Consider the following 144,179-nt stretch of genomic DNA (forward strand, 5'->3'; position numbering starts at 1 on the left):
GTCCATTTTAAGTAACCTCTCCATGACTGGGAAGAGCTTGACTAATACTGAGAGCAATGAATCCCCACTGTTGACCATTTGTAGCACCATGATCCATGGCCGGATCCATGATGAGGATAGCTCCCAATATGTGAATGTCATGATTTTATTCATTTGTTGGATGTGGGCATTGCTGGCTAGGTCAGCATTTGTTGCCCATTCCTAATTGCAGTTGAGAAAGTGTTGGTGAGTTGCCTTCTTGAACCATTGCAGCCCATGTGCTGTCTATACATCCATGTGCTGTTAGGAAGGGAGTTCCAGGAATTTGACCTAGAGACAGTGAAAAAATGGCGATTGTATTTCCAAGTCAGGATGGTGTGTGATGTGGAGAGGAACTTGCAGATGGTGCTGTTCCAATGCATCTGCTGCCTTGGCTCTTCTAGGCAATAGAGGTGACAGGTTTGGAAAGTGATGAACTGTGTTCAGAATCTAGACATTTGATCTAGTGAATTGATCCTGTAAAAGGTCCAAGTGTCTAGAGCAGTATACTTTGAAAACATTTCATAGGAACATAGGATAAGATAGAACAGACAGCGATTTGATGGCCTCTTCTGTATTGGAGCAGCCTGCTATGCGTTGGCCGCTTCTATATTATAACAGACTGTGATTTGATGGGTTATTTCTACTGTAGCAGACTGTGACCTGTTTCTGTAATGTAATGGACTGTGATTCAATTGGCTGTTTCTGTACTCTTGTAAAAAGGGAAGATTATTGAATTTTTTTTAACTCATTTTCAGGTTCAAGAAAGTGCATCAGCCATGTTGACTTTAGCAAAAAAACTGAAGCGTGAAGAGGGTATGAAAGGGAGAGGCAACACAAATCCAGGGACAGACTCATCCCGTCGTGTGTCCATTAGAGATAAGCTGCTCATCAAAGGTGCGTGACTCCTCTCTGCTGCTCTTAGTTTATGGTTTCTCCAATACCCCCTGGCCAAACCAAGACCAACCCACACATTTAAAGGGTGCGGGACAGTGTTTAACAAGGTTGTAATTAATTCAAAGGGTTTGTGTGATTTATTTTTTTTTTAAAAGATGCTGATGTGAATATCTTTGTGCTATTTCAAGTATTTTTCTATGGTGGAAGAGGCCTGTGAATGTTCACACATTCCCACGAATCTTATAATAGAAGAGTTAATGTACCAGAGGGAAGGGCTTCAGTGGGAGAGATAATGTACCAGAGGGATGTAGAATGGTTCTGTGATGATGGCGGGGCGAGATGGCGCACGGGTTTGTTGAATACCCCACAGCATCATTGAATTTTCTGCACTGAGCAGCTGAGTGACAGAAGGTCTCTGACTTGACTCCTATTTTGTGTTGAATAAACTGACATCAGCTAGGAAGGAGACAGAGCCTCAGAGCTGTAGGTTACGAATGTGAAAATCCAACCGGATCCCTGCCCTTGATCTCTACTCTGTGTGTGTGTGTCTGTGTGTGTGAGAGAGTGTGTGTGGACACTAACTGTCTAGGGCCAGATACCTGCTCCCGGAATCCCCTCTCGGAAAGGGGATCCTGGGAAAGGGGAAAAGTTCAATCTGCAGTAGAGCTTCTGTTTGTGAATTCCAGAGATGGTCTGCAGTGAGTTTCATAAACCTCCTTGTTCTTATGTTAAACTTGCTTTTGATTATCTGGTAATGGTAACCCAGAAATTTCATCACGTGGATAGTTATTCAGAATCACCCGCTGTACCCCAACGCTTTTCTGAACATTATGTAAGAAATGGGAGCAGGAGTAGACCACATGGCCTGTCAAGCCTGATCCACCATTCAATATGATCATGGCTGACCCTGGGCTTCCAGTACACTTTTTCACCCGCTTCCCATATCAGTTGATTCCCTGAGAGACACGTTCCCCATAATTGTCTGTTGGAAAGCGCTCAGCCTTTGTTGCAATCCCTCTTAAAGAGCAATAAATCTGCATGTTCTCATATTAAATTTGAAAGGACAAATGTAATGATGGATGATGAACTGCTGTGTTGTTCAGAGGATTGATCAGTAAGGTAGCATCCCAGATTGTCATCCTTGGTTCTGGCCCTGCACACAGAAGGCTAGCTAATGTTCTTAATGTTTAGATCGTGCTTGCGTTGTTTATGTTTTCCAGCTCTTTAAGCACATTTGAAAATAGCCTTTTCCATTGCTGTGGCTGCAGTAAATTAGTGTGTTGGATCTGTGTTTGCAGGTCCTTTAGGAAAGAGGTTGATAGATCAGATGATTGGGCCTGTAGCGGGCTCCATTCACAGTGCTCTGTTAAACCTCAGCTTTGGCTCAATGATGACACTGTCACCTCCTGATCAGAAGCTGTGGGTTCAAGCCACATTCCACTTGAGCGAATTATCCAGGTGGACACTTCAGTGCAGCACTGAGGGTATTGCACTGTCAGAGGTGCTGTCTTTTGGATGAGCCTTGGACCTAAGTAAGAACGGCTACAATTATGATGGTACCAGAAAGGAGAGATTACAGCTATCGGGAAAGATGGAACAGGTTGGGCCTTTTCTCTTTAGAAAGCACAAGACTTGGAGGTGACCCGATAGAGGTCTTTAAAATTATGAATGGGTTGGACAGGTTAGATGTGGAGAGAATATGTCTGCTTGTGGGAGAATTCAACACAAGGGGCCATACGTAGGAGGTAGTTACTAATAAATCCAATGGGGAAATGAGGAGGAATTTCTTTACTCAGAGTGGTTGAAATAGAGAAGTCAATCTCATTCTCATAGGAAGTGGTTAAGGCAAATAGCTTAGAAGCTTTCAAAAGGAAACCAAACAAGTAGGTAAGTTAAAAAGGAATGGAAAATTATGCTGAAAGACTGAGTTGATGTAGAGAGAGAGAGAGGGAATGGGAGGAGTATAAACACTAGCACAGACTATTTGGGCTGAATGGCCTGTTCCTGTGCTGTACATTATATGTAACTTGAAGAATAACAGGGAGTCCCCAGTGGCTTGGCTGACAGTAATTCCTATGGGGAGACTCTGGTGATGGGTGATGTCATTGGACTAGCAATCCAGGGCCCCAGGCTAATGCTCTGGAGACATGGGTTCAAATCCCATCACAGCAGCTGGTGGCATTTAAAACCAATTAATAAATCTGGAATATAAAGCTAGGCTCAGTAATGGTGATTATGAAACTATCATCAATTGGTGAACCAGATAGCGTTTTTACAGCAATGTTCTTTAGGGAAGGAAATCTGCCGTTCTTGCCTGGTCTGGTCTACGTGTCACAGACCCGCAGCAATGTGGTTGACTCTTAACCACCCTCTGAAATGGCCGAGCGAGTCACTCTGTTCAAGGGCAAGTGGAAACAGACAACAAATGCTGGCCTCACCAGCGACACCCACATGCCATGAAAGAATTTTTTTTAAAAATCATTAAAGCAGATCAGGTCTTCTATCTCTTTGCTGTTCACATTTTGGCTACTGTGTTTCCAACATAATAACAATGACTGCACTTGAAAAGTATATCATTGGCTGTGAAGCCATTTGGTTATATACTGGAGATGTGAAAGGCATATGTGTTCATATCTAGCTGTCTGGAGGTGACCAGCCTGTGTTCACACTCTCTGACCTCCCCACACCATATGAACACAGGGTAGAAATCATACTTTATGGTACAGGACAGAGCTGCTCCTTTAAATTGGTAATTATATTGCCCAGCATAGCACTGATTCAAAATCTGCCAATTTACCTCCTCCTCATCGTTATTCAGTGACTCCTGCTGCATTGAGAGTGGCTGCTGAGTGAGTGCCCATCTTTACAACACTCTCGTTTCAGATTTGGGTGGTCAAAGCCTGTGCGACCATCCCCCAGCCAGGGATCGTCTCTCTAGGGCAGACGCTAGGAGTTTAGAATCAGAAGACAAAAAGCAGTGGGAACCTTGAGGCCTGAGAAAGCATTTCTCTGTTCAGCACTCCTGGGAAAATATCCATCTGTGAGCCAAAAACTTAAGCTGCTGCATGTCCATCTGTCACTGCTGAGTTTCATTACATATAAATTATGGGAAAAGGCTCCAAAGCCTGGCTCTGTGTCGGAAATGCAGAATTGAAGGGAATAGGAATTAGTAACTCCAGACTCTCTGTGGAGCCATCCTGAATTAGATTCTGTTTTGAGCCATGTGCCCTCAGTGCTTCAGAGCTCAGCTGGGGTTTCTGTCCATGTGAAGAAGGATGCAATTAAAATTAAAAATTGGCAGGGATTTCACTGCTACTAAAGGCTTGAGGTGGTTTTCATCCTGTTTATGATGTGCATGTTGAATTCTCTGGAAGCCCATGGTGTGAAGTGTGAGGAACAGGTTAGATTTTACACTGGAGTGTATGGGGCGAGTTGTGACTTTATGTAAGGTTGTAGATTGTAAGACGCAGGTAAATCAACTTTTGACTTAATTTAATGTTCTTAGCAAGCTTTCAAGCTAGGGCCTTATTTGGCCCTCGTGAAGAATACCTGGCCACATCTTGGCTTTTAGCCAGAACGTGTGCAGTTGTACAAAGATTAGTATAAGTGCCATTGATGGCTTCAGTTGGTGTTTTGCTGTTGATGGATGTGAACTTTAGCTTGCACACAGCTGTACAGTGCCTGATCAAGAAGGGTGAAACCTTCTCCATGCTTTTTCAGTCAAGGGGAGTTACAGTGAGGTGAAGCTTGTGACTAATGATTTGGAACTCCTAGTATGTAACTGATAGATAGATAGGCTTCTTTCAGCCCATGTGCAATCTAGGATCTCGATGAGATTGGATTTATGGCAAAAAAGGAATGCTTACAAGGAGGGCTCTGGCCTAAAGCAACAGGTTACTCAGTGCAGTGAAGAAGAAAAAATAGTGGCGATAGTAGGAAACTTTATGGTCAGGGGAGGTGGTGGCGCAGTGGTATTGTCACTGGACCCGTAATCCGGAATCCCAGGGGTAATACTCTGGGGACCCGGGTTTGAATCCCGCCACGGAATTTGAATCCAATAAAAATCTGGAATTAAAAAAGTGATGACCATGAAACCATTGCCGTTTGTCATAAAAATCCATCTGGTACACTAACGTCCTTTAGGGAAGGAAATCTGCCATCCTTATCTGGTCTGGCCTACATGTGACTCCAGACCCACAGCAATGTGGCTGACTCTTAAATGCTGGCTGAGCCAGTGACGCCCACGTCCCACGCACGAATAGAAAAGAAAGTCAGGAGCATAGACAGATCCAATATAGCATGCTGTTTCCCTGCATTTCCCTACAGAACAGGCGGACAACTTCTGCAAAATGAGAGAGTTGTGAGAGGGTATCAAAGAGATTTAGAATCATAGCACAGCTCAATAGGAAGCCGTTCAATCTGTCAAGTCTGTGCCGTCTTCTTTTGACGAGCAATCCAGTTAATCGCATTTCCCAACTCTTTCCCCACATCTCTGCATTATTTTTCTCCTGTACGGTTTTTTTATTTGTACTTAAGATGTGAGTGTCACTGGCAAACCAGCATGGTCCATAAGAAGGTGATGGTGAGCTGCCTTCTTGAACCTCAGCAGTCCATGCGGTGAAGGTGCACCCACGGTCAGATAGGGAGTTTCAGGATTTTGACCCAACAACAGTGAAGGAATGGCGACACATTTTATAGTGTGTGACTTGGACAGTAACTTGTCGTTGGTGGTGTTCCCCTGTGCCTGCCCTTCTAGGCAGTGGAGGTCGCAGTTTGGAAGGTGCTGTCTTAAGAAGCCTCAGCAAATTGCTGCAGTGCACCTTGTAGATGGTACACATTGGGAGTGGATGGAATGCCACTCAAGAGGATTGCTCTGTCCTGGATGGTGTCAAGCTTCCTGAATGTTGTTGAGCTGCACTCATCCAGGCAAGTGGAAAGGCACTCCTGACTTGTGCCTTGTAGATAGTGGACAGAATTTGGGGAGACAGGAGGTGAGTTAGTCACTGCAGAATTCCCAGCTTCTGACCTGCTCTTGTAGCCACAGTATTTATGTGGCCGGTCCAGTTCAGTTTCTGGTCAATGGTAACCCCCAGGATATTGATGGTGGGGGATTCAGCGATGGTAATGCCATTGAATGTCATGGGACGATGGTTAGATTCTCTCTTGCTGGGGATGATCATTGCCTGGTACTTGGGTGGCACAAATGTTCCTTGCTCCTTATCAGCACAAGCCTGAATGTTATCCAGGTCTTGCTGCATGTAGGCACAGACTGTTTCATTATCTGATGAGTTATGAATATGCATTGTGCAATCATCATTGAACACCCCCACTTCGGATCTTATGTTGGAGGGAAAGTCATTGATGAAGCAGCTGAAGGTGGTTGAGCCAAGGACACTACCCTGAGGAATTCCTGCAGTGATGTCCTGGGGCTGAGATGATTGACCTCCAGCAACTACAACCACCTTCCTTTGTGCTGGTATGACTCCAACCAACGGAGAGTTTTCTCCTGATTCCCATTGGCTTCAATTTGCAAGGACTCCTTGAAGCCACACTTGGTCAAATGCTGCCTTCATGTCAAGGGCAGTCATGCTCTCCTCACCTGGAATTCAGCTCTTTTGTCCATGTTTGAAGCGCGTTGTAGTGAGGTCTGGAACCAAGTGATTGTGGTGGAACCTGAACCGAGAATCAGTGAGCAGGCTATTGCTGAGTTAAGTGCCACTTGATAACATGTCGACAGCCTCTTTCGTCACTTTGCTGCTGATCGAGGGGAGGCTGATTGGTTGGATTCTATTTGTCCTGTTTTTTATGGACAGGACATACCTGGGCTGTTTTTAACTTTGGCGGGTAGATGCCAGTGGTGTAGCTGCACTCGAATAACTTGGCTACAGGTGTGGCTGGTTCTGGAGCTCAAGTCGTGAGCACTAGTCTTCAGGATGTTGTCAGAGCCCATAGCCTTTACTGTATCCAGTGCATTGTGGCTTCTTGATAAATTGTGGAGTGAATCAAATTAGCTGAAGACTTGCCTGCACACTCTGAATGTCTTGTTGCAGCCAATTAGAATCGCCCTCGCTGTTTGCTGCTGTTACTCCAAGTTGGTATCATCAGCAAATTTTAAAATTTTACTTTTATATTGCAATATCCAAATAATTTACATAAAGCAGAAGCAGCAGTGGTCCTAACACTAATCCTTCTGGAACATCACTGTCTACCATCCTCCAGTCTGAAAAATAACCATTTATCATGGCTACTTTTTTCTGCCCTTAATTTTTTTAATCCAATTTGACACTGACCCTCCTATTCCATAAGCTTCAATTTTGTTAACCAACCTTTAATATGCTAATTTGTCAAATGCTTTCTTAAAATCCATATAGACAACATTCACTGCATTTTCTTCATCAACCTCCTCTGTTAATGTATAATATAATATATAATACAGTATATAATCTGGGTTAACGCTTCAGTGCAGTACTGAGGGAGTCTTTCGGAGATGTTAAACCAAGACCCTCCCCACCACCACCCCCCTCAGGTGGATGTAGAAGATTCCATGGGACTATTCAAAGAAGAGGAGCAAGGGAGTTCTCCCTGATGCCCTGGCCAATATTTATTTATCCATCAATCAATATCAAAACAGATTGTCTCATCATTTTCATGTTGCTTTTTGTGGGAGCTTGCTGTGCACAAATCTGTACGCCCCATTTGTCTACATTATGCTATTGACTGCATTTCGAAAGGACTTAATTGGCTGTAAGGGCTTTTGATAGAGATGAGGACTGGTATAAAATCCTCTGAGACAGAAGTGAGGAGAAATTCCTTCACTGAGGGTTTTTAGATGCATGCAACACTTTGTCACAGGAGGTGTTGGGGTAGAGGCAGTTGCACCTTTCAATGGAAAACTGGATAAATATTCAAAGCACAGGAAAAGAGAGTCATGAGGATTGTGCGGAGGAGTGAAATCAGTTTTAAACTGCTCTGGCCATGAGCCAGGACAGATATAATGGTCTGAATGGTTTTCTTTAGTGATGTATACTCTGATAGTTCTTGTAGTGCATGTTTTATTCATTTAATTAGCGATTTAATGTAACGACCTTGCCAGCAGAGTGTCACTTTCCAAGGATTCTGCACAGCAGAGCTGGGAGGAAGTTTACTTCGGTAATTTTTCACCTGAATTTTTATATTTGATTCCTGCTGTTTGAATGGCTTTGTGACATTTCCTTGCCTCAGCTTCCAGGCCCTGGTTGCCTGGTCTCCCTCAGAGTCTGTTTATGGACTCCTGCATGTTCTTCACTTTCTTGGCCAGTGAATTTTTGATGAAAGTGCTGATTTGGAGATCAGATCCTCCCAGCCATCTGAAACCACGCTTTCTTTTGTCCGTGCCCCAGCTTCCCTGGCAGTGCATGGCACATAATGAAGGGCAGTAGGTTAGTCAACAACGATCTCCTATATGCCACCCTATCGAAGTCCTCATCTGCGTCCCTCACCGCAGAACTAGTCTGCCATGTTGCACGTCACGCACTATCCTTTACCCCTTGGCCTGGCTGCAACCCACCCATGCCTGGTGACTCACCATGTGCTGACCACAACTCTATAACTAATCTCTCCAAGGTCCTCACAGTGTCCTTTTCAGAGCTGTTGGTTGAACGAAAGGGATGGTGCATCCTCGTCACTTTTGTGAGTTAGCTGTTCCTCTTCGTCCTGCCTTTGCTAAGATTGTCCAAGTAGCAAATCTTCCCTATCTGAAAGGATGCAAGCAGAAAGAGAGGGTTGGAGCGAAGGGATGGGGAGAAAACAGGAGTTCATTGGTCAGACCATCTTCAGCTTCCACTTGACGCCACATCTCAGGATGTGGGTGAGGAGTGACTTGTAAGGGGGCGTAAGACTGTCTCTCCCTGTCATCCTGGACAGCCTCTGCTCTGTCAGATGCCACAGGATGCATTGCCTCTGGCCCCATGATTCAGAACACCATCTCCGCTGGGGCGCCCTCCAGCCCCCCCTCTCTTTTTTCTGTCATCTGCATTGGGAAATCTTCTCCTGCAAGAGAGAGGGCAGAGTGCTGGTGATTGTGTGGCACTGTGCTTGTGTGATGTGCCTGCCATAGCTGAATAGCTGGAATGTGCAGAGGCAAGGGGAGGCGGGTGTGATTCTGCCAACATTGTTAGGTGCATGTGACATGTGTCACAAGGGAGCGGCCGCCTGCTGGGGGTGGTGAGTGGAGAGAAAAGGCTTTGAGAGAGAGAGGCTGCCTGCCAGAGTTGGGGGGTGGGGGGGAGAATGGCTGCAGAACACCTTCTCCATCTGCAGAAGCAATGAGCAGGTTTCAGCACTGCTGAGAATTGACATGAAATTTCCACGTCTCCTTATACTTCCATTTAGTACAGCGAGGGGAAACTTGCGACCTCAATCTGTTAATTTAGACTGGAGCTGTGCACCATTTAGGTAACACCGGGGTAAGGTTTGAGGGGTCACATCTGCCAGGGGTCTGTTTGAGTCTGCAAACTGGAAAAAGACATCTGTTATATTATATAAAGCAGCCAAACGACTTCCAAAGAAATCTTCCCTCAAGTGATTCAACGGGTGTTGTATTATATTCTTTTTGTGTCTGCATAATGAACGACTTGCATTCTATAGTGCATTTTATGATCTTTGGCTGTAAGGAACTTTGGGATGTTCTGTGAAATACATTAAAGTGTAGTCACTGTTGTAATGAGGTAAATGATCAATTAATTTGGGGCAGTGCAGGATTAGGGAACGTAATCTAAAAATTAGAACCAGATCTTTCAGAAGTTGGGTGGTAGAAATTTGGAATACCCTTTCCCCCAAACAGCAATTGGTGCTAGATCAATATTAATGCTAGATCAGTTGTTTAAATTTAAATCTGAGATTGAGATCTGAGATGCAGTTTAAAAAAAAAAGGTGGTGACTGCACCCAGAAACAAGATTGGGAAATGGTGACGTGGTGATAATGTCACTGGACTAGTAACCCAGAGGCCCAGGCTAATGTTCTGGGGACATGGGTTCAAATCGCACTATGACTGAATTCAATTAATTCAACTGATTAATAAAAAAAAATCTGGAATTGGAAAGCCAGATTCAATAATGTGTCTTGGGTTTTATGACAATTGATAGTTCTATCTGGTTCACTAATGCCCTTTACAGAAGGAAATCTGCCATCCTTATCTGGCCTGGCCTACACGTGACTCCAGACCCACAGCAATGTTGTGACTCCTCTGTGCCCTCTGAAATGGCCTAACAAGCCACTCAGTTGTATCAAACCACCACAGAAAAGTCAGCAATCCAGTCCTGTCAACCCTGCATTCCTCTTCACTAGCGTTTGGGGGCTTGTGCCAAAATTGGGAGAGCTGTCCCACAGACTGAAATAGTCACACTCACAGAATCATGGCTGACAGCCAATGTACCACACACCACCATCACCTTCCTTGAGTACGCCCTGTCCCACTGGCAGCACAGACCCCCCCCCCTCCTTGGCCCAACCATTTTCAGCTGCTTCATCAATAACCTTCCTTCCATCATAATGGCAGAAGTGGGGTTGTTCGCTGATGATTGCACAATGTTCAGCACCATTCGTGACTCCTCAGATACCGAAGCAGTCCATGCCCAAATGCAGCAAGACCTGGACAACATTCTGGCTTGGGCTGACAGGTGGCAAGTTACGTTTATCCCACACAAGTGCCAGGCAATGACCATCTCCAACAAGAGAGAATCCAACCATCTCCCTTTGACATTCAATAGCTTTACCATTGCTGAATCCTGCACTAGCAAAATCCTGGCAGTTACCATTGACCAGAAATTTAACCGGACCAGCCAGATGAATACTGTGGCTACAAGAGCTGGTCCGAGACTGGGAATTCTGAGGCAAGTAACCCGCCTCCTGACTCCCCAAAGCTTGTCCATCATCTACAAGGCACAAGTCGTAAGGAACAATGGAATACTTTTCACTTGCCCAGATGGGTGCGGCTCCAACAACACTCAAGAAGCTTAGCACCATCCAGGCTAAAGCAGCCCGCTTGGTCGGTACCCCATCCACCACCTTAAGCATTCACTCCCTCACCACCAGCGCACAGTGGCAGCAGTGTGTACCATGTACAAGATGGACTGCAGCAACTCACCAAGCCCCCTGCAACAGCACCTTCTGAACCTGCGACCTCCACCGCCTCAAAGGATAAGGGCAGCTGATGCAGGGCTAAACAACCACCTGCAAGTTCCCCTCTAAGCCACACACCATCCTGGACTATATTGTTCTGTTGGAACTATATTGCTGTTCCTTCACTGTCGCTGGGTCAAAACCCTGGAACACCCTTCCTAACAGCACTGTAGCTTTCTAATTTGTGTACCTACGCCACACGGACTGCAGCGGTTCATGCGGTAGCTCACCACCGCCTTGTCCAGGGCAGTTAGGGATGGGCAACAAATGCTGGTGTTGCTAGTGAAGCCCGCATCCCATGAAAAAAATTTTTTAAATTAGGGCAACCCAATTTCTTGCTCATAATGGTTTTAGTGTTTTTAAGATCTATAAGTCTTTCAGATTCTGTAACATTTCAGTTCGAATGCCTCTGGCAGTGTAATCTGTGTCATTTTGAAGCAAATTGTTGTTTGTTCTGATACTGAATGCTGCCTTTAGCTTGTGCAGGAGTCAAAGGGAATAAAAAAACAAATTGGGAAGCTACAGTCGCTAAATTGCTAATGACCTGACTCCAGTGATGTGACTCACTCTGAAGGAGTGCTGACATTGGTGCATGATGCCCTTTTAAGGAAGTCCTGCATTTCGAAAGATATCAACCATTGAACAAAAGCTTTACTCTCTGTGCTTTCTGGACATGCACAATGACGTTCGACTAAATAATCTACCGTGAGGAGTTTGTCTAAACAGTTTGGCAAACACCCCTCTGCGATGAGTGATCAGTCTGGTAACCAGTCGTTAATTATGTCATTGTAATAAATTTGTTTGAGTTGGGAACTGAATGCACTAAATAACGATACAGGTAAAGCCCAGTTAGTTTACATGTTGTTCCCTCTGGGGATGTTGTGGTCAGGGGGGCAGCTTCTGATCACATTGATGAAGAGATGCCATCTGAGCCATGAGATGAAGAGGATTTGCAGGCTAAGTGATTTGCATGGATCACAGTACCTGTAGCCGGGCTTCAGAGCTGTTAGATTAAACCAGGCACAGTATTACTGGCAACCTGGGGATCAGGAAATGCAAAGAAGGCCCTGGAATGCATTTGAAACCATTTGCAAATCAGGATTATAAAACAACGGGTTTCTGCCTAGTTTACTAAAAGGAGCTCGGTTAATTGCTGAATGTAGCCTGTAAGTAAGGGACTCGCCAACGTGAGAATGAAAGTAGCTGCTGCCCAGTGTGAGGGCGTGTGATGAGCAGCCCTGTTACGTGTGAGCGAGATGATGTTAAGGACGACGGCCATGAAGTGGAAAATGTCGACCGCAGGCTGGGAGTACATGAAAGCATTCTGTTTGATTTAAGTTATTCGACCTGGAAGCACGGCATCCTGCTGGTTGACTGAGAGTGCTGTCCCATCCGTTTGATGAACCGGCTAAGAAGCCTGGCTTTACAGTGATGGACAGTGCATTAAAGAGCTCTTGATCTGCTTTTTTTACTTTCTGAAATTATGTTGTGGACATCTGATTACAAGTTCAATCTCCTGTCTGCTTTTTAAAATGCTGGGCGCAGCACTTAGGATAACCATTTGAGCTAATATTTCTTCAATTACTGTGAGTCATGCACTGGTGTACCATTGCCCCTTCAGTGGGAGATACAATGCACGAATATCTTTCAGCCTGACAGGACATTGTGCCCAGAATGCTGGCAATTGCAGCTGACCAGTAACTACTGAAGTTGTGTGCTGAATGTGTGAAATCTGAAATCCCATTGCAGCTTCCTGGCTACAGGATTTTATGCTCATTAGCTGAAACCTTCAGTATGATATCCTAGCCCTGAATCATGTAATATAAATGTTAACACGTCACGCCATGACCCTCTGTCCACTTTGCATATGAGACATTCTCTACAGGGAGACTGAGGAAGCAGCAAGTGTTGATTCATTCAAATATATGTTAAATTTCATAATATAACCTTTGGGGATAGACTATCTGAGTAATGTGACACTTAATGTCTTAATTATAGCATGCTTCAGTGGAACAGGTAACATTGCACCTATAGTTTCCAAAGCTTCACTGTTAAACTCCTAACAGCCAGTTAGTGAAGGAAACCACCAGAAATCAGTCTTCTCTCTGCTTTAGATTTATTCACAAAGTGAAACATTACAAGTATATCACTCCTAACACTACGACCCCACCAGCAGTGTCTCTTTAGATGGTTACTTGAGCACATATAATGAATGCCCTCCATCTGTATATCCTTAATTTATGCAATTAACGCCCAGTGGGATTTTCTTCACCTCATGTCTGAATTGTTGTAGAATAATTGATAGAGATTGAAAGCTATGATTCATCAACAACTCCTCCTATTCTTGTTGCATCATGCAACTACCAGGATGGCAGAAGTTGAACTAGATGGACTGTGGCCTTTTTTCATCTAGCATTTCTATGTACAGTTGTAAGTTCAAAACTTAGATAATAAACTGCTCTTGTATTTTATGATGCCTGATTAGTCCTAGGTATTTGTTATTCTGTGCATAAACCATTCAAACTCCTTGATTAGATTCCGGCCTGTAGCTTTACCCCAATTGGCCATTATTTTATATATTCCTGGTTATAATATTTTCAGAAGAGATAGGAAAGGAAAACAATGAAGAACAACTTGTAGTACTTTTTATGACTTCGGGTATCCCAAAGTGTTGTGCAACCAGTGAAATACTTTTGAAGTGTAGTCACTGTTTTGAATAGGTGATAATGACCAGATAATCTTGATTTTTAGTGATTGAGAATGAATATTGGCCAAGACACCATGGATTACTCACTAAACAAAAGCCAAATACTCCTGGTGATGGACACCTGAAATAATGCTGGAAATACTCAGCAGATCTGGCAGCATCTGTGGAGAGAAAAACCCAGTTCACGTTTCACGTCAAGGACCTTTCTTTCAGACATGAAGGAAGCTAGAAATGTAATAGGTTTTGAGCAAGTAAAACAGGGGAAGGAATAACAAAATGAGAGGCCTGTGATAAAATGGAGGGCAGGAGAGGTTAACTGACAAAAGGCAAAGGGAGTGGTAATGGTTGTATTAAAGAAACAAAAGATTGGTGCAGAGTGGGTGTGAACGGTAGAATAATGGACAGCCTGTCCAGGACCAAAAACATGAAAAACACAATCAAGATCAAATGAAAATAAACAAATGGGGTGGCGGAGGGAGATGGAGTTTACGGTCTGATTAGGCACCTTACAGCCTTTTGGATTTAACCTTGAGTTCAACAATTTCAGACCATAAACTCTGTTCCGTAAACTCTGTTTCCCCCATTTTGTTTCCTTCAGATTGACTGGAGTAACTGTTGTATTCCAGAAGAAAGAGAAGGATGTCCTTGTTAAAAATGAACCAGTTAGTCTAATGTCAAATGGGGACAAACTCTTAGAAATCCATAGTGCAAGATAGAAATAGTGAGCAGTTAGAAATACACTAATTTTACAAAGAGTGACAGCACAGATTTATTAAAGGAAAGTCAGATGGATAAGTGGAATGCAAACAATTTAATACATTATGGATTTTCAGAACGTGTTTGATATGATGTCACACTTTTTAAAAAATGCCTTATGCTGTAAAAGGAAAGGTAGCAACCTGAATAGAAAGGGAATAGTTGGGGTAAGTGAATGTTTCATCGTATAGGGGAAAACAGCCCTTCTCTGTGCAGTGTTGTGAACCTCCAATGGTCTTATGGTAGATCCTCTGATTAGTGGCTCATACTTGGCCAGGGCAAGGGTGAGGACAGAGAAGAGCTGGTATGCGACTGATGCCCTCGGAACTGATGGAGACTGTGACGAACAGAAATTGGGCAGAGAATTAAACTGGGGGCCAAAATCTGGTAACAGGATCCAAGCTGGTTGGTGAAGCTGAAACCAAGACACAGAGCTTTTCTTTATTGAGAGAGTTCGTTGACTTGCGCAGCCTCATTGCTCTCCTTCCACTCAACCCAGTGTCCCAACTATCCCCTATTTATATGTTTTTTTTGGATGATACCATAAGTCAATAAAATAAACTGAGGTGACAGCCCCTGATGGGGTACATCCCCTCTTTATATGTGCCCAATTAATATCCATCACCTATTTCTGTTAAGGTCCATTAATTACATTGTTAAGAATGTGATTTGACAAGACATTAACAAAATCTGGAGAGGGATTAGTAAAAGTTCATCTGTCTTGTTAGTTGTGCTGCCAGGTAACCTTTTTATATGGGGACATTTCATTTCAACTGGATATTAATACTGTGTCTCTCTCTCTCTCTCTCTCTTTCACCAGAGGTTGCAGAACTTGAAGCAAACCTACCCAGTAAGTAAAACACATTTATTTCTTATAACCTTGGCCTTAAAGTGAAATTAAGACGCTCACCATGCTAAATAAGCAGAACTTTTGTTGGACAGAAGGGGATATTGGGGAGCAAGCTTTGGGGGCTACCGGTTATAAGCTTTGGTTTTAGAAAGCGCTTCATAGCAATTGCGTATTTGGGCTATTTTTTGTTGATGGTTAGTTTTGGGACTAGGTTTTCATGGGTGCGAGTTTGACGCTGGATTTGTCCAGGGTGTGTTTTAGGCTGAGATTTCTGATGGTGAGTTTTGGGGGTGGATTTGTGGGCATGTGAGGTCAAGCACTGGGTTTGTGGGGGGTTTGAGGTTAGAAGGTGAGTTTATGGATTGGGATTCAAGGGGGTCAAGCTCCTGAGGGTGAGTTTGGAGGGCTGGAAGGCTGAGTTCAGAGATTCAAGCAGAGAGTTATGGGAAAGATGGGCACGAATTTGGGACACAGCAACACATTCACAGATTTTGGAGAGGAAAGTGAAGTTGGAGATACGGCGCAGAATTTAACTGGGTTTTCCGCATGTCCATCCGAACGGTTGGTTGGAAGCACACCCTCGTCGATCCCGGCTGCCCGCTCTGAGGATTGTTAATTGACTGGAGGCAGTCATTCCATTCCTCACTCAGGAGGAAGTCCTGTCTCAGAGAGCTGCCGGTCAGTCTGTTTGGCCAGCAGCCCTGCACTCCTAGCCGCGCCGCCGGAGCTGTGGCCGCTGCTGAGACTACAGGTAGTCCCCAGATTCTAAGTCTGGGATCCCAGGATCAAGGTAAGTGCAGGGGTCTTGGAGCACAGAAGGGTTAGGAGTGGAGGCCTGAGGGATTTGGGAAGGGGGTGGGAGCCATGATGGCAGGGTTAGATGGGGGGGTGGCGGGAACACTCGAGAACTGGAGCGGGTGGACCTTGCAGGTGGGAGGGCCCCGATCTTGAAAGGGGAACAGCAATGAAGATGCCTTCCCCCCACCACCCTCTCTTCTGTCCTCAGCTCGAGCAGGGTGATCGGGGCTTCCCTGTTCTATCCCTCCTCCTGCCAGCTGAAAAATTGCAGTCAGGTCGAAAGTGGCCCTTAATTGGCCAATGGAGCGCCTCCATTGGGTTGAGAGCGGGCCACCCTAAGCTTCTCCCACCCTCCCACCCCCAAAAAAATGCAGACAGATTGGGGGCGGGCAGGGAGGAGTGGGAAGGCTACCAGGGAATTTTATGGACCCCCCCCCACCCGTCTGCAAACCTGCCAGCATGGGACCATAAAATTCTGGCTCAAGGTGATAGTTGGCAAGGGAGTGGGTTACTTGAGGAGAGGGTAATAATGGTGGCTTTGTGTGTGTGTGTGTGTTGGGGAGGGTGCGGGGGGTTGGGGGGGTGCGGGTGCAGTACCTGAAGAAAGAGAACCATTTACAATGTCAGCTCGCTTGATGGTCAGGGAAGGAAATAAGTTGTCAGCAGGTTAGTGGGATTAGGGTCAAGGAGCAAGAGGCAGATCTCATGGACAAGATGAGATTCGATGGGCAATGGAAAGGTTGAACATAAGAGAGAAACTAGAGAAATATGTAGGTTCAGGCTAGAACAGGGAGAGGTTCGGCTTAGTGGGCGAAGTGTAGGAGAAGCAGCAAAAGTGGCTGATCAGATGGTCTCGACCTTTCTGTGGCAAAGAAGCCTATGAGCTCCCACACTTGTTATTAGAGGTGAAGCGGAGGGAGAGGTGTTTAAGGAGATGGTTGATGGTGGAGAAGAGAAGCTGGAGGGATTTTCTTTGCTCTCTCCGGGGCGTTCCCAGGGTAGTGAGTGATTTTTGCATCGTGTGGTCCAGCCAGATCTGCCGATGAGTGGCTAAGCCATTGTGCTGCAGCTACAGTCAAGTCTGTGTCCCTTCATTTTAAGGGAGTAAAGATGGGGGCCATACCAGTGGAAATGACCGGGGAGGGGGAGGGAGAATAGATTTTTCTGAGGGCAAGAGCATCAAAGGATGGAGATGGGGGAAGCATATTCTTAGCTGCAGAAGCATAGTTATGAATGAAGGGGCCAAAGGCTACACAGCTAGCAACTTGAAAGCACAACTAAGCGGTTTGGGGGTAAACTATTCTGGATTGGAGCAGATCAGCGGGGTTGTAAAGGGGATAAGAGGATGTGGGTAGGGAGCAGAGATTGCTTTGTCTGTGACTGAGACCGTGGCAGTAGAGAGGGCTTAGAAGTTGGGCAGGGTTGAAGGGATTGACTGAGTGGGAAATATAGTTAAGCAAAATCTTTCTTCTGATTGGTTAAATGCCTATTTACTTCAAGGACCAGATCCTGCAGAACTTTGTGTTTGCATAATGGTTGTATTTTCATACTGTAAATAATTTGCCTGGATTTTTGAGGTGGCATATTTTGCTCCCACTAGTTTCTGTCATCCTGTGCCATCTGGAACCATACGTGTGACCATTGCCCTTGGCAAATATGTGGGGTTTATGTCATGCGTTTTTCAAATTTACAAAGAAGTAATCTGAATTTGATTAAATGGAAATAATCCGTGCATTGTGCGTGTGTTTGATGAAATGGAGTTTCAAGGTTACTGAGGTCAGGATTACCCCAGGTCATGAAATGCCTCGCTGAGCCTCCCTATCCCATGGATATCCTGTGGTAATATGATAAAGTTCTCTCTAATTTCCACATGAGCTTTCCTACAAACATCTGATTGCAGTTTAAGAATAACTAGCTGCTGTCTTCTTCAGTGCCTTGCGTCATTTAAACAGATGGAAACTATTAGTCGCTTTCACAACCCACCCTCAACAAATATACTTCTTATAGTCACTTAGTGTTCACCCACATGCACTTTACAGAATTATTCAAAATGGTATTAGGAAAATGCCTCATCATTTAAATTTCCTTGTTGCACCATACTATAGCTTTCCCTTCTAAATTTTGACCCTTATTGTGCTTCTGCAGAAGGTGCTGAAGGTTCTGACTCGGGCTGGGGTACATTTCCTTTCTGCTGAAGGTGCTGACTCGTGCTGGGGTACATTTCCTTTCTACTGAAGATGTTGACTCATGCTGGGGTACAGTCCCATAGCTGTGGTTGCCCTCCAATATATCACAAAAGTTGCCAATCTTCATTTAGGGGCACAGACATTAACAGTTGACAGGATATTCCACTACGGAGGGAGCCACAGTTGTTTGATCATTCTATTTATTTGTGTTGACACATGCAGACTCCTGCCGGGTCACTGGATATTAGCAGAAGACTAGCTGTGATTTTTTTTTTTTCTCTCTTATCCAGGGGACAGTGATGCTGCTTAGAACTTCACAGCTGTCCTAGCTGAGACCAACTGATTTAACAAAACCAAAGGTTAACCTGTCACCACGGTGTACTGTTTATCCCAGAGGTTCCTCCCACACGCTGTACGCCGTCAGTTCAAGGCAGGCATCCCAGGTTAAGTGGCGTGATGCCAGGACATGTCATCACAGCCAGTGCTGGGACCTCGACAGTCCTTTATAGTTCCACAGCTCCGTCCTGTATAGTTGCACAGCTCCTGCCAAAGCCATAGAGATTTGGATAGATCATAACAGGGAAGAGCGAGCACGATACTCTGAGAATCTGACATCCAGTTTAAATAAAATAGGCGAGATTGTTCATTTTATCTACCAGCTGTGGCTGGTTGTCCATTAGAAAAGATGGAATTATTTGTTCAGTCAAAGAAATCACATCATTTTTTCAACTTAATGCAGTTGATGTTGTCAGTGTTGTGGCCGGTTGCCCCTTACAGTTGCTGGGAGTGCCAAGGCTTTGGCTGCAGCCGACGTTGCAATGTGTGATACCAGCCTGTGGCATCCTTATTTGTGAATCAAGGGCCGCTCTGACTGAGGGGTATGTGCATCTCACTTTGTAAATATGGTCACGTTATTTTGTTATTACAGTAATTGAAATGGTGAAATGACGGTGGAAATGCTCTTCTTAGAATTAAGAAACGGCAAAGGATGCAACTGGTGGGAGTTGGCCCAACCAACCAACAGCAGTGATGCAGTAGCGGGATATATTTTTAAAATTTATTTTCTCTTGGGACTTTGGGTGTCATTGGCAAGGCCAGCATTTGTTGCCCATCCCTAACTGCCCTTGAACTGAGTGGCTTGCTAGGCCATTTCAGAGGGCAGATAAGAGTCAAGCACATTGCTGTGGGTCTGGAGTTACACATAGGCCAGGCCAGGTAAGGGTGGCAGATTTCCTTCCCTAAAGCACATTTTATTTTTTTAAAAAATGATAGTCTCAGTGATGGTCACCATGAAACTAGCTTTCAATTCCAGATTTTATTAATTGAATTTAAATTCCACCAGCTGCCGTGGTGGGATTTGAACCCTTTTCCCCTGCTCGAAGCCTGGGCCTCTGGATTTCCAGTCTAGCGACATTACCACTCCAGCACGATCTCTCCATCAAAGAAGGTTGTAGCAAAGGCAAAATGGCTATAAGTGAAATTAACTTAGACATAGACTGGGCAATGTAGAACAGCTCAAGGTATAAAGGCAGTGGATTTATTGGGTATACAGGATCGTTTTCAAACAGTTTCCAAACTGACCAGGGAACAGACCATACTCGTAATGGTAATGAGACCGAACTAATTAATTAATATGAAAGTAACAGAGCATCTTGCAGAGACCATAACATGATAGAGTTTGACAAATTTGAGAAAGAGAAAGATCGCACGCAAATCAAGGTTTTAAACTTAAGTTAGGATGACTTTGAGGGAATGAGATTTAAGATGAACGCATTAGGCTGGGCTGAGCTTTAAACCCACAGAAAGCAGTCGGGAGTTATTCAAAGAAGCATTTCATGCAATATAAAGCTAATATAAAGCCTAAAGAGAAAAAAAAAACCTTCCATTTGTACAGCCAATCTGCAGCTCATGGTCAACAAGCATGTCTCTTAGGCAAGACAAGTTTAGTCTGGAGGGAAGTAGGAGAGAAGCTGGAGAAAGGCTTGGGTTCAGGTCTAGAGCAGGGAGGAGCCCTGGCGAAAGCAATGGGAAAGGGGGATGTGGCAGAGGCAGCTGAGCAGACACACACAATCTTGGTGACAGTCCAAGTGGCTCCTCACAATCGAAGGTGGGAGTGGAAGAGCAGAGGAGGGGGATTTAAGGAGGAGGTTTGTAGTGAAGAAGCAGGGGTGGGTTATCATTGGCCCCTGTAATAATCGTGAAGGAGTGAGCCGTTTTAGTGAAAGAGGACAAGATTTGGTGGTGCCTGATGTGGCCCAACCAGATGGATGACCAAACCAGTTGTATGGAGATGCGTTCAAGTTTGTGCCTCTTTGACTTGAGGGAGCAAAGGTGGGCACCGTTTGAGGGGGAAATTCGGGGTGGGGTTTTACTGGGGACACAGACTTCAATTCAGAGACAGAGTTAAGGGAGTGATTGAACAGAGCGACAGCCGCAGAAGTATTGTGACAATCGGAAGGCCGACTGCGCGATATTGGGGAGATTTGAAGGATTGTAGAGTTGTATGTGACTTGGAGTTGTATTGGGTAATTAACATTCAGGATATTACTGGTACACCCAGAGAATTAGCAAGAGAGTGAGAGGTACGAGTGACTGCGTTACAGTGTGCACTGAGCAAGGACCTGCATTGAATTTTAACATAATGCACTTAGAACCATTTGCCAATGAGTCACTGTGAGTGGAATGACAGAGCAGGTAAACAGTGATGGGTTGTTTCTATTGATCATTGAGGTAGGAATAAAAGGCACAAAAATTCAAGGTAATCACAAAAAGCATTAACAGCGAGGCTAGAAAAAAATCTTCACTCGGAGGGAGGTTAGAATGTAGAAATCAGGGCAAGTGATTGCTTCCACAAGAGAGTGAGTTGGTGGAAAAGAGAGAATATGAAAGGCACCTGGGAGCAAGCAGAATACTGGGAGGATGTCAGATAGCTGATGTGAAGATGGATGCTGGTGCAGCCTTAATGAGCCTAATGACCTGTTTCTGTCCTGTGACAGACTGTGAACTGTTTTTTTTTTCCCCCGTGACAGGCTGTGAACTATTTTTTGCCCTGTAACAGACTGCTTCAATGGACTATTTCTCTGTTATTATATTGCACCCATGGCCAGTTGAATGTGTAACTCAGTGTTTTAGCATTGCAGCAAATGAGGTTTTCTCCCCCCTGTGATGTTTTGTTCTTATGGCCTCCCTTTATTTATTTATTTATGATTAAAAATCAGTTTAGTTCCAAGAATACGCCCACCTTGTTTTAGTACAGATCGATCCCAGTTCGGGCGTGTCTGCATCAGGTACCCAAGGAAGGGACCAAGCCATTCCAGTCAAACACACGCACCTTCCCCGTATTGTTTGTATATGTGTTTAACAATTCTGTGTTAGCTTTGAGGTATATATTTAAATTGTCTACATTTCAGCCATTTTCAAAGGAAAGCATTTCTCAGATGTCTTGTTCTAATTGACAATCAGCTGACTGCCACGGGGAGAGAAGATACACAGAGGCCTCTGTGGATAGTAGAAAACCCTTAATATTCTGAGACGTCGTATCCACTTCAGCTTACAATGAAGTTTAGATCATTTGAGATGGCTGTTAAAGCTGTTAGTGGAATCCCAGGCTCTGGAATTCTTCCTTCCCTTTTTGATTTACTGGTTAATAAATCTATTTGGCAAATTACAGCCTCAGCCTAGAGATGTCTGCCACCCTCTGAAGTTGAAGACAATTGTGTGAGAGTGTGTGTGTGAGAGTGTGTGTGTGAGATACACCAGTGGTCACAATCCCGTGGAAATGTGCCAGGGTTTGGCCCCTGGCCTCGCTATAAATGACCTAGATATTGAGCAAGGAAAAGATACACTCTGGATGTTGGGGAAAGATTGATTCTGTCTGAAAGGTACCCAGAGTAAACATCCAAAAACAGGATGAATTTGCTTTCCTGAGAGCCATGGATCTGTTAATGGGACAAAGGAAATGAATGAGTGGGACTGTTACATATTAGAAGAGGAGCAGCCTCCAAGCTGACACCAAGTTACTGAATTTCTGTTGTTGGTTTGACTGTTGACAGCAAATGGAAGGCTGAACCTCCTAGGGTTAATGACTGAGATCTGGGGCAGGTCATCTGGCTTTAGTCTACTGGGGAATGATAGCTGTTACTGAATGGGAGTGAGTTAAGGGGTGGAGAGGGATTGGGACAGAACCTTAAAAAAAAAAGAGGGAAAAATTGATGGAGTGTCTTACCAGCCCGGCCATTTACAGCTACGGGTGTGCTGTTAGCACTGTCAGCATTACATAGCATCCACATTCCAGCTAGTCTGAACTACAGGTCCTGAGCTAATGTACAGCAAAGAATTTGAGGAATTGCTCCAGCAATCAGATTAAGTTGGCCCCAGGAGCGCTGCAGTGATTGAACTGAGTCAGGGCTCAGGCTGTCCTTCAGTGTTCAGCATATTGCTTTCAGTGACAGTATGCAATATCTGCTTGTCTTTGCTAACCCATTGGGTACAGTGCCAAGTGCATAAGGAGCTGTCAAACATTGGGGAAATGCTGGCAGTGATCTTTTGATCAGTGAGAGCGAGATCAATTCCGAACCAATTTTTAAAATATAGCTGTTATTTTTAACATTGAATAGCAGAACAGATGAACTTTTAGAAATGGAGAAAAGCCATCTGGTGAGACAAGTATTTCACATGGATCAACCCAGTTTTTCACTCCAGAAATGAATTCAATTCTCCCTTGATCCCATTTACACTGCCACTTTCAATTTCAAATTTCTGGCATGTTTCCCTTCTCACTCCCGTGGAAATGTGCCACAGGAAATAGCCCAGAGAATTTTTTTCACTATCCTATTGCCCTTTCTCACTCTGAACCCAATGGTGTACTCTGATACTGTAAAGCCCTATCACTTTATGGAGAGGCATGCACTGCTCCTTCATTGGCACCAGTCAGTAAAATCCAGTGGACATCAACATTGCTGCAACAAGAACTTGTCACTGTGAAAATGTCACTGTTGAGCTGTAAAACTCACTGGGTCAATGGTAACTCTACCTGCCCTGTGGACGCTTCACGTTCACGGGTGGGCTGCAACATTCACGGGTTGTGTAGAAGTTGGGCAGACGAGCCATTAAAAGCTCAACCCCCATTGTGCCAAGTTGATGACTGGAGTCCTGACAGAAGACAATGGACCTGAACTGTTAATCTCCCATTTCTCTCTCCACGGATGCAACCTGACCTGCTGAGTGTTTCCAGCATTCTCTCTTTTATACTTCAGATTTCCAGCACCTGCGGCATTTCGGTACCTTTTACAATCATTGAAGGATTTTAAGTTGTGGTTTAATTTCCTTCTTTCCCTTATCCTGTTCTAGTTAGTAAACGGCCTCCAGCTACAAGCTCAGCCTTCAAGTTCCATTCTCATCTGTCTCCTACCCACTTCAACACCGCATGCCAATTCTGCAGAAAACACCCCGGATGTCGGGAGCTCTCTTGCCAGTCACTGCCATTCGCACCTCTTGTTGCCTGCTTAAAAACCTTGCTCTTCAATTATACCCTCAATCCCTTTTCCCCTTCCCCTCCTCAAATAAAGCCCTGGCCGTCTTCTAAATGGAAGTTGTATTTGACTTTGCATTCAATCAACAACAAAAACTTGCATTTATAGAGTGCCTTTAACATAGTAAAACTTCCCAAGAGTCTTGTCAACAAGCACTTTGACACCAGGCTGCAGAAGGAGAGATCGGGACAGGTGACCCAAAAACTTGGTCAAAGAGGTACGGTTTAAGAAGCATCCTAAAGGGGGAAAGAGAGGTAGCGAGTTGGAGAAATTTAGGGCGGGAATTCCAGAACTTAGGCCTAGCCAGCTAATGGCGTGACCACCAGTGGAGGATCGATTGAAATCAGAGATGTGCAAGAGGCCAGAGTTGGAGGAGAGCAGAGATCGCGGAGGGTTGTATGGCTATGTGAGGATATAGAGATGGGGAGGGAAGGGGTGAGGCCACGGAGGGATTTGGAAACAAGGATGAGGATTTTAAAACTGAGATCCTGTCAGACTGGAGCCAATATAGGTCATTGAACACTTTAGTTGGTTGTACATGGGTTTTATTAGGGAATTGATATATATCTTGAAACAAGCTGTTTAGTGATTTTGCAGATGCAGTACACTTGTGACCACCCATCCAGTTAAATATAGGCTGTGCAAAGAAAAAAATATTTTTTCTCGAGGGAAATTTTCTTCAATGTTTTCAGCCAGAAATTCTGCTGCCCGGAGTGCAATTCAAAGAGCTGAAATTCCTGCCTTGTTAAGCTTGTATCTGCAGCGGCACTGTAATATTAGTGCACACTTGATTTTAATCGTTCTGCCAATGGCAGCCTTCCACTTCCTTGGCCCTAACTTTTGGAATTCCCTCCCTAATCCTTTTTTGCCTCTCTCTTAAGATGCTCCATAAAACCTAACTCTTTGACTAAGTTTTTGGTTGTCTGCCCTAATTCTCCTTATGTGGCTTGGTGCCAAATTTTGTTTGATAATACCCCTGCAAAGCACTTCATTACATTAAAGATGCAAGTTGGGGTTGTTAGTTGTTTCTGTTCTACAGGAATGACTAGTCCAATCCCACTCTCCTGCTTGCCTCCTTTGCATATTTCCCATTTTTAAGCAACTCATTCCATTTTAGAAAAATTTATAGACTCTGTTTTATCAAGTTTGTATTGGAGAATTCCACATTCACAGCCTCTGCCTGAGAATATTTTTTAACCCCACCTTTAGATCTTTTTGTGCTTATATTACATTGAGTGAACCAGGCCATTGATCAATGGTCATCATTCTTACACTCCAACACTTTGGTCTATTCGGCCTAAGAGGGTTTTTTGGATTAATTTATATTAAGATGTTGCTATTGAATTAATCTTAGCCCTGAGGGGTTCACTCCCCACAACTGACTGGGGTCAGAGCTGGATATGCCAAGTAGGTGACACATGGGGGAAACTTCTGGTTTGAAGTAGCAGGTCAATGTGCCAATTCTTGTTGAATAGCTGGGGAAGATCCGCTGTGGTGTTCATGTCTCTGAAAATTACAGCCTGTGGAATTTTAAGTTTGAACAAAGCAGTGAGAGGTCTCTTTCTAAACGAGTAGCTCCATCGCTGAACACGTTTAAGGCTGGGATAGACAGATTTTCGGTCCGTCAGGGAATTAAGGGATATGGGGAGAGGGCGGGAAAATGAAGTCCGTGATCAGCCATCATCACATTGAATGGCAGAGCAGGCTCGATGGGCCATGTGTCCTAACTCCTGCTCTGATTTCTTATGTCCTTGGGAGTATTCTTTCTAAATGAGTAACAATCAGTCAACAGTACTGACTTGTAAAGTGAGGTTAGGTCTAGATCAAGGGCAGGTTGTGTGCAATTTATTATTTTTTGCTGTTATTAGTAGTAATAAGAAATGGATATCAAAATTGTATTCTATTCGTCAATGAATTCGATTTAAAATAAGCCAGTTTGCTGGCTTACAGTAGGCTTTATCTCAGTAGACTGCTCACCAGCCTGCCTTCTGAAAGATTGAACAAAGGCACTTGGGGTTATGTGCAAAAAAAAAATCACAGTAATCAGCACACTCAACAAGGTGTCTTAATGTGACCATGTACCACGTAGGTAAGTTATTGTTTGTATGGGACAAAGATTCATTTATGGGAGTGACCAATGGCACTGAGTCTAAGGAAATATCTTGCAGCCCTGAAATTTGCAACAGTAACTTAGTAATCTGTAAGAGGTAGGAAGAATATAAAATCAGTATAGATTCACATGGAAGCTATCACAAATATAGGATTGGGTTATACCAATAGGATTAGGTTATACCAATAAATAGGGTAACTTGGGAGGGCACCTGTAAATAGGGGAATTGGGGGAGGGCATCAGTAGATAGAGTAATAGCACAAAAATGCATCCCAAGGATAGGTGAAAATCGAGGGGAAAAGGGAGGAAGGAACTTAAAACAATCACTATGGAAAAGGTACTGGGAAAACTATTGGGACTAAAGGCTGGCAAATGCCCTGGACCTGATGGCCTGTAACCTAGGGTCTCAAAAAAAGTATATGCATTGGTTGTGATCTTTCAAAATTCCCTGGATTCTGGAAGGCAGATTGGAAAACAGCATGCGACACCTCTGTTCAAGAAGGCAGGGAGACAGTGTTACAAACTCCGAAACTTACCTTGAGTTTAGATTGGGAGTCCCAGCGGACCTCGGGACTCCTGTGCACGCGATGGCCAGGAAAGGGCCACACGTGCACAGTCCGTCCATTTTCACGCCTTCAGGCTGTGAATCAGCTTTGCACACATGCACAGAAGAGAAAGAAGAAACAGCATGAAACTGCAGGTTAGAACTACAGGAGTTCCATTACAAGGAAGGTATCCCAAGGAGCAGGACGTAGGAGGAGGAAGAGGGAGAAAGTCCCAAACCAATAAGGTGATCCCAAATAAGGGGGTGGGGCAGAAAGAGGCCCCAGAAGAAGGTCCCAGGTAAGGGGCAAGGACAGAGATCAGGAACAGATCCTGTTAAGTAAAGTTGAGAAAAAGGAGCAGAGCAATAGGCTCCAAATTAAAGCAAGAGAGCTGTGGGGAGCAGACTTGAAGCGAAGTGGGTTCAAAAGAGGCGCTGAAGTTCTGAGGAGGCAGCTGATGGTTGGTGACTCCTTATGTGGACCTTTGGAGCAGTGGTGTTCTGCTTGAGATGGCCGAATGTCTGAAAGCGTGCTTGGACGGTGAAGTGTGAGTGTACATGGATCCAAGCGAAAACAACCTCAGAAGGCGAGATGGAAACCCTTGGGGTGAATCTTGGTTGAAGCCGTCCAAGTGGGAGCGAAGTTTGGAGAGAATTCCAGAGTGAGTTCTTCAAGCATGGAGATTGGAAACCCTCGTGTGAAAGACAGAGTTTCTGTGAGACCGGTTGCCTCACAGTGTAACAAGCGCCTGGGTGGGTCGTTGAGAAATCTGTGGGGTGGAATCGAAGCAGATTCGCACTAAATGCGGTAGCAGCTGGGTAAAACAACGCTTTACCCACTAGCCGTAATGTTGGCTTTTCACGGCGTAATGCGCCGCATTATTTACACATTCCCGGGAAACACGCTGTTTCCATGGTGGGCAGACTCCCATTGGCCCGCCACGCCATCACCTCACCGCTTCATCATGCTGGGCACCATATTTAAAGTCCAGCTGCACGCACACCTCTCAGTGCTTCCAGCCCACGACTGCTGCAAAGAAGACATAGCCCTGAAAGTCAAAAACTGCAGCCCCCAAGTTCGATGACATGTCCCTTGAGTGCCTTTCGGACACAGTGGAGGCTCTCCTTCATGTCCTCTACCCCACTCTGGCTGCAGGATGTGCAGCAGCCTCACTAATCCGGCTTGGGAGGCAGGAGCAACAGTGGTCAATGCCAACACACTTCAAAAGAGGACCCAGTGCCACAAGAGGATGAATGATCTCCTCCATTCCACCAGGGTAAGTCACTCTTCTCATCACTCTCAACTCACACAGGCTCAAATCCATCACACATCCACAGGGCCCTCACTCACTACCAGTTCAAGGGACATCACCATTCATTCTCTCTCTCTCTCTCTCTCTCTCTCTCTCTCTCTCTCTCTCTCTCTCTCTCTCACACACACACCTTCATTGTCCTCATCACGTCCATGGGACCACTCACTACCCACACATGCCAGGAGTTCAGGATTTTGACCCAGCAACAGTAACTGAACGGCAATATATTTCCAAGTCAGGATGGTGAGTGACTTGGAGGGGAACTTCCAGTTGATGATGTTCCCATCTATCTGCTGTCCGAGTCAGATGACGAGCATCTGGACTTGATCATGCCACAGTTGCTGGGGCTGCAAAGGCAAGCTCGGGAACATCAGGAAGGGGTGTCCACTGCATTCCTCAGATCGGAAGGCATGACAGAGGAATCTGCCCGCCTTCAGGCTGAGGTGATAGTGCCAGCATGCCAGCACACTGAGGTCAATACTGGTAGGATGGCGGCCGCCACGGAGACCTTGGTCAAGGATGTCGCTGCTGCACTGCTGTGTGGGTTCAACTCCATCACTGACGCCATAGTTGGTTTCGTGTACGCAAGAGGGGTGTGGGGCAGCTCGATCTCACCCCAGCTATACCTTCTCCTCAAGGAGTCTTCCAGGGGCTCTTAGGCGCTCATAGGAAGAAGGAGGATCAGCAGGTGTGCCCCCGCCCCCCCAGGGCCTTCCACCCAGGTGACTCCAGGAGTGTCCGGCCCATCCTAATCCCCTCTTCCTGCAACTTCAGCTCCAGCTCCACAGGCCGAGGAGGGTGCCACTGCCACACAGCAGGACCCTGAAAGCAAGCCGGTGTCCTCCAGTTCTTGGTCCCCCCAGAGGACGCCTGCCTCGGTCATCACAGAAGGCGTAGTAGTCAGCAGGCTACCTCCACCTCCGCTGTGGATGTCCGAACAGCACCAAGACATAGCGGCAGGGTTAGGATGTAAGATGTAGTTGCACAGCCTGAGCACGGGTGTTAGTCGGTTGTACATACTGTTCACTATTGTCGGTAAACTCCGAAGAATGTCTCTCTTCCTATGGCTCCTTGTTCTGATGAGCAGTGCTTGTGTCACTCAGATGTGGAACCTTTCTGCACAAGATAAAGGCAGGTGTCTCAGTCCAGGGCCTCTTCCCTGTGCTTTGTGCAGTCTCCAGACCTAAGCGATGGTCTGGCCTCCCATTCCTTGGATGCATTACTGATGCCTGCACCTCGACGCTGCTTGTCATTGCTGCCAGAATGTTATGGGCAGGCATCCCAGAATTCCATCAAAATATCTCTGTGTGCTCTCAGCATCTTTAAGGTGGGGCTAACCCCCATCTCGTCAGCATCTATGACCAGTGACGCTGTGCCCCTGAAGGACTCAAGTGCTGAAGGCAGACAAAGGATCAGATGCTTTTAAAGTTTCATACTGCATCTCTATGATATGACCCTGATCACAGAGCGCAAGTGAGCTGCCCTCAGCCAGACAGGAGTCTGACATTCTCGAAGGCTATGTGAAGATCTATGGAGTGTCCTCACTGCATGTCGTCATCATCCTCCTGCAATCGAGTGACTATTAGGGCCTCCATTGTGTCTTCATGACAGGAGCATTATCACAGAGGGTATGTGCGCTGCTATAAGCCATACTGGAGTCAAACGTTCATAGGTGCAACATGAAGATCTAAGGTGTGTCCTCACTGCGTGCCGTCATCATCATCCAGAAACTTAGCAGCAATAAGGGCCTCCTGAGCGTGCATGCCTCGTCTGGCCAGTGCGAGGGCCTCATCTCTGTTGCCGTTGCCTTCAAAGACCTCACCCTCATCCCCATCGCCATTGTCCTCACCAGAGGAGACCTCCAATTCTCCATCTCTTCCTCAGCCAGCTCTTCTCCCCGTTGTGGTGTTGTAAACGGCACAGCAGATGACAATGATGTGTGACACCCTCTGCAGACTGTATTGCAGGGCTCCACCAGACCGGTCCAGTCCAGGCACCGGAACCTCATTTTCAGCATCCCAATGGTCTGCTCCTCCAAGTTATGAGCTGCAGCAATAAACCTCATTATACCTTCGCTCTGCTGCAGTCTGAGGCCGCCGCGTGGGTATCATCAGCCATGTCCTCTGCAGGTTGCCTTGTCCCCGAGGAGCCATCCCTGCAGCTTCTGTGGAGCCTGGAAGACTTCAGAGATCTGTGACCGACTGAGAATGTGTCATTCATGTCATCAACAGAAACTGAAAGGAATTTGGAAGACCGATCAAAATCAACCCATCGAATTCTGTACTCTGGAATTGGTGCTATTGAACTGTTTTATCCCACCCTTAAAATCCATGTTTTTGCGTGTCTTGTGTGTTTTGTATGTGTGCATATAGGGATTTAAGAAGGGGTAGAGTTTAGATTATGGAGTTAGAAATTAGCAGTTCATATTTCTTTTGCCACTGGTTAAGGACAGTTTGTTCGATAAACAGTTATTTACTTATTAAGTTTACAAATCTGGTGCTTGTATTCTGTTAACCTAAATTAAACAAGTAGAATTGGGACAATCTGGTGGCTTGATCAAACTTTTTTAACATTTATCTCAGCTCAGGGAACAGTGGGGCTTGATATTACAGCGCACTATTCCCAGTGAGTACGACAGGGTGGAGGATTGTGATATCCCACAGAGGTCACTTGTGGAGCCCTGAAAGGAGCCACTGATGTAGAAATTGAACGCTACTGTCACTTTCACGGCCACTGGCAGTGGATGCCCTCCATGTCTCTGTAGCGCCAATTCCTGCAGTAGCTGGCAAACGTGACCGACCAGTTCTCTAAGCGTACAGTCTTCGGCGACATTGGTTCTCGGTCATCTGCAGGACCGAAAGGCGGCGTCTATAGATCCTGGCTCTAGCTAGGCGCCGACCAGCGATGGCTCACTGTGGCTCTTCGATGGTATGTGCGAGAGCCCCAGCCGCCCCTTGTTCCAGAGAGTGCTGCTCCTCCCTCTGTGCAGCCAGGTACCTCAGTTGCTCTCTTCTCTGTTGTCTTCGCTCTCTGTAAGCTACGAACATACAGCTAGGTCACCAGCCTCCATGATCCTGATGTTGTACTCCTGCAAGATGAAGGAGAGACATGCGAGGGTTAGCATGGGTGTACTAAGAACCTGTCTTGGTTAAGTCTGAAGGCCTCTTAACGCATCCTGGAGAGTGCTGGCCACCACTTGGATGGCCAAAGATTAGTACGCCGCATGGCTGCCTGAAACCCCCCCTCTCCACCTGCCTGATTGGCGACCGCTCTTCCCATTGGACTGCATGCTGTACTCTCAGCTCTGGCGCAGGCATCCTAACCTGCACTGCAAGCTTGCACTGTTACCTTGAACCATGGGGGAGACTGGTACAAACCGGGATGACATTGCAAGGGGCTGTGAGCACCTCCACCAGTGACTGCTCCACAGTCGGCTTTAGCAAGGAGATTGTACAACGTGCCCCCGCCACCCGTGCTTGTGCACTACCTTTAACCGCAGGACAGCCCTTGCCCCCACCCCCAATGTGCCTCACCTTGAAGTCCAAAAGGAAAGCTCTCCACTACGTTTACTGTGTACTCACCTCCGACTTCAACTCAAAAGTGCAGCCTGCCAAGTGCACGCCTTTTCTATGCAGCTGTAAAACACGATCCAGCGGGGGCGGTGGGGGGGTGATTCCAGCGGACTGGCCTCAATGATATGCAGATGTATTACAGTGAGATACCCAACGGCGGGAAACGCAGCCCACAATTGGTGAGCGGAGTGGACGAGCGCAAGCTCATTTCACTATGTCATGAAGCCGATTTTTGGCCTTCTTGCCATATTGTTCGCTCACACCACCGAACATGCCCAATGGAGAATCCTGGCCATAGGATCTGCTTTGGTCGCATCTGTCATTTACTTTGGAGTGTGGTGTGTCTGTCCACAGTTTTCTAGTCGATTCACATGCACTCCATACTTACCCTAAGTATAAGATAGATAAGTTAAATTATTCTATCTTTCCGAATTTTTGTGTGTCTGTAAAGAGAGAGCTGGGTGAAGGAATAGTGAATATTTGAATCATTTTCTAGTGTTTGTACTGAGATCTTTTCGACCTTTTTGTCTGTTGTGATATAGTTTATTCGATAAATATTTTATTCTTTGTTGAAAGTCCATCAGTGGACCCCTGTGAATTTGTTCAGTAACTTACCTCCATGGTTTCTAAAGTAAAAAGAAAAATTAGAATCTGTCAAGCCAGGTTTCACTCTGGGATTTGACTTGTCCAGTAGTTAACATCAGCTGGGATCGTAATAACAAGAAACTATTGGCCAGTTAGCCTAACACCTGTCATAGGGAAAATGTTTGAATCTATTAATAAAGAGGTAGCAGCAGGGCCATTTAGAAAATCATAATACAATCAGGCAGAATCAATATGTCTTTAAGAAAGGGAAATCGTTTTTGACTAGTTTATCAGAGCTCTTTGAGGATGTAATAAACAGGGTGGATAATGTAGATGTGGTGCATTTAGATTTTCAAAAGGCATTTGATAAAGTGACACAAAAGGTTACTACACAAGATGAGCTCATGGAGCGCTGGGGGTAACATACTAGAATGGATAAAGGATTGGTTGGCCAACAGGAAACAAAAAATCGGGATAAATGGGTCGTTTTCAGGTTGGCAAACTGTTACTAGTGGAGTGCCACAGAGATCAGCGTTGGGGCTTCAACTGTTTACCATCTATATTAACGGCTTGGATGAGGGAACTGAATGTATGATAGCTAAATTTGCTAATGATACACATATGGGTAGGAAAGCAAGTTGTGAGGAGGACAAAGTCTGCAAAGGTTAAGTGGATGCGCAAAACTTTGTCAGATGGAGTATAATGTGGGAAAATGTCCACTTTGGCAGGAAGAATAGAAAAGCAGCATGTTATTTAAAACAAGGGAGACTGCAGAGTGCTGCAGTACAGAGGGATCTGGGTGTCCTGGTACTTGAATCACAAAAAGTTAGCATGCAGGTACAGCAAGTGATTTGGGAAGGCAAATGGAATGTTGCGATTTATTGAAAGGGGAGTGGAGGATAAAAGTAGGGGAGTTTTACTGTGGCTGTACAGAGCATTGGTGAAACCACACCTGGTGTACTGAGTACAATTTTGGTCTCCTTGCTTAAGGAGGGCTATACTTGCAGTGGAAGCAGTTCAGAGTAGGTTTGCGGGCCCGATTCCTGGGATGGAGGGGTTTTCTTTTAGGAAAAGTTGAGCCGGTTGGATCAATGCTCATTGGAGTTCAGTAGAATGAGAGATGATCTCATTGAAACATAAAGATTCCCAAGCTACTTGACAGGCTGGATGCTGGGAGAATGTTTCTAGGAGATATAGTTTAAAAATAAGGGTCTCCCATTTAAGACAGATGAGGTATTTTTTCTCTCCAAGAGCCATGAGATTTTGGAATTCTCTTCCCCAGGGAGCAGTGGAGGCTGGGTCATTGAATATATTCAAGGCTGTTAGATAAATTTTTGATCGACAGGGGAATCGAGGTTAAGGGGGGACAGGCAGGAAAGAGGAGTTAAGACCACAATCAGATCAGTGATGATCTTATTGAATGGCAGAGCAAGTTTGATAGGTCACATGGTCTACTCCTGCTCCTATTTCTTATGATCTGTGTTCTTAAGGATGAGTGGATATGGTCATCAAGAGACTTGAGAAATTTGGGCTTTTATCAGCAGTGCTGTTGAAATTATAGGTTGACTTGAAAGAGGTCTTCAAGAATGCTTAGTTATTAAGAGTGCTTGGTTACAGTTGCACAGGTGCTGTCTGTCCTGTTTAACTTAACTCAAATAACAGTAATATAAAGCCTAAATGATGAACTTTAGGGTGGATATTCCTTTCTAAGAGCATTGCAGCCAAGTCTCGTTCATCCACGTTGTCACGTTCACGTTTCCAATGGAATCCCTGATTAGAAATGAGGAGTATTAACGTGGCAATTTTTGTTTCCTGTTCCTGTAAACAACTGTTGCTGTACAATAATACGTTTGCCTAACTTTTGTGCACTTCTCATTTAAGAATGTGCAGTTTCTTCCGCTGCTACCCCGAGGAGTGGATCTCGTGACGTATTGCCACATCCATTACCTCGGCATTACATTTGGGACTGGTCTTTTAGATCAGAGAGGCCCCACCATTTCCTCATCGTGAGCTTTACGAGCATGTGAAAAGGAGGCGTGTGCTAGATAAGTTTTGCAAACATTCTCATCAGCCTCTTGGCAAAAACAGTGGACCCCTCCCAGAGGGATATTCAGTGCAATCAGTTGCGCCACTTAGCTCCTGGGAAAATGCTGGATTACCATTTTTACATCAGCTATTACTGGTTAATATTTTCATTGCTAATAAAGAAATTTCCAACAACAGAATTGTGACTTTCAGGACACCGCATCCCCATTTTGTTAGTGGTATTTTTCACTAAGGGGAGGATGTGGTCCACGGGTAGACCGGTTTTGCCATGGCCTCTGAGATTTGCTTGCTCTTTCAGTTTGTTCTCCCTGTTTAATACAGTCAATGATCTAATAGCCTTTATTTGAGGAGTTCTTGCAAAATAATGGGTTAAGGTTTTTAATGATAAAAGTTTTTAAAGCCTGATGACTGACTTCCTCAAAGTGTGTGGTCAGTTCTGTTGAAGGGTCATGAGGACTCAAAACGTCAACTGTACTCTTCGCCGCCGATGCTGCCAGACCTGCTGAGTTTTTCCAGGTATTTCTGTTTCTGTTTTTGTGTGGTCATAATGTCTGTTTTCAAGTCAGACAGGTTTCATTGCAAAGTATGCGGGAAGTCAATAAAAATCTGATGTCTTTCGATTCTTTCCCATCCTTATTTATAAAACTCGACACATTTTACAGCTTTATCTCCCTGCATCGCGCTTTCAAGAAATAGCGTATTTGACATAAAAACAGAAAAGGTTGGCAGCATTTAAGGAGAGAGAAATCGAGTAAATGTTTCAGGTCAAAGACCTTTCTTCAAAACTGGGATGTACTTGACCCCTTAGTTCACCCTGTTCATCCACACCCTTTAGTGTCTATCCATTGAGTGTGCACACTGATTCCTTGTATTTCCCCCCAAAATGCCTTACCTCAGACTTATCCACATTAAACTGCATCTACCTGCTGTCTGCCTCCCTAAGGTTTCACAGGTCTTCTCACTGTTGGCCAAATCTCCTTTTGTGTCATCAGCGTATTTTGAAATCGTAAAAGCAAAATACTGCGGATGCTGGAAATCTGAAATCAAAACAGAAAATGCTGGAAAAATTCCGCATCTGTGAAGAGAGAGTGAGTTAACGTTTCAAGTCTGTATGACCCTTCTTCAGAGCTCTGAAGCTCTCAAGTCTCAAGACTATTCTGATGCGGCTATCAGGGCTCAATGACTGATCCAATCAGAGTTCTAACATATTCAGAACTAATTCCTTTTCTTCAGTTACCTCTCATATTGTTGTTTATACCCTTGTCTAGCACATCTACATTCTGACTTCCAGCATCATCTGTTTAAAAAAAAAAATTAATATTAAGTTTTTGTTTCATATTTCCACCATGCCATTCTCCTCCACAGTTAGACTCCCTCCTTTAGCCCTGAGAGCTTTCCACACTGTTGCCTCCCTTTTAAATCTGAGACTAGCTTTAACCTTTATTTATGGTCCTCTGTCCATTTCTGCCCTCTTAAGAATATATTTATCTTCCAGTCAATCCTTCTTGTGTTGAAAGATTCTCCATTGCCAGTTCATCATCTAGCTACTCTAAGCGGTTAATTTGGAACAGAGCCTTTCTCTTTCTCGGTTCTGCCTTTTCTCAGCCCAGCACTCTTATTGTTGACACTTACTCCTTTTCTAGTCTTAAATGTTGTGGGCAAAAGCTCTCTATTGTTTTCTTTTTGTCTTGGGTTATTCATCCCATTTGATTTCCCAGAAATAAATGGCCATGCTTTCCCATTAGATCCATGTGATTACAGTTATCCTTGTACATGGCCTCACTGTCAGGCCCGTGGCTTGCCAGCTAAATGCTGCCATGTCTTTGCCTTATACTAGATTGGTTGATAATGGCTTACTTTGTAAGTAATGCTCTGGTGGTTCAAACTCATTATAGGGCAGTTTGTGGCTTATAGTTCGTGTTCTGTCTTTATCAAAATGTAGATAAATAGTACCGAAAAAGACAGATTTTAAGAATACACTCAGAGAATAACATCACTGCCCAGGAATAGAGACAGGCAGATTGAGATCAATGAAAATGCAACTGAATCATGTAATTGGAGGTTTAGGTACTAGAGGGAGGAGCTTGGATGGAATGTAACGTATCAGAGGGATGGGTTTGTGTCCTTGTCTTTACTACTTTTTGTTCTTAGTGCTGACACTATTTGCATTCACTCCATTTATTGGTGTTATCTCTGCAGGCACGTGTAAACTGGATTTCCCTGATGCAGACAAACTTTATTCCTTCCAGCTGAATGTCATGCCAGGTAACCTTTACTAACCTGATCATTGAATTGCTTGACCGGGGTATAGAAACAATTAAGACCACGTGAACTCTGTGGTGTTGTTGCAGAATAAATCCTGGCCTGTGTGTTTGTGCAGCAATCTGGCTACTTCGCTGCCATAAAGTGTGCAGTATGTCATGGTGCTTAATTGAAAGGAGAAGCTGATTTATTCAAGATAATAGAGCTTGCGCCACTGATTCAGAAGGTTGTGGGTTCAAGTCCCACTCCAGAGACCTCACATAAACTAGGCAGATACTCTCCGTGCAGTACTGAGGGACTGCCACACTCTCGGAGATGCCATCTTTCAGATGAGACGTTAAAGCAAGCTCTGTCTTCCCTCTCGGGTGGATGTAAAGGATCCCTTGGCATTATTCAAAGAAGGACATGGGAATTCTCCTGGTATCCAGGCAATGTTTATCCTTCAACTAACACCGCTACAGACTATCTACATTGAACAGTGACTGCACTTCAAAAGGTACTGGCGGTAAAAACGTTCTTGTGCGTCCTGGTGTTGTGGGAGTTGCTATGCAGTTGCAAGTTCTTTTTCTTTTTATAAAGACTGTCGAAAGTTAAATGCACTGCCAAAACCTTGTCTTTGTATCCTAGCTTACACCGAGTTTGCTGTTTTCAGCCTGTGACAGCCTGAACACCACACTGTGGTGCTCCGACAAAACCTCAGTAGCTTCAGAAGAGGCCAAAGAAAAGATTGTGTTGCACCTGGTAAAAGGGATTGAGAAGCTGACCCAGCGATTGGGAGCTGGCCCAGGGATTGGGAGTTGTCTAGGCATTGATGCTGGTGCCTGCATCTGGGCATAGACGCTGTTTACTTTCTCTGGCTTGTTGCAAGAAGACTGCAAAGCATTTCAAGGTCTTCTGCCAATAGTCACCTTGGAGAGGCCTTCAGCAGAGATCCCCATGTGCTTTTACAAGACGTGCTGAACATGATATCCCAGCAGCTTGAAGAGAAGCGTTTTCATAAGCAGAATACATAGGTGCTGGGGTCAGGGCAATTATTGATTGATATAAGCTAAGGACCGCCTCATGGTTTTGCAGTGAATGATAATAGAACATTGCAGGTGGGCGTAGGCTGATAGCGAAGACAGCTCTGCTGTTACAGGCTGTATATGTAGGAGATTTAATATCAGGATTACTGCTATGAAATTGTTGCCATGATTACGCAACAATCTTTCATTAAGCACTGTTTCTGTCCTCGTTAATCTTATTTCAGCTGTGGCTGTTGCTATTCTTGTAATTACCCAACAGTAATAAGTGCTGATCCTGGAGCAATGTGAGGAGCTGTGTCTATGCCTATAGATTAGGAGGAGGCATGTTTGTGCTTTAGAATGGGAAGAAATGAACTTGTCAGTTCATCAGGTACACTTTTGTGTTTTTTGGTTGGGAGGCCTGTGTTTCTGGTTTGGGCTGGGGGTGGGGGAGGTGTTCTTGTGTTTTTTGGGTGTAATCTCCCTCTAAATTTTCTTTCTACTGGGCGGGTAACAAATTCCTCTGAGCATTGCATTTTTGTCCATGGGAAGCTTACATTCGTACAAGTCCCTCTCCTTAATGGTCTCGTACACCTTCCGCCTCTCAATGGTCTCAATCCATCGCTCCTCTTAACAGTCATGTCATAATTCTACTCTCTCATGTTCCAAACTGCCCCTCCTGTCAGTGATCCCATCTCCTTTTTCTTCTCACACCTCTTTCCCCCCCCACTCCACCCTTTGCCTGTTCCATCCCACTCCCAGTTCCACCCCAACACCTCCCTGTTTTCCCCCCACCCCTCCAATCCCCCCGGCCTGCCCCATTCCACCCCCCCTTCCCCCGAGCGCGTCACCTTCCACCCCTTTTCTCGCCTGTCACCTTCAACCCCTTCCCCTGTGTGTCATCTTTCGCCCCTTCCCCTCCTTGTTACCCCTTCCCCCATGCGTCACCTTCCACCCCTTGCCAAATGCCTTGTCTTCCACTCCTTCCACCCCCTTCAAAGGGCGGAGGGGGGGTGCGGTGGTGGGGAGAGGCATGTCCTCTTCCACATCGACATTCATTATGCACTCTCCGTTTCTTCATGCATCCCGTATCTGAGCCGTTAGCTCCCCTTTCACAACATAAAGGCTAGCACTTTCAGGAGTGTCAATGAAATGTGAAAGGATTGAGGAAATGTGCACAGATTGAAAGTCTAATCTTAGATCATAAACAACCATAAAGATCCCATTGCCTCGCCAAACGAGGAAATGAAACTCTCAGAATAAGTTTTCTTGTCCAGGTGGCCAATTTCACCGCTGACTCTGTTTAACTGGCCAGGCTTGACCATGCCTGCTGGGTTTGATTAGTTGCTGCTGGACTTCTGGGTCATTTGGCTCTAGGTCAAGTCCTGAGAGCTGCTGAACAGAGAGCACTCCTGTGTCTCGTTCTAATCCAGGGATAGAAATCAGATGCCCCGTGGGCCCCAGAACTTTAATACGGCTCAGTCTCTCCCTTCCTCTCCCGTCACAGGCCAGCAGCTACTGGGGAATTTTCCAAGTCTCTGCCCTTCCAACAACCCTTGACCAGTGAACCTGGCGTGCTCTTGCTTGAAGCTATGTCTCTTATTGATGCGCTGAGGCTTTGTCCACCTCATCGTCTCCCCCACTTCTCACTACACACTGTTCCCCTCTTGGTACCGTATTTGACTCCAAGATGAGCTTCTGACCACATATCCACACCATCACTGAGACTGCCTATTTCCACCTCTGCAACATGGCCCGGTTTACCCCATGCCTCAACTCATCTGCTGCTGAAACCCTCATCCCGGCCTTTGTTACCTGTTTGCCTTGAATGTTCCAACATGCTCCTAGCCAGTCTCTCTTTCCTTTTCCCCTCCTTCCATTAACTTGAGGTTGTTCAAAACTCAGCTGCCCCTATCCTAACTCGCACCAAGTCCTGTTCACACGTCATCCCTGTGCTCGCTGATCTGCATTGGCTTCAAGTCTGGCAAAGCCATGATTTGAAAATTCAAACCTCTCCTTAAAATCCCTGTTTAGTCTTGCTCCTTCCTATCCTGTAACCTCCTCCAGCCCTTCAACCCTCCAAGAGCTCTGTGTTCCTCCAACTCGTGTATCCACCACTCCCTTTGTCCCACCATTAGCGTCCCACCCATCTGTAGAATTTCCTCCAGCCCTACAAACCCTCTGAGATATCTTCGCTCCGCGATTAGCAGCCTTCAGCTGCCAGGACTTCAAGCTCTGTAATTCCCTACCTAAACCCTTTCACCTTTCTACCTCCTTCTTTAAGACAGCCCTTAGAACCTAACTCAAGCGTTTGGTCCCTTGCTCTGATATCCCCTCCTGTGGCTCAATGTCAAATTTTGTTTGATAACACTCCTTAGAATGTTTTACTATGTTAAAGGTGCTATTCTTGCTGCTGAACACTTACACCAACACCTGGTGTGCTGCCCTGGGATATAACAAGTGTGCATATTCCTAGATACACCGTCCACACATTCCTGTATATGTTGCCATGCACATTATGAACATTCCCATCGGGTCCAAGCATGGACTACACAGCCACCTTATAAGCCCCACTACCCCAGCACAGTTTACAGAGCCCCAGACCTAGAAGGTGAATGCTTATTGCCTATTTAATAGTGACAAATGTAAGGTCCTGCATTTTAGTGAATAAGTAGCTCATCTGGTTGCACACCAATGGGATACTAATTAACATGCAGCCAGCAAAAAGGATCTATGACCGCATGTTTGAAATGCAAAGATGCAAATAGAATATGTGGGTGTGTGACTCATTCAACAGAGTAAAAGGCTAGGAAATTGGCATGGTGACCACACTGTGAGTGCTGCACAGTTTTCTTAACTAACTGACACTAGAAAGGGTACAAGCAAGGGCAGAGGGAGTTAGTGGATAATGAATAATCTGCGAAGACTAGGGCTAAGTGACACCAAGATTCAACAACAACAACTGGTATTTATACAGCACCTTTAAAGTAATAAAACGCCCCAAGGCGTTTCAAAGGAGTCCGCTTAACATTGGTAAATGGAAACTTTCTACAAGTCATAATGGTTGAATTATGAAAGCCCTCTCCTGTTATTTCAAAATTGGTTTTTGCTTTTAGATTTCAACTTATGCAGTCGCTTTAATAGACAGTCTGAATAAACCAATACAGGAGGCAATTTTAGCTTAATTTCAGTTCAAATTGTCAGATCTTGAATATTGTGTATGAATTTTCAATCCACACGCACTGCTGCTGCAGAAACTATGTATGTGCAGCGCGCAGAAGCTGTATACATTTACAAGAAGGCCAAAGCTTTGACCTTGTATTTAACTCTGGAGGCCTGAGCACAAAAATCTAGACTGACACTCCAGTGCAATATTGAGGGGAGCGCTGCATCACTAGAGGAGCCATCTTTTAGACTCAATGTTAAAATAATGCCTCATCTGCCATCTCGGGTGGATGTAAAGGATCTCGTGACACATTCAAAGAAGAACAGGGGAGTTCTCCCCAGTGCCCTGGCCGATCTTTATTTCTCAACCAACATCACTAAAGACAGATTATCTGGTCAATATAATGTTGTTGTTTGTGGGAGCTTGCTGTGTACAAATTGGCTGCTGCATTTCCTACATTACCACAGTAACTATGTTTCAATAACACTTAACTGGCTCTAAAGTGCTTTAAACATCCTGTGGTTGTGAAAGGTGCTATAAAAATACAAGCCTTTCTTTAATTGCAGCCCTGGATTTGAGGTTTGTTGAATAATGCCATTAATTTCTATTAATATTAATGCAAGGCCAAGGATGCTGTTGTTGTTTTGGACCGTTACCTCTAGACTCGACTATTGCAACGCACTCCTGGCTGCTTTCCCACATTTTACCCTCCGTAAATTTGAAGCTGTCGAAAACTCTGCCCGTGTCTTAACTCACGGTAAGTCCCATTCCCCTATCACCCCTGTGCTCACGGACCTGCCTTGGCTCCTGGTCAAGCAACACCTTGATTTTAAAATTCTCATCCTTGTTTTCAAATCCCTCCATGGCTTTGCCCTCTCTTTATCTTTGTAATCTCCTCCAGCCCCACAACGCTCCAAGTTCTCTGCACTCCTCGATTGCACCCCTTCTACACCCCTGCTTTTAATCACTCCACCATTGGTGGCTCTGCCTTCAGTTTCCTAGGCCCCCAAGCTCTAGAATACTCTCCCTACATCTCTCTACTTCTCTTTCCTCCTTTAAGACATTCCTTAAAACCTACCTCTTTGACCAAACTTTCAGTCATCTGACCTTATATCTTCTAATGTATCATGCCTTGTTATATAATGCTGCTGTGAAGTGCCTTGGGATGTTTGATTGCATTAAAGGTGCTATATAATGTTAAAACCATGGACGGAACAGCAAAGATTCATTAAAGTGATATTGGGCATTTGGGGTTAAGAATTATAGAGACAGGCTATAAAAATTATGGCTTTTTTCACTGGTTCAGGGTAGGTTAAGGGGGAGTCCAATTGGAAGTTTCAAAATTATTTACATGGTGACAGATTATCACTGACAAATGAAGGGAAAGTTAGAAGAAATGCTTTCACAAACAGTTATTATGATACAAGGGGCTATTGAGACAGAAGCTGTGGCATTGTTTAAAAGAGAATTAGAGAGGGACTTGGAAAGGAAGAATATTTAAAGATACGGTGATGGGGCAGGGAAATGGAGTCAGGCCAACAACATCAGCTGAGATGCTATGACTGATGCAAGCACAAGAGACTGGATGGTCTGAATGTAATTTCCATCAATGGCACATGTGCAGTGCTGGAAAAGGCTTTGATAATCGCTGCCTCTGCTCGTATTAGCCAGCTTCACCATGCTGTTCCAGCAGACTGTGCTCGCACGTACAATTGATTCTGCTTGCTGGCTGCAAATTAGATTTCCTGTTGAGTTGGGCTGTTGTTTGCTTCCAGGGAGTAGATTTATGTTACAAATGAGTGACCGTGAGCAGCGAAAGAATTCAAACCGACTCCCTTGTTTTTCTACTCTGCTAAGCAAATGCTTGCGGAGTTAATGTGCTCAGTAATGATGCTGCAGTACTGCTGTCACTGAGATCTTCAGTACGAGAATTCCAAATAATCTTCAACATACCCACACTGGAGTAGATTAACTAAATGAAAACACCAGGTGTTTCTAAACTCCAGGGCTGGGCCATAGAGTACGGGGTGGGAGGGGGGGGTAAAAGAGTTGCATTTATATAGCGCCATTCATGAACACAGGACGTCTCAATGCATTTTGTAGTCAATAAAGTACTTTGGAAACTTAGTCACTGTTGTAATGCAGGAAATGCAGCAGCAAATTTGCACACAAACAACAATATGATAATGACCAGGTAATCCATTTTTGTGGTGTTGATGGAGTAATAAATATTGACCAGCGCACCAGAGGCAACTCCTTTGCTCTTTCACAAGATAGTGCCCTGGTATCTTTTACATCCACCCAATAGGGCAGACAGGGCCTCGCTTTAACATCTCATCCAAAAGACAGCATCTGCAACAGTGCAGCACTTCTTCAGTACTGCACAGGTATGTCAGCCTAGATTTTATGCTCAAGTCCTAGGCTGGGACTTGAACCCACAGCCTTCTGCCTCTGAGGTGAAAGTGTGACCAACTGAGCTAGAACTGACTGAGTTTGGGATTGATTCCAGGCTATTGAGAGAACGTGGCAGTGGAATTAGTTTGGGATTGACCCAGAGAAATAGAGTAGGGCAGTAGAATTAGTTTGGGGTAGTTATAGCATTATAGAGAGACTGGGGCAAAAAGATTAGTTTGGAATTGATACAGGGATGTGGAGAGAGTGGGGAAGTAGGATTAGCTTGGGATTGACACAGAGAGATGGAGAGTAGGACAGTGGGATTAGTTTGGCATTGAAACAGAGCTATAGGGAGAGCGCGGAGCAGTGGAACTAGTTTGGGATTACTAAAGGACTATGGGAAGAGTGTGGGATTAATGTTGGATATAATGGCTACAGGAAAAATAGAGCAATGGGATTAATCTTGAGATTGTTGTAGCAAAGAATTGGCACTGTGGTGGGCTGAATGGCCTCCTGTGCTGTGCACCTCTACCTCTATAGTCCCTGGGAAATTAGAAAGTGGTTGCAGTTATTCCCCCAGAGAAGGGGGAGAGGGACAGATCAAATATTCCATCAGTTGGACACAAGAGTGTTTAGGGCTGCAGATGTACCAGGATGAAGTATGTGAATCCTGAGAAAAACATTACACTTTGTGATTAGTGTGATTAGTGTGAGCACTGACGCAAGTGCTTCAAAACCCAGGGCTGTGAAATGTGAAATGCCAGTAATCCTACAATAAATCACAGTGAAATACTTTAATTATAAATAAAATTACATTATGCATCAGCCTAGGTCGTATTTGGGAGGTTAGTTTTGGTTTCCATTTTTCAAATTAGCAATAGGTTGTCATAGCTAATAAGATCAACACTAGGACACAACAGACCTATCCCAGGAGAAATATATGTTTTTCTCTCTCTCTCAGCTTCTCCCTCTCTCCTTTCCTGGCCCCTGCCTGTTGATCAGATTTGTTTTGACGTACTTTCTGCCGCTCATCGCTATTCCCCAATATTTCAGTGATATTTGATTTAGTTTTTATCCCCAGTGTCTATCTTCGTCTCCGTTTATATTGGCTGCATTCACTTGTTTCCAGTTCTAGTGTTCCATATCTCCCTGATCTCTTCTATTTTTTGCACGTATTGTGCTGGACTATTTATGTCAGTAGTGATACGCTGCACTTTCTGTATTTCGTACTATCCTATTTATTTGGAGATGGCGTCTGTTATGTTAGATTTATTTTAATGTTGCCTCTCTCCCTGACTCTTTGGTGCTCTCTGTCTGGCTTTTGGCTGAATTTCCTTTGTCGGTAGATTCTGGCTGGGCCACTCCAGCTGCCTCTCTTCTGGCTCTCCTCCCGCCAGTGAAGATGCTCCTGCTTATAGCTAATTTAGCTTCAGTGATTAAGTGCATTTCTCCCCATCTGGATGCTCGACATTGCACTTGATTGAACATTTCTCGCTCTTGCTGTTTTTGCTGTTAACTTCCAGGTCTGACTGGTGGTGACACCTGAATTGATTTTCAGTACTGGAGAGACCTGTTCAAATGGGTTTGGCTTTGATATTTTTTTTTTATCAGAAACGCCTGAGGAAAGAAGTTGTTCAAAAGGGGGACAAAATTGGAAAATGGCTTTTTGCTGCTTGATTTAATTAACAGCTGAAATATCTGCATTTAGTAGCCTGGCCAAATGTTGGTAACACAGCTAGCTGCCCAGAGCCCAGGCTTATCCCCGAGGGAAGAGGGAGAATAGAATTGGGTGGGGAGTCTCTTCAGACCAATCTGCTTTGCAGGACAGAAGCAGATCTTTTGCTCTGGGGAAGGGCATGGAGAAGGCAACAGTGACAGATATTTTTCCTTGTTTATTCCAGATATTTTTGACCTACAACGGAGTCAAGGGTTATGGAGGGGGGGGTGCCAGGCAGGAAAATGGAGTTAAGGCCACAATCAGATCAGCCATGATCTTATTAAATGGCAGAGCAGGCTCGAGGGGCAATTGGTCTACTCCTGTTTCTTATGATCGGAGGGTGTCCCAGTGTATAAGACCAACTGTGACATTCCTGGGGTGGTGATCTGTTTTGCAAGAATTCTAAATCATACGATGCACACACAACAGAACTCTTGAGTGGATTAGATCGTTCTTGACAGTCCACCTAACTCAAAAGCTAATAGTATTCACAATGACGATTGTTATACCGAATGAATCAGGGAAGCAGGTTTAGGGAGAGCACAGAAGGAGCAGAGGCTATGCTGGGCTGTACAAGATTGAAGATGTTTGAACTCACTCCTCTTTTTTGCTTTTTCTCTGTCAAATCCGTAAACCCTTTTTTTCAAACCAGATGCTATTCATATTAATTTGGGTGGAAAGTTTATTGAAATAGTTATGTGACTTGTGTGGTTTTGAGAGGTGCCTGTAACCGTGATAAATAATATTGACAGCCTTTTGTTAGCTGCTTAGTTTAAAATGTGGTACGCAGCGAACTGAGTGTCTCCATATCTGGAAAGGTACAGAGTGAAAGCCCAAATAACAAAAGCGAGTTGGCCAAATTATTTCTTCCCCGCCCCCACCTCCCTCTCTCGCACACTTTGTCTGTCTCTCTCTCTGTCGTCGTCGTCGTCGTCTTCTCCTTCTGTCTGTCTCTCTCTCTCTCTGTCTGTCTCTCTCTCTCTCTCTCTCTGTGTCTGTCTCTCTCTCTCTGTCTGTCTCTCTCTCTCTCTCTCTGTGTCTGTCTCTCCCTCTCTCTCTGTGTCTGTCTCCCTCCCTCTCTGTGCCTGTCTCCCTCCCTCTCTGTGCCTCTCTCTGTGCCTGTCTGCCTCCCTCTCTGTGCCTGTCTGCCTCCCTCTCTGTGCCTGTCTGCCTCCCTCTCTGTGCCTGTCTGCCTCCCTCTCTGTGCCTGTCTGCCTCCCTCTCTGTGCCTGTCTGCCTCCCTCTCTGTGCCTGTCTGCCTCCCTCTCTGTGCCTGTCTGCCTCCCTCTCTGTGCCTGTCTGCCTCCCTCTCTGTGCCTGTCTGCCTCCCTCTCTGTGCCTGTCTGCCTCCCTCTCTGTGCCTGTCTGCCTCCCTCTCTGTGCCTGTCTGCCTCCCTCTCTGTGCCTGTCTGCCTCCCTCTCTGTGCCTGTCTGCCTCCCTCTCTGTGCCTGTCTGCCTCCCTCTCTGTGCCTGTCTGCCTCCCTCTCTGTGCCTGTCTGCCTCCCTCTCTGTGCCTGTCTGCCTCCCTCTCTGTGCCTGTCTGCCTCCCTCTCTGTGCCTGTCTGCCTCCCTCTCTGTGCCTGTCTGCCTCCCTCTCTGTGCCTGTCTGCCTCCCTCTCTGTGCCTGTCTGCCTCCCTCTCTGTGCCTGTCTGCCTCCCTCTCTGTGCCTGTCTGCCTCCCTCTCTGTGCCTGTCTGCCTCCCTCTCTGTGCCTGTCTGCCTCCCTCTCTGTGCCTGTCTGCCTCCCTCTCTGTGCCTGTCTGCCTCCCTCTCTGTGCCTGTCTGCCTCCCTCTCTGTGCCTGTCTGCCTCCCTCTCTGTGCCTGTCTGCCTCCCTCTCTGTGCCTGTCTGCCTCCCTCTCTGTGCCTGTCTGCCTCCCTCTCTGTGCCTGTCTGCCTCCCTCTCTGTGCCTGTCTGCCTCCCTCTCTGTGCCTGTCTGCCTCCCTCTCTGTGCCTGTCTGCCTCCCTCTCTGTGCCTGTCTGCCTCCCTCTCTGTGCCTGTCTGCCTCCCTCTCTGTGCCTGTCTGCCTCCCTCTCTGTGCCTGTCTGCCTCCCTCTCTGTGCCTGTCTGCCTCCCTCTCTGTGCCTGTCTGCCTCCCTCTCTGTGCCTGTCTGCCTCCCTCTCTGTGCCTGTCTGCCTCCCTCTCTGTGCCTGTCTGCCTCCCTCTCTGTGCCTGTCTGCCTCCCTCTCTGTGCCTGTCTGCCTCCCTCTCTGTGCCTGTCTGCCTCCCTCTCTGTGCCTGTCTGCCTCCCTCTCTGTGCCTGTCTGCCTCCCTCTCTGTGCCTGTCTGCCTCCCTCTCTGTGCCTGTCTGCCTCCCTCTCTGTGCCTGTCTGCCTCCCTCTCTGTGCCTGTCTGCCTCCCTCTCTGTGCCTGTCTGCCTCCCTCTCTGTGCCTGTCTGCCTCCCTCTCTGTGCCTGTCTGCCTCCCTCTCTGTGCCTGTCTGCCTCCCTCTCTGTGCCTGTCTGCCTCCCTCTCTGTGCCTGTCTGCCTCCCTCTCTGTGCCTGTCTGCCTCCCTCTCTGTGCCTGTCTGCCTCCCTCTCTGTGCCTGTCTGCCTCCCTCTCTGTGCCTGTCTGCCTCCCTCTCTGTGCCTGTCTGCCTCCCTCTCTGTGCCTGTCTGCCTCCCTCTCTGTGCCTGTCTGCCTCCCTCTCTGTGCCTGTCTGCCTCCCTCTCTGTGCCTGTCTGCCTCCCTCTCTGTGCCTGTCTGCCTCCCTCTCTGTGCCTGTCTGCCTCCCTCTCTGTGCCTGTCTGCCTCCCTCTCTGTGCCTGTCTGCCTCCCTCTCTGTGCCTGTCTGCCTCGCTCTCTCTCTCTCTGTGCCTGTCTGTCTCGCTCTCTCTCTCTCTGTGCCTGTCTGTCTCGCTCTCTCTCTCTCTGTGCCTGTCTGTCTCGCTCTCTCTCTCTCTGTGCCTGTCTGTCTCGCTCTCTCTCTCTCTCTCTGTGTGTGCCTGTCTCGCTCTCTCTCTCTCTCTCTCTGTGTGTGCCTGTCTCGCTCTCTCTCTCTCTCTCTCTCTGTGTGTCTGTCTCTCGCTCTCTCTCTCTCTCTCTCTCTGTGTGTCTGTCTCTCGCTCTCTCTCTCTGTGTGTGTCTGTCTCTCGCTCTCTCTCTCTGTGTGTGTCTGTGTCTGTCTGTCTCTCTCTCTCTCTCTCTCTCTCTGTGTGTGTCTGTCTGTCTCTCTCTCTCTCTCTCTCTCTGTGTGTGTCTGTCTGTCTCTCTCTCTCTCTCTCTCTGTGTCTCTCTCTCTCTCTGTCTCTCTCTCTGTGTCTCTCTCTCTCTCTGTCTCTCTCTCTCTCTGTCTCTCTCTCTCTCTGTCTCTCTCAGTCTCTCTCTCTCTGTCTCTCTCTCTCTCTGTCTCTCTCTCTCTCTGTCTCTCTCTCTCTCTGTCTCTCTCTCTCTCTGTCTCTCTCTCTCTGTCTCTCTATCTGTGTGTCTCTCTGTCTCTCTCTCTCTGTCTCTCTCTCTCTCTCTCTCTCTCTGTGTGTCTCTCTCTGTGTGTGTCTCTCTGTCTCTCTCTCTCTCTCTCTGTGTGTCTCTCTCTGTCTGTCTCTCTCTCTCTCTCTCTCTCTCTGTGTGTGTCTCTCTGTCTCCCTCTCTCTCTCTTTCTGTGTCTCTCTGTCTCTGGCCTGTGATTGCCCCGCCATGCAGTTTCTTCTCTGCAAGATCTTTGTCTACCGCATACTCACTCTGTGACATTCTCACTGTCTCCCCTAACCTCAGTACCTAGTAATGCTTAACCCCTGAGGAAGGAAAAAAAAAACAAGGAATCTAATTTCAGGAAAACTCTTGGAAACCCCTTCTCAACTCCCTAAGGCTACTTGTGAGACATCACTAAACATGTTTAACAGAATATTCCCCTCCCCTATCCTGTTCCCAATACACCCCAACATCCTTAGGACAAATACCACAGACTGACAACCACACGTTCTCCGACAATACCCTTCCGTAGTTGTGTATGCTGAGCATCATTTACCTTCTCTGTGACCCCTGGGTTTGAAATGTCACAACGTCATCATCATCTCTGTGGAGAGAAGCTGCTGTTCACTGAAGTCAAATCCACGTTCCCATGGATTGAGAACGTTGGACAGAGTCACTGATTTAAGGTGAACAAATGAGCCAAATTTCGGTTTCCATTTTATGTGACTTGAGGTTTGTTCCTAGGTATCAAGTTCTGAGAGTCCATCGGACTTTTTATTCCTCCAAAAATTGTGTAAATGGCCTTGGGAATGGTATCCCTTGCAAACCGTAAAGCAACTGTGAGGGAGTGACCCAGATCCAGTTTGATCCAGCAGGCACAGTTTACACGGGTTTCCAAAAAGTGGTTCAGCACAATCCCTGAGCAGGTGAGGACCAGACCCAGTAAAGGTGATGCGGCAAGTGAAATGTTTCTAGTTGGATTGCAAAGTGGTTTTGCTGCGGGAGCCAGAGCCTGGTAATGGAAGCTGATTGCCCTGGCCAGGCTGCACAGGGATCAACAGATGGATGGGGGAACCAGGGTGGTGCTCCATGGTCGATCAATCAGACATGAACCCTGATTGGAATGGATTGATGAGGAAGGGGGACAGTCCATGTTTCATATGCTAATGGTTATGTTACTACATCAGCAACTTTTGAGGTTGAGAGTTCAAATCCTACCGTAAATTGAGTTTAATAAATCTGATCATTTGTGAGCTGGTCCTGGAAAAATGGCCATGAAAGCCATTGCATTGTGGTAAAATTCCAAACTGGTTCGTTGATTAGCTTCAGGATAATATGCTACCCCTGTGTAGTTTGGTCTACATGCGACTCCTGTTCCACATTACCTGCTTGCCGAGGTGTCAGCTGTGGCTCAGTTCATAGCACCCTCGCCTTTGAATCAGAAGGTTGTGGGTTCATGTCCCACTCCCGGAAACCAAGAACTGTGAATGTACTCGAAAGAGTTACATGCGATCTGTTGATAACTCGAAAGAGTTACACAGAGAATGCATTAAAAGGACCACGTCAACAGTATTACCTGCTTGCCAGTTAGCCCCATGTCGACCATCTCCCAGTCATCAATAAAGTGATAGAAAGAGCCACCGATCATGCCATTAAGCAACGCCTGATCGCCAGTAACCTGCCACTGAAACTCTCTTCAACACACGGGACTGCAGCGCTTCATGAAGCACGTCCGCCACCACCACCTCAGAACAAATAAGGATGGGCAATAAATGCCAACCATTCCGGCACATCCACATTATGTGAACAAATATTCATTGCAATATTTACATGGAATGAGGTTCAGGGCATGTTGAGGGGACAGGAGTACTTGAAGAATAATCAGACTCTGTGTGGAGGGGGTTGATGGGCTGAATGGCCTTCACTTGCAACAGATTTTCTTATATATTATTTATGCGTGTGTGTGAAATATGTTGCAGCATACTATGTAATATGTGTGTGTGAGATATGGTGCGATAAATTTCCTGACCACGTGTGACAAATGGTGCGACATATTTCCTGACCACGTGTGACAAATGGTGCGATATATTTCCTGACCACGTGTGACAAATGGTGCGATACAGTGAAATTGCAATGAGTCAAATTCGGATGACACAAAATTCCAGTTACATCAAAGTCGTCAACCATTCCCACCGGCACAATAGCAAATCCCATAGAACGATGCCCGTGATGAGCCGAAATTCCACGCTGGTAACTCCAGATTAGCCGAATTTGGCTAAGCTTGTCATATGACCATGTCGACCAATCAGAGCAGGGTTAGACCACGCAAGCGCGAAATCGTGGAGCGCTGGGCAAGCCATCATTTGACATGGAGATTTCCCTGTGAAAGGACGTGCAGAACCTGCAAGTATGGCCACGTCTGCGAGAAAGCTGTCGCTCGGGGAGACGGTGAAGCTGAAACATCGAGTGACAAACTGTGTCCTGAAGCAGAAAGCAGACATCGCGAAAGAGCGGGAGATTTGGCCATCAAGTTTGTCCACCATTATGAAACACAAGGCGAGCATCTTGGAACAGTTCAACAAGCAGACATTCTCTCCTGCAAGGAAGAGGATGAGAACAGCTGTCTATCCTGATGTTGAAGAAGCTCTGCTAATGTGGTTCAAGGCAGCCCACATAGAGAACATTCCTATCTCCAACCCGATCCAATCCTGCAGGAAAGGGAAGTCACCCCGGCAAAGAAGCAGAGCCACATGGTGGTCACCTGCGGCGATGGATAGCAGGACCGATTCAAGATCGGGCATGGCATTGTCTTTGGTGCGGTAAGCAGTGGCTGTTTCAGCAGCAATGATGGCTGGTTGGTTCCAAAATGATCTCACCCATGTCTTGAACGAGTACATATCAAAAGAGATTTTTAACGTGGATGGAACCGGACTGTTTTACGGCCTTTTGCCAACCTGCTCTTTGACATTTAAAGGTGAAGCGTTTCATGGTGGAAAGTGAAGCAAGGAACACGTCACTGCTCTGGTCTGCGCCAACATGGATGGCACCGAAAAGCTGCCGCTTCTTGTGATCGGAAGCTCCAAGAAGCCACGTTGCTTCATGAATGTCAAGACACTACCCATGCAGTAAGAGGACAAAACTGCCTGGATCACCTCCGGCATCCTTTTAAGGTGTGGATCAGGAAAGTGGACAAAAGGTACCAATGAAAGGGAAGGAATTTTGTCATCGTTACATATAACTGCCCCGCGCATACCGACTTCCCTGGCCTGAACAGCATGAAACTGTTGTTCTTGCCTCCCAACTCCCGGCTCTAGCCAAAGGATTAGGAACCTGAACCTACTACCGATGGCCGCCGAACCCTCAAGTTATTGGGGCCAGCGATAAGAAGCAGGAGTTCAATCCAGCTGGACTGGGGGCCATGTCCATGACGGAAAAGGCCTGGAAGATGGTGACAGAAGCCACAATTGCCAATCGCTTCCACCACGCTGGGTTCAGACAGGTTGCACAAGATGTCTAGAACAAGGAGATGCAGGATGAGGCCAACCAGCCTGATGGTGAGTCACTTTTTGCTTGGCTGCAGAAGGCCTGCATGGAAATTACAGCAGAGACAATCCTGGGAACTTGCACGGAGGTGGTTGATGCCATATGCTGCACGACGGAACTGACAGATGATGGCATCGTAGATGCAGTACCTTCTTCACCTGAGGAGGCCGATGATCCTGAAGATTCCAACGAATGCCCACTCGCTTGCCCGCCCGTTTCCCTAGCTGGAGCCGCAAAGGCCACAGGGACGATCAGGGATTTCACACGGCAGCATGAGAACATCGAAAACATGTTGAAAACAACATTGGAGACGTGGCAGACTGCATCACGCACGTCCAAAAGCAGCAGACCCAGCAGAGAAAGGTTACGGGATTTTTCCAAGGCTAACTCCCAGCCTTTTGCAAGGTAAGGTCACTGTAAGGTGTGATCAAATTTAATAAAGACTTTTTCGCACGTTTAATGCTTTACTGTGTTTTCATTTGGCACTTGAATCTGTTTTTTCTTGACACTGACCACGTTTGTAGGAATATCGGGTTACATAAGAGATGCATTCATGTGGGAAAGGGGCCTCCTCTACTGTTATGAAGCTCCGCTGAACACGAATTTGGAGGCTGATCTGGGATTTGACTCATCAAGATTTTACTGTCTGTTGTGTACTTGTGCACAACATGATGCCTGTAAATGGCATGGGTTATACGAGAAATGTTGGTGTATTTGTGGCAAATGTTATGTGTTACCTGTTGGGAAGTGCTCTTATCTGTTGCTGATGTTGTTCCATCCAAACTTACTTCCTGTTCCGTTAACAGATGAAGGGTATTACCAGGGTGGCAAGTTCCAGTTTAAAACGGATGTTCCAGAAGCTTACAATATGGTGGTGAGTAGAGGAGCTTTGCTGATTTTTTTTTTTGTTGAATGCAAAGACTGAAGGGAAAAACAGGAGGAACTGGATCCGGAAATTCTGATTGTTTTTATGTAAATTTTTGTGCATATCAAGGTGAAGAATCATAATGCGGGTAAAATGTTTTTTTTCTCTTTCATGGGGTGTGGACATGGTTGACAATTGCTGACCTTGCCAGTGACACCCACATCCCGTGAAAGAATAAAAAAATCTATCAAGCAAAGTAACAATTTCAGTGTCACAGTGTTAGCATGGAGCACTCCCAGGACAGGTACAGCACGGGGTTAGATACAGAGTAAAGCTCCCTCTACACTGTCCCCATCAAACACTCCCAGGACAGGTACAGCACAGGGCTAGATACAGAGTAAAGCTCCCTCTACACTGTCCCCATCAAACACTCCCAGGACAGGTACAGCACGGGGTTAGATACAGAGTAAAGCTCGCTCTACACTGTCCCCATCAAACACTCCCAGGACAGGTACAGCACGGGGCTAGATACAGAGTAAAGCTCCCTCTACACTGTCCCCATCAAACACTCCCAGGACAGGTACAATACGGGGTTAGATACAGAGTAAAGCTCCCTCTACACTGTCCCCATCAAACCTCCCAGGACAGGTACAACACGGGGTTAGATACAGAGTAAAGCTCGCTCTACACTGTTCCCATCAAACCTCCCAGGACAGGTACAACACGGGGTTAGATACAGAGTAAAGCTCGCTCTACACTGTTCCCATCAAACACTCCCAGGACAGGCACAACACGGGGTTAGATACAGAGTGAAGCTCGCTCTACACTGTCCCCATCAAACACTCCCAGGACAGGTACAGCACAGGGTTAGATACAGAGTAAATCTTCCTCTACACTGTCCCCATCAAACATTCTCGGGGCAGGTACAGCATTGGGTTAGATACAGAGTAAAGCTTCCTCCACACTGTCCCCATCAAACACTCCCAGGATAGGTACAACACGGGGTTAGATACAGAGTAAAGCTCCCTCTACACTGTCCCCATCAAACACTCCCAGGGTAGGTGCAGCACGGGGTTAGATACAGAGTAAAGCTCCCTCTACACTGTCCACATCAAACACTCCCAGGGTAGGTGCAGCATGGGTTAGATACAGAGTAAAGCTCCCTGTACGTTGTCATCCCTTCAGGTGTTTCACAGGAATGAGACTGGATCAATCTGTTAACACAAACAAATCGATTAATTCTGCACTGCCACCTGGTCACAGAGACTGGAGGGAGTTGTTAGCTTTTTGGTGCATGCCCTTCATCAGAACTGAAAACAGTATGTTTGGAAAAACGGAGAGGGGGCAGGGGAGGAGAGCCAAATTGCTATTTCAATCATAGCAAGTTGTGGGCTGAATGACCTGCAAACCGTGTGGCAGAAAAGCATTAGGCAGTGTGAATGATCACCAGTGAGGTAATGCAGAAATAATTGAGGATTAAAAAAGGTGGAACTAGTTGGGACTTGAATAACGACAGGAGAGGTCAACCCAACTAAAACTGCGAAGAAAACGAGCTGCAAATGTAGCAGATGCGAAATTAATGAATTGTGGTGGGACTAACCGCCCACCGGAGCAAGAAGCATTTTCCTGTCGTCTTCCTTTTTCTTTCTCGTGTTAAATTTGGTCTGGTTTAGCTGTGTGCCCTGTGGGCTCCCCTTTGTTCGAGAGGAACCAAGGACTGACTATAAACATGACGTGTGTGTGCTGTGGTGTTTGTCATCTGTGTTTATGATTTCCAGCTTCTGCCTGTTTTCCTTTGCTTTCTCTCTACCGAGTGTGGTAAAGGTCCTACTGAAGAAGGGTCAATTACATAACTTCGTTTGAAAGGCTTGCAGCTGAAGTGAGGAATCTGCAAACGTTGCATCGGCAGGTTTTTTTAGATTGGAAGAAGTGCTGACGGATATTTTTGCAGTTAGATATTAGCCTTGTCAAAAGCTGATGTAATTAGCTGTCATCTGCAACTGTCAAGCTCTCCCAGCGACTGGTGCTCGCTACCAAGGGCAGTGCTGCATGCCTCGGGGCCCTTGTTGCCCTGCCGCGCACCCGCTGCCAAACAGTAAAGGTGAGAGCCAGCAAAATGAAAGGTACAAAATCAAAATATCCCCTCAATCGTTGGACTTTTATTGACCTTGGATAAACCCGTTCCAAATAAGCTGATTTGGTTTGAAAACTTCTAGCACTATATACAGCTCACGACTGCATAGAATTGAGAAAACATTCATCGACAAAGCAAATTAATAAACCTTGAAAAGGATTGAAGCAGAATTATAAAAAGGGGTGCACCTGAGAATGGAAAGTCAAAAAGGTCAAACTGATAAATTTAAACTGAGGACAGCAGCTGGGAAAAGGAACCATCCCTACAGACCAAAGTTAAAAAGGAACATGTTTTTTTTGAGGATAAAGGGGATGTGACTGAGAAAATTAAAAGGTCACAGAAGAAAAGATAGCTAGAAGAAGAGAGATTGGAACAGATTCAGCTTGTAGATCTAGGGAGCTGGTGGTTGTAGCCTTCTGTGTTGTACAGACTGTACCAACAGAATGGCTACCTGGAGTTGGAATTGAAAAAGATTAAAAGAGGTACTGCAGGGGACAGAAAGAAATCACTGGGGGTGGTCCACATCGAGGTAAATAACATGGGGGATAAATAATATAGGCAGTTGCGTTAGCTCATTCCAAAACTCAGAAATAAGAGGTACCATAGTGGTTCGCTCTTATACTCCAGCTTTTTGAAAAACAGGGGAGGCTCCAAGACAATTGAGAACACACTGACAAAATTAGTGATATAAATGAGTTTGAAAGCATTAGGCAAAGACACTATTGGAATGCGCTTAGTGAATTATTCACACCCACTCTGCATCTCGGGCATGATTTGATACACGTTTCTTACTCTCTAAGCGCTTAGTGCACATTCTCAGTATTGTCTTAATGAGCAGATTGATTAAAAACCCCTTCCAGCCTGTATATGATTCGAAAACTATTTTGGAATTGACCAGTAATATGAACTCTTGGATCTGAGCTTTGTTTTGCAGCCCCTGACCTATTTAAACTGTGCAGGATGCAACTGTATTTTCATCCAACAGTGATTATGTATTCCTGGCTGGCCAGTGCGTTTGCCATCAGAGTAGGATCGGCTTTAGTGGTATGGCTGGAACTCTGATTGCATGATGCCCAGCAATAAGACCAGTTCACATACTGCTTCTAATAGCCCAGTGGAATGACTGTCACATTTCATGCTGAAGATGAGAAAGATTGCTGCAGCAGGTGCTACAATGCTCTCTCTTACTGTTTCTAATGCATACAGGAGTGGGCACAGACCTAATGATGAAATCTCAGTATTGGAGTACTGAGTAATACTTTGAATAATATCACTGTACAGGAGGCATCTGTGCTTTGTCCCAAGCTTGGTGTATAGGGCGATGTGTGTGTACGAGCTGTAATTGCCAATTAAACCTGTCGGCACTAATTTTGCAGCAAAGGCAGTCTCTTCAGAGTGCCTTGTTGAATAGCGGCAGATCAGATCCCTGAATTTAATAAGGCTGCCCAACAATTTAATTACAGGAAAATAGTCAGCCCTGTCAAAAAAAGATATGGAGAAATTAATGACAGAAGATAGAGAATTGTCCAAGCTTCAGGAGGAGAGTGAAGCTAGGAGAGAGAGTGGATTGTGTGGGGAGGGGAGAGGCTGAATAGACTGAGTGGGAGAAACAATGAATTGTCGGCAATAGGGAGAGATTGTGAGTGAATAGATTGTTGGGGGGAGGAGAGACTGGGAGTCAACAAATTGTTCAAAGCCAGGGCAGAGTGACTGAGGATTGTGAGGGGAGAGGGGCAGTGAGTGAATGGATTGTGACGGAGGGGCAGAATGATTGGAGAGCAAGAAAGAGGGTTTGTGAATGAGGGTTTGCGGTCGGAAGGAGGTACTGGGAGTGGATAGATTTGTGAGGGAGGGGCCAGGAGTGACTGGAGAGTGAAGAGGAGGGTTGTGAGTGAATAGCTTGTGGGGGGAGTGGACTTTGAGTGATCCTGCAAGGATAACCTTGACAGACCTAGGGGCTCTAGTAGACTCGACTGATGTTGAACTATGTTAGCAGATCAGTACAAAACAAGTCCGAGAAAGTCATGACCAAACTTGACAGATATGGGACGAGGGTAATGCTTTGGGCAGAATGCACTAGGTTACTGAACCCTCTTTTTGAAGAATGTTACAGGTCCCCCTGGGCTACCCCACAATTTACCAGATTTGATTAATTAAATTTCACAATTTTTCACAGTGCAATTTAAACTCGTGGGGGATGGAATTTGCCAGGATTGTCAGGACCCTGACCTCAAGCTCAGTTCAGGGTCGGGAACCCAGAAATGGGTGTGGCAGAACGTGGCTTGCAACCTTCCCATTAACGGCCAATTAAGATGCTGCCTCCTGGGGCCCAGTCGAATTAAGGATGATGAGCAAATCAGGAAAGTTGGAGGCCCACTTGGAAGGCCCAATGCGATGTCTGGCTAGCAGCCCCACTGGGAAAGGTTTGTGCTGCTGAGGCAGGCAGGAAACCACGAGGGCACATCAAAATGGAGGTACTCTCTGCAGGATTGTAAGAAGTTAAAGATCCCTCACGGCCACAGCTGTGAGGCTATCGGAGCGAAGGGGGAGCCCCTCTGTCAGATGCCCTGAGGCTGTAGCTGCCATTGCACCCCAGCAGGCACATGCCGGGGTGATGGTGAGGTGGCATCGATGACTACCCTGCCCTCCCCGCCTACACTTCTTTTCCCACCCCCCTCTCTCCCCCGATGGTGAGGTGGCATCGATGACTACCCTGCCTACACCTCTTTTTCCCCCCCTCCACAGGGTGCCGCCTCATTCAATTCCAGGATCCACTCTGAGGCAGGAACGCGCGGGAGCTGACCGGGCATGCTATTTTTTTTTTATTTTTGTTCACGGTCCCATCTCCTATCCTGCCTATACGGGGCCAGGAAGATCTGATCCCTGGTCTCTGGGTTGCTATCAGTTATGGTACTGCGCCTTTTTAACCCTTTATGTGCCATCAAGTAGCCAACGCGAAACTAAATATTAGACAAAATTACTTATTGTTTTGCCGCATCAGTTCCCCCTTTTCTGTTTTTTGATCCTAGTGAGCTTGTGACAATGTACCTAACTAGCCAGCTCAGTAATCAGAGTGATGTGACATTCCTCATTGCAACAGCTTTTGTCACAAGTTTACATTCCCGCACCAAGGCACACACAGGGAATACTGTAGGCTGCTCTGTAAGTGTACAATTGTAGGCTAGAGATTCTCTTTCAGTTGTTGTAAAAGGAATGTCACATGGGCAGCAGCAGCAGTGAGACTCAGGTACTTGCTCCTACCCAGGAGCATTTACCTTAGCTCAGTGCAGCATCGATGCCTAGACCAATCTATCAGTGTAAACTATGAAAGGTCAGGCATAATTAGGAACAAACTAGCACAAGGTCTGCACATTCTTCAGCTTCACAAAAGCATCACTGGCTCCAGTGGGGCCCAGTCCCACCAGAGATGACGACGGCAAAATACTGCGGATGCTGGAAATCTGAAATAAAATGCTGGAAGCACTCAGCAGGTTGGCAGCATCAATAGAGCGAGGAAAACAGAGTTAACGTTTCAGGTCGATGACCTTTGATCAGGATCTGAAATGATCTGACCCATCAGGGGAAAGGTCTAGTGTGACTCTGCATTGTGTGGGGAAAGGTCTGGGAGCGACTCTGCATTGTGTGGGGAAAGGTCTGGGAGTGACTCTGCATTGTGTGGGGAAAGGTCTGGGAGTGACTCTGCATTGTGTGGGGAAAGGTCTGTGAGTGACTCTGCATTGTGTGGGGAAAGGTCTGGGAGTGACTCTGCATTGTGTGGGGAAAGGTCTAGTGTGACTCTGTATTGTGTGGGGAAAGGTCTAGTGTGACTCTGCATTGTGTGGGGAAAGGTCTGTGAGTGACTCTGCATTGTGTGGGGAAAGGTCTAGTGTGACTCTGTATTGTGTGGGGAAAGGTCTAGTGTGACTCTGCATTGTGTGGGGAAAGGTCTAGTGTGACTCTGTATTGTGTGGGGAAAGGTCTAGTGTGACTCTGCATTGTGTGGGGAAAGGTCTGTGAGTGACTCTGCATTGTGTGGGGAAAGGTCTGTGAGTGACTCTGCATTGTGTGGGGAAAGGTCTAGTGTGACTCTGTATTGTGTGGGGAAAGGTCTAGTGTGACTCTGCATTGTGTGGGGAAAGGTCTAGTGTGACTCTGTATTGTGTGGGGAAAGGTCTAGTGTGACTCTGCATTGTGTGGGGAAAGGTCTAGTGTGACTCTGTATTGTGTGGGGAAAGGTCTAGTGTGACTCTGTATTGTGTAGGGAAAGGTCTAGTGTGACTCTGCATTGTGTGGGGAAAGGTCTAGTGTGACTCTGTATTGTGTGGGAAAAGGTCTAGTGTGACTCTGCATTGTATGGGGAAAGGTCTAGTGTGACTCTGTATTGTGTGGGGAAAGGTCTAGTGTGACTCTGCATTGTGTGGGGAAAGGTCTGGGAGCGACTCTGCATTGTGTGGGGAAAGGTCTGTGAGTGACTCTGCATTGTGTGGGGAAAGGTCTGTGAGTGACTCTGCATTGTGTGGGGAAAGGTCTGTGAGTGACTCTGCATTGTGTGGAGAAAGGTCTGGGAGCGACTCTGCATTGTGTGGGGAAAGGTCTATGAGTGACTCTGCATTGTGTGGGGAAAGGTCTGGGAGCGACGATGTGACTTGGCTTGGGTTTAATGCTGGTGAATCCTGTGGGATTGCACTGGCCCTTTGACCCGCCCTGCGGATGATTTTTTTTCTGTGTCAAAGTATTTGGATCAGAATGGAATTGTGCCCCTGCGTTCAATAAAGGCGCTGGTCTCCAGGGGAGGGTATGTGACATTTGTGGGGATATTACAGTAAAGCCATTAACTCCCAGAACAATCCTCAGATAAACCGAGCTCCTTGCTCTGCCCACACTAAGTGCAGCTCAGACTGCAACAATAAAGCAGGTTCCTGATGATGGATGAAGGCAACAGATCGTGTAAGGCATACCAAACTGTCGAACCATTCCTGTTTATCTGAACTGCCGGATATTACTTTCTTTTATCAATACAGGAATCAGCTGATAGGAAATTCGTTACAGAATGGCCTCCTTACTCAGCTTGTGAGAGGCCAGCAGGACAATCTGTGCTCCAGCTTTTTACAGGCTCACAACTGTATTATTTCTTCCAAAACTGTCACTCTGCAGTGTTGTTAAACTCCTCAGCTTCCCTACAAATCCTCATCCTATCAGATAGACTGTACCCCATCCAACTCCACGCCCTCTAACGCGCACACTGTACCCCATCCAACTCCTCGCTCTCTAACGCGCACACTGTACCCCATCCAACTCCTCGCTCTCTAACGCGCACACTGTACCCCATCCAACTCCTCGCTCTCTAACGCGCACACTGTACCCCATCCAACTCCTCGCTCTCTAACGCGCACACTGTACCCCATCCAACTCCTCGTCCTCTAACACGCACACTGTACCCCATCCAACTCCTCGCTCTCTAACACGCACACTGTACCCCATCCAACTCCACGCCCTCTAACGCGCACACTGTACCCCATCCAACTCCTCGCTCTCTAACGCGCACACTGTACCCCATCCAACTCCTCGCTCTCTAACGCGCACACTGTACCCCATCCAACTCCTCGCCCTCTAACGCGCACACTGTACCCCATCCAACTCCTCGCTCTCTAACGCGCACACTGTACCCCATCCACCTCCTCGCCTTCTAACACGCACACTGTACCCCATCCAACTCATCGCCCTCTAAAGCGCACACTGTACCCCATCCAACTCCTCGCCTTCTAACATGCACACTGTACCCCATCCAACTCATCGCCCTCTAAAGCGCACACTGTACCCCATCCAACTCCTCGCCCTCTATCGCGTACACTGTACCCCATCCTACTCCCCACCCCCTCACACACACTGTACCCCATCCAAATCCTCGCCCTCTAACGCGCACACTGTACCCCATCCAACTCCTCACCCTCTAACGCGCACACTGTACCCCATCCAACTCCTTGCCCTCTAGCACGCACACTGTACCCCATCCACCTCCTTGCCCTCTAACGCGCACACTGTACCCCATCCAACTCCTCGCCCTCTAACACGCACACTGTACCCCATCCAACTCCCCACCCTCTCACACACACTGTACCCCATCCAACTCATCGCCCTCTAAAGCGCACACTGTACCCCATCCAACTCCTCGCCCTCTAACACGTACACTGTACCCCATCCACCTCCTCGCCCTCTAACGCACACACTGTACCCAATCCAACTCCTCGCCCTCTAACACGCACACTGTACCCCATCCACCTCCTCGCCCTCTAACGCGCACACTGTACCCCATCCAACTCCTCGCCCTCTAACACGCACACTGTACCCCATCCACCTCCTCGCCCTCTAATGCGCACACTGTACCCCATCCAACTCCCCACCCTCTCACACACACTGTACCCCATGCAACTCATCGCCCTCTAACACACACACTGTACCCCATCCAACTCAGCGCCCTCTAACATGCACACTGTACCCCATCCAACTCCTCGCCTTCTAACGTGCACACTGTACCCCATCCACCTCCTCGCCCTCTAACGCGCACACTGTACCCCATCCAACTCCTCACTCTCTAACGCGCATACTGTACCCCATCCACCTCCTCGCCCTCTAACACGCACACTGTACCCCATCCACCTCCTGATCCGCGCTCTCTCACACTACCCCATCCAACTACACTCACACACACTCTCTCTCTCTTCAACTGTACCCCATCCACCTCCCTACCCCCTCAAACACACTCTGTGCCCATCCGCCTCCCTACCCCCTCTCACGCTCTGTACCCCATCCGCCTCCCTACCCCCTCAAACATGCTCTGTACACCATCCGCCTCCCTACCCTCTCGAACACACTCTGTACCCCATCCGCCTCCCTACCCTCTCAAACACGCTCTGTACCTCATCCGCCTCCCTACCCCCTCGAACACGCTCTGTACCCCATCCGCCTCCCTACCCTCTCAAACACGCTCTGTACCTCATCCGCCTCCCTACCCCCTCAAACACACTCTGTACCCCATCCACCTCCTCGCCCTCTAACGTGCACACTGTACCCCATCCACCTCCTCGCCCTCTAACGCGCACACTGTACCCCATCCAACTCCTCACTCTCTAACGCGCACACTGTACCCCATCCACCTCCTCGCCCTCTAACACGCACACTGTACCCCATCCAACTCATCGCCCTCTAAAGCGCACACTGTACCCCATCCAACTCCTCGCTCTCTAACGCGCACACTGTACCCCATCCAACTCATCGCCCTCTAAAGCGCACACTGTACCCCATCCAACTCCTCGCCTTCTAACACGCACACTGTACCCCATCCACCTCCTGATCCGCGCTCTCTCACACTACCCCATCCAACTACACTCACACACACTCACTCTCTCTTCCACTGTACCCCATCCACCTCCCTACCCCCTCAAACACACTCTGTACCCCATCCGCCTCCCTACCCTCTCACACGCTCTGTACCCCATCCGCCTCCCTACCCCCTCAAACATGCTTTGTACACCATCCGCCTCCCTACCCTCTCGAACACACTCTGTACCCCATCCGCCTCCCTACCCCCTCAAACACACTCTGTACCCCATCCGCCTCCCTACCCTCTCAAACACGCTCTGTACCTCATCCGCCTCCCTACCCCCTCGAACACGCTCTGTACCCCATCCGCCTCCCTACCCCCTCAAACACGCTCTGTACCTCATCCGCCTCCCTACCCCCTCGAACACGCTCTGTACCCCATCCGCCTCCCTACCCTCTCAAACACGCTCTGTACCTCATCCGCCTCCCTACCCCCTCAAACACGCTCTGTACCCCATCCGCCTCCCTACCCTCTCAAACACGCTCTGTACCTCATCCGCCTCCCTACCCCCTCAAACACGCTCTGTACCCCATCCGCCTCCCTACCCCCTCAAACACGCTCTGTACCCCATCTGCCTCCCTACCCTCTCAAACACGCTGTGTACACCATCCACCTCCCTAACCCCTCAAATACGCTCTGTACCCCATCCGCCTTCCTCTTCTCTCAAACACGCTCTGTACCCCATCTGCCTCCCTACCCCCTCAAACACACTCTGTATCCCATCCGCCTCCCTACTCCCTCAAACACGCTCTGTACCCCATCTGCCTTCCTCTTCTCTCAAACACGCTCTGTACCCCATCTGCCTCCCTGCCATTTCATACATGTCCATCTCACTGTAACTGTGATCCTTCCCCCTCTTAGGACAGTGGCCCTTCCCTCCTAGTTATGACAGTGGTCCGTTCTTTGCATGTAGGTGGAGTGGGAGGGGAAGGTCTGGTGGGGGACGAGCAGTTCACACAGGCCGACCATGGTAAAAGCAACACCGCTAACCTGCAGCCGTTACCTTAGACACAATCGAGGTGCCACTGGTGATGACCATTTACCACTGGTACTTGTCATCTTGAGGGGCGCACTAGTGCCTCAAAGACACTTACTTCTCATCATTTGCAACGCACAGTTGTGTCTACCATTTGCCATTTGTGCCACTCTGTTAAATTGTGGGTTTAAAACGGGTATAAATGAGATTGGTGCGCCCTCATTGTTTTCCCAGCTGGCCAGCTATTTTACATGCAGCATCTGATGTGTAAGTCCAGGCCAACAAGCTTCTACATCTGAAACTGCAGTTCGTTTCTTGGTTAGCAAAATACCCCTGAATATGCCGTGAGTTGATTGGTTTTCCTGTTTGGTTCTTGTGCATCTGAAGCATTACCTGAAGCTTGTCTGTCCTCTTGTGTCAGTAAAACTACATTTCCTTTTGGGGCGCTATCTCTTGGAAGTTTTGTCATTGAACCGTGGCTTACCTTTGAATTACTTTGTAAATGTAACACAGGATCCCCATTTTACTCGTGTGTCATCTAGTTTGACACCGTGATGGCCGATTTATCATCCAGCTTATCGCAACTCGGAACTTGAAAACTATCTTTTTTTTTCCTCTCTCTACAGCCTCCCAAGGTGAAATGTTTGACCAAAATTTGGCATCCTAACATTACCGAGACAGGAGAAATCTGTTTAAGGTATTGCAGTTGTTTTCGGATTTTGATTTTATGTATTTTGTGCATGTATTTTTTAAAATGATGAGGTACACATCTTCAGTTCGCCGAGTGGCGCTAGGGCACTGACCGTGTTTGGGCTGACACCCTGGTCTCCATGGAGGAAGTAGTGGTGCGTGCAAACTCAGATGTGGCAGCGCATTCAAGCCTTTTGACTGATCCATTCGTCACTAGGGTCAAACTCCTGACCCCTGAGATGGGCTCTGACTGCAGGAAAGATTTGGCAGAATCCGAGCCCCTGTATTGCCACAAGCTCATAAAACTTTAAACTAGAAAGATACATAGACCAATTAACGCATTTAGCGGCGTTCTTACAACTCCTTAGCTTCTTCAGGAAAAGGACAATACAATCAACTGCCTAGATGTACTCAACATTTCCATAGGGCAGAAATACCTTCACTGCTTGGAAATGTTAACTGCATGCAGAAGTTCCAACCGAATGGTCCAGGTTTGTTCCCTGAACTCAAATCTAATTCAATATTTGACCTTTCAATAAGCAGTGGGTGTTTATTTGTATATTCCAATTACATAGGAATGTAGGAATAGATTTCCTCCTCCTTCTTGGGCAGACCCTGGGGATCGAGGATGACTTGCTTCCACTCCGGTTCGATGGGTCTTGAAATGGCTGATGAGTCCAATGCGCGATCTGATTGCAGCCTGGGGGGGGCATAGTATTTGCTGGAGAAGAGTTATATTCGACCTGAAACGTTAACTTTGTTTCTCCCTCCCCAGATGCTGTCAGACCTGCTGAGTATTTCCAGCACTTTTGGTTTTCACTCCTGAAAGACCTAGTTCTAATTTTTAGGCTGTGTCCGCTAGTACCAGAGACCCCCCACTCGTTTCTCCCAATCTACCCTATCTGTTCCCACGATTATCTTGAAAACTTCAAATAAATCACCCCTTAATCTTCTGAACTCCAAAGAATACAGCTGTAATATGTGTAATCTCTCATTTAATTTAACCCTCGGAGACCAGTTATCATTCTAACGGATCTACACTACGCTTCCTCCAAAGTCAATGGGCTGGATTTTGCCCTCCCCCACTGGCGGACCTGAAGATGGTGGGGGGAGGGGGCAAGCGCCACTTATTCGCATGCTCTGATCTGTCTGAAATTTTACGTCAGACAGGGAGACATTGGGCAACTCCCCCCCCCTCCCCGGGGCCTATTGTGGCCGATTAATGGCCACTAAGGGCCTCACCCCACCGCACCCCGCCACCACTGGTATTTTACCCACGGTGGGAGGAGGCACAAAGCCCGGCAACTGTAGCTGTGCAGGCTGGCGTAGGGTGAAGGGTGATCTCCTTTTGTGGGTCCTCTGACCCATTGGAGGTATCCACCCAAAGCCAATCCCCTTTAGCCGTCGTTCCCCCCCCACCCCCACAACCATCTCTTGAACCTGGCTCCCCCACCCCACCTCCTCTCGTCCCCTTCACCAACACCCCCGACCCTGGACTTAACCTGGGCTCCTCAGCATGGTGGTATGGCCTGGATCCCCAGCACTGGCCACCACGCCTGGTGACGCTGCTGCTGGGATTAGCCAGCAGCTCTCTTAAGGCGGGACTTCCTCCTGAGAAAGGGATGGATGTCCCGTCTTGAGGCAATTAATGCTGCTCCCAGCTTTCAATAGCCGTCAGGACCGTGGCCAGACTTTTTGAGCCAGTGGAGGGGGTGGGTGGTGGCACGGGGACCCCATCTAATCCAGCCCAATATATCCTTCCTGAGGAGTGGGAGCAATCCTTGGGCAGTAGAAATGGTTCCGACGCTGACAACTGTCCAAAGACTTAAGATCGATTCATTTTCACTAATTTGACCATTAGTGTTTCTTGAAAGGAAGACAGTTAATACCTCAAGTTTCTAATACTTTGGACAGAAAAGGCTTATTTCGCCATAAAGGCAATAAAATGCTAAGCTCCCTCTGGTAAGCATTCAAAGCAAGCATTGCAGGTTTTCAGCATTCTTTCAGTTTTTATAATTGATTTTTAGACTGGGTAGGCAAGAATATTCCCTTTACACATGTATAAACATCACATCAGGAAGTCTATAAATGCCTGTATGCCCTAAAGTCATCCAAGCTATTGGACTCTGTAAAAAAAAAAAATCTATACTGATTAAGATCATTTAAACTCTTGTGGACTAATTCAATAGTTGATTCCTAAGTGCTTGTGCTGCCAGTTTCTTGCTGTATTATTTGATTCTGTGTATTTCAATTCCTGTAAGTAAATTTCATTATTAGTTTTAGCCTAAAGCATACACCCTGACAGTGGGGGGGAGGTATTTTCATCCTTTGGAAGTAGGTGACTGTTCCACATTCTGATCAAAATATCTGCCTGATACTGCCATTACAATACTGCACACATAAGAGAGAGGCAGAAAACTTCCATTTATAGAGCGCCTTTCACGACCGCACGACATACCAAAATGCTTTTCAACCAACGAAGTGCCTTTTGAAGTGTCATATGAGGGAAGGTTGAACAGGTTGGGTCTATACTCATTGGAGTTTAGAAGAATGAGAGGTGATCTTACTGAAGCATATAAGATTCTGAGCGGACTTGACAGGGTAGATGCTGAGAGGATGTTTCCCCTCGTGGGGGGAATCTAGAACTAAAAATATAGGGGGGGAGGTCTCATTTAAGATAGAGATAAGGAAGAATTTCTTCTCTGAGGGTCAGTAGGCTTTGGAATTCTATACCCCAGAGAGCAGTGGAGGCTGGGTCGTTGAATATACTCAGGGCTGAGTTAGATAGAGTTTTGATCTACAAGAGATTCAAAGGTTTTGAGGGGCAGACAGGAAAGTGGAGTTAAGGCCACAATCAGATCAGCCATGATCGTATTGAATGGCAGAGCAGGCTCAATGGGCCAAATGGCCTACTCGTGCTCCTAATTCTTATGTTCTTCTATTCCTATGTCACTGTTGTGTTGTAGGAAATAGGACAACCAATTTGCACACAGCAAGCGCTCACAAGCAGCAATGAGATAAACGACCAGTTGAATAGTTTTAATGATGTTGATTGAGGAATAAACATTGGCCTGGATGCTTGGGAGAACTCCCCTGCTCTTTTCTGAAGTAAAGCTGGATTATTTACACTCACCTAAAGAGGGAAGAAGTGACCTTAGCTTGATGTTGCATCCAAAAGTCAGTAAGGTTATAAATAAATCAGATTTTGGATTGTGAGAGATGAGGGTCTACTTTCGTAAATTGCAGTTTTCCCTGAATAGGAAGGAGGAGTTAGGGAGAGAGCTTAAACTGGGACCATGTGTGTCGACTGTGTGTGGTAGAGAACCAAAGGTTTGTGATGGAAAGAGCGATCCATCATATTTCAAATCAAATGCATTTTTTAATGTATATGTTTAGAAATTTGGTAATTTGATTACTGCTGGATGGTCACAGCCAGGATATATGCCCCTGAACCAAGATTGTCACTATCTGGGCTTAAAGCTGTGCAAATAAAGCACAGCTCTAGCTGAATACGGTCCAAAGAGGCACTCTGAATACATGCAGTCCAAATGCGCACAGCCCAAACATGCTCTGGATGTCTGCAGTCGGACTGTGTACATGCTCAAACTGTCAAGTGTTGCTTCTGGTGTCAGTAGCAATCCCAAACACTTTTGTTTTGACGGAACCTCGGAGACAATTTGATAGTGAAAATAAAACTAGACAAATTACCCAGCAACAAGTTTAAAGGGTGCATTGAGGCTGCTTTTTTGTGTTCGAAACATTTGGGGGGGAAGGGAGTTTAATCATTGGGAGGTGTAGCCAGCTGTTTCATGGCAAAGCCTTGATGCAGTTAGTTATTTTCAAAGGTTTTGGTGTTGGCATCTTGTCCTCTGCTGGTGAAATACCATTAGCTTCCTGTCTGCTGAAACCTTCCTTTTGTGTTTTACAGCCTGCTGAGGGAACACTCCATCGATGGCACAGGCTGGGCTCCAACTAGAACTCTAAAGGTAATTTCCTTTGGAGAATTTCCTTTGTGAGAAAAGTTATTGCTTACGGAATAAAAGGAACAGGAGAAACATGGGTACAAAATTGGCTGAAAAATAGGAAGCAGAGTTAATGGTCAATGGATGTTTTTCAGGCTGGAGGAAGGTTTGTAGTGGAGTTCCCCAGGGGTCAGTATTGGGATCCTTGCTTTTCCCGATTATGTATTAATGATCTAGATCTTGGTGTGCAGGGGACAATTTCAAAGTTTGCAGATGATACTAAGCTTGGGAGTGTTGTAAACTGTGAGGGGGACAGTGTAGAACTTCAAAAGGCAGTAGACAAGTTGGTGGAGTGGGCAGATAGGTGGCAGATGAAGTTCAATGCGGAGAAGTGTAAGGTGATGCATTTTGGTAGGAAGAACATGGACAGACAATATAAAATAAGGGCTGAAACTTTGAAGGGGGTGCAGGAGCAGAAAGACCTGGGTGTATACGCATATAGATCATTGAAGGTGGTTGGACACATGGAGCGAGCAGTTAATAAAGCATATAGTATCCTGGGCTTTGTTAATAGGGGCGTAGAGTACAAGAGCAAGGGGGTTATGCTAAGTTTATATAAGACACTCATTAGACCTCAGCTGGAGTATTGTGTACAGTTCTGGGTGCCACATTATAGGAAGGATGTGAACACATTGGAGAGAGTGCAGAAGAGGTTTACAAGAATGGTTCCAGGGATGAGACACTTCAGCTACGAGGATATATTGGAGAGGTTGGGACTGTTCTCCTTGGAGAGAAGAAGACGAAGAGGAGATTTGATAGCGATGCTCAAAATCATGAGGGGGCTGGACAGAGTAGATAGGGAGAAGCTGTTCCCACTCATAAAAGGATCAAGAACAAGAGGGCACAGATTTAAAGTGATTTGCCAAAGAAGCAAATGTGACGTGAGGAAAAAAACTTTTTCACACAACAGGTGGTTTAGGTCTGGAATGCACTGCCTGGAAGTGTGGTGGAGGCAGGTTCAATCGAGGCATTCAAAAGGGCATTAGAGGATTATTTGATCAGAAACAATGTGCAGGGGTACGGTGAAAAGGCGGGGCAATGGTACTGGGTCATAATGCTCATTCAGAGAGCTAGTGCAGACATGATGGGCCGAATGGCCCCCTTCTGTGCTGTTAAAATTCTATGGAAAACAAAAATGATCTTACACTCTCCGTTCTCCTTCCCGCCCCGCCCCGTGAATTTTCAGAAGAATGTGTCCTGAGTATTCAGGAATACAGGATAACAAATGAGTTGCCATGCAGAGTCTGTAGATTCTCCAATGAAGCCTGGTGTCACCGGGTCAGATGGTGTGTGCCCTGGGATTCTGAACCAGACGGTGAGGAATGTTTGCAGCAGCACTGTCTGTCATCAGGAAGAAATCACTGTGCTGAACAGGACTGCAAGCAGAAAGCTCAGTCCCTGTACTGAGAAATCAGCATCTCTGACCCCAATAATAACTAGCCTCATGGCTTCAGTGGGAAAAGTACTGCAATCTGTTCCATTCTAGGCTAGAACCTGTAAAGCAACATTCAGCTGAGATTAGACAGAATCATCTTGCTCAACAAACTACCTGGAATAGACAGATTTTTTTTTTAAAAGATGGCTCATTCAGACCTGACAAAGTTCCAATGAAAGAGGTCCATCTAAACTAAAAGCCATGCAAACCCTGGATGGAGTGTGGCACTGAGCAAAAAAACAGCGTGAGAGGTGTAATGTCAGACGGGGTTCGGGGGAGGTTGAGTGGAATCACCCAGAGTCATTGACCCCATAAAGATATCAACAGCAGACATGTCATATTGGCTAATGAGACTGAAATAGGGAGGTCAGTGGAATAGCTGATGCAGCTAGAAATTTACAGGATTGAGATTAGGCAGGTGAATGAAATTAAAATTACACTTGGATCACAAATATACAGTGATTGGAATAAATTAAAGAGGGGCCTTGGGACTCACTACAGACTCATCTCCCCATTGCTCTCACTGCTGCTGACTCCTCATAGACAGTCTTCTGTTCCCTTCCTCAGCTGTGTTTCAAAGGTTGCCATGTCATACTGTCAAAATTACCACTGTAAGTGAAATGACAAACCTTTGATATGGAAACTTACGCCTCCTGTATTGTTCATTCAGCAAAAATCCCTGATGAGCGTATTGATTGAAAACCATACTAGCATTAGGATGTGAACTTCTCATGGTGATGCTAAATGGCTTATCTGTCTTTGTAAATAACCTTATGTAAGCTGAAACTATCTTTATAGTAATAAGTAGACATCCCTGTCACACCTCCTCTTCCTCATCTTGCCCTGACTCTGTATTTTAGTCTAGTTTCTCTATTTCCTATCCTACCATCTCTGAACTCACCTTGTCCATGAGACCCACTGTCAACATCCTTGTCCCCATTCCCATTAACCTGCTGACCACATAACTTCTCCACCTGCTCCTCACTAAGCTGACTGTATATGGGTCCCTCTCGGGTCCTGTGCCTCTTTTTCAAAAACGCCCTTGACCCCTCTGCCCTTGCAGACAGTCATCCCATCTCCAGTGTCATTGAATAATTTGTTATGTCCCAAATCTGAGCCCATCTTTCCTGCAGATTTATGAACCTCCCACGGCACTGAAACGACCTAATCAAAATCACAAATGACATTCTCTGTGACTGTTCTAACAGTAAAATACCCCTCCTCATCCTTTACAGCCTTTGACAAGACAGAACACACCAAGCTCCTCCAGTGCCTCTTGTCCATTGCCTAACTCGGTGGAATGTCCTCACTTGATTCAACTCCTACCTATCCAGCCATATAGCTGGACTATCTCTAGCAATGAGTGCTCTTCTTGCTTGCGAACCATTACCTCTGGAGTGCTCCAAGGAGCCTCCCTCTTCTACGCGCTGCCCATTGGTAATTTCATTCAAAGGGCATGAGTCGGGATATTCCAGCCCCGTGGTGGCAGGACCTGCCGTGGGAGATTCGGCAGCCCGGCCAAAAGCCCATTGATTTTCGGCAGGACCGGACGATCCCGGCTGAGGGCGAGGCTGGAAAATCCCACCCATGATGTCAGGTTCCACATATAGGAGTGCTGCCTGTGCTGTAGACCTTGCAGCTGGTTAAACCAACCTGGGGTTTGTCCACTGTCATTGGCAAACTCTTGTGTGCGCAGTCCTAAAAATCGCTGGACGGTGAATGTCACCTTGTCCGGCTGCTTTTTGTGAATATTGTGATCTGCCCTGAGCTGACAGACTGGTGTAATCCTCGCTGTTCTGGGAGATTTCACATACCAGATGCAGAGCACATGGGCTGTTGGCTGCTCACTTATTTTTCAAATTGTCATGGAGCAGAGGCTTAATGAGTTGCAATTAGTCTACATGTTAAATGACGCATACAGAGTGAGCAAACAGATTGGAACATCTGCTGTGATATATGATCCAGTGCCTGGAATAGCTGCATCACATTCTGTTGCAGGCACTTGCATATGCAGTTCATGGGATCATAGTTGTTCCTCGTTGAGAAATATTCGTAAGCACATCTTCAGCAAACAAGCGAGCACAAAGTTTCTGTTTATGTTACTCCTTTGCTTTGCATTAATCCTACATGTTCACTCCCCTCTGCTCACTGATCCATGACCCTATCACTTGCCTCTGCTCAGCCCTGTGACCCAGTGACCCCCCCCCCCTCTGTTCATTGCTGTCTGACCCAGTCACTCCTCTCTCTCTCTCATTATTGATTTGTGACCCAATCACTTCCGTCTGGTTACTGGTATTACAGTAATAAGTACTATCATTACAGTGAGAGGCACTACTATTACACATTAGTGTGCACAACCATACTAATGGATTAGATTCTCTGAATAAATTGACTAGTTTTTGTGACTAAACTCATTTTTACCTCTATTAGTGTAACTGTACCAGGTCACTGCTCTTAAACATCCCCAGGAATTTTTTTTTATTTCAAAAAAAGATTTTAAAACGCTGCCCATATACTCTGGCTCATGGAAAAATTTTGCTATATGCAAATGAGTTTGAATAGAAATTTGGAAAAAAAAAACACTTGTGAAAGCTAACACAAATTTGAACGAAGTTTGTGCCTGGACCGCTAATTTTATCCCAAAGCAGAAACTCTTAGCCACGATCTATTCGTGGTACACACAGAAAATGCTGGAAATGCTCAGCAGTTCACTCAGTACTGTGCAAATGCAAAGTCAGTTTAACATTTTAGATGTGGACCCCTTGCCTGTTCTATTGAAGGCTACACACCCATAATGGTGACCTTTCTTTTCTCCAGAATCTGGCTGGCCTGCTGTGTATTTCCAGTGTTCTCTGTTTTTAACGCCAAGATTTTCCCCATTTTAACTTTACTTTCCGTTGAGTTGTGCAACCGAGGGATTTGTAATTTGCCAGAGCATCGGTATCCATTGCAATGTGTCAAATGGCGTATTTTTAAATTAAATTAACTTTCCATTCAACTTAATCTGGTGTAGGGATAGAAACTAGTTTAACATCCCCTTCTATCAAACCCTAGTTTGCATGAATCGGTGCAAGTAAGCTGTCAATAATTCTGCATCAAGTTAGTGCAGTTGCACTGGCTTCCCTGAGGAGTTTCTCCTTCACTCTGCTGTGAAATAGCATGCATGAGCGCTAGTTTAAGGAATTCTCCACTCTCATTAACCAGCACTTGCCTGAAGTGAAAACTACCAAGAAAACCAGACTGGTTTCTTCAATAATGCAGCACTGACCCACAAAATGCAGTTCTCACATGAGTGTGTGGAGGGAGGGATTAGAAGTAGTGTCTATTTTACCCAATTTTAAATGGCTTGAAGGTATGTAAACTTCCTCAAACTTCCTCCATAACGAGCATTTCTGCTAACCTAAAATGGTTTGCAAGAGCAAAAATTATGTAACATTGAGTTTGTCAAATTTACAGTTATACCATGTAAAATTTGCCTTGAGTAGTTATGAACATCTAAATTAGGAATAGGCCACTCAGCCCCTCGAGCCTGCTCCGCCATTCAATAAGATCATGGCTGATCTGATTGTAACCTCCACTGCACATTCCTTCCTACCCCCAATAAATAACCTTTTACCCCCTTGCTTATCGAGAATCTATCTAGCTCTGCTTTAAAGATATTCAAGGACTTTGCCTCAATCATCTTTTGAGGATGAGTATTCCAAAGTGCCTCAACTCTCTGAGAGAATTTTTTCTCATCTCTGTCCTAAATGGGTGACCCCTTAATTTTAAACAGTGACCTCGAGTTCTAGATTCTCCCATGAAAGGAAACATCCTTTCCACATCTACCCTGTCAAGTCCCCTCAGGATCTTATATGTTTCAATCGAGTTACCTCTTACTCTTCTAAACTCTAGTGGATACAAGCCTGGCCTGTCCAGCCTTTCCTCATAAGACAATCTGCCCATTACAGTTATTAACCTAATAAACCTTCTCTGAATTGCTTCCAATGCACTTACATCCCTCCTTAAATAAGGAGACCAATAATGCACACAGTATTCCAGATGTGGTCTCACCAATGCCCTGTATAACTGAAGCATAACCTCCTTACTCTTGTACTCAATCCCCCTCACAATAAACTATAACATTCTACTAGCTTTGCTAATTATTTGCTACACCTGCATACTAACCTTTTGCAATTCATGCAATAGGACAGCCAGCTCCCTCTGCATCTCAGAGCTCTGCAATCTCACCTTTTAGATAATATGCCTCTTTTTTATTCGTCCTGCCAAAAATGGACATCCTCACACCCTCCCACGTTGTACTCCATTTGCCAGATCTTTGTGCGCCCACGTAACCTATCTTAATGTCATCATCAAATTTAGCAACCACACCATCGGTCCCTTCATCCAAATAATTTATATAAATTGTAAAGAGTTGGGGCCCCAGCACTGATCCCTCTGGCACACCACACATCATGTCCTGCCAACCAGAAAATGAGCCATTTATGCCTACTCTCTGTTTCCTGTTGGCCAGCAAATTTTCTATCCGTGCCAATATGTTGCCCCCCCATCCCATGAGCCTTTACTTTTATTAAGGTTGTAACCTTAAAAGAGCTCCTTAGAAGAACTGATGGGGAGAGTATTTCACATTGAGGCCTATCATCAGCACCGATAGAAAAGCGCAGCTCATATATGCACACGTTGGCCGATGTACATCATGTTCACCACACAAACACTCCCACTTTAAACTATATGTCACTGAGAGTGGCAACGCAGGTGGATAAGGTAGTCAGGAAGGCATATGGCATGCTTGCCTTCATTGGCAGGGGTATTGAGTATAAAAGCTGGGAAGTCATGCTGCAGCTGTATAGAACCTTGGTTAGACCATACTTGGAATATTGCATGCAATTCTGGTCGCCACATTACCAGAAGGATATGGAGGCATTGGAGAGGGTGCAGAGGAGGTTTACCAGGATGCTGCCCGGTCTGGAGGTTATTAGCTATGAGGAGAGGTTGGAGAAACTCGGATTGTTCTCACTAGAGCGACGGAAATTGAGGGGCAACTTGATAGAAGTTTACAAAATTATGAGTGGCATGGACAGAGTAGATAGTCAGAAGCTTTTTCCCAGAGTGGAAGAGTCAATTACTAGGGGACATAGATTTAAGGTGAGAGGAGAAAACTATAGAGGAGAAGTGCGGGGTAAGTTTTTTACGCAGAGGGTAGTGAGTGTCCGGAATTCGCTGCCAGAGGAGGTGGTGGAAGCAGGTACGATAGTGGTGTTTAAGAGGCAGCTTGACAAATACATGAATAGGATGGGAATAGAGGGATACAGACCCCGGAAGTGCAAAATGTTTTAGTTGACGGGCAGTATGATCGGCGCAGGCTTGGAGGGCCGAAGGGCCTGTTCCTGTGCTGTACTTTTCTTTGTTCTTTGTTCTTGTTCTTATATCCAGTTCCAAGTTATTCCTTATTACTGAGCTTTGTGTCTTTAATACTATCATTACCACTCCCTTTGCCTGTGTTCCATGATATATTCGTCTTTTTATCTCCCCCACTCTCTAATCTATGCCTGACCTCTCTTGCTCCAGCTGCCCCTCCCCTCTTTTGCAATAGCATAAAAACCACCACCTTCCTGTCTCTCTCCAGTTCTGAAGAAGAGTCAAATTGGACTCGAAATGTTAACTCTGTTTCCCTCTCTACAGATGCTGCCAGACCTGCTGAGTTTTTCCAGCATTTCCTGTTTTTATTCCAGTCCTCATGATACCTGTTGTTTCCTGCTGCGTACATGGTGACCTTTGAGAGGTCACCAGCCAAAGTTTCTGCTCTGCAGTTAACTATCTCTGATGATTGATTGGCTGAGTGTATATCAGGTCTTGACAGCATTTCGGGACCAAGCCTTGAGGTGCAAAATTGTTAATTGACATCAGCCTCTCACTGCGCATTAGCTAAATGGTACCCCTTCCAGTTTATAAATGGCGCAGGAATACCAATATGTATCTCTGGCAATCCTGCAATTCTCTAAAAATTGACTGCTTTGCTTTGCATAGTCGGTAAAGAATGTGATGACCTGAGGTGTAACTTTCTTAATACAGCATTGCACAGCTGAGATCGCCCAAGAATGCCTGGAAGGACCCAGTTGCATCAAGATTCAGGGCTGTGGCCACTTTGACATCCAATGTTAAAGTTATGCTCCCTGTTGATGCATGCTACAAGTCATTGGCTATCACTTACCTGGATGAGTGCAACTCCAATAAGAGTCAAGAAGCTTGACACCATTCAGAACAAAGCACCCCACTTGACCGGCACCCCATCCATCACCTTAAACATTCACTCCCTTCACGACCAACGCACAATGGCAGCAGTGTGTTTACCATGTACAAGGTACACTGCAGCTACTCATGGACTGCAGCGGTTCAAGAAGGCAACTCACCACCACCTTTTCAAGGGCAATTAGAGATGGACAACAAATGCTGGCCTTGCCAGTGATGCTCACATCTTGTGAAAGAATTTTTAAAAAAGCTTTCAATAATCCCTAATGTTAGTGTTAGTTAGTGCAGCCATCTAATGGCTTATTGGTGTGAGAAGTCAAGAGGTGAGCTCTAAGGTCAGCAAAACCTAGGTATATATCTGGCACCTTTCACTCTTCCAGCCTCAATCCTTACCTTTTCCAAATCTCATTATCCTCCTCTTCATAACATTGGAACTAAGGGTGACCCCACAGGGGAACTCAATTGCTTCTCTCAAAATAGTGCTTTTTCCTGCATTCATTTTAAGTTTCAGAAGTACTATTAAACGCCTACCGTTAAAGGCCTGCAGTTAAGAGCATTCTATAAACGATGGCCTCCACTTAGCTGTTCCTTTCCATGACACCATACTGGCTGCCATAACATTACCTGAGGCAGCATAGGGTCAGAAACATGGAGCGGTGTTGGGGTCTAATAATCCCAAGCCCACCTTACTGTCATTGTCAGGGCGAGTTCCCAGAAGCAAACTGCTGACGTCTGTTTTTCTGGAAGTGTAACAGAATGCCTACTGCCTTAACTTACTCCTGCCAAATCACCCAAATACTGAGGAAAATCCAGGCCTTTGATGTCCTGCATTGTTACAATGCTGCTACCGTAAAAATGCATGTTATCCAGCATGCTACGGGAATGGGTGGTGCCGGTTAATCAAAAATGCCAGTTAACTGGGAGTTGCATGTAACTGGTGAACATAGAGCATAGCTCAGGAGGCACAGAACAAGACTCGTCCTGGAGTCAACTCAAGTCACTGGATAAAGTCACTGCCAGCTTCAGTAAATCTGCACAAAAAGCCCCAATAAAATAAAGCTGTTTTGAAAATCATGTTTTGCAAGCCTCAACACGAATGTGGACGAGGCAAATATTAGACTTGGATCTTTAAAAGTAGGCTGACTGACTGCTCTACATGCCTCTGCTGATAAGACACCATTGCACAGCAGGGGCATTTTTTTCCTGCGCTTTACTATTTGGCAATTCGACACACGGAATCAAAAATCTTCCATTTTAGGCCCATGGGGGGGTGCGTGGAAAAAAAGAGGAAAATAATATTGAAAAAGCCATAGTAAAAAGCAGGGATCTCTGCTCAAAATGACACCAGTGCTGCTGGGGAGAGACAGACATCTCCAGATAACTTCTGAATGGCTTCCGGTTGGTAAAATGACAATTCACATTGGGGGATAACCCAAAGTTTATTGCTGCAAGCCTCATTAAATCCTACCCTCGATCTCTTCCCACTATTCCCTAACTTCTGGATATTGGACTCAGTCCCTGATTATTTCTTAACTCAACCCACATATTCTGGCTGAACACTACGTGTCTGTAATCATTAATGAGCAATTCTTTTTTGCCAATTCTCCTGAAAATTTTATTTCTGCACGTATTTAATTTCCAGCCTCAGCTGGGCTAAAGCCAAATATTCACCAATGCTACATCATCATATCCCTCTAATAACTAGTGCTTCTAGTTCCCTCATTGTAGTTGTAATTCTCTATCTGCACATCTACATATAAATACTGCAGCCACTACCTTTCTATGCTCCTTGGTACTATTTTCCATTCCATCTTTGGTTATTCTTTCATTTACTATCCTGCTCCTTAACTCCTGTCTCCCCTGAAATATTCCTCTCCATATTGGATGGCTTCGCATAGACCAAAGTAGATAACTCTGAATGACTTATAAGCGGGCCAACCATGACTCTGCCAGAGTCTCAGGGTCAGGGTCACCTCATTTACCTGGGATAAAGGGAGCACAAGTGCCATTTGGGCAACATCTCTGTGGTTCCCACTTGCTAACAACATCTGCAATCTATGGCTAACCTACCCTTGGCAGAGAATGGTGTCCAAGTACACACCGTAAAGGTGGCACTCAATGACTGTGTAATCATGCACACTGTTTATTAATGTACTTAGTGAGGTGTGAGAGATTGGTTATTGTGTATGGAATACAGATTGTAATGAATTTATACAATGCAATGTGTATATTTCTTCCTAAACCACTTGGACTTGGTCCTCCGATCCCACACAGGGCAATGGGTTAGAGGAAATAAGTCTTTAAATGGTTTAGGAAAAATACTTCTTTTAAAAAGTACACATTGTTAAAGCATAATTATTGATTATAATCTAAACCAGCATAATCTGCTTGGGCAGGAATTAATGATTTCTTATTTTATATTTGCTCTTGGCTGTATTTGCGGTGTTTCTAAAAACAATGCAGAGAATTATGTGCAGGGGCTGAATCATGTTCCAGAGCCATGGTGTTGTGTTATTCTAGTACAAGCCTTGTTGGTCTCCTACAAGTCTCTGTAGATCTGATGTCATCCAAAACTCTGCTGCCTGTGTCATAACTCTCAGCAAGTCCTGTTCACCCATCACACCTGTGCTCCCTGACTTACATTGGCTCCCAGATAAGCAGTGTCTCGATTTTAAAATCCTCAACCTTGTTTTCAAATCCCACCATGGCCTCACCCCTCCCCTCCCCTCCCTATCTCTGTAATTTCCTCCAGTCCTACAACCCTCCGAGGTCCCTGCACTCCTCCAGTTCTGGCCTCTTGAGCATCTCCAATTTTAATCGCTCCACCATCAGGGACTGTGCCATCAGCTGTCAAGGCCCCAAGCTCTGAAATTCCCTCACTAAACCTCACTGCCTCTCTACCTCTCTCTCCCCCTTTAAGATGCTCCTTAAGACCTGTCTTTTTTGACTAAGCTTTTGGTTATCTGCCATAATATCTCCTCCTGTGGTTCAGTGTCAAATTTTGTTTGATAACGCTGTTGTGAAGCACCTAGGCATTTTTACTACTTGAGTACAAGAGCAAAGGTGTCTTACTGCAGCTGTACAGACCCTTGGTGAGACCACACCTGGAGTATTGTGTATATTGTGGAGTATACTTGCCATAGAGGGAGTGCAGCAAAGGTTCACCAGACTGATTCCTGGGATGGCAGGACTGTTGTATGAGGAGAGATTGGGCTGACTGGGCCTGTATTCACTGGAGTTTAGAAGAATGAGAGGGAATCTCATTAAAACATATAAAATTCTGACGGAGATGGACAGACTGGATGCAGGGATGATGTTTCCTCTGGCTGGGAAGTCTAGAACAAGGGGTCACAGTCTCAGGATACAGGGTAGACCATTTAGGACTGAGATGAGGAGAAACTTCTTCACTCAGAGGGTGGTGAATCTGTGGAATTCTCTACCACAGGAGGCTGTGGAGGCCAAGTCACTGAGTATATTTAAGAAGGAAATAGATTTCTGGACTCTAAAGGCATCAAGGGTTATGGGGAGAGAGCGGGAGTATGGCATTGAGATAGACCATCAACCATGATCATATTGAATGGCGGAGCAGGCTCAAAGGGCCAATTGACCTACTCCTGCTATTTTCTATGTTTAAGTGCAAGTGGTATGCAGCCTATTAACCTTTCAATTGCTGATGGAGGCAATAACTTGCTAGAAATGCACAAAGCTTTTGGTATATGCTCTCTTTGTTTGAAAGTCAATTTTAAATGCTGGTTTTTAAGTCAAAAGAGGTGCCAAGTTCTAGATGACCCGGGGCTGAGAAATTCCATCCTAGACAATGAGCACTGCTTGCCCTACAGCCCCAGATGCGTGAACTTGTCCATGCTTTGCTCTCTCCCCACTCTAGCTCCCCCCTCTTTGTCTCTCACTCCACACTCTAGTTCCCCCACTCTCTCTCTCACTCCCCCACTCTCCCTCTCTCTCACTCCCCCATTCTCTCGTTCTCTCTCTCTCTCTCTCTCTCGTTCCTCTGCTCTCTCTCTTATCCACCCCTTTCCTTGTCCCATACCCTTGGCAGCTGTCACCCATGTACTGACCCCTCTCCCTCTTTCTATCCCCACCCCAGTGATTAAGGCTGAATTTGTTTCAGTGATGACTTTGCATTTTGTGGAACAGGCTGCTTTGTAGCATGTGGTATGGAGCAGCGAAAGTGTTTATTCTTCCCCATAACCCCGGGTGCTTTCTAAAACGGGGGAAATGGTGGCGTGAGTCATTGATACCTATCCTGTCATCAAGTCCTGAGCTAAACATGCCAAAATGTTCGAGGTTTGATGCCCAGTCTGTATTGAGTTAGATAATCATAGTGCCCTTGGGCAAGGGGGTAGAACATGAGGCAGATTCAGAACCCCAATAACCTGTCTGTCAGATAATAAATCAAATGCTTGAATGAACCAATTTTGTACTTGGTTTTCTCTCTCTCCCTTTAGCCCTGAGAACCAACTGTCCGGCCATGGCTGCCACAAATGACATGCAGCAGAAAATGCAACTTAAGAGTATAAGCAGGAGTCAACTGTTGACAGCAACAATAACTTGCTAGTTATACAGCGCATTTGATGTAGGATGTTTCCTCGAAGAATAATCAGACAAAACTGGAGACTGAGCCAAAACTGGAGAGAGATGGGTCAAAGAAGCCAGGGAGGTAGAGAAGTGGACATGCTTTGGGAGGGACTTGCAGAACGGAAAGCCTGGGCCACTGAAGGCACGGCTGCCATTGGTGGGGTGAAATGAGGGAGGGGTGTACAAGATGCCAGGGTTGGAGATAAGGAGAGGTTGAGGAAGTTGTAGAGAGATGGTAGACGTTACCGAGATATGGAGGGGGCTAGTTGGAAGATCTTTCCGATTGATTCTGATTGCAATGGTTATTGTAATTATTTTTTTCCAATAGCAATTAGTTTTCTTGTCCTGCATGCTCACAAGTTCTGAGTCACTGGATGCAGATGAAAAATTGCCGATGTACAACTTATAATAGTCACAACCTGTAATGGTCACTGTGGTGACAAGGTATTGACTGTATTAAGCACTGTGCTGACAGAGCGCAGAGATATACTGACAGTGAGGGACACATTTTCTCTGAAATCCTTGCAGTGGCAGGCAGGTTTCTCTGAGATATAGAGGTAAAAGTATAAGGGGACAGCTAATGAAATGTTCAGAGCTGCAGAACTGCTTACCTGAGGAGCTATCTTTCTCCAACTTGATGCACAGTTAAATTGCAATGTATTTCACCTCCTCTATTTTTCCTCATAGGATGTGGTCTGGGGATTGAATTCATTATTTACTGTAAGTATCTAAGCTGACCAAAATTATGTACACTTAAAAGTTTTAAACAAGGATTTGCTCTGCTTTGGATCATTTATGTGTGGTGTCTGTGTAAGTGGAGCAGAGCAGTAAGTGATTCCTTCTGTTTCATGTATCATTAACCCACTCAGTGGCAACTAGTATGAAACAGTTTGTAACTGAGTGAACTGTTATCAACTGCTAAACCAACCCCACTAAAACCAATTCAAAGATGTAATTCACGCAGATCTCCCTTTGTGACATAATAGACACCCATGAATGAGTTACAGGTTGTAATCTAATCAGAGGGTTCTGGGGGATTGGCAGTTGTTAATGCATCGAATAATAGATGCCTGGGAGTGAGTTACAGGCTGAAATCGAATCAAGGGTTGGCTGGGATAGATTGCTAGGATGTGGTTCCACAGGTACCCCTGGTACATCACACCTATGGTAATTCTGGATGTGTCAACTCAGTGAATGAGTGTGGGCTGGCTACTGCACAGTGGCAACATCACATCTGAGCCCGATCCCATCTTAACCCACCATGTATGCTTTCCATCACCCCTGGGCAAGTATCCCTCAATAACCGAGGGTGTTGGATCTAGTTCTAGCCCCTGTTAGCTCTCCAGCTGAGAGCAGCTAACTCAGCACGGGGCGGGGGGGGGCGTTGAATGAAGCACCCCTGCTCTACATGGTTCAACGTTGCACCACTAACTCACAGGAACTCCCTGCTGTCGGAACACAGCTGCCCCTGTGTACATTTAGTTTAGGATTTACGAATGGCCTTAAAGAGCTGCTAGCTTTGAACATTCCTCTCTCCCTCTGTCACAGGATCTCTTGAATTTCGATGATCCCCTGAATATTGAAGCTGCGGAGCAACATCTGCGTGACAAGGTGGGTCAGTTTGCGTGCTAACAGGACACGTTCTGCGCATGACACCAATGCCTGCAAATTGTCAATCTCATCTGCAAGGGCGGGGTCTATGTGTTGTCATGGTGGGGAAGGGAGCAGGGTGTATTGTTATGGATGTCTTGTAATGGTGGGAGGTTACTATGTGTGGTGTTACTTGGGTCATAAAATCATATAATGATATAGCACAGAAGGCCACCATTCAACCCATCCTGCCTGTGCTGTCTCTTTGGTAAAGTTAAACAATTAATTGCACTTCCTGGCTCTTTCCTCATAACTGTTATGTTTTTTCTTCTTCAAGTATTTATTCAATTTGCTTTGGAATGTTACTATTAATGAGATCCTTCTATAAGATAGTGCATTCCTGTTCACAACAACTCGCAGTGCTTCTCATATCACTTCTAGTTTTTTTGCCAGTCACCTTACATCTGTGACCTCTGGCTACTGATCCTTCTGCCACCGAAAACAGCTTCTTAGTTTCTCTCTCTAGACCATTCATGATTTTGAATACCTCTGTCAAACCTCCTAGCCTTCTCTGCTCTAAGGAGAACAACCCCAGCTTCCCCAGTCTCTCTACATAACTGAAGTTCCTCATCCCTGGTACCAATCTGGTGAATCTCTTCTGCAACCTCTCCAAGGCCTTGATGTCCTTCCTAAAGTGTGGTGCACAGAGTTGGACACAATCCCCCAGCAGAGGCCTAGCCAGCCTTTTTGAAGGCCTACCAGAACTTCCTTGCATTTGTACTGTATGCCCCTATTTGTAAAGCCAAAGATCCCGCATGTTCTTTTAACAGCCTCATCAACCTGTTCTGCCATCTTCAAAGAGTTGTGTACATTAATCACTGGATCTCTATATCCAATGCCCTCTTTCGAATTCTATTATTTAGTCTCTATTGCCTTTCCTTGTTCTTCTTGCCAATATGTATCATTTCACACTTTACTGTATTAAATACTGCATTAATTTTCATCTGCTCTCTCTGCCCATTTCACTAGTCTGTCTATGTCCTCCTGAACTCTCTTCCTCAATGTTTATTACATTTCCAAGTTTTGTATCATCTGCAAGCTTTGAAATTGTATCTAAACCCAGGTCATTAAGGCACATTAAAAAAGAGCAGTGGTCCTAATATCAATCCCTGGGGAACACCACTGTATACGTCCCTCTAGTCTGAAACACAACCATTCGCTACTACTGTCTTCTGTCCCTTAGCCAATTTTGTATCCATGCTATCACTGTCCCTTTAATCCCTTGTGCTTTAATTTTGCTAACAAGCCTATCATGTGGCACTTTGTCAAACGCCTTTGGAAGTCCATATTCACAACATCAACTGCAATGCCCTCGTCAAACCTCTCCATTACTTTATCAAGAAACTGGATCAAGTTAGCCAAACACACCCTTTAACAAATCCATATTGACTTTCATTTATTAGCAAATAGTTTGTTAAATACCAATTCGTTTTTCCAGGATTATTGTCTCAAAGTTTCTCCACCACTGACATTAGGCTGATGACCCTGTGGCTGCTCAGTTTATCCCCCTTCCATTTTACAATGGGCCTGACTTACTTAAGAATGAGCACCTGATGTCCTGGATGTCTGACTGTTTTCTGTATTGTTCCTGCAGGAGGACTTTCGGAGTAAAGTGCAGGATTATATTAAGCGTTTTGCGAGATGATCACATGAGCTGCCTTATGGGACACTTTAACTTCAAGCTGTAGAAGCCGAGTCTTCAGTCTTCTGATGTCGACTATGAATTAAACACTGGATTGAGGCAGTCCAGTAACAGTGTTGTTATGAAGAAGAGGCTGTTGGTGCTACTTTGGATTCAGCGTCAGTACAGTACAGCAAGTGATGGGCAACTTTGGGCTAAGATTCAAGAATAATTACTCTTATTGTGACAAAATAGTCGAGTTTTCTTCAATTATAAGGATTGTACAGAGCATCTGGAGTCTGTCTCTTTACTGGTTGAATCACAAAGGACAGTTTTTCTAGTGTAATCTGATGTGGTTTGGAAACCACAATATTTTGCAACAAAATGTCTTATGACAGAAGCGTTTGATTGAAGCATTAACAGCATGTGGCTTGCAAATATTAAACGACTGTGTGTAGAAAAACCCAGTGAGCAAACACTTGATCCAGTGTCTCCATCCTCGGGCGGAGCACTGCCTTAAATAAATTGGACATGTTACCTGGCCCCACAGCTCCTACTTGGTCAATTAATGGATAAAGTAAGTCCGTTGGTGCAGATGTGTGAATCAAATCTGTTTGAGAATTGTAATCCCCCCAGCTGAAACTAAGATTTATATGCGTGTAATATATATGGCATACCTATAAGTACATATATTACTAAATGTGAAAAATATGTTGTGTACTTGTATGCATTCATATATATTGCTATGTGTGTTTTATATAATGTACTTGTGTATATGCATATATTACCATGTGTAGTGTATACAGTACTCCTGTAAGTGTATATCTCTCTCTCCCAATAACTGGCTGAAGTGTTGAGCAGTGGAGCATTGCATTCTTCCCTAACAGCTGGTGACTGTCTACTCCACCGTTCAAGTGACTTCTCACATCTACCGAAGATGCCCACTGAATCCTTCCCCACAGGGTAAAGAGCACCCCCCGCCCCACCTACAGGCAGCAATGGTCACCCCCTCCCCCAAATATTCAGCCAGCACCCTCTGTCACCGATTGTATCGCTACTGATGTTAAGCCTGCTCCCTCACACTGTCAATCAGTAGCCCCTCCCCCAGCACCATGCTACTGACCATATTTCTCCTCCAGGTACCAAGCCCTAAGAGGGTATTGGCGACCATGGACTTTCATTGGATTGGTCCACGATCATGCTTGGGCCTTCTGCATTATTGCTGACCAGGAAACTCTCCTGCTCTTGCCACCAGGCGTGTTGCAAACCCTTGCAGGTTGATAATCAACCTGATTGGCCAGGTCATGAACACATCTTCTGTGGCCATCAAGCCCTGAAGTGGGACTTGAACCTGGAGCTTCTGGCTCAGAGGTAGGGACACTACAGCTGTGCCACAGGACCTTCTAACACTACTCTCTATTGTTGTTAATCCAGCTCCCTCATACTGTCTCCCCCAATGTCCTGTGTCACTGACTGCATCCCTATTGATGTTAATCCAGCTCCCCCTCACTTTTGGGCCGCTGTTTGTGGGCGTATTACCACAGGTTTGAAAAATAAGGATGATGTTAGATATGGAAACATGATCAGAATCAGGATCAAAGAGCCATAATTTCAAATAGGATGGCAGAGATGGGCTCAATGGACTGAGTGGCTAACTCATGTCCATATCCCTGGCAAGTGCCCTCTAAGTCATGTAACCTACTGTGTAAACTTTTTGATTGTAAATGAAGACTCCTAATCTGTATCCAGCTTCAGAAACAGCTAGCCCGAAACCTCTAAGCTCATTTATAGGGAGAGAGAGATCTGTTACTGGGTGCTGGTGGTGTTCCAGATACTTTACAGGCTAATGGGAAAGATGGCCCCAAATGACCAAGCAGCAAGATACCAGTGATGTGTGTAAATGAGATTTAAATGTGCCAACTGGAAGACAGTTAAGCTAACAGAGGCATCATAACCACCTACGATCATCCCAAACTCTATCCCTCTGACAAATGTAGCTTTCCCAGGTGATGTCTGCTTGCAGTTGTTTATGCCTGATTAATACAACTTTTTCCTGTCCCTTTCATCTAACCATCATAAAAAAAGACACACAAACCCTGCATCCCTTTCAAGTTAGAAGATGAATGGCTAAAAGATGCTGTGTTGTTTATACACCTAATTGGACCTCAAGGGCTTGTTACAAATGAGTTATATCAAAGGACTAATCACACCGATAGCGAGATCAGCTACATTTGAAAAGTCAGAAATCAATAGCTATCCCACCAGGCTAACCATTTCCTAATAGCTTCCCCCCCAACTCTAAGCATTATTTCATCAGTGTCATCCTCTATCTCAATCCGTTATCATGCAATTTTCTACTCATTTGTTTTGCAGAGTGATGATTGTGATTGTGAGAATTTGCTGATACATTATCATTGTGCAGTGAAGCTTAACAAGGGTGAAGGGTGAGCAAGGCTTAAAGACCGTATCTCCCCAAGTACTCCCATATGTTCAAGAAGTCATTCCCTGGTGCTGCAGCATTGCTGAATTTTAACTGGCTGAAATCGCCCAGCTTTCCGCTTAAATCAACCTAATAACTGGACAAATAATCAACAGGTATAATAAACAATATGCAGCAAAAGAAGCTTCAATATGTATTAAATAGCAACTGACAGTTGAAACAGCCCCAATATTCACTGTAAAATAACATCTCCAATATACACTGGGCATCTCCAATTTTGAATAAGCAGCAGCATGGGCTAAAGCAACTCCAGCGTACACTGTAAAACCGTGCTGATGTACACAAATTACTCCAATGTATACTAAAATTACAATATGCACTAAACATTTCCAATGTACACTAAAACCTCTTATGTGAACTATTGAACAACTCCAATGTGCACTAAAACAACCACCAACATGGCTTGAAATAACTCCAATTTATGCTGTAAATATCACCAATGTACACTGTAAAGGAAATAACATGGATTACAAAATCTCCAATATACACTGTAAAGTATCTCAGATATGCACTAAGCTATCTCCAGTGAACGCTGTAAACATCTCCAATGTATGCTAATACAGCAACATGGGCTAAAACACTTCCAATGATACGGCATGTCTAATTACTAGTCCATGACATGTGATACAAATTTTAATTTGCTAAATGTGATGCTGCATGTTCAGTTGCTAGTGCATGAGACAGGGATCCTGTCAAAGTGGTTATATTACTGGACCAGTAATCCAGGGAGCGTGAGTTCAAACCCCACCATGGCAGTTTGGAATATTATTTTTTTTTTTAAACAAACCTAAATAAATCTGGAATAAAAGGTTGGTATCAGCAAAGTAATCATGCAGCTGTCGGTTTGTTGCAAAAAAAACCCAACTGGTTCACTTTAACCAATTTGTCCTTTAGGCAAGTAAACCTTGCCTGGCCTGGCCTATATGTAACTCCAGTCCCACATCAATGCGGATGACTCTCAACTTCCCTCTGAAATGACCTAGCAAGCCACTCCAATCTATCGAACCGTTACACAATTATCATTAACAATAAAATTTGCCAGACCACTCAGCTGTGACCTTGGGTTTGAAGCAGGACACAATGAAGGGACAAGCCCAGCCCACAGAGTTCTCTCCTCACTGACATTTGGGGACTGGTGCCAAAGTTGTGAGAGCGGGTCTGTCGGACGGGGTCAGGAAACAGCCTGACGAGGTCCCACTGTAAGAGGCTGGGAGTTCTTCGTTATAAGCTTCTCCTCAAAATAATATGGTTCACAGTATTGGGGGTGGATGTCCACAGTTGTATTAAGCTTGTAATAAATACTATTGAGAATAAATGCACTGAAGAACAGCATTTATGGCAAAACCTTGAGTGTTGGCACACGTTAACGGTTTGAACTTGAAAAATTTAAAGGTTAAGCATACCTGATTAAATCCTGAGATATATTGTAAAAAAAAACCCCCCCCCCTCAATCAGCACTCACTTTTTTATTAATTCTTCAATCCTGGTATTTTCAGCATTACCTAATCGTCCTTTCATGCTCCTTATCAGTTTTACACATCCTGATAGGTCTGTCAATCAAACCTTTAGGCAGAAAACAGTTACTTCCTAACCATCTGCGATCATCCTAAACCCTGTCACTCTGACGGATGGAGCTGTCCAAGGTTGTCTTTGCCTGCAGCTCTTTATGCCTGATCAGCCTTTCTCTTCCTGCCACTTTCATTTATCATAAGAATGTCTCAGAACTCCCTGTGAAGTTGAAAGATGAATGACCTAAAAGATGCCGTGGTGTCTACGCACCCAGTCGGGCCCTAAACGCTGAAGGGCTTGTTACAAATTGGTTACAGGACTTGTTTATATCAGGAGGGGTAACCACGTTGCTGATGAGATCAGCTACAACTGAAAAATTAGAAAGCAAATGGCAGTACCATCTGGTTAACCATTTCTTAGTATCTTCCATCTTGTTGGTCTGGAGATGTTTAAGGCCAATTCTGAACATTATTTCATCAATCTATTGTCACTCAAATTTCTACCAATTTGTTTTACATATCAGCAAAGATATTCTGACTATATCGTTGTGCATTGAATGGTGAGTGAGGCTGAAAATCTATTCCTCCCTACGTGTCGAAAAGTCATCTCCTGGACTGAAAAGATCCTCCAGTATCCTCCTGTGCTTATTCATGTTGCGGATGTTATGCTTTTTCGTGACCATTAGCTGTTCCAATTCTAGTATCAACTTGGGGAAATCCACCTTCATTTTGGAATTTCCAATTTTGTATCTTACTCCAATAGTTTCTCCATCCCTCAGCTAAGTATCAGTGTGTTTCAACCTATCTTAGCTGTTTCATTAATGTAGATACAGATGGTTTGTTTCCTTAGGGGACATCACAGTGAGGGAAAGTGTTCAAATTGATTGAAATACAATATTCATTCTCTCTCCTTTGAACCACATTTGCCATGCTATGTTATATCCTTGTCAGTGTGACTACTCATCACAAGGACCCATTCTTCATTTCATTTTGATCACGCACTGTGCATATTAGCTCTCTCACTTGAGGCATGCCCCCCCTGCCCCCCTTGTACACATAGCTATATCCCAAGATCATGCAGCATGTGGTATTGAACCACTCTTGTTCTTCCTGGACAACAGATCAAGTGTAGAGGTGTGCTGTATGAGCATGCTTTATTGCATGGTCCTGATATTGTAGACAGTGGCTAGCTCATGGAATACATTACCTCACTTAAAAACTGGGAGTGAAATGGTCATTTTAAGAGGGAAACTGTAATGTTATTCCCTGTTGTATCCCTCCCTCCTCATCACCATCAAGCCAAGTAACCATCCCTGGTTCAACACGGAGGGTGGAAGCACATTACAGGAGCAACACCAAACATACCTGAAAATGAGATACAGCATGGTGAAATTACAACAGAGGACTACATATATGCTAAACAGTAGAAGCAGCATGCCGTAAAGCAAAGCAATTCTCACAACCAACAGATCAGGTCAAAGCTCTGCAGCCCTGCTGCATCCAGTCATGAGGGATAGAGGACAGTTAAACATATAATGGGAAGAGGAAACCATCCCTATCCTCAATATTAGCACATGCATGCAAAGGCAAGGCTGTAATATTCGCAACTCTCTTAAGCCAGAGGAGCCAAGTCTTTGATCCTTCTCAGTTTGATCTGATGTTTCCACAAACACAGATGCCAGTCTTCAGCCAATACGAATCATTCTAGGGGCTAGCAAGAAATAGGTGCGTGCAGTGGATGTACCTATGCTCCAGAATTAGCCATTCTTCTAGCCAAGCTGGTCCAGTGCATCTACCCAACAATGTGGACAACCATCTCAGACTTGGGCCATCACTGCAGGGTAGTATCCTATGCCCAACTACCTTCAGCTGCTTCATCAATGACCTTTCATCCGTCTTAATGTCAGAAGTAGGGCTATTCATTGGTGAGTGCAGTGTTCAGCTCTACTCCTATCTCCTCAGATCATAAACTAGACCATGTCTGCTTGCAGCAGGCTCGGCTAATAAGTGGCAAGTGACATTTGCACCACACAAGCAGGTGACAAGAGTGCAACCAAATTGAAAAAGATTTAGCTATACTAGGAAAACGCACTATACAATGATAAATAATGTTTACTTTAGATAAATGTAGTGCCATGCATGTTGGTAGGACCAACGCCAAACATAAATATTTGCAAGAATACAATAAAGAGGTTGAGACAGAAAGAAGATCTAGGCAATGTTGTGCAGAGATCTGTGAAGGTTCATGATTTATGTTGAGAATTTAAATAAAATTCAAGAAGCTCGACACCATTCAGAACAAAGCAGCCCATTTGATCAGCCCACCTTAAACACCCACGCCCTTCACCAATGGTGTGTTGCAGTGTATATTATCTACAGGATGCATTGCAGCAACTCGCCAAGGATTTTTCAACAGGGGCCTCCAAATCATCAACCTTTACTACTTAGAACAAGAAGGACAGTAAGTGTATGGGAACACCATTAGCTCCATTTTCCCAGCCAGGTCACACACCATCCTGACCTGGACATGTTTCATCTTCATTGACGCTGAGTCAGACCTGGAACTCCCTACGTAACATTGCTGTAGTATTACCTTCACCAAATGGACTGCAGTGGTTCAAGACTGCACACCAGATCCTTCTCAACGGAAACTATGGATGGGGAATAAATTCCAGATTTGCAGGCAATGTTCATAGCCCAAGAATGAATAGAGGAATAATATTGTTGAAAAGGGAGATATATTGCCATGGCTTTTTGTATCGCTCTGATCAGGACAAACACAAGAATGCCAAATTTCAAACGATCATGACAATTGATGCTATGGCGAAAAGGGTACTGATTGGTTGGCAAGTGAACTCTGGCTGAGGTGTTGCCATGGTGAAAGCAATGGGGAACTATAGGCTCCCCAAGCTCCCGGGTAATTCAAAAAAGACGTAAGACTTGGACATATTCCTTTTTGCAGAGAATGGGTCCCATTATATATATGAATATATTTCACTTCTAGCAAGTGTAAATGAGCCACATTACGAGCACAACTGATTATCTTAAATTGGTTGTTACTCTAGCTGTTTGCACACTCAGGAAATAATACATGATACTGTATGCCCAGTTGTTAGCCCCTGACATGTGATACCATGTATCCAGTTATGAGTCCATGAAAAATGATAGCATCCCCGGTTACTAGACCAAGACATGTGACTCTGCATTTTAGTTACTAATCTATGACACATGATGCTACATGTTCAGCTAGTAGTCTATGACATGGCAGTTATGAGACCATGTCAAATGATGCCACATGTCCAGAACTAAATATTCACGGTATTGATATTTCGGAGACAGACAGAGTGGAAAAGGAGATTTAAAAAGAGCGGGAGCTGAGAGTCAGAGCAGAGCTTTAAAAAGAGCGGGAGCTGAACTCAGGGCCGAAAGCGGTGTGAGCACAGAGTGAGAGTTCCAGGGAGACTCGGGGCTGAAAGCGGAGTGAGGACATCACAATTCAAAAAGTGACATGACGCAGGGGAGGCAGCTGATTGGTTAGTAGGGTCAGGTGAGTACTTCTACCTCTGCTTTTTCTACTAATTAAACTGCTGCAATCCATTAGCTTAAGCAAAAAAGGGTGAGGACTTTGGACTGTATTGGGAGTGTTTGGAGTGGAATAAGGCTCCTAGCCTAATTAGTATTCTTTAAGGGAGTAACTAATGAGCTTGATCTAAAGGGAAGTCATAGCAGCAGATCTTGCACCTGTGATATGCTTCTCCTGTACTACGTGGGAAGTCCAGTGTCCCTAGCGACCATGTGTGCAGGAAGTGTGTCCAGCTGCAGCTTCTGGCTAACAGCATTTCAGAACTAGAGCTGCGGGTGGATTCATTGTGGAGCACCTGCGATGCTGGGATTATCGTGAACACGTTCAGTGAGGTGGGCACACTGCAGGTAAAGACTGAACAGGCAGAAAGGGGTTGGGTGACCATCAGGCAGAGTAGAGGAAGTACAGGAGTCCCTGTGGCTGACCCCCCCTCTCTAACAGATATACCGTTTTGGATACTATTGGGGGAGATGACTTCTCAGGGGAAAGTAGCAGGAGCCAAGTCTGTGGCACCACGGGTGGCTCTGCTGCACAAGAGGGGAGGAAGAAGAGTGGCAGGGCTATAGTGATAAGGGATTCAATTGTGAGGGGAACAGACAGGTGTTTCTGCAGCCGCAAAAGAGACTCCAGGATAGTATGTTGCCTCCCTGGAGCCAGGGTCAAGGATGTCTCGGAGAGGCTGCAGGGCATTCTGAAGGGGGAGGGTGAACAGCCAGCGGTGGTGGTACATATTGGTACCAACGACATAGGTAAAAAAAAGGATGAGGTCCTACAAGCTGAATATAGGGAGTTAGGATGTAAATTTGAAAGTAGAACCTCAAAGGTAGTAAATTCAGGATTACTACTAGTGCCACATACTAGCAAGAGTAGAAACAACAGGATATATCAGATGAACATGTGGCTGAAGGAATGGTGTAGGGGGGAAGGATTCAGGTTCCTGAGACATTGGGACAGGCTCTGGGGAAGATGAGACCAGTACAAACGGGACGGGTTACATCTGGGCAGGACCAGGACCAATGTCCCTGGGGGGGGAGGGGGGAGCATTTGCTAGTGCTCTTGGGGAGGGTTTAAACTAGAATGGCAGAGGGATGGGAACCTGAGCAGGGACACAGAGGAGCGGGGAACAAGGGTGGAAACAAAAGACAGAAAAGTAAGAAGCAAAAGTGGAAGGCAGAAAAAACAAGGGTGAAAAACAGATGGGGTCATGGTGCAAAATAAAGCTAAGATGACTAACAAGGTTAAGAAGACAAGTCTAAAGGCATTGTACTTTAATGCATGGAACATTCGCAATAAGGTAGATGAATTAACAGCGCAACTAGATATAAACGGTTATGATATAGTTGCAATTATGGAGACATGGCTACAGGGCGACCATGGATGGGAACTGAACATCTGGGGGTATTCAATATTTAGGAAGGACAGACAAATAGGAACTGAGGTGGGGTGGCATTGTTAGTAAAGGAGGAAATCAATGCAATAGTGAGGGAGGATATTGGCTCGGGAAATCATGAGGTGGAATCTGGCTGGAGATAAGAAACACCAAGGGGCAGAAAACGTTGGTGGAGGTTATCTATAGGCCCCCAAACAATAATAGAGATGTAAGGGAATTAAGCAGGAAATTAGAGACGCATGCAATAAGGGTACAACTGTAATCATGGGTGACTTTAACCTACATATAGATTGGACAAACCAAACTAGCAGTAATACTGTGGAGGAGGATTTCATGGAGTGATGGTTTTTTTAGACCAATGTGTTGAGGAACCAAATAGAGAGCAGGCTATCCTAGACTGGGTATTATGCAATGAGAAAGGATTAATTAACAATCTTGTTCCGTGGGGTCCCTTGGGGAAGAGCGACCATAAAATGATAGAATTGTTCATTTAGATGGAGAGTGAAGAAGTTGAATCCGAAACTAGGGTCCTGAATCTAAATAAAGGGAACCACGAGGGTATGAGGAGCGAGTTGGCAATGATGGATTGGAGAACCTTACTAAAAGGGTTGACAGTGGACAGGCAATGGATAATATTTAAGGAACATATGCATGTATTACAACAATTATGCATCCCTGTCTGGCGCAAAAATAAAACCGGAAAGGTGGTTCAATCATGGCTCACAAAAGAAATTAGGGATAGTATTAGATCCAAAGAGTGGACATATAAAATTGCCAGAAAAAGCAGCAAGCCTGAGGATTGGGAGCAGTTTAGAATTCAGCAAAAGTGGACAAAAAGATTGATGAAAATGGAGTATGAAAGTAAACTTGCAAGGAACATAAAAACGGATTGTAAAAGCTTCTATAAATATGTGAAGAGAAAAAAATTAGTGAAGACAAATGTAGGTCCCTTACAGTCAGAAACGGAGGAAATTATAATGGGGAACAAAGAAATGGCAGAAGAATTGAACACACATTTTAGCTCTGCCTTCACAAAGGAGGACACAAATAATTTCCCATAAATGTTAGGGAACCAAGGGTCTAGTGAGAGAGAGGAATTGAAGAAAATCAGTATTAGTAAAAAAAATGGTGCTAGAGAAATTAATGGGGTTAAAGGATGAAAAATCCCCAGGGCCTGATAATCTACATCACAGAGTACTAAAGGAAGTGGCCCTGGAAATATTGGATGCATCGGAGCAGTTCCTACAGATTGGAGGGTGGCAAATGTAACCCCTCTATTTAAAAAAGGAGGGAGAGAAAAAACAAAATATTACAGACCAGTTAGCCTAACATCAGTGGTTGGGGAAAATGCTAGAGTCTATTATAAAAGATGTGGTAACAGAACACTTGGAAAGCACTAACAGGATTAGACAAAGTCAGCATGGATTTATGAAAGGAAAATCATGCTTAACTGATCTACTGGAGTTTTTTGAGGATGTAGCTAGTATATTAAATAAGGGAGAACCAGTGGATGTGGTGTGTTTGGATTTCAAGAAGGCTTTTGATAAAGTACCACATAAGAGGCTAGTGGGCAAAATTAAAGCACATGGGATTGGGGGTAATATACTGGCATGGATTGAGAATCGGTTGACAGACCAGAAGCAGAGGCCAGGATTTTCCAGCCCCGTCGCGGGCAGGACCACCACGGGCGAGGCGGTGCCCCAGCCAGAAGTCCATTGACTTGCAGTGGGACCGGATGATCCCAATGGCGGGCGGGTGAGGAAAATTCCGCCCAGAGAATGGAAATAAATGGGTCTTTTTCCAGATGGCAGGTGGCGACTAGTGGTGTACCGCAGGAATCAGTGCTTGGGCCCCAACTATTCACGATATATATAAATGACTTGGATGAGGTAACCAAATGCAATATTTCCAAGCTTGATGATGACAGAAAACTGGGCGGGGTTGTGAGTTGTGAGGAGGATGCAAGGAGGCTTCAGGGCAATTTAGACAAGTTGTATGTGTGGGCAAACACATGGCAGATGCAGTATAACGTGGATAAATGTGAAGTTATGCGGTTCGATGTGTAAAACAGAAGGGCAGAGTATTACTTAAATGGTGATATATTGGGAAATGTGGATGTCCAAAGGGATCTGGGTGTCCTTGTACACCAGCCGATGAAAGTAAATAGGCAGGTGCAGCAAGCAATTGGGAAGGCAAATGGTGTGTTGGCCTTCAATGCAAGAGGATTTGAGTTCAGAAGTAGGGATGTCTTACCGCAGTTATACAAGGCCTTGGTGAGACCACACCTGGAGTACTGCGCGCAGTTTGGGTTTCCCTATCTAAGAAAGGATATACTTGCCATAGAGGGAGTGCAGCGAAGGTTCACTAGGCTGATACCGGGGATGGCAGGACTGTCATATTAGGAGAGCTTGGTTTGACTGGGCCGGTATTCACTAGAGTTTAGAAGAATGAGAGGGGATCTGATTGAAACTTAAAAATTCTAACAGGGCTAGACAGACTGGATGCAAAGAGGATGTTCCCCCTGGTTAGGCAGCGTAGAACCAGGGGCCACAGTCTCAGGTTGCGGGGCAGGCCATTTAGGACTGAGTTGAGGAAATATTTCTTCACTCAGAGGGTGGTGAACCTGTGGAATTCTCTACCACAGAAGGCTGTGGAGGCCAGGTCACTGGGTATATTCAAGAAAGAAATTGATAAATATTTGGATATTAGGGGCATCAAGGGGTATGGGGAGAAAGCGGGAATATGGCGTTGAGATAGAGGATCAGCCATGATCATATTGAATGGCGGAGCAGGCTCGAAAGGCCAAATAGCCTACTCCTGCTCCTAGTTTCTATGTTTCTACGAGATGAGGTAGCCCTGATCATAAAGGATACAATATGTAAATATGTAATTTGAATATGTTAAAAGGAAGAAAGTGATGAAAATAAACATTGGTTGCTTAGAGGTTGAGGTGAGAGAAATTATAATGGAGAATAAGAGATGTCAAACAAATATTTTATGTCTGTCTTTGCAGTAGGAGACTTAAATAAGACAAAAACAGTAGGAAACCAAGAGAGTAGTGAGAGTGAGGAACTTAAAGTAATTAATATTAGTAGAAAAAAGGTACTAAAAAAACTAATAGGACTAAAAGCCTACAAATCCCCTGGACCTGATGGACTACATCCAAAGGTTCTAAAAGAGGTGGTTGTAGGGATCATGAATGCATTGGCCATGATGTTCTAAGATTCCCTCCAGTTTAGAATGGTCCTAGCAAATGTCACACCACTATTCAAGAAAGGAGGGAAGAGAGAAAACAGGGGTCTGCAAATGTGTTAACATGATATCAGCCATCGCTGGAATTCATTATTAAGGAGGTGTTAACAAGGCACTTAGAAAATCATAATATGATTAGGGAGAGTCAACATGGTTTTATGAAAAGAAAATTGTGTTTGACAGATTTATCAGAGTTCTTTGAGGATGTAACAAGCAGGGTAAAGGAAAACCAGTTGATACGGTGTATTTATATTTTCAAAAGGTATTTGCTAAGGTGCCACATTAAAAGGTTATTACATAAGATAAGGCTCATGGAGTTGCAGATAATATATAGCATTGGATAGAGGATTGGTTAACGGACAGAAAGCAGAGAGGAGGAATATCAAGGGATTTTCCAGTCGGCAGCCTGTAACTAGTGGGTGCCACAAGGATCTGTACTGGGGCCTCAGCTATTTACAATCTATATTAATGAATTAGATGAAGGGATTGAAAGTAATGTATCTGAGTTTGCTCATGCTGAAAAGCTAGGTGGGATGGTAAGCAAAGGGATATGGACAGGTTAAGTGAGTGGATAAGATGGAGTATAATGTGGAGAAATGTGAGGTTATTCACTCTGATAAGCAGAAGGAAAATCAAAATACTTTAAAATAGCAAGAAATTGAAATGTTAGTTTTCAGAGAGATTCAGGTCTCCTCCTAGAAGAAACACGGGAAGTTAACATGCAAGTGCAGTTAGCAATTAAGAAAGTAAATGGCGTGTTGGTCATTATTGCAAGATGGTTGGAGTACAAGAGTAAGGAAGTCTTGCTACAGGGCACATTTACCTTAGAGATGGTGCAGTGAATGTTCACTGGATTGATTCCCAGGGTGAGAGCATTGTCCTTTGAAGAGAAATTGAGTTGAATGAGCTTATACTGTGGAGTTTAGAGAGGTGATCTCATTGGAATATATAAGATTCTGAGAGAGCTGGATGGTAAATGCTGAGAGGTTGCTTCCTGGCTAGAGCTAAGGGACATAGTCTCAGGAATAAGGGTTGATAATTTAACATTGAGATGAGGGGGAATTTCTTCAATCAGAGAGTTGTGAATCTTGGAATTCTCTACCCCAGGGGGCTCTGAATGCTTGGTCACTGAGTATATTCAAAGCTGAGATAGATAGATTTTCAACTCTAGTGGAATCAAGGGATATTGGGAGTGTGAGGGAAAGTAGAGTTGAGGTTGAAGATCCACTATAATATTATTGAATGATGGAGCAGCCTCGAAGGGCCAAATGGCATCCTGCCTCCTATTTCTCACCTCCTTATACTGCATGTCCAGTTACTGGTCCATGCCATGTGATAGTGCATGTCCAGTTATGAGTCCAGGGCAAGTAATTCTGCATTCCCAATCACAGGGAATCTGACACATGATACTGCATGTCAAGTGACTATTCCGTGATAGGGGCAAAGAGAGTGTATGAGAAGAGACTGGCAGCCAGCATAAAAGGGAATCCAAAAGTCTTCTATAGGCACATAAATAGTAAAAGGCTAGTAAGAGGATAGGTAGAGCCAATTAGGGACCAAAAAAGATGATCTACGCATGGAGGCAGAAGGCATGGCTGAGGTATCCCCCAAATGAGTAGTTTGCTTCTGTCTTTGCCAAGGAAGAAGATACTGCCAAAGTCATAGTGAAAGAGGAGGTAAGTGCGACACTGTTTGGGCTAAAAATTGATAAAGATGTATTCAAAAGGCTGGCAGTACTTAAAGTTGGTAAGTCACCAGGACCAAATGGAATGCATCCGAGGGTACTGTGGGAAATTTGGGTGGAAATTACAGAGGCACTGGCCATTACCTTCCAATCCTTCTTAGATATAGGGGTGGTGCCAGAGGACTGGTAAATTGCAAATATTACACCCTTGTTCAAGCCCAGCAAGTACCAGGCCAATCAGCTTAACCTTGTTGGGGGAAATCTTTTATAAACAATAATCTGGGACAAAATTAACCGTCGCTTGAACAAGTGTGGATTAATTAAGGAAAGCCAGCACAGGTTTGTTACAGGCAAATCACGTTAAACTAAAATAAAAACAGAAAATGCTGTTGGACTCGAAATGTTAACTCTGTTGCTCTCTCCACAGATGCTGCCAGACCCGCTGAGTTTTTCAAGCACTGTTTTTATTAGGGACCTCCAGCATCCACAGCATTTTGCTTTTATAACATGTTTGAGCTTTTAATGAGGTAACAGGAAGGGTTAATGAGGGTAATGTGGTTGATGTAGTGTATATGGACTTCCAAAAGACGTTTGATAAGTGCCACATAAAAGCTTGCCAGAAAAGTTGATTATCAGTTACAAGCCCATGACAAGGAATACATGATAAGGTGTCCATTTGCTGATCCGTGCATGATAGGTGAATACTGTATGTCCAGTTACTAGTCCATGACATATGATACTCCATCATCTGATATTACTGCCACCTCCAGTATGATGCCACCACCAAACATATCTTCTCCTCCTAACATTCCCAAGGGACCATTGCCACCCCACCACCAACCTCCACCCATCCAATACCCTGGCTGAATCTTCCATTAACTCCCCAGCATCTTCTGTCCTTCCTCCAACACCTTCCCATGCAAATGTAGGAGAAAAGCCTTTCCCTTTCCTTCCAGGTGATCTATTTGTACTTCTTCAACCTTAGTGTACTGTATTTGTTGCTCATGTTGCAGTCTCCTGTACATTGAAGAGACCAAATGCAGATGCGAGATCCCTTTGAAGAGCACTTCCATTCAGTCTGTGAGCGTGACCTGACCTTCTGGCCCCTTTCTGCTTTAATTCTCCCTTCCACTCCCACTCCGACCTCTCTGTACTTCAGATTCCCAAGCAGTTCCAGTGAAGTTCAGTGGAAGCTTTAGGGACAGAACCTCATCTTTCCCTTAGGTGCTTAACAGCCTACTGGCCTTCACATTGGGGTTAGATCTTCACCACTGCTTCCGTGTTCTCAGACAGCAGGCGCAGGACCAGGATGGCTGCAGCAGAGCCACAGGGAAAAGGTTCCAGCTGGTGCTTAGGGTGGGGATCTCCTATCAGTACAGGTAGGGGCTGTCCCAGGCACATGAGGCCTACCCACCACCACATTCCCAGGCAACCCTGCCCTCTTTACAAGGTTTGCCCTGCTTCCTGTACCTTCTATTATTCTGCAGTAACCATTCACACCTCCTCTGGCCACGTCTTTTGTTTAATTATCGCATTACCGTTCTAGTTTGCCTTGCATCATCATCCCATTTGTGAGTTAATCTCTCCTGCCTTCCACCAGATCACAGACCTTCCCTTTCGTTCTTCCAACCACCACCCCCCACCGCCGTCCTCACACCCCAGCCCCCGTCCTCCCCCACCACCCCCTCACCCATCCTCCTGTCCTCCCCACCCCCTGCCGTCCTCCCCAACACCCACCCCACCCTGTGCTCCTCACCCCCCCCGTCCTCCCCACCACCCCCTCAGCCGTCCACCTCAACCCCCTGCCATCTTCCTCCACCACACCCTCACCCGTCCTCCTGTCCTCACCACCCCGCCATCCTCCCCAACCCCCACCCCACCCCATGCTCCTCACCCCCCACCCCCCTGTCCTCCCCCTCCGTCCTCCCCACTAGTCCTGCTATCCTCCTCACCCCGCCCACCCCACCCCGACCTCCTCACCCCCCACCCCCTGTCCTACCCTGCCGTCCTCCCCACCCCCCCCCCCCCCCTGCCGTCCTCCCCACCCTCCATCCTTTTCCCTGGCTTTGCTTAAATCCTGTTAACCCTCTAGCCTTTTCCAGTTCTCATGAAAAATCATGGACCTGAAATGCTCACTCTTATTTCTCTCTCCGGAGATGCTGCCCAACCCTGAGGAGCATTTCCAGCATTTTCTGTTCTTATTCGCTATCTGCTGTTTAATGTTTCTGAGGCTCTGTTGCATTCTGTACCTTTAATCACAGAGTAACAGTTGAACATTTTACTCAATGAGCCAATTTTTACAAAAATATTCCTTTCCGATTTTCTCTCCCTCTTCCCTCCTCTCTCTGCTCTCGGAGGTGCTGAATCTTTTTGGGAAGCAGCTCCATTCCTTATGGGACGGTCCACACAGTGAGTGCTGGAAGAATTCGACAGCAGGAGCAGCCTATTCCAATTCTGACCTCATTGAACATCCAAACTTGCACTTTCTTGCAGGGATAATGGATAGTCAATTACAGCAGAAACCACAATCAATTTTCCTCTCCTGCTTAAGGGCATTGGAAGCAATTGTAGCCCACATTGTCACCTTGGTCGGGAGCCAATTTTAGCATAGATCAAAATGAAAGCAGTCATAGAGCGATGCAGCTTAGAAGATAGTCATTCGGCCCATCAAAGAGCTAGCACAGGCACAAAAGAGCTATCTGTTAGTCCTGGCCGCCTGCTCTTTCGCCATAGCTCAGCAAACTTTTCCCCTCCAAGTATATGTTCAATTTCCTTCTGAAAGTTATTACTGAGTCTGCTTCCACCGATGCCTGCCTGGTCCTGCTTTGAATGGCTCCAGTACCATCCCAGAACCTCACCTACCAACTCTCTTGATGCCTAACAATCCACGTTTTGCTTTCAAAAAGCAGTGCAGACTGCTCAACAGGTTGGGTCTACAAGGGGCAGTTCAAACACCTAAACTAATGAAAAGCCATAGATAACAAGATTAACAAACTTTCTGGATTGAAATTAAAGTTACATTTTGGTGGTTCCTCGTCCATACTTTTTCAGCCAACTTTCTTCCCTCCTCTGGCTCTTCCATGGGCACCAGTGGGTTGATTACATTAGTCATTACCTTAGATTGTTTATACAATATTTGGCCAATTCATTCATTCATTCATTGATAAGGAAAATTCATGTGTAGCAGCATGGACAGAAGTTTTCATGGGTGCATCAATGGGTTTTACACAAATGCATTACTTAGAAAAAAAATGGCAATAATGTCAGCACATGCACTGACCACCTGCTACTGTTTCCATACGCGAGTTCAGTCCTTAGCACAGTTTGACCCAACATGTACTTTATAAAATCTGTCAAACTCATCAACACTTAAGTCACAAACATTTAATGGCCAGGTCCAGATGATTTAAACTTTACTGTGTCTTTACTGTACTGTATTAAAGTTTGAAAGAGAATACAGATGTTGCAGAACAATTTGATAAACATGAGCAAAATCCCTGAATAGGACCAGTGGATGCCTAGAATGTCTTAAGTTTTCCACTTGCTCTTAAGACACCGGAGGACCATTCAACAGTGAGTTTGGATTCAACCTTCGACTCTGTGGTTCAACTTTCTGTTGATGTTCTCCAATATAAAGTTGGCTGAAATGGTATCACTGCTTTGCCAGATCAAGCCTAAAACCCGTGATGTCCTCTACCACTGGAAGGGGTTGTGAAGCCTTTTAGACAATGCCTTCATTCCGTTTGCTTCTCCAGACCACAAGTGCTGTCATAAGCAGTGTGATCATCACTGGGACAACAATGAAGGGCCCTATGATGTTGTTTGGGGGATCCCCCAGGGCTCTCCCAGAGACAGAACAGTTTGCAAAGTATTCCCTGTGGATGGTGACAAAGAATTGGTCCACCACCTGATTTGGCCAAAAACAGTCCATCTTGTTGGCGATCAAGAACGTGCAGTTGGTGAGATCCCCATAGGAACTGCAAATAAAGAGAGAGCATTCATTAGCAAGGCTAGGTACAATAGGGTCAATGCTGAAAAATGATAGGGTGCAATGGAAAATAAAGCTCATTAAATGAATGATCCACCATGAAGGGAAATGGAATTGACAAAGACAAGAATGAAGAGCGGGCCCATAAGAATCTAAAGGAGAAAAATTAGTTTGGCATTTTTCTGATGTGGTTTGGCTACCTGTTCAGGCGTGTGTACACCTGAAACTTTAAAGAGGATCTTTCAAGAACTCGTGAGCCTGTGTATTTCTGACTTTTTCCCGGTAACCTTTGTATGTCTTATTAAATACTGGAGGTGAACAATGGAAAGAGGGAAAAGCTGTGCAGCACAGTGAAAATAAACATCAAACAATACTATCAGATACCCAAAAGCAAGAAGGGATTTTATAAAGGGGTATATGATATTGAATGGGATAAAGTAAACATAAGGGTCTGGATTTTCAATCTACCTTTCCTACATTACAACAGCGACTACAATCGCAAAAGTAGTTCATTGGCCATAAGGTCACCCTGAGGTTGTGCTATAGAAATATTCTTCTTTACTGTCAGTGTTTATTTGAAGTAATGATAGTCACTGGCTTAAGTCACTCTGTTTAACTGCAGCCAGCGACTGACAAAATATTATAGAAAGAAATTGTTTTATTGTCGGTGCTCCTTCTCACTCCAGGTCCCAAGCTTCAGTCCCAAAAGTGTCTCAATTTCACATCACCAAATTACACAGAGCAGGAACATCTCTGCTCATGTTGAGTTTACCGATCTCAACCAGGAAAATGGTTAGGGTTAAATGAACATGCATGCCAATGTTTATCAATTACATTGTTAAGGCTTGTTAATGTTAATTACATTGTTACGGTTAAGAGAAACAGGTGGTGGGTATTAATTGTCTTTGAGCACATATAAATGGGGATAGCTGGGACACTGGGTGTGTAGGAGGAGAGCTGTGAGATTGAACAAGTCAGTGAAATCTCTCAGTAAGGAAAAGCTTTGTGTCTTGATTTCGGTTTCACCAACTGGCCTGGATCCTGTTAAAAATGCATGTGGATACACGCACAGATATACGTGCGCATGCATGCAGATGTACATGCATGCAGATGTACATGCATGCAGATACATGCACACATGCTTATGCACAAGTGCACAGATGTGCACAAATACTTTCCATGATGAATAATTGAACCGTAATCAGGAGTCAGAATGTTGATTGATTTTTTTTTTTCTTAATCTGCTTCCCTATTGGGACCTGAGACGTGTGTAGTGCTGCACTGATTAACTCAGCACAGACCAGGAACAAAAGCTGAGAGCTAGTTATCCTGTAGAACTCAATGTACAACACGACACTGCATTTACCCAAAGATCCTTAAGCTTCACTGCTCAAGCAGAAAGCCTGGGAAGATTTGACAACACCACAATAATGAAAACAGTGCAAGTAAAAAGAGGTTCCAATCGATTTCCTATTTCTTACCAAGTTTTAAAAAGAATTCCTAAAGTACCTTAATGTAGCTTCCCAGTCACACCAGAACTTCTGTCCAATGTCAGTCATCTGAAATCTGTAGGCCTCCAAGCAAATGTGTTGGATAAGATAGGAGTAATAGGCTTCATTGCAGGCAGTGAGCAGGATTAGGTGATCTGCTGCAAAGAGACATTGATAACAATTTTAGTAGAACCTTAATAGACTTATAACTCTCACCACGGAGACAGAAGGTCATGGGTTAAAGCCTCACTCCAGAGACAACCACATAAAACAAAAGCAAAATACTGTGAGTGCTGGAAATCTGAAATAAGAACAGAAAGTGCTGGAAATACTCAGTTATCAACGTTAACTCTGTTTCTCTCTCTAAAGATGCTGCCCGACCAGCTGGGTATTTACAGTTTTCTAGTTTTATTTGACCACATAATCTAGGCTGACATTTCAGTGCAGTAGTGCGGGAGAGCTGGATTGTCAGAGGTGTCATCTTTTTGAATGTAATATTAAACCGAGGCTCCACCTGTCCCCTCGGATGAACGTCAAAGACCCCATGACAGCACAGGAAGGGACAACAAAGTGTCGATCCTTCAAGGTTTGGGAGTTCAGGACACCAGGCTCGGACAGACACATCCAGCAGCCCACCTTATCCCAGCTCAAAATCTCAGAAGCTGAGCAGGAGATGGAGTCAGTCTGATGCACCAGGGACAGGGAGCAGCTTCTAGAGTGAGAGTTTGAGAGGGTAGTCACACCAACAAGAGATAAGGCACAGACAGTGAAGGAGATCAGATGGGTGACTGACCAAGAGGTGGGAAAAGGCAGGAATGAAAGGTTACGACAAGACTACCCAAAGCAATTTACTCTTCGCGAACAGATTTGCAGCTCTCAGTTCCTATGTGGAAAATTATTCTTATGTGATGGACCTGCCTGAGTCTTCAGCTGCACCAGCGGGAAATGGCACAATGTCGAGATCAGCAGCACAGCAGAATCTGCAGTAGACATAGGGGATTCAGAGGGGCCAACACAATCCTTTTCAGTGCAGAACGACTGTCTAGGACAAATGTCCAGGACTGGAATGCCTAGAACAAATATCCAGAACTGGAATGTCTAGAACAAATGTCCAGAACTGGAACATCTAGAACAACTGTCCACAGCTGGAGCATCTAGAACAAATGTCCACAGCTGGAATTCCACAAAAATCAATTTAGAAGATTAGCAAATGATTTTAGGAGTCGAACTTCACAGATGGTGATTGACATAGAATTAAAATCTCCCTTTCCATGAAATGGTAATCTCAGGATTACTTCCTTGGCCATGTCATAGAATAGGGGGTGACAGTACCATTAGAAAAATCAATGCCTGGCTAAAAAAGGAGTCAGGTCAAAAAGAGAGATTCTACTTTGTAGGGCTTCGGCCACTAGTTCTGGGACAGGTAGGATCTATTCCGTAAGTGTGGGCTACATCTGGGCAGGGAGATGACCAACGCACTCACAAAACAGTTAAAATCAGGTATGAATAGGGGAGCTGGAAAACAGTCACTTGGTAGTAGAGAATTTGAATATTGCTGAAAAGAGAGACATGTTGCTGAAGCTTCTCGTCTTATACCCATCAGGACAAATGCAAGAATGCCAAATTTCAAATGATCACAACCTAAATTGTTGCATTGCTGAAAAAAGAGACAGGCTATCTAAGCTTTTCATTTTTCACTCATCAGGATAGCTCACAAGAAATTACCAAACTGTAACGGGGTAACAACAATTTATACTGCATGGGAAGAGAGTGTTGAACTGTTGTTTCCCCATTACAATTTGGTAATTTCTTGCATGTTATCCTGATGAGTGCAAGACAAAACATTTAGATAGCATGTCTTTTTTTTTTCAGCAACACAATAATTTATGGTGTGACCGTTTGTAATCTGGTATTCTTGTGTTTGTCCTGATGAGTGCAAGGTGAAACATTTAGATAGCTTGTCTTTTTTTTCAGCAATACGAAAGTTTTGTACTATTAAACGACTATAAATTGTTGTGATCATTTGAAATTTGGCATTCTTGTATTTGTCCTGATGAGTGCAAAGGCAAGAAGCTGGGAAACTAAAATCAATCAGAACCATCCAATGATGAAGGGAGAATTAAGTGATGATAAAATGCATTCAGACAAACAATTTACTAAAAGGAATTTCTGGTAGAAAAGTCAAATCAAATTGACAAATTATTAATGGGGAAAAGACGGGAATAAAGATAGGGTTTAAACATAGCCAAAAAAGAAAATCATAGGAAAGGAATAAATCCTGGAGAAGGTCGTCAAATTGTGAGAGAGGATTTAGAAGAGGAATCTGCAGTCAGATTAAAGACAGGTGAGAATGAAATTATAAAATTAATGTTCTGAAAGATTTTAATTATTGATTGAGACCCTGAGGGGGTCAATGGAGAAAGGTGAATGGAATTCCTAATCTGTGGAGGATTCCTTCTTCAAGCAATGTATTAGACGATCAAGAGTACAGGTGTGGTTAGATCTGGTTATGAGCAATGGAACAGATCAGGTAAATAAGGGCAAATGTAGGCAAGCACCTTGGGAGTTGTCACTGCAATACCTTATGGTTTAAGACCCAGCAAGGAATGATAAGACCAGTACTAAAACTAGAAAAGCATATTGGATTAGGGTAGAATTTAGAAAGATGAATGAGCAAGCTGAGGTGAGATGAAGAGAAATAGGTGCAGGACTGTGGGGATGAAGAAGTTTGCAAGGTACAGACTACCTACAGTCCATCAAAAGAAAGAAAGTTACTATTAGCATCAAGGTACCACAGACAAATGAGGATGTTTGAAAATGATTAATATTGAAAAGAAAACAGTCTAGTGAACAAATGAAAAAGGCGAGGTGAGAAAATAGGAAGATGTGAAGAGCAAAATAAGGAAATCAAAGAAGGAAAGACTTGCATTTATATAGTGTTTTTCATGCACCTTACAGCCAATGAAGTACTTTTTGAAGTGTAGTCATTGTTGTAATGTAGGAAACGTGGCAGCCAATTTTGCAAACTACAAATTCCTACAATGTGATAATAAACAAATAATTTGTTTGTGTTGTTGACTGAGGGATAAATATTGGTCCTGGGCCCAGAATAACTCCCCTGCTCTTCTTCAGAATAACACCATCTTTTACATCCACCCGAGTAGGCAGATGGGGCCTGGTTTAACATCTCACCTGAAAGGAGGCACCTCGGACAGTGCAGCACTCCCTCTGTGATGCATTAGCGTGTCAGCTTTGATTTTTTTTGTGTGTGTGTGTGTGTTCAGCTCCTGGAATGGGACTTGTGGAACCCGGAACCTTGTGACTAAGAGGCAAGAGTGATACCAACTGGGACATGGTGAGGGAGCATGAGGGAAAATCCGATCTAAACGTCAATGGGGAACATTGAAATATTTTACAAATCGATCAGTAGAGAAGGGAATTGTTGAAAGTGAGGTAGGACCTGACAGGAGAGAGTTTGTAGGGGATGATAAAACAAAAACAATCGTAGGGATGTGTAATAAAGTTTTTGCAACAGTCTTGGTTAAAGTGAAGGGGGCAGTTGAGAGTGAGAGATGAGAGATAATTTAATGGATAAAAGGAAAATTTTAAATAAATTAATTAAGTGAAAGGAAGATGGAACAGCAAGGCCTCAACCATATACTCTCTAGGTCCTGAGGGAGAAAACTGCTGAGGTTTTAGAATTATATTTTAGTTCTACAGAAAGTCGATGCGTATTGAAGTTCTGGAGAGCAGCCAATATAATCCATACTCAACGCTGGCTCTTTTTTTTAAAGCTTATATTAATTCCATGAAGTTCCTCTCTTTAGTTTACTTCCAGATTCCATGCACCAGCGATACTTATTCCCCTTGTTCACTGTGGAATTATAACCTGCATCTGTCTTTCACCAGTTCACATTACCCCCTTGTCACTCTCTTCCTCTTAATATAGTTACAAAAACATCTGTTGTTAGCTGTGATGTCATTTGCAGGCTTTTTTTTTGGTATTTCCATTTGTTGCTTTTTATTGCTCTGCCAGAGGATATATCCCTATTTTCCCCTCCTTCCGCAATGGCCCCAGTATAAGCACATTCCGTTTTGTCTGGGCAGAATTTATCTTTGTCTTGGCAATATCAGGAGACTGCAAATTGATATTGACTTCAATTGGAAAGGAACTTGGATTCAGTGTTAAGCAGCTCACCCATTATCACCAGCGACGGGCAAAACAGGTTTTACCCCCGTTTGTTTCTTTCCTGCTGGTGTTTACTCCTTCAACTTTCTTCTTGATTTAAGAAATAGGAGCAGGGGGTGGCCAATCCAGCCCCTCGAGGCTGCTCTGTCAATAAGATCATTTTCTTTTCTTTAATAGGATGTGGGAGTCACTGGCAAGACCAGCATTTGTTGCCCATCCCTAATTTCCTTTGAACTGAGTGGCCTTGCTCAGCCATTTCAGAGGGCATTTAAGAGTCAACCACATTGTTGTGGGCCTGGAGTCACGCGTAGGCCAGACAGGGTAAGGACAGCAGATTTCCTTCTCTATTAGTGATCTAGAACAATCAGTGATGGGTTTCATGGTCTCCATTACCAAGATTATTTTTCAATTCCAGGTTTATTTATGAATTCAGATTCCACCAGCTGCTGTGGTGAGATTTGAATCCTGGCCTGAAGGATTCACCTGGATCTCTGGATTACTAGTCCAGTGACATTACCACTACACCACCGTTCCCCCATCATGGCTAAACTTTGACCTTAATTCCACACTATCACCTTATTTCCGTAAGTATGGTCCAAATCTGTAACCAGTTTAACTTATTGCATAACTCTTCAAGCAATGCATCTTATTGTTCATGTTTTGGAAAAATGGTAAATAAATTAGTTAAGGTAAAGGGGGACAAAGCCCTGGGGGCTGACAGGATACATACGAGGATCCTGAGGGAGGCAAAGGAAGAAATTGCAGAGACTCTAGCAATTACATTTGATGTGCAGATGTGTGCTGGTGGTCTGGCGAGTGACCATGGTATTTCCTATTTGTCAAAAGGGGGAATTGGGAAATTCAAGTTAATTACAGGTTGGTTAGTAAGTAGGAAATGGTTAGAAAAAGCCATAATCATGGGGACGTTTGTGCTTGACAAACCGCACAGAATTCTTTGAAGAGGCAACAGATGTGGTAAATAAGGAAAATGTAGCGGATGGAGTACATGATCTTAAGGAAAGCAGAGAGGTAAATAACCAGGGGCACGGATTTAAGGGTTAGTGGGGAGTTGAGTAATTATTCCAGCCAGAGGATGGTGGGGTCTGGAGCACCACTGCCTGAAAGGGTGGTAGAGGCAGAAAACTTCATCAGGCTTCAAAAACACTTACACCTGCACTTGAGGTGCTGCAACCTACAGGGCTACGGACCAAGAGCTGGAAGGTGGGATTAGACTGGAAAACTCTTTTTCAGCCAGCACTGACACAATGGGCCAAATGGCCTCTTTCTGTGCTTTCTATCTTTCTATGTTTCTACGTATTCTTCGAGTTCCTTATAGTCCACCAATGTAAACAAGTGATCTTGGTTTATCTCTCTAGAATGAAGTCTGTCTCCTTAATAAAATGATTTTAGAGAGCTCAGAAGGACTCAACTCTGGATTTGAAATTGTCCTGGCAACATGTTTAAGGATGTAGATGCATTAGAAGCAGTTCAGAGAAGGTTTATTAGACTAATACCAGGAATGGGTGGGTTGTCTTATGAGGAAAGTTGGACAGGTTAGGCTTGTATCCGCTGGAATTTAGAAGAGTAAGAGGCGACTTGATTGAAACCTTTAAGATCCTGAGGGGACTTGACATGATGGATGTGGAGAGGATATTTCCTCTTGTGGGAGAATCTAGAACTAGGAGGTCACGGTTTAAAAATAAGGGGTCGCTCATTTAAGACAGAGATGAGGAGAATTTTTTTCTCTCAGAGGCTCATGAGTCTTTGGAACTCTCTTCCTCAAAAGGCGGTGGAAGCAGAGTCTTTGACTATTTTCAAGGCAGAGCTAGATAGATTCTTGATTAACAAGGGGGTGAAAGGTTATCAGGGAGGTTACAGTCAAATCAGCCATGATCTCATTGAATGGCGGAGCAGGCTCGAAGGGCCGAGTGGCCTATTCCTTCATGTTGAATTGAAATTTAAATCCTTTTTGAATTAGATTGATCAACATCATGGGTTAGGAGATTCTGTTGTGTTCAGACCAACCAATATCTCAAGAATAGTCCCCAGTTAGAAACTGGCTTCTCTCAAAGGGGCACTACATCATCAAAATGCTGGTAAGTCTTTATCTCATATGACATAAGCCTGTCAGATCCTGATGAAAATGTCCACATGTTGCCAGCAGCTGATATTAAATAAAAGGCAACTCTGCAATACAATCAACAACCACTTGCATTTAAATAGCACCTTTAATATAGGAAAACCTCCCGAGGTGCCCTCACGGAGCAAAATTTGACACCAGGGTTACAAAGAGGTATTAGGACAAGTAGCCAAAAGCTTAGTCAAGAAGGTAGGTGTTAGGAATGTCTTAAAGAGGTTGAGAGATGTAGAGACGGAGAGGTTTAGGAAGAAAATTCCAGAGAATTGGGCGAAGACAGCTGAAGGCATGGCCGGCAATGGTGAAGCGATTAAAATCAGGGTTGCACTAGAGGAGCGTGGAGATCTCGGAGGGTTGGAGGGGCTGGAGGAGGATCATGGAAGTTACAACAGGGGAACATATGCAGCCCATTGTGTCTGTGCCAGGTCATTTCTCGAGCAATATAAAACTAATCCCATTGCCCTGCTCTGTCTCCAATCCCCTGAATCTTCCTCTGTTCAACTATTCCCCTTGGAAGATACCATAATCTATGTTTCAATCAATCCTTTGGCAATGCATTCCAAGCACCAACAACCTTAAGCGTAAAGGAATTTCTCCATCTTTACTCTCGGTGTCAATATTAAAATAGATGACCTCTCACCACTGACTCCCCAGCCACAGGAGATAGTCCTTCCACATTCACAGTATTCAGGCCCTCTATTAAATCTCATCTTAGCCTTCTTGGCTCCAGTGGAAACAGTCTCAGGTTTTCAAATCTCCCCATATAACTATATTACCCTGGTGAATCCACTGTGGACACCGTGTAGGGCTCCACTTCTCTTTTTATAATGGGCTTCCCAGATCTGCACACAATACTCTAACTTCAGCCACATTTGTATAAATGTGTCGCTACTTCCTTACGCCTGTACTCTCTGCTCCTGTTTGTAAAACTCTGAATGCTGCTGCCCTTCTCCAGGGTTTAGACTTAGAAGGCTTCTTGTATCAATTGACGCACACAAAGCACATGTTTATGTGCTTTGTCTATAGCTTGTTTTCCCCTACAGGTCACTAGCTTGAAGGCAGACGCTACAGCTTGAGGAGCACCACTCCACATCAAGCATGGCTGACCAGGAGTCTCTCCCACTCTTACCACCTCCTATAGGCATACTGGAAGGATTTGCAGGTTTACAATCAACCTGTTTAGCCACATTATGGATGTGTCTTCCATGGCCATTGAGTCTGGAGTGGGATTTCAAACCCAGAGCTTCTGGTTCAAAGGCAGGGACACTACCCACTGCACCACAAGACCTCCTCCCTGGCTTTCTCGAAGGATAAAAAGACCTGCAGAGAGAAACTTAGAGACATATGATAAAGTTAGTGCTAACAATTTGAAAGATTATTACAATGAATGTAAAAAAATTAATGGGAGGAGAGGGAGATATAGGATTAATAGGGAATGTGAAAAGGGCTAGCTGATAAAGTAAAAAGAAATAATGAGGGCTTTTATATGCACATAAAAATTTTTTAAAGGCTATTACTTTTTATTTGCTTATAAAAAAAACTCACATTTTCCTTTAATGTTATCTGCTGCTAGGCTTTATCCATATTCCCTTTCCAGTCGTTCCCACTAACCTTCCTCCATTCATCATTTTCTTTAGTTAGTCCAAACAGTTTGGTTTAAATTTCTCCATTTATTTCTTGTTTCTGCCCTATGGGGAATATATTTATTTCACACTCTTCGTCCTTTATTTGAAGCTTTTCATTGCCAAGTCATGAAATTTTTGACTTAACTATTTTGTCCGGCTAATTTGCCCTGGGCCCCTTCTGATCTGACTGAGCTTTGATTTTCTTTCTCGTCCAGCATTCTTACTTTCTAACTTTCAATCCCTGCTTCGATCCTATATTTTTTTTATTGCTGCCATTTCACAATTGCTCTCCTGGTATTACATCAGTGTTTTTCCCACTTCATTTCCAGAACTAAATCGAGCAATGCTTAATTCCTCATTGGGCTAGAAACAGACTAATCTAGTGTCAGCCCTGCCATATTCACTCACATGTCCTACATTTCAGGCTCACTTAGGATAGTTAAAAGTCACCTAGAATCATTGTTGTTCTTACATCTCCTGCTGAATTGTCTCCAGAGCTCCCCCCTTCCCTCATCTCCGGCCCGCAATGCACACCGAAGATTGCATCATTTCCCTTCCTATTTCTTAACCCTGTGCATGTGCGTTTACTCTAAACACAACCCCCAGGATAGTATAGCCCTGTGATGGTCTTCCAGAAGGCACCTGATAAGAGACCATTAGCAAAGGTAAGGATGAAAAGAGTGAGCAATTGCGAACAGGGTCCAGGCCAGTTGGTGAAGCCAAAACCAAGACACAGAGCTTTTCTTTATTGACAGAGTTTATTGACTTGTTCAGTCTCACAGCTCTCCTACCACTCAACCCAGTGTCCCAGATATCCCCTATTTATATGTGCTCAAAGACAATTAATACCCATCACCTGTTTCTTCTAACCTTAATGTAATTGACATTAACAAACCTTAACAATGTAATTGGTAACCTTGTGGCATGAGTCAGCAGTTGGTTGGTAGGAGACAGGCAGTAGGGATAAAGAGTTCAGTTTCTAATTGTCAAAATGTGACAAGTAACTTTTGCTAAGGATCTTTAATGTGGCTTCAGCTTTTCACTATATATATAGATTAGTGACTTGGATGAAGGAATAGCGAGTTGTTTATCGAAGTTTGCACTAGGTTTGGAGGCACAGTACGTTGTGTAGCTAAGAAGAAGAGGTTACAAAGGGACAGGCAGATTAAGCAAGAAGCCAAAATTGTGGTATCTGAAGCTTAATGTGGGGAGGTATCACCTGACGAAGGTGAAATGGGATGTTTTGTAAATGGCGAGAGACTGGGAGCTTTGGTGGTTCAAGGAGATTTGGATGTCCATGTTCACAAATCACTAAAAGGTAATATAGAGGCACAGAAGATAATGGAATGCTACCCTTTATCTCAAGGAAGGAGGAACAATGAGGCTCAGCAAATGGTGAGTGAAACACAAAAATTTAAAAGGCCTCATGAAAGATTGGCACTGCATTAATTATTTGGCTATTCATACGAACATACATACAAACGTACGAATTAGGAGCAGGAGTAGGCCATTCAGCCCCTCGAGCCTGCTCCGCCATTCAATAAGATCTGATTGTGGCCTCAGCCCCACATTCCTGCCAACCCCCGATAACCTTTCACCCTCTTGTTAATCTATCCACCTCTGCCTTAAAAATATTCAAAGACTCTGCTTCCACCGCCTTTTGAGGAAGAGAGTTCCAAAGACTCACGACCCTCTGAGAGAAAAAATTTCTCCTCATCCCTGACTTAAATGAGCCACCCCTTATTTTTAAACAGTGACCCCTAGTTCTAGAATCTCCCATATGTTGAAACATCCTCTCCACACCCACCCTGTCAAAACCCCTCAGGATCTTATTCCTTTTTGCCGAGGGTCCTTCTCCTGATATAGTAACATTTTAAAAAAAGTTTATTCTTTCATGGAGTCGCTCGCAAGGCATTTGTTGCCCATCCCTAATTTCCCTTCAACTTGCTAGACCATTTCAGAGGGCAGTTAAGAGTCTGGTGTCACATGTAGGCCAGACCAAGTAAGGACAGCAGTTTCCTTCCCTAAAGGGCATTAGTGAGCCAGATGGATTTTTAATGGCAATCCTGCAGTTTCATGATCACATTACTGCGAATAGCTTTCAATTCCAGATTTATTAATTGAATTTAAATTCCACCAGTGGCCATAGTGGGATTTGAACCCATGTCCCCAGAGAATAAGCCTGGGCCTACTGAATTACTAGCTCAGTGACATTACCACTATGCCACCATCTCCTATATCCCCAATCACTAGTCAAGATTTAGTATCAACTCTTTGCTCCTACTGAGAAAAGCTGAGATTCCCATGTGCTTTCTATAGCTTTATTAACTTATCCACCCCATCCCCAATTTTGAAGATTCATAAAGCAGAACTCCTCAGTCTTACTCCTGTACTCCTATTAATGGTTTTACCATTTAGTATCTAAATCCTCCCTTTACTCATTTTCCAAATATGTGTCAGCTCACACTTCTCAGCATTAAATTTTGCCTGACATCTATTGACTAATCTAGTGAAGCTTATTACTGTAATATTAATGTTTATTGTAATATTAGCACCACTGACAGTAATATGAATATAACCTGAGATTCACGAGAATGGTTCCAGGGATGAGGAACTTCAGTTACGTAGATAGGTTGGAGAAGTTGGGACTGTTTTCCTTGGAGAAGAGGAGGTTGGGAGGAGATTTGATAGGAGAAATTTCTTCACCCAGAGAGTGGTGAGCCTGTGGAATTCGCTACCACAGGAAACAGTTGAGGCCAAAACATTGTATGTTTTCAAGTAGGAGTTAGATATAGCTCTTGGGGCGAAAGGGATCAAAGGGTATGGGGAGAAAGCGGGAGCAGGTTATTGAGTTGGATGATCAGCCATGATCATAATGAATGGCGGAGCAGGCTCGAAGGGCCGAATGGCCTACTCCTGCTCCTAGTTTCTATGTTTCTATGATAGAGGTGTTCAAAATCATGAGGGGTCTGGATGGAGTAGATAGGGAGAAACTGTTCCCATTGGTGGAAGGATTGAGAACAAGGGGGCACAGGTTTAAGGTAATTGGCAAAAGAAGCGACAGAGACATGAAGAGAAACTTTTTCACACAGCGAGTGGTTAAGTTCTGGAATGCGCTGCTGGAGAGTGTGGTGGAGGCAGGTTCCTCATTTAAGAATGAATTAGATTATTATTGGAAAAGGAAGAGTGTGCAGGGTTAGGGGAGAAGGCAGGGAAATGGAACCAGGTGAATTGTTCTTTGGCGAGCCAGTGCAGACATGATGGGCCAAATGTCCTCCTGCACTGTAACAATTCTGTGATATTCTATTTTATTAAATAGCATTAGTATTTAAAATTGTATTTTAATGCCAATTGTTGGGCTATTGGTGTTTATATTACTGTACAGTTAATTTTCATTACACTGCCAATTCCTGACAAACACAATAGCAAGTTCTCTGAATCTGCAGGAAATGTATGGGTTAAAAACTTGGGACTGAAGAAAAGTATTGATATGAAGCAGGGATCAACTTTTTTTTAAAAAGCAAAACAAGAGGAGGGTTATGAGGAGAAAGCTAGGTTTCGGGATTAAACTGGGCAGCTGTTTCAAAGGGCTGACACAAGTATGACCAGGTCGACAGACCCTGTTCTGTGCTGTACGATTCTCTGATTCGAAATGCTTGGCCTTAAAACCAGTCTGTGTTCATCGGTTGTATAAAGCCGAGTCTAAAATTATCCTGAAGCTGTTTGGCATTTAATTAAATAGTTTTATATTACTGCATGTTGCTATATAGAGATGAGCATGGACTCTTGCCTATATAAAATTAATGAACTAAAGATCGTCATTCAGCTCTGCAAGTGACCAAATTGCGACCATATTTTACCTACACAGCAACTGAATTCAAAAGCAATAGTATTCCAGTTTAATTGCAGATTGCTGCACTGCCAATGTAACCAGTGTCAAAAACTGAACATTTCCTGTCAATCAAACCAGATGACCCATCACTTTACCCCAGCCTTGGAAAGAGGTTAATTCATATTTTGCTCTATCAGTGGCAATGCTCATTGTTCTTTGTGTTTTTTTTTTAATTCATTTGTTCTTGGGATGTGGGCGTCGCTGACTGGGCCAGCATTTTTTTGCCCATCCCATTGCCCTTGAGGGCATTTAAGAGTCAACCACACGTTTTCTGTGGTTTAATTTCAAATATGACACTCCTGGAACAAAGAGGGAAATGGGCTAAGCAACAAGCATTTAGTTGCAGACACCTCCTTAAGAGGTTATCGGGGCGAGGGGCTGGGTGGTGGCATAGGCGAGAAGGTGGAGTGGAGGTTACAGTCGGATCAGCCATGATCTCATTAGATGGCAGAGCAGGCTCGAGGGGCCGAGTGGCCTACTCCTCTGCCCCTAATTCCTGTATGTTCAATGGCAGGTGAGAAATGTCCTTTTTTTAATCCGTGAATTTCACTGAAGCAAAGACGTTGAAGGGACTTGGAGGAAAAAGTAGTGGCCAACCGGGTCTTCAATGCCACGAAATTGGTGAACATACGCTTTGATCAGCAACAACAACAACAACAACTTGCATTTGTAATGGCGCCTCAAAAGAAAAAACTTCCAAGGGGCTTCACAGGGAGTTGGTCTCAAACTAAACATGACACCCAGCCACATCAGGAGATGTTATTGGCCAGGTGACCAAAAGCTTGGTCAGAGAAGTAGGTTTTAAGGAGCCTCTTAAACCAGGAGAGAGGGAGAGAGGGAGATGTCCAAAGGGAGGGAATTCCAGGGCTTGGGGGACCTCGGCAGCTGCCAGGATGGAAGTCAGGTTTCCAAGTGCAGTGTTGCTGAGGTTGCTGGTGCATGTGTGGGGCTCCCAGTTATAAATGGTGCAATGGGGTAGCTGTGGGAAACTGCACGCCCTGGAGCAAAGGGGATACAGGGGTCAGTCCATGCTGACCTTCCATATTGCTAGTTGGAGAGTGGGAGGATTAGTACGATCCACCCCACAGGCATAAGTCGAGAGGCTGCATAGTGAAAGCGGGCCACCAGCAGCGATAACTGATCTCCTGCCATTTGACTCAAATCGTTCGTTTCTGTCATTGTCAAATATTTTTTACTGCAAGTTCAATAGCAGAGTCCGCGCTGCCACCGGGTGTATGGACTGACTGGGGTCTACCAATGCAATGACTTTACAGCACACACTCCCTGTGTCTCTCTGAGTGTGTGTCTAATTCCATTTCTGTGTCCCACCCGCTCTGTGCCCCTCGGTGTGACTATGGAGCTCACTGTGTCTGGCCATGTATCACGGTGAATCACCCAGTGCTGTATCTCTCTGTGTTCACTGTGTCCCACAGTCTGTGCCTATGCAGCTCAATGTGTGTGTGTGAGAGAGAGAGAGAGAGAGACAGTGTCGTTTCCATCTGTCTCTGTAGCTCAGTCTCTGTCTCCCTCAATCTGTCTCTCAGTCTCTGTCTCTCTTGCAGTCCGCTCCGTGTGTGTCAGTGTCTCCGTCTTTGCCCCTCTCCAGCTCATTCTCTGCTCACTCTGTATCCCTGTGACCGTGACACACTCTGTGCATTTCTCTCTCTCTGTGTATCTCTCTCTCTCTCTGCATCTCTCTTTCTCTCTCTGTGTACCTCTGTGTGTGTGTGTGTGTCTCTCTCTCTGTATCTCTCTCTGTGCATCTCTCTCTCTGTATTACCCTCTGTACCTCTGTATCTTTCTCTCTCTCTGTGTATATATATATATATATCTCTGTGTATCCCTCTCTCTTTCTGTGTATCCCTCTCTCTGTATTACTGTGTATCTCTCTGTGTATCTCTTGAAACCTCTCTGTGTATCTCTCTCCAAGTATCTCTCTCTCTATATATCTCTGTGACTGTCACTCATTCTTTATATGTTTCTCTTTGTGTCTCTCTGTGTATCTGTCTCTCCCGCTATCTCTGTATATCTCTCCCCCTCTCTGTGTATCCCTCTCTCTACACCTCTCTCTATGTGTCTCTCGAAACCTCTCTGTGTCTCTCGAAACCTCTCTCTGGGTATCTCTCTCCCTCCCTCTGTGTATCTCTCCCTCTCTCCAAGTATCTCTCTCCCTCCCTCGGTGTATCTCTCCCTCCCTCTGTGTATCTCTTCCTCCCTCTGTGTGTCTCTCCCTCTCTCTGTGTATCTCTCCCTCCCTCTATGTATCCCTCCCTCGGTGTATCTCTCCCTCCCTCTATGTATCTCTCCCTCCCTCTGTGTGTCTCTCCCTCCCTCTGTGTGTCTCTCCCTCTCTCTGTGTGTCTCTCCCTCCCTCTATGTATCTCTCCCTCTCTCTGTGTATCTCTCCCTCTCTCTGTGTATCTCTCCCTCCCTCTATGTATCTCTCCCTCCCTCGGTGTATCTCTCCCTCCCTCTGTGTGTCTCTCCCTCCCTCTGTGTGTCTCTCCCTCCCTCTGTGTGTCTCCCTCTCTCTGTGTATCTCTCCCTCCCTCTATGTATCCCTCCCTCTATGTATCTCCCCCTCCCTCTGTGTGTCTCTCCCTCCCTCTGTGTGTCTCTCCCTCTCTCTGTGTGTCTCTCCCTCCCTCTGTGTGTCTCTCCCTCCCTCTGTGTGTCTCTCTCTCCCTCTATGTATCTCTCCCTCCCTCTATGTATCTCTCCCTCTCTCTATGTATCTCTCCCTCTCTCTGTGTGTCTCTCCCTCCCTCTGTGTGTCTCTCTCTCCCTCTATGTATCTCTCCCTCCCTCTATGTATCTCTCCCTCTCTCTATGTATCTCTCCCTCTCTCTGTGTGTCTCTCCCTCCCTCTGTGTGTCTCTCCCTCCCTCTGTGTGTCTCTCTCTCCCTCTATGTATCTCTCCCTCCCTCTATGTATCTCTCCCTCCCTCGGTGTCTTTCTCTCCCTCTCTCTGTATCTCTCTCTCTGTATCTCTGTGACAGTCACTCTCATTCTGTTTCTCTCTGTCTCTCTCTCTGTATCTCGGGTTCACACCTCAACATCGCTCCCACATTTACAGTGAATCCTTGTTAAAATCGCGGGGCAGCAGCTTCTGGGGGTGGAGGGGGGGGGACCTCAGCACCGAGAGAGACCCCCTGTCAGGAGCCGGGACTCGGTGCCCCAGCCATGGGGCACCCTCACCCCCTCGCCCACCCCCCACCCCCCACAGTCCCGCCGACCGGCCGGAGGGTAAAGGGGGAACCGACAGCCCCCGGAGCAGCGACTTACCGAGCAGCAAGAGGCCGAGCAAGCGGCCGGTCCGGGGAGCCATCAGGAGCCGCTCCGCTCGCTCCCTTCCCGGAGCCTCAGACTGAATCTGCCCCCCTCTCTCTCCCACCCACCCATCGCTGCTATTCCGCATCTTCAAAGACACCTCCCACTCGCCGCTTAAACTCAGCCTCACAACAGGGCTCCTCCTCCCGGCTTCAAACCAGCTTCACTCCCCTAAACTACCCGAGCCCAGAGGGCACAACCTCCCACTGATAGAGACAGACCCTAAAACCCTAATCCTAACACTAAACCCTCAACTAACCCCCAAAACCAACTGACCCTAAACCCACAGACTGACCCTAAACCCACAGACTGACCCTAAAACCCTAATGCTAACACTAAACCCTCAACTAACCCCCAAAAACCAACTGACCCTAAACCCACAGACTGACCCTAAACCCATAGGCTGACCCTAAAACCCTAATCCTAACACTAAACCCTCAACTAACCCCCAAAAACCAACTGACCCTAAACCCACAGACTGACCCTAAACCCATAGGCTGACCCTAAAACCCTAATCCTAACACTAAACCCTCAACTAACCCCCAAAAACCAACTGACCCTAAACCCAGAGACTGACCCTGAACTCCCAGACAGATCCTAAACCCACAGACTGACCCTAAACTCCCACACTGACCCTAAACCCACAGACTGAGCCTAAACTCCCACACTGACCCTAAACCCACAGACTGAGCCTAAACCTCCCAGACTGACCCTAAATTCCCAGACTGACCCTAAACCCAGAGACTGACCCTAAACCCACAGACTGACCCTAAAACCCTAATACTAACACTAAACCCTCAACTAACCCCCCAAAACCAACTGACCCTAAACCCAGAGGCTGACCCTAAACCCATAGGCTGACCCTAAACTCCCAGACTGACCCTAAACCCACAGACTGAGCCTAAACCCACAGACTGACCCTAAACCCACAGACTGACACTAAACTCCCAGACTGACCCTAAACCCACAGACTGAGCCTAAACCTCCCAGACTGACCCTAAACTCCCAGACTGACCCTAAACTCATAGGCTGACCCTAAACTCCCAGACTGACCCTAAACCCACAGACTGAGCCTAAACCTCCCAGACTGATCCTAAACCCACAGACTGAGCCTAAACTCCCAGACTGACCCTAAACCCAGAGACAGACCCTGAACTACCACACTGACCCTAAACCCACAGACTGAGCCTAAACCTCCCAGACTGACCCTAAACCCACAGACTGAGCCTAAACTCCCACACTGACCCTAAACCCACAGACTGACCCTAAATCCACAGACTGACCCTAAACTCCCACACTGACCCTAAACTCCCACACTGACCCTAAACCCACAGACTGACCCTAAACCCACAGACTGAGCCTAAACTCCCAGACTGACCCTAAACCCACAGACTGAGCCTAAACTCCCACACTGACCCTAAACTCACAGACTGACCCTGAACTCCCAGACTGAGCCTAAACCCACAGACTGAGCCTAAACCCACAGACTGAGCCTAAACCCACAGACTGAGCCTAAACCCACAGACTGAGCCTAAACCCACAGACTGAGCCTAAACTCCCAGACTGACCCTAAACCCACAGACTGAGCCTAAACTCCCAGACTGACCCTAAACCCACAGACTGAGCCTAAACTCCCAGACTGACCCTAAACCCACAGACTGAGCCGAAACTCCCAGACTGACCCTAAACCCACAGACTGAGACTAAACTCCCAGACTGACCCTAAACCCACAGACTGACCCTAAACTCCCAGACTGAGACTAAACTCCCAGACTGACCCTAAACTCCCACACTGACCCTAAACCCACAGACTGAGCCTAAACTCCCAGACTGACCCTAAACTCCCAGACTGACCCTAAACTCCCAGACTGAGCCTAAACCCACAGACTGACCCTAAACTCCCAGACTGAGACTAAACTCCCAGACTGACCGTAAACCCACAGACTGAGCCTAAACCTCCCAGACAGACCCTAAACCCACAGACTGAGCCTAAACCTCCCAGACTGACCCTAAACTCCCAGACTGACTCTAAACCCATAGGCTGACTCTAAACTCCCAGACTGACCCTAAACCCACAGACTGAGCCTAAACTCCCAGACTGACCCTAAACCCACAGACTGAACCTAAACCTCCCAGACTGACCGTAAACTCCCAGACTGACCCTAAACCCATAGGCTGACCCTAAACTTCCAGACTTACCCTAAACCCACAGACTGAGCCTAAACCTCCCAGACTGACCCTAAACCCACAGACTGAGCCTAAACCCAGAGACAGACCCTGAACTCCCAGACAGACCCTGAACTCCCAGACAGACCCTAAACCCACAGACTGACCCTAAACTTCCACACTGACCCTAAACCCACAGTCTGAGCCTAAACCTCCCGGACAGACCCTAAACCCACAGACTGACCCTAAACTCCCACACTGACCCTAAACCCACAGACTGAGCCTAAACTTCCACACAGACCCTAAACCCACAGACTGACCCTAAACTCCCACACTGACCCTAAACCCATAGGCTGACCCTAAATCAATGGACTGCCCATAAACCTCCCAGACTGACCCTAAACCTGCTAGACTGACCCTAGACCCAGAGACTGACCCAAAACCTCCCAAACTGACCCTAAAACACCCGGAATAACCCAAAACTCATAGGCTGGCCCTAAACCTCACAGGCTGACACTAAAACTCCCAGATGACCCCAAACCCACAGACAGACCCTAAACCCGCAGACTGACCCTAAATCTGCCAGACTGACCCTAAGCCCACAGACTGACCCTAAAACTCCCAGGCTGACTTTAAAACTCTCAGGCAGACCCTAAATCTTTCTGATTGACCCTTAACCCCCAGACTGACCCTAAACTCCCAGACTGACCCTAAACCCACAGACTGACCCTAAACCTCCCAGACTAACCCTGAACCCACCAGACTGACCCTGAACATCCCAGACTGACCCTGAACATCCCAGACTGACCTTGAACCCACCAGACTTACCCTGGACCCACAGACTGACCCTGGACCCACAGACCGACCCTGGACCCACAGACGGACCCTAAATCTCCCAGACAGACCCTAAACTCCCAGATGGAACTTAAGCTCCCAGATGGACCCTAAACTCCCAGATGGACCCTAAACTCCCAGACTGAGCCTTAACACACAGGCTAGCCCTAAACCTCTCAGACTGACCCTAAATCCACAGACTGACCCTAAACCCCCAGATGGGCCCTAAACCACCAGACAGAGCATAAACTTCACTGACTCTGCCTAAACTTCCCAGACTGAGCCTAAACTGCCAGACTGACCCTGAACCAACAGACTGACCCCGAAACAACAGGCTAACCCTGAACCCACAGACTGACCCTGAACCCACAGACTGACCCTAAATTAACAGATGGACCTTAAACTTACCAGACTGACCCAAAATCCACACACTGGCCCTAAAACTCCCAGACTGACCTTAAAAATCTCAGACTGACCTTAAAAATCTCAGACTGACCCTAAAGCCCTCTGATTGACCATAAACTCTGAGACTGACCCTGAATTCACAGAGTGACCCTGAACTCTCGGACTGACCTTGAACTCTCAGACTGACCCTAAACCTCTCAGACTGACTCTAAACCCACAGACTGACCCTAAACCCCCAGACTGATCCTAAACTCCCCGTCTGACCCTAAACTCCCCAGACTGACCCTGAACACCACAGACTGACCCTGAACCCCCCAGACTGACCCTGGACCCACAGACTGACCCTAAACCTCTAAGACTGACCCTAAACCCACAGATTGAAGCTAAACCTCCAAGCCTGGCCCTAAGCCTCCCAGACTGGCTCTAAACCCACAGACTGCGCCTAAATCTCCCAGACTGACACTGCAACTCGCAGATTGATCCTAAAATTCTCAGACTGACCCTAAACCACTCAGACTGACCCTGAACCCACAGACAGATCTTCAATCTCTCAGACTGACTCTAAACTCACAGGCTGACCCTAATCCCACAGACTGACCCTAATCCCACAGATTGATGCTAAACCCACAGACCGAACCTGATCCCACAGACTGACCCTAAAACTGCCAGACTAACCTTAAAACTCCTAGGCTGTGCCTAAACCACCCAGACTGACCCTAAACCCACAGACTGACCCTCAACCACACAGACTGACCATAAACCTATACACTGACCCAAAACCCAAACACTGATCCGAAACCCACACGCTGATGCTAAACCCACACGCTGACCCTGCAACTCCCAGACTGACCGTACAACTCCCAGAATGACCCTAAACCCACAGACTGACCCTAAACCCACAGACCGACCCTAAACCCACAGATTGACTCTCAAACTCCCAGACTGACCCTGAACTCCCATACTGATCTTAAACCTCCCAGACTGACCCTAAACCCACAGGCTGACTCTAAACGCACAGGCTGACCCTAAACCCACAGACTGACCCTAAACCTCACAGACTGACCATAAACCTATACACTGACCCGAAACCCAAACACTGATCCGAAACCCACACGCTGATGCTAAACCCACACGCTGACCCTGCAACTCCCAGACTGACCGTACAACTCCCAGAATGACTCTAAACCCACAGACTGACCCTAAACCCACAGACCGACCCTAAACCCACAGATTGACTCTCAAACTCCCAGACTGACCCTGAACTCCCATACTGATCTTAAACCTCCCAGACTGACCCTAAACCCACAGGCTGACTCTAAACGCACAGGCTGACCCTAAACCCACAGACTGACCCTAAACCTCCCAGACTGACCCTACGCCCACGGACTGACCCTAAACCTCCCAGACTGACCCTGAACTCCCAGAGTGACCCTAAACACACAGACTGATCCTAACCTCCCACACTTATGCTAAACCCACAGACTGACCCTAAAACTCCCAGACTTACTCTCTGACTCGCAGACTGACCCTAAACTTCACAGACTGACCCTAAACCTCCCAAACTGACCCTAGGCCTCCCAGACTGACCTTTAAACTCCTAGACTGACCCTAAACTTCCCAGACTGATCCAAAATGCACAGACTGACTCTAAACCTACAGACTGACCCTACGACTCCCAGACTGACCCTATGCTCACAGATTGACCCTAAAAGTCGCAAACTAACCCTAAACCCGCAGACCGACCCTAAACCTTCCAGACTGACCCTACGCCCAGGAACTGACCCTAAACCTCCCAGACTGACCCTAAACCTCCCATATTTACCCTAAACCCACAAACTGACCCTAAACCTCCCAGACTGACCCCAAGCCCACGGACTGACCCTAAACCTCCCAGACTGACCCTGAACTCCCAGACTGACCCTACGCCCAGGAACTGACCCAAAACCTCCCAAACTGTCCCTACACCCACGGACTGACCCTAAACCTCCCAGACTGACCCTGAACTTCCAGAGTGACCCTAAACACACAGACTGATCCTAACCTCCCATATTTACCCTAAACCCACAGACTGACTCTAAAACTCCCAGACTAACCCTCTGACTCCCAGACTGACCCTAAACTTCCCAGACTGATCCAAAATGCACAGACTGACCCTAAACCTACAGACTGACCCTAAACCTACAGACTGACCCTATGACTCCCAGACTGACCCTATGCCCACAGATTGACCCTAAAAGTCGCAGACTAACCCTAAACCCGCAGACTGACCCTAAAACTCCCAGACTAACCCTCTGACTTCCAGACTGACCCTAAACTTCCCAGACTGATCCAAAATGCACAGACTGACCCTAAACCTACAGACTGACCCTAAAGCTCCCAGACTGACCCTACGCCCACGGACTGACCCTAAACCTCCCAGACTGACCCTGAACTCCCAGACTGACCCTAAACCTCCCATATTTACCCTAAACCCACAGACTGACCCTAAACTTCCCAGACTGATCCAAAACACACAGACTGACTCTAAACCCGCAGACTGACCCTAAACCCACAGCCTGACCCTTAAACGCGCAGACTGACCCTAAAACCTGCAGACTGATCCTAAACTCACAGACTTACCCTTAAACTCCCAGAATGACCCTAAAACTCGCAGACGGACCCTAAACTCCCAGAATGACCCTAAACTCCCAGGCTGACTCTAAACCCATAGATTGACCCTAAACCTCTCAGACTGACCCTAAACACACACACTGACATTATTACTCCCTGACTAACGCTAAACTCCCTGACTGACCCTAAAACTCGCAGACTGACCCTATATACACAGGCTGACACTAAACCCACAGACTGACCCAAACCTCTAAGACTGACCCTAAACCCACAGACTGGAGCTAAACCTCCAAGCCTGGCGCTAAGCCTCCCAGACTGGCCCTAAACCCACAGACTGCGCCTAAATCTCCCAGTCTGACACCGCAACTCACAGATTGATCCTAAAATTCTCAGACTGACCCTAAACCACTCACACTGACCCTGAACCCACAGACATATCTTCAATCTCTCAGACTGACCCTAAACTCACAGACTGATCCTAATCCCACAGATTGACCCTAATCCCACAGATTGATGCTAAACCCACAGACTGAACCTGATCCCACAGACCGACCCTAAACCCACAGACTGACCCTCAACCTCACAGACTGACCCTCAACCTCACAGACTGACCGTAAACCTATACACTGACCCGAAACCCAAACACTGATCCGAAACCCACACGCTGATGCTAAACCCACACACTGACCCTACAACTCCCAGACTGACCGTACAACTCCCAGAATGACCCTAAACCCACAGACTGACCCTTAAACTCACAGAGTGACCCTAAAATACTCAGACTGACCCTAAACCCACAGACTGACCCTAAACCCACAGACCGACCCTAAACTGACACACTGACTCTCGAACTCCCAGACTGACTCTCGAACTCCCAGACTGACTCTCGAACTCCCAGACTGACACTCGAACTCCCAGATTGACTCTCGAACTCCCAGACTGACTCTCGAACTCCCAGACTGAACCTAAACCCAGAGACTGAACCTAAACCCTCAGACTGGTGCTAAACCTCTCAGACAGAACCAAAAGACACAGACTGACCCTAAACCCACAGACTGACCCTAAACCCACAGACTGACCCTAAACCCACAGACTGACCCTACGCCCACGGACTGACCCTAAACCTCCCAAACTGACCCGAAACCTCCCAGGCTGACCCTAAACCCACAGACTGACCCTAAAATTCCCAGACTTACCCTCTGACTCGCAGACTGACACTAAACTTCCCAGACTGATCCAAATCACACAGACTGACCCTATGCCCACAGATCGACCCTAAAAGTTGCAGACTAACCCTAAACCCACAGACCGATCCTAAACCTCCCAGACTGACCCTAAACCTCCCAAACTGACTCTGAGCCTCCCAGACTGACCCTTAAACTCCTAGACTGACCCTAAACTTCCCAGACTGACTGACCCTAAACCCACAGACTGACCCTAAACCTCCCAAACTGACCTGAAGCCCACAGACTGACCCTAAACCTCCCAAACTGACCCTAAGCCCCCAGACTGACCTTAAAACCCCTAGACTGACCCTATGACTCCCAGACTGACCCTAAACCCACAGACTGACCCTAAAACTACAGACTGACCATAAAACGCCCAGACTGACCCTAAAACTTGCAGACTGACCCTAAAACTTGCAAACTGACCCTAAAACGTGCAGATTGACCCTAAACTCCCAGATTGACCCTAAACCTCTCAGACTGACCCTAAAACTCCCTGACTGACCCTACAACTCCCAGACTCACCCTAAACCCACAGACTGAACCTAAACCCACAGACTGACCCTAACTCACAGACTGACCCTAAACCTCCCAGACTGACCCTACGCCCATGGACTGACCCTAAACCTCCCAGACTGACCCTAAACCTGCTGACTGATCCTAAACCTCCCAGACTGACCCTAAACCCATAGACTGACCCTAAACCTCTCAGACTGACCCTAAGCCCACAGACTGATCCTAAAATTCCCATACTGACCCGGAACCTCTCAGGCTGACCCTAAACCCGCACACTGACCCTAAGCCCACAGACTAAGCCTAACTCACAGACTGACCCTAAGCCTCCCAGACTGACCCTAAACCCATAAGCTGACCCTAAACCTCCCAGACTGACCCTGAAACCACAGACTGACTAATCCTCCAAGCCTTGCCCTAAACCCACAGGCTGACCCTAAACTTCCCAGATTGACTCTAAACCCACAGTCTGACCCTAAACCTCTCAGGCTGACCCTAAACCACACACCGACCCTACAACTCCCAGGCTGACCCTAATACTAACAATCTGACCCAAAACTCTCAGGCTGACCCTAACACCAACAGACTGACCCTAAAACTCTCAAACCTACCCTAACACTGACAGACTGACCCTAAAACACTCAGAATGACCCTACCACCAAGAGTCTGACCCTGAAACTCTCAGACTGACACTGACGCCAACAGACTGACTCCCAAAACCAACAGATCACCCCTAAAATCAACAGATTGAGCCTAAAAGCAACGGACTGATCCCAAAAACCAATAGACTGACCCTAACCCCCCCCCAGACTGACTCTAATACTAACAGACTGACCTTAAAACCACCTCCAGACTGACACTGAAACCATCAGACTGACCTCGTAAACTAACAGACTGACTCTTGAGCCCCAGAAAACCCCCAGTGTGACCTCAAAGTGCACAACGACATCCTAAAAACACACACGGTGAGTTTGAACCCCATGGGGTAATCCTGAAACCCACGCTTGCATTGCAAGGTGCATTGTGACCCTGAACTTAGAGTGAGCCTTTCTTTCAATGTGTTCATGGGACACGTGGTTCACTGGAAAAGCAGAGTGACCCCAAAACCAATAGGCTAACCCCAAATCTGAGATGAGGCTATCTCTGATCACTTCACTGTCTCCTCCGCCACTCATATCCCCCTTTGCCCTTCCAACTCCACCTCCTCCTGCGTCTGCCTCTCACAAACAAAAATCTCTCCCCTAACGTTCTTCACTCCCTACTGCAATTTCAAACTCCCCACTCTCTAACCTTTGGCTCTTCATTCACCCCAACGTTACTGGACTATTCAATCACACCCACACCTCCACCTTTGATGTCATTCTTCAGTGGCGAAACCTTTAATATCGCCCACACCGACTGATCTCCTTGGTCCAGCCGCACTCTCCGTTCATGCAAGTCCAAGGGGTGCAGATTCAAACAGTTGTGACGCACAGCTGCTTTAACCATTCATCACCAGATCTGGCTGGGCTACATCGAACACTATTGTGTCCCACTCTGCTCTGACAAAACTGATCACTTAACCCATGACCATGATGGAATGCAAAGATGTCCCCCAGTTTCTCCATCGCCAAACATCTCATCAAACCCCTCTTCTCTGCTTCCTTCACCCTCACCTCCAACCACATGTGCAAGAGGTTCCTGCACTTCCCTTGTTCAGCTGCGTCTGCCACTTATGCCTCTTCCCCTAAACCACCAAGCAAAAACTGCCCCCTTGCTGCAGACCTCAACTTGACCCTGGCCATAATTTCTCTCCTGTCTCTCATTGTGCCCTCTCTAAGTTTCTCCTCGAGCAGCTCTGGACGTTGTGGATGCAGCTATCGCATGGCGTGGGCCGGGGCAGGCTGGCCCAGTTAGCTGTGCAGCACTAGCAAGGGCAATGTGGTGTGGGTGGTGGGGGACCCAGGAATGCTGTCATCCTGAGAGTGGAGCACAGGTGCCTCTCTCATGGCACCCAAGGTCACTCTTCTGGGACTGCGATTCAGCATCCCTGCACCTCTTGCGTGAGAGCAGAGTGCAGAAGTGACACGACACTCTGAAAGCTCCTGCCACTGGTGGTCCCTAAAGATAAAATGGCAGCAGACACCTATGGCATTCTAACACCCTGCCCACTTGCGCTCAGTGATTCACCACCTGAGGACATCTCCTCTAGCCTAGCCCCTAAAATACCCAATGGTGCGAATAACCGAGCTCATATTTGGTACAGTCAGATCAAGTGATGTTCCACTTTCCAAACCAAATCGGCAAAAGTAGCTTGGAGGATGAGTTCATGGAATGTGTTTGAGACAGTTTTCTAGAACAATAACAAGGAGGAACCTACCAGGGAACAGGCTGTTTTAGATCCGGTATTAGTAATTAGGCAGGGTGGGAATCTTATGGTAAAGGATCCTCTGGGAAAGAGTGATCATAATATGATAGGATTCATATTAAGTTTGAGAGTGATGTGGTTACACCTGAAACTCAGGCTGGGATTCTCTGGCCGACGCCACAGCAGGACCCGCCACGGCAGATGTGGTGAACCAGCCGAAAGTCCATTGGCTTTGGCAGGACCGGAAAATCCCACCGTAAGATCTTAAAATTTATGAGAGACAATCTGGCTCAGGTAGGTTTGGAAATTAGATTAAAAGCTATGACGGTACATAAGCAACGGCAAACAATTGAAGAAATAATTCATAATTTTCAACATCCTTGAAGGATAAAAACTCCACTGGATGAGTTATCTAACCATAGCTAACTAGAGAAAGAGGTTTATAATGTTGCCAAAAAGAGTAGTAAGTCTAAAGATTGGGAAGGTTTTAAGAATCAGCAAAGGGTGACCAGGAAATTGATAAGAGAGGGAGAATGTAGAATATAAGAATAAACTAGCAAGAAATATAAAAATAGGTTGTAAGAGCTTTTGCGGGCATTAAAAAGAGAATAATTAAAGTAAACCTGGGTCAGTTAGCGGGAGAGACTGGAGAAATTATAATGGGGAATAAGGAAGTGGTAGGGAAACGTTTGTGTCTGACTTCACAGCAGCAGAGACAAAGAACATATTGGATACTGTAGGGAACCAAGGGTCTAATAAGAGTGAGGAACTTAGAGTAATTCATGTTCGTAAAGAAAACGTACTGTAGAAATTAAGGGGACTAAGTGCCGCCAAATCCTCTCATCCTTATCGGCTACATCATAGGATTCTAAAGGAGTAGGCGGTGGAGAGTGGATTTTGAATTTCCAGAATTCCCTCAATCCTGGAACAAGCCTCTGGGGATGGGAAGGTAGCACATGTAACTCTGCTGTTCAAGAAAGGAGGGAGAAAGAAAAACAGAGATTATAAACCAGATAACTGGACATCATCTTCTCCCTCTGTTCTCTGCCTGACAGCAGGTCCAACCCACAGCACCGCATCCTCCACCATGGGTAGGGCAAGGAAGCCGGTCCTGAATCCACCCCCCGCCAGAAGGGGGACCACATCCCATGCTGTGGGCACCAATCTGATCCACACCAACCATCTGAGCTGAGGAGTCATCCCAGCTGCTGTGGCAACACACACTTTTACACATGCATGTTGTAGTCTGGAGCTATGCATAGTGATGGTAGAGGCTCCAATGTTCCTTCCATCACGTGGCTGACCAGGAATCTCTCCTCCTCTTATCACCTGCCGCTGGCTTGTGTTGGAGCCATTATGATAATCAACCTGTTTGCCGACATTGTGAACACCCCTTCCCTGACCATCAAGTCCTGGAGTGGGACTGGAGCCCAGAGCTTCTGGCTCAGAGGCAGGGACACCACCCACTGCCCCACAAGACCTTCTTAACTTGATATCAGTAGTGGAGGAAATGTTCGAATGTATTATTAAGGATGTGGTAACAGGGCACTTGTAAAATCACAATCTCATTAAACAGCGTCAACATGGTTTTATGAAAGGGAAATAGTGTTTAACAAATCTGACCACGTTTTATGGGGTTGTAACTCGCAGAGTAGTTAAGGAGGAACCAGACAGTGCAGTATATTTGGATTTTCAGAAAGCAATTGATAAAGTACCCGTACAACAGGTTGTAACACAAGATAAGGACTCAAGGGATTGGGGACAATGGCATGGACTGAGGATTGGTTATAGGACAGGATGCAGAGAGTAGGAAGAAATGGGTCATTTTTGAAATGGCAGCATGTAACTAGTGGACTTTGGAAGGATCAGTGTTTGAGTCCATCTAAATCAATGTCTTGGATGAGGGACCGAGTGTAATATATCCTTGTTTGTGGACAATGGAAAGTGAAGTGAGAAAATAAGCTGTGAGAAAGTTGTAACGTGGCTGTGAAGAGATATAGACAGGTTAAGCGATTGGGGGAGAAGGTGGCAAATGGAGCATAACATGGGCAAAGGTGAAATTATTCACTTTGGTGAGAAGTGCAAATATTTTTTTTAAAGTGAAAGGTTAGGGGATGTTGGGATTCAGAGGTATTTGGGTGTCCATGTACACAAATCATGGAAAGTTAACATGTGGGTACAACAACCAATTAGGAAGGTAAATGGAGCATTAGCCTTCACTGCAAGGGGGTTGTGGTATTAGAGTAAGGAACTCCTGATGACTGCTACCATCTAGAAGGACAAGGGCAGCAGATAGATGGGAACACCACCATCTGGAAGTTCCCCTCCAAGTCACTCCCCATCCTGACTTGGAAATATATCGCCGTTCCTTCACTGTAGCTGGGTCAAAATCCTGGAACTCCCTCCCTAACAGCACTGTGGGTGTACCTACACCACATGGACTGCAGCGGTTCAAGAAGGCAGCTCACCACCACCTTCTCAAGGGCAATTAGGGGTGGGCAATAAATGCTGGCCTAGCCAGCGAAGCCCATATCCCGTGAATGAATAAAAAAAAATGATTTGGGGCTTTAGTGAGACCACACCTGGAGTATTGTGTGTAATTTTGGTCTCCCTACCTAAGGCTGGTGTCTTAGAGGCGGGTGTAACGAACTTTCACTAGATTGATTCCTGGGCTGAGAGGGCTATCCTGAGAAGCAGGTTGTGTAAAATGGGCCATTATTCTGCGGTGTTTAGAAGAATGAGAGGCGGTCTCTTTGAAACCTATAAAATTCCTCAAGGGCTTTTCAGGGTTAGATGTTGAGAATCTGTTGCCCCTGGCTGGAGAGTCTAGAGCTAGGGGTCACAGTCTCAGGATGAGGGGTCCGCCATTTAGGACTGAGATGAGGAGAAATTTCTTCACTTGGAGGGTTGTGAATCTTTGGAATTCCGGGGGTTGAACAGATTCAATTGATTGACAGACCGAGATATATTTGGACACTCTGGGAATCAAGAGATATGAGGATAGGACGGGAAAGTGGAGTTGGGGTCAGCCAGACTTGAAGGAGGATGTGACCTACTCCTGTTTCTTATATTCAATCCATTGGACAATACTCCAAGTGTTAAGCTTCTCCTACTCTGGGTCCTCATCTACCCATTCTATGCTACTGACTCCGTAGCTTCTCATTGGTTAGTGGCTACTCCATGTTTACCCTATGCTGTCTGTACGTGGACTTCCTATTGCCTGGACTCTCACTCTCAGACTTGAACTGTTTCCAATTACCTTCTGCCTGTCCTCTGTTTATGACGGCTACATGTATCACTTAATCTCTGCCACATGTGCCCTAGAGTTCCCCATGTGCCCACTCACATTTGAGTTTTATGACTCCCTCAGCATGCTAGATTTTCAATTTACCTTGAGTTTGTGTTTTCGTTTACTGTCACTTGCCTCATTTGTTGGCCATTGTTGATGAGCTACACAATTGGAAGCTTTGGCTTGTCGGGGTACGTGTTGGTTTTGTATCACACCATTTCTGTCCTTTAAATATTCCACTATTTGTATTGCCTTGACTTTATCTGTCACTTTCTGTAGCTCAGCCTGTGGCTCTGACCGCCACATTGTCTAAGGCTTCGTATGTAGCCCTGTCTGTATATATGGTTTTGTCCTTGATCCTGTCTATTTCTTTATCTGTGACTTTGTAGAAAGCTCTGACTTCTGCTTGTGTGCATTGCTGTACCTAATGTAGTCTTTAGCTCTGTCTGTGTCTCTCTGGTTCTACACCTGGCACTGTTTACTGTTGTCTTTCAGGGTCTGCCCATGTAGTTGTTAATGTCTCAGTCTATAGGTGTGGTGGGGGCTGGGTTAAAGTGCTGGAGCCAATTCTCCTTGAATGCTGGCTAGCTCCCCTTTGCTTCAACCCTGTAGCTCCCTGTGAAGCATATCCTCATCCTTCATGATGATGACATGCATTTTGGACGTAGTGTAGTCAAAATCGCCCGGTGGTTTCCTGGTCAGCCATGAATTTATACATGGATTTGTCAGTGATTCTGTCAGTTTTTTCTCTTGACTCTTTGTCCATTGGCCTATTATTTGTTTTGTCCATGTAACTGTCCATGGTTCTGTCAATAGTCTAGTCCATTGTTCTACCCATGTCTCTCGCTGGTACTGTTACCAGGGTAATATTCTGCCAATAGATCTGCAATGATTCTGTCTGTGGAATTATCAATAATTACATCCATGCTTCTGCCAATGTTTCTCTGAAGCTTTGTTCGTGGATCTGTACATTGCTCTGTCCACAACTTAGTTTTGCCAATGGATTTTTTCCATCATCCGGTCAATGATTCCATCCGCGGAGCTGGTCATGGTTCTGTCCATGACTCTCTTTGCCACCCTCACCAGAGTAATATCTACCTGACACGGACCTGTCCTTGGTTCTGTCATTGGATCAGTCAATATTGCTGTAAATGGCCCTGTCATGCTTCTGTCAATGGACCTGTCAATATATCTTTTAATAATTCCATCAATGGCTCTGCAAATGGTTGACAGTTTTTGTTGTGAAGACAGATGCAATGTTGTTGTTTAGTACCTCAGTCATGACATTTGTCTCCACAAGATCTCTTTTTGGTTCCTAATCAATCTCACCAGTGTTTGACTAATCTTTTACCATATATATATATATATATATATAGGTATACACACACACATATATATACAAATATATGCACACACACATGCATATATATACACATGTATACATATATAAAATATTTATATGTCTATAAAGGACTTTAGTGTTTTCTTTTATATTACGCAATAATTTATTCTCATACACTCTCTTTGCCCCTTTTATTTCCTTTTTCCAAAGTACATTAATTGCTTATTACATGATGTGAACTTCAGCTTGCTTTATTTCCTGTGTGTCAAGCCAAGGGACTTCCTAACCACTCCCCACACCTTCCAAGATAGATACATTCAACCAATGGTCCAATAGCACAAGACAAAATCCTATATTCTTTCATGGGAGGTGGTTGTCACTGGCAGGGACCAGTATTTGTTGCCCATCCCTAATTGCACTTGAACTGAGTGGCTTGCTAGGCCATTTCAGAGTCAACCACATTGCTGTGGGTCTGGAGTCACATGTAGGCCAGACCAGGTAAGGGACAGCAGATTTCCTTCCTTGAGGGGCATGAGTGAACTAGATGGGTTTTTAACAACAATGATAGTTTCACAGTTACCACTGAGACTAACTTTCAATTCCAGATTGATAGTTGAATTTATGGTGTGGTGGGATTTGAACCCATGTCCCCAGAGCATTAGCACTGGGGCCTCTGGATTTCTAGGTCAGCAACATTACCACTACGCCACCATCTCCATGTCTCCAAGTAGAGATGTTAGAAGGACAGCTACTCAAACTGCTGACAGTAACAACTTTGAATCTAAAAACTTGATAAAACCTACTTTTTTAACCAATTACCAATTGATATAAAACACCAGTGAGGCTACAGTTCGAGGTCTGTGTGCAGTTTTTGTCCCTAAAGTGCATCAAAGGACTTTAAACCATGGAGAATGTACACTGCAGATTTACCAGGAATGGGAGACTCTGGTTATGAGGAGAGATTCATATATTGAGGCAAATGGCATAGATGCATTATAGGGGATGAGATGGCGTAGTGGTATTGTCACTAGACTAGTATTCCAGAGATCCAAAATAATGCTCTGGGGACCTGGATTCAAATCCTGCCATGGTAGATGGTGGAATTTGAATTCAATAAAAATATAAGTCTAATGAGGACCAAGGGAAGCAATTGTTGTAAAAAACCCATCTGGCTCACTAATTTCCTTTCAGGAGGGAAATCTGCTGTCCTTACCTGGTCTGGCCTACATGTGACTCCAGACCAACAGCAAATGTGGTTGACTCTGGGCAAGGGGAATTAGGGATGGGCCTAGCCAGTGACACCTAATGATTTAAAAAAAAACATGAGGAAGAAAGGCTAGGATGAGGGGGTGGGAGGAGGCTCAGGTGTGGTGTAAATGCTGGGTTGAGCTGAATGGCCTGGTTCTGTGCTGTAGACTCTACGACGGGTGATACTTTCACTGGAGCAGAGAAGGCTAAATATGGAAAGACAATTTCCTCTGTTTGGAGAGTTAATGATGGGGTGGGTGTGGGAATCAATTATAAACTGTGATGAGCAGAGAAGTTTGCAGCAATCTAATCAGGCAGTGTTGTTGGAGCAGTGGCTGAGGCAGAGACCATTGCATTTTTATAAAGGAACTTGGATAAACATTTTAAGAAGAGGAAGGTATAGGGTTATGAGGAGATACTAGGGAAGAGGAGCTGCTCCGACGAAGTGACCATATGGACACGATGTGGCAGAACTGTTTTTGTAAACTGCAGTGGCTCTGTGCTCTAGGGGCTAGTGATATTTATACAATTCACAGTCTGTACGCAAACAAGCCCACGTCACCCGGCTCACCGTCTCCCAGGGCAGAGAGATCAGCTGCTCATGACGGGCATCGGCCCAGGAGGTTTGAGCCTGGAAGGTCTTGTTAAAATGCAGCTGGTCACTTTTTATAACCGGGCGCTGGGGAAACATGAGTCAGTCAGCTGTCACCGGGAACATCGAGTTAACCTTGAATGGTGCCTCGACAACAGCAGGCCAATAAATTAACTCCAGACGGCTGTCAGAAACAGAGTGTTATCTCCTCTTTAATATGTGCTGTGGCACAAAATGCATTGTGAGGGGCTGCGATTAGGTAACCGTTCTGATTCCTATCCAGGTATCACTTCACTCAGTGCACAAATCATCCCTGGGGGCCGACGCTTTCCAGTTAGCACGAGTGATTGGCTAAATTATCGCCACAGCAACTGCTCATCTTCTCGATTTGATAGGCTGATGGGCAGTGTTGGCTGCAGATTGATGAACACTCAGCTCGGGGATCCATCCCAGTACGCACCTTAATAATGAGAACATCACACTGACAGCCTTGGGACAGAGGCTGCAATGCTCATTTCGAATGGGAGCCCATTAGCGACCAAATGGACCGGGGTTTCTCTGGGACAATTAAGCTCACAGCCCCTGTGCTCACTTCCAGTTGGAACTCCGATCACACACCGAGGTGTTGTTGAAGCACTAAATAAACTGCGACAGCAGGTTGGAACCAGGCAAGGGTTAGCCCCACTGAGCTGGACAACAGAGGAGTCACATTAGAGGAGAGTAGTGCGGTCAATCTTGTCAAAGGTGGATGATGAGTCAAGAAGGGTAACATGCCAGTCACCGAGGGTGTCATTGGTGACTTTGATTAGGGATGGTTAAGTGGGGTGGAAACCCAACTGGAGGTATCCAAACATGGAGCCGTGGGAAAGATGGGAACAGACCTGGGAGGAGGCGACGACACATTCAGGGACTTTGGAGAGGAAAGGGAGGTTGGAGATGGGGGTGGTGGTTTGCAAAGAAAGAGAGGTTAAGGGTAGATTTTTTTGAGAAGTGGGGGGAGTTAAGGCAGATTTGAAGAGGAGTTGGTGGGGGTGGGGGGTGGGGGGAGGGGGGGCGTGTGGTCAGTACCCGAGGAGAGGGAACCACATACAATGTCAAATGGCTTGGGGAAGTGGAGTTATCAGCTGCTTAGTGGGATGGTATCAAAGGAGTTGAAGACTGGTCTCAAGGGCGCAGTCAGCTTGGAGAAACAGTGAGGGGAGAGAGGACACAAACAATATAGTGATGTGGGTTCAGGGTGAGGGCGGGGAAACCATAGCTTCATGGGAAAGGGGAAGGAAGTGGTAGAGGCAGTTGAACAGATAATCTCCATCCCAGTGGAAAGCCCATGAGCTTCTCATATTTGTTACTGGAGGTGAAGGTGGAAGGGGCAAGGGAAACAAGCAGCTCGGGCAGTTATCCGCACTCCCCAAGATGATCCCAGGGTAATGAACAACTTTGGCAGAGGAAAGCAGGACCTGATAGTGCTTGAGCAGTTCGGCCAGGTCTGGCGATGAGTGGCTAAACCAGCTGACACAGTCTAGTCTGTGTCCCTCTGTCCTAAAGGAACAAAGATTGGGGCGATGTCCAGGGCGGGAGCAAGTACAGGTTTTATTGGGATGCAGGGCAAGGTGGACTGAGCAGCTTGACAGCTGCAGGAGTTCTGCAGTGAACAAGGGACCAAATGCTGGTTAGCTGGGAGTTTGAAAGCGTTGTTGTTGTTGTAAGGTAACTCGAGAGAGGCTTTCTCCACAGGTAAATGTGAAAAGCTGTGGGATTGGAAGGCTTTGGGCTGGTGAGGAACAACAGGTTGGAAATGAACTACGAGACTATTCTATCCTCTTCGAAAGGATCTGTCTACACCTGACTGTGGGATCCTTTATTGTTACCATGTCTTCACTCCCACTCTTCCTTTGCAGCCACTGGCTCTGTGGGACTGTTCTTTGCAGCAGTCTTTCTCACAGCTGTTCAGTACTGCACGACTGTCGGTTCAACACTCTGCCTTGCCGCCAGTCTCCCCACTGGTACTAACACGCTATACCTGCGGTATAGCCTTCCAGGCACCCACAGCTTCCTGAAAGTGATCGAGTGTCTCCAGTTAAAAACTCGACACCTGTAAGCCTCTCCCACACGAGCAGAACAAATAATCGCACGATTGATTACCCGGTCAATTGATCTAGTAGTGACTCCAAACAAGTGTTGAAATAGCTCTAAGTTATAGAAATGAAGAAAATTAAGGTAGAAATGAAAAATCCGGCACCCTTTGTAATTTTTTGTTCACGAATAGTGGGCTTCATTGGCTGGGCCAGCATTTATTGCCCATCCCCAATTGCCCTTAAGGTGGTGAGCTGCCTTCTCAAGCCGCTGTAGTCCATGTGGTGTAGGTACACTCACAGTTCCAGGATTTTGACCCAGTGACAGTGAAGGAATGATGATATATTTCCAAGTCAGGGTGGTGAGTGGCTTGGAGGGGAACTTCCCGGTGGTGGTGGTGTTCCCATCTACCTGCTGATCTTGTCCTTCTCAGTGGTAGAGGTCGTGGGTTTGGAAGGTGCTGCCCAAGGAGCCTTGGCGAGTTGCTGCAGTGCATCTTGTAGATGGTACACACACTGCAGTGGTGGTGGAGAGAATGCATGTTTAAGATGGTGGATGGGGTGCCAATCAAGTGGGCCGCTTTATCCTGGGTGGTGTCGAGCTTGAATATTTCTGGAGCAAGTGGAGAATATTCCATCACCCTCCTGACTTCTTATAGTGATGACACAATCACTCTATTGGTGTTTGGCTACACTCTCCTGACATTCCTCACCTATCTACAGCCTGGGGTTCCGTTCCGCTCTGAACATTTGGGAGCTGGCGAGCAAGTCAATGAACTCCCTGTAACGTGGGTTCCATGGCCTGTAGCCTTAGAAAGCAACCCCACAAAGGCCAGAAGGGTAACTGACATTGATGTGAATGGGATGAACTGTGGGCCCAGGCACAAAGTGGCTTTTTCAGAGCTGCTATAGCACCTTCTGATCACCGTGAATCCAGCCAGTGCACGTAACCCCAATCAGTAATGGGATTTTGCTCTGCTGTCCTTAGTTTACTGGTATTGTTTAACAACTTCGGTTGTGTGCCCACTGTGCCTCGTGGTGATAGACTGCCCCCAGGTGGAAATACACCTCATTGCACCTCCACCTCCAACACAAACTGCTTTCGTGTTTGCCTCTATATTCATGCAGTTAATTGCTGAAGCTGCTGCATCCTCTGGAAAAGCGCCTTACATATAGTCAAACATACTCAAGGCACTTCACAGAAGTGTTTTTAAACAAGAACACTGAGCCGCATAAGGAGACATTAGCAGAGGCGATTGAAAGTTTGACTGCAGAGTTAGGTTTTAAAGAGCACCCAGAGGAGAGAGGGGCACAAAGGTTTGAGTGAATTCTAGAGGTTAGGACCTGGACAGCTGAAGGCACAGCTGCAGACTGATAGGAACATGGGAAATAGGAGCAGGAGTAGGCCATTCAGCCCCTCAAGCCTGCTTTGCCATTCAACTAGATCATGGCTGATCATCGACTTCAACTCCATTTTCCTGCACTACCCCCATGTCCCTTGATGTTTTTAATATGTAGAAACCTATCGATCTCTGTCTTGAACATACTCAACAACTGAGCCTTCCACAGCCCTGCGGGGGCAGAGAATAACAAAGATTCACCACCCACTGAGTGAAGAAATTGCTTCTCATCTCAGTCCTAAATGGCCAACCTCTTACTCTGAGACTGTGTCCTCTGGTTCGAGACATCACCTCCCACCCCCCACCCACCCAACCAGAGGAAACATTCTTCCTGAATCTACCCTGTCGAACACCGTATGCTTCAATTAGATCACCTCTCATTCGTCAAAACTCTAGAGAATACAGGCTGTCTCCCCATAGGACAGTCCCTCCACCCCAGGAATCAGCCTGGTGAACCTTCGCTTCAATCCCTCAATGGGAATTATATCCTTCCTTAGGGAAGGAGACCAAAACTGTACACAATCCTCTAGGTGAGGTCTCACCAAGTCTTTATACAGTTGCAGCAAGGCATCTCTACTCCTGCACTCCAATCCCCTTGCAATAAAGGCCAACATACCATTTGCCTTCCTAGTCGCTTGCTGCGCCTGTATTTTACTGTCAATGGTGGAAAACAGGGATGCGCAAGAGGCCTGAGGTTTCCAAAGGTTTTAGGCTGGGCGAGGTTACAGAGATAGGGAGGGGGGCAAGGCCGTGAAAGGGTTTGAACGCAAGGGTTTGCATTTAATAGCTGAGGCATTGTCAAACCAGAAGCCAGTGTAGGTCAGTGAGCACAGGGGTGCTGGGTGAATGGACTTAGTGCAAGTCAGGGCTTGGGCAACAGGGGTTCGGATGAGTTCAAATTCATGGAGCGCATTTGAGACAAAGCATTGCGCCTGGAGAATTTCAGTAGCAGTTGGTGATGGAGAGGACATGGATTAGAAACTATTTAGGGGTCATAAAGAGCACAAGAGGCTGTGAGCAGTCTGGTTCAGGTTCAGATAGTTGATGGAGAGGGGAATGGAAACCAGTAGCTAGAGAGCAGAATGTGTGCCGGGGACTGAAAAGAATGGCTTCAGTTTCCTAGTATTTAATGAGAGGGAATTGCCGCTCAGGTAGTGCAACATTAGAAAGGATGTGATAACAGGACACTTAGAAAATATCAACGGGATTAGACAAAGTCAACATGGATTTATGAAAGGGAAATCCTGTTTAACAAACCTAATGGAGTTTCTTGAGGATGTAACTAGCAGAATAGATAAGGGAGAACCAGTGCATATGGTGTATTTGGATTTTCAGAAAGCTTTTGATAAAGTCCTGCATAAGAGGATTGGGGTAATATATTGGCATGGATTGAGAATTGGTTAGCAGACAGGAAACAGAGTAGGAGTAAATGGGTCTTTATCAGAGCGGTGGGCGGTGACTAGTGGGGTACCTCAGGGATCAGTGCTTGGGCCCCAACTATTCACAATATATATCAACTATTTGTATGAGGGAACCAAATGTAATATTTCCAAGTTTGCTGACGACACAAAACTAGTTGGGAATGAGAGTGGTAAGGAGGATGTTAAGAGGCTTCAAGGCCATTTGGACAAGTTCAGTGACTGGGCAAATACATGGCAGATGCAGTATAATGTGGATAAGTGTGAAGCTATCCACTTTGGTAGGAAAAACTGAATGGCGGAGTATCATTTAAATGGTGATAGATTGGGAAATGTTGATGTACAAAGTGACCTGGGTGTCCTGCATCCCAATCACTGAAAGCAAGCATACAGGTGCAGCAAGCAGTTAAGAAGATAAATGGTATGTTGACCTTCAATGTGAGAGGACTTGAGTATAGGAGCAAGGATGTCTTACTGCAGTTATACAGGGCCTTGGTGAGACTACACCTATTGTGTGCAGTTTTGGTCTCCTTACCTAAGAAAATATATACTTGCTATAGAGGGAGTACAGCGAAGGTTCACCAGACTGATTCCTGGGATGGCAGGATTGTTGTATAAGGAGAGTCTGGGCCGACTGGAGTTTAGAAGAGTGAGAGGGGATCTCATTGAAATGTATGAAATTCTGACAGGGATGGACAGACTGGATGTAGGGATGATGTTTCCTCTGGCTGGGGGTGGTCTAGAACAAGGGGTCACAGTCTCAGGATACAGGGTAGGCCATTTAGGGCTGAGATGAAAAGAAACTTCTTCACTCAGAGGGTGGTGAACCTGTGGAATTCTCTACCACAGGAGGCTGTGGAGGCCAAGTCACTGAATATATTTAAGAAGGAAATAAATGGATTTCTAGACTCTGAAGGCATCAATGGGTAGGGGGAGAGAGCAGGTGTATGGTGTTGAGGTAGAGGATCAGCCATGATCATATTAAGTTGTGGAGCAGGCTTGAATGACCTACTCCTGCTCCTGTTTTCTGTTTCTATGTTACATATGAACAGGGAGCAGGGGTAGGCCATTCAGCCCCTCGAGCCTGCTCCACCATTTCATAAGATCATGGCTGATCCGATTGTAACCTCAAATCTGCATCCCTCCTACCCCCAATAACCTATAAACCCGTCCTTACCAAGAATCTATCCACTTCAGCCTTAAAAATATCCACCACCTTTTTCAGGAAGAGAGTTCCAAAGGCTGACGACCACCCACGAAAGAAAAACATTTTTGCCTCATTTCCGTTTTAAGTGGGTGACCCCTTATTTTTAAACAGTGACCCCCTAGTTCTAGATTCTCCCACAAGAGGAAACATCCTCTCCATATCCACCCTGTCATGACCCCCTCAGGATCTTATATGTTTCAATCAAGTCACCTCTTACTCTTCTAAACTCCAGTGGATACAAGCCTAACCTGTCCAACCTTTACTGATAAGACAACCAGCCCATTCCAGGTATTAGTCTGGTAAACCTTCTCCAAACAGCTTCCAACGCATCTACATCCTTCCTTAAATAAGGTGACCAATACTGTACACAATACTCCAGATGCAGTCTCACTAGTGTCCTGTACAACTGAAGCATAACCTTTTGTATTCAATTCCCCTCACATTAAACGATAACATTCTATTAGCTTTCCTAATTACTTGCTGTACCTTCGTAATAGCCTTTTGCAATTCATGCACTAAGACATCCAGATCCCTCTGCATTTCAGAGCTCTGCAATCTCTCACCATTTAGATAACATGCTTCTTTTATTCTTCCTGCCAAAATGGACAATTTCACATTTTCCCACATTATATTCCATTTGCCAGATCTTTGCCCACTTACTTTACCCAACTATTTCTTTTTGTAGCCTCATGTCCTCTTCACAACTAACTTTCCTACTTATCTGTGTCTCAGCAAATTTGGCAACCACCCCATCCATCCCTGTATCCAAGTCATTTATATAAATTGTAAACAGTTGAGGTCCCAGCACTGATCCGTGGCGCACCACTCATTACATCTTGCCAACCTGAAAAAGACCCAGTTATGCCTACTCTCGGCTTCCTGTTAGCCAGCCTATCCATGCCAATGTTACCCTCTATACCATGAGCTTTTATTTTCCACAATAACCTTTGATGTGGCACTTTATCAAATGCCTTCTGGAAATCTAAGTGCAGCATATCCACAACACGTTACTTCCTCAAAGAACTCCAATAAGTTTGCTAAACACGATTTCCCTTTCAAAACTTACTCCTGTGAAGAGTGTCCTGCAGTCAGCATCACTATGAAGCAGTCTGGGAAGAGTGTCCTGCAGTCAGCATCACAGTATGCACTGGAGTGCTGCTCTGGGAGTTCGATGAGGAGGGAACGAAACGATCCCTTGAGTACTGTGAGTACGGTCAGGTAAGTATTTACTACTTTCATCGCTTATAGTTTTTAAGGTCTTATTTTGTGGTTCATCGTTTGTAAGGGCTATATTCTGTAACGAGGAGCAGGAAAGAAGGGCCCTAGAGTAATTGATATTATTTGATATTAAGTATCTTCCAAAAGATTTAATTTAATTTAAAGGGGTAAGTCTTGGCAGTAGAGCTCAAAGCCGTGGTGTGCTCCTCCTGCTCTATGTGGGAAGCCGGGAACACTTTCAGTGCCCGGGGACAGCATGTGTGTGGGAAATGTCTCCAGCTGCAGCTCCTGGAAGCCCGGGTTTCGGAACTGGAGTGGTGGCTGGGGACAAGGCGGAGAGTATTGTGGATAGCACATAGCCTGCGATGTGACCACTTCTCTAAGAGTCCACAGGCAGGAAGGGAATGGGTGACCATCAGGCAGAGCAAGAGGACTAGGCAGGCAGTGCAGGAATCTCCTGTGGCTATTCCCCTGCAAAACAGATATACCGCTTTGGATACTGTTGAGGGGAATGGCCTCTAAGGGAAAGCAGCAACAGCCAAATTCGTTGCACCGCGGTTGGCTCTGCTGCACAGGAGTAAAAAGTGTGGGAATGCAAGTCATAGAGGATTCAATTGTAAGGGGAATAGATAGGCGTTTCTGTGGCCACAAACGAGACTCCAGGATGATATGTTGCCTCCCTGGTGCTAGGGTCAAGGATGTCTCAGAGCGGCTAGAGGACATTCTGAAGGGGGAGGGTGAACAGCCAGTGGTCGTGGTACACATTGGTACAAACGACATAGGTAAAAAAAGGGATGAGGTCCTAAAAGTAGAATATAGGGAGTTAGGAAGTAAGTTGAAAAGTAGGACCTCAAAGGTAGTGATCTCAGGATTACTACCAATGCCACGTGCTAGTCAGAGTAGAAATAGCAGGATATATCGGATGAATACGTGGCTGAAGAGATGGCGTGAGGGGGAGGGTTTCTGATTCCTGGGACATTGGGACCGGTTCTGGGGGAGGTGGGACCAGTATGAACAGGACAGGTTACACCTGGGCAGGACCGGGACTGATGTCCTAGGGGGAACATTTGCTAGAGTGGTTGGGGAGGGTTTAAACTAAAATGGCAGGGGGATGGGAACCTATGCAAGGAGTCAGAGGAGGGAGAATCAAGGACAAGAACAAAAGACAAGAAAGGGAATAAGAAAAGTGATAGACAGAGAAATCAAGGGCAAGAATCAAACGGCCTCAGCGAAAAATAGTGGGAACGGGACAAGTAATGTTAAAAAGACAAGCCTTAAGGCTTTGTGCCTTAATGCGAGGAGCATTCGCAATAAAGTGGATGAATTAACCGTGCAAATAGATGTAAACAGGTATGATATAGTCGGGATTACGGAGACATGGCTGCAGGGTGACCAGGGATGGGAACTGAACATCCAGGGGTATTCAGTATTTAGGAAGGACAGAGGAAAAGGCGGTGAGAGTTGCATTGCTGGTTAAAGAGGAAATTAACGCAATAGTGAGGAAAGATATTAGCTCCGACGATGTGGAATCTGTATGGGTAGAGCCGAGAACCACTAAGGGGCAAAAAATGTTAGTGGGGGTGGTATATAGGCCCCCAAACTGTAGTGGTGATGTTGGGAATGGCATTAAACAGGAAATTAGAGACGCATGAAATAAAGGAACATCTGTAATTATGGGTGACTTTAATCTGCATATAGATTGGGCAAATCGTGGAGTGTATACGGGATGGTTTTCAGGACCAATACGTTGACGAACCAACTAGAGAACAGGCCATCCTCGACTGGGTATTGTGTAATGAGAAAGGAATAATTGGCAATCTAGTTGTCCGAGGCCCTTTGGGGCTGAGCGACCATAATGTGATAAAATTCTTCATCAAGATGGAGAGTGATGTAGTCGATTCTGAGACTAGGGTCTCTGAATCTTAATAAAGGAAACTACGATGGTATGAGACACGAGTTGGCTATGATGGATTGGGAAACGTTACTTAAAGGGATGACGGTGGATAGGCAATGGCAAACATTCAAAGAGCGCATGGGTGAGCTGCAACAATTGTTTATTCCTGTCTGGGGCAAAAGTAAAACAGGAAAGGTGGTCAAACCATGGCTTACAAGGGAAATTAGAGATAGTATTAGATGCAAGGAAGAGGCATACAAATTGGCTAAAAAAAAAAACAGACCTGAGGATTGGGAGCAGTTTAGAATTCAGCAAAGGAGGACCAAGGGATTGATTAAGAAGGGGAAAATAGAGTACGAGAGTAAGCTTGCGGGGAACATAAAAACTGACTGTAAAAGTTTCTATAGGTGTGTGAAGAGAAAAAGATTGGTGAAGATAAATGTAGGTCCCTTACAGTCAGAAACAGGGGAATTTATAATGGGGAACAAAGAAATGGCTGACCAGCTAAATATATACTTTGGTTCTGTCTTCACAAAGGAGGACACAAATAACATACCAGAAATGTTGGGGAACACAGGGTTTAGTGAGAGGGAGGAACTGAAAGAAATCAGTATTAGTAGGGAAATGGTGTTGGGCAA

General features: G+C 45.6%; 2 protein-coding genes across 2 annotated transcripts; one reads left to right on the forward strand and one right to left on the reverse strand.

The window, feature by feature from the left end:
- The first annotated feature begins 775 nt into the window (after positions 1-775).
- On the forward strand, positions 776-83,481 carry ube2f (ubiquitin-conjugating enzyme E2F (putative)). The gene is made up of 9 exons (XM_078551437.1): positions 776-915; positions 15,358-15,387; positions 36,272-36,337; positions 52,380-52,447; positions 63,556-63,626; positions 67,548-67,605; positions 80,609-80,641; positions 81,470-81,532; positions 83,166-83,481. Exons 1-9 carry the CDS (start codon positions 798-800, stop codon positions 83,214-83,216), a joined length of 558 nt encoding a protein of 185 aa, XP_078407563.1. The 5' UTR covers positions 776-797; the 3' UTR covers positions 83,217-83,481.
- A 16,992-nt stretch (positions 83,482-100,473) lies between these two features.
- ramp1 (receptor activity modifying protein 1) lies at positions 100,474-117,864 on the reverse strand. The gene is made up of 3 exons (XM_078551438.1): positions 117,717-117,864; positions 102,607-102,745; positions 100,474-101,086 (listed from the first exon to the last, which is right to left on the reverse strand). The coding sequence occupies exons 1-3, from the start codon at positions 117,847-117,849 to the stop codon at positions 100,831-100,833; spliced, it is 528 nt and encodes a 175-aa protein (XP_078407564.1). The 5' UTR covers positions 117,850-117,864; the 3' UTR covers positions 100,474-100,830.
- Positions 117,865-144,179: the final 26,315 nt, after the last annotated feature.

Source organism: Cetorhinus maximus, chromosome 11 (genome assembly GCF_964194155.1).
Source record: "Cetorhinus maximus chromosome 11, sCetMax3.hap1.1, whole genome shotgun sequence".
Taxonomy (NCBI): domain Eukaryota; kingdom Metazoa; phylum Chordata; class Chondrichthyes; order Lamniformes; family Cetorhinidae; genus Cetorhinus; species Cetorhinus maximus.

Bases quoted from the DNA above. Each gene is read 5' to 3' on its own strand.
- ube2f (XM_078551437.1), top strand. From the start codon at position 798: ATGTTGACTTTAGCAAAAAAACTGAAGCGTGAAGAGGGTATGAAAGGG. The intron at 63,627-67,547 runs GTATTGCAGTTG...TGTGTTTTACAG, and splicing joins ACAGGAGAAATCTGTTTAAG to CCTGCTGAGGGAACACTCCA. The intron at 80,642-81,469 runs GTAAGTATCTAA...CCTCTGTCACAG, and splicing joins GATTGAATTCATTATTTACT to GATCTCTTGAATTTCGATGA.
- ramp1 (XM_078551438.1), bottom strand. From the start codon at position 117,849: ATGCGGAATAGCAGCGATGGGTGGGTGGGAGAGAGAGGGGGGCAGATT. The intron at 102,746-117,716 runs GTAAGTCGCTGC...GTCTCTTTGCAG, and splicing joins GCTCGGCCTCTTGCTGCTCG to CAGATCACCTAATCCTGCTC. The intron at 101,087-102,606 runs GTACTTTAGGAA...CTTTATTTGCAG, and splicing joins GACTGGGAAGCTACATTAAG to TTCCTATGGGGATCTCACCA.